Here is a 138,608-nt window from a genome sequence, read left to right as displayed (position 1 = left end):
TAACCTGGGCTGTAGTTTTCACATATATCTATATATATGCTGTATTGTCACCCTGGTTTGCAAGCCGCTTAAACACAAGGAAAGTGTGACCAGAGCCTTTGTCTCTCTTACAGCCCCAGCACTGCACCTTGCACAGAGGAGGACTCAGTTCCTGGAGCTGAGAAAGCCCACTTTGGAAGCCAAGGGCAGCATTCCATTATTGTCATTGAAATAAATGTAATGCAGAGATCTAAAAGAATTGCATATACCTACTCAAACACCTAATTTACTTCCCAGAGGGACTTAACAAGAGTAATAATCCCACTCCAGTCTTCTCATTCTCATAAATAGCTTTTACCCATAAATGGCATCCCCGGGGCTCTTCTGTTGTTGGCATTTTCTTGTAGTTAGTGCCTGTGAATGTGAGCAGGCACTTTGGGTTCCTACTCTATTATTCAGTGTCACTTTTCACTCAGTATACATACATGAATATATATATATACATATATATATATATACATATATATATACATATGTATATATATATATTCACAGCTTCTTTCAAAATCCTTTTCTTCCCCCACCCCCAACCATCCTTCCCTTCTTTCTCTGTGATCCCCATTGTCTTATTTTGTATGTAAATACAAGAGCTTTTCTACCACCTCCTTTCACACGCTAATCTTGGTTAGGAACTGTTCAGAACCCAGAGCTTAGAAGACCAGTACATTAAGGTGATCTTTTTTGATGAAATAGTTTAATAAATACCCCACAACTGCCTCCCTTTTTACACATCAGCACCCAGCTTTACATCTTTTCTTTGACATTCCGCATACATTTCAGACATTAGGTTTATTCAATCACAGCTTTAAATCTTACAGTTGTGTAAATAAATAAGAGAATTACTTAGCTTTCTGAGGCTTACTCTTCTTATTTCTTAAAACAAAAGAAGATGCTAATACTAACTTCATAGGCTGTGGTAAGCATTAAACATATGTTACAAAGTGCCTAGGTCAGAGCCTGACACAGAGTGGGCACTCAATGAATATTTTGCATGTTATAAGGGAGAAGGTTTCTGTTCCCAAATAGAAAAAAAAAAGAACTATAAAACCCTTAATTATTGTCTCTTATGAAATTGCTTTTTGAACCCAGGCAACTTGGAAGGGCAAAGTAAAAAAAAACTTTATAGGTTTCCAGAGGCCTCTGGTGGGAGGCAGCTGACAACTTGAAGTAGTCAGCCAGGCCCCCGTTGTTTCCCAGGCTTGAAAGAGACTGCTGCAGAGGGCTGGGATGTGCCAGTGTTTAAACCTCCAAGATCACATGTGCTTGGTTCCTGGAGAAGAGGTAGGGAAAAGTCTTTCTCTCTTTGCCAGTTTCCTTAGTGTAGGCCTTATGGGGTCTGTGCTGAATGCTTCTGTCCCACCCACCTTGCCCTCATGACTGTGCTCCCTCGCCATTTCGCCATGTACTTCGTCCTGCTCACAAGTACCTCTCCATCTGCTTTTTCCCATGGAGAGTGGCAGTGGGAGGAGAGTCTGGCCAGGCCAAGATACACCTCCTTGGACAATGATCCAGTGATGTGTAGATAACACTCAGCACCAGAGCATAGAGTTGGCACATAAGTTTTGTTAAATGAGTAAATGATGAAGGAACACGTTATGGTCCCCAGCTATCTACGGGTTCAGAAAGGAAGGCCCTCCACAGATGGCCAATGGCAGGAAGAAGGGCTGAGACTTAATCTCAGCCCAAGCACTTTGCTAAATGCTTTACATGTGTTATCTCTATCAATCTACACCACAATCCTGTGAGGTAGGTACTACGTTTATCATTTTAAAGAGAGGAAAGCTGGTTCAGAGAAGTTATGGAATATTCCCTTGGCCACACGGCTACTACACTGGGAAGCTGAGATTCTAAGGTAGCTACAACACAACATTCATTCATTCAGTCACCACATATGTATTGACCTCTTTGAGTGCCAGAAACAGATCTAGAGGCTGGGGAAGAGCAGTGGGCCCAACAGAGGCCTTGCGCTCATGCAGCCTACGTTAGAAAGCCCACTTCAGAGCCTTGGTTCTTATTTCCTTTTATGTCAGTCATGCCCTTTGAACTCACCAAAGGAAAGAAACCTACAGACTTGTGGAAGTGAGGAGAAATGGAATCCTAGGTGTGCACAAGGGCCTCACCTCATGTTTCCCTCAGGAGACATTCATTCAGAAGCCCCTTTTCCTGCCAGTTCGGAGACAGGCACTGTTGCAGCGTTTTTTGCTGCTCCTTTGTTCATACATCCAGCTCTGTTTTCTTCCTCAGCACCTCACTCCCACTCAGATCAAACTCCCTCCAATTAAGCCTTAATCTTTGCAATCCATTCTTTGGTAGTATTTGCCATTAAGGCTTTTCCAAGCTGAAGATCAATTTTCAAGTCAAATGACTCATGAAAGTAATTAAGCATAATTTCAGTGTTTTGAGGACATTCTTCAAGAATACATGCTAGCAAAAGACATTCAGGTTATCAGAAGATTCAGTGTACAGAATTAGTTGTGGCTTTAGCTAACCTGCAAATTGATTCCTAAAGTACTTTTGTTTGGTTATTTATTTTGTCATCATGTAAGTCCCTAACAAAGACCCTCTTGGCCAAGGATTTGAAGTTGCTTGATCAATATTATTCACCTTAATGTAAAAATGTATGAGGGTAAAAATTCCCAATTTCTGACATGTGTCTTCCTTTTCTAAGAACTCTGGAGCCTGAATGACTTGATGATGTTTTCTTTCATTTCTTTCGTAAATATTTATTACATGTTTACCATATGCCAGGTATCTGGCAAGTGCTGGGATACAAATACAAAAAAGGCAGATAGGCTCTCGCTCTCACAAAACTTCTCATGGCAGGTGTGTGTGCATGATGCAACAGCTGTATTAGCCAAGAGAGTTGGTCCTAAAGAATCCCTGGTGTAGGAGGCAAGGAGGAGACCTCAGGTGGAGAAAGAGAAAGGACAGCAGGTGCTCTCCTTGGCTTAGTGCACAAGGTCCTCCACACTCTGGAGTCAGCACAGTATGGCAGAGAGAAGCATGGGCTCTGGAGCCAGACTACCTGTGGTCTGAGTCCTGACTTTGCCACTTACTAGTTGTATGTCTAGGCTAGCTAGGGTAACTTTTTTTGGTCACTCTGTGCCCTCATCTGTAAAATGGGAATAATAATTCTCTCCCCAGGGGTGCCTGGCTGGCTCAGTCAGTAGAGCAAGTGACTCTTGATCTCAGGGTGGTGAGTTCAAGCCCCATGTTGGGCATAGAGCTACTTAAAAAATAATAATAATAAATTTTTAAAAATAAAAAAATATTCTCCCCAGGGCACCTGGGTGGTTTAGTCAGTTGAGTGTCTGACCCTTTCTTTTTTATATTTATTTACTTTGGAGAGAGAGAGAGAAAAAAAAGAGAGAGAAAGAGAGAGAGAGAGAGCAGGTGAAGGGTGGAGAGAGGGAGACACAGAATCCACAGCAGGCTCTAGGTTCCGAGCTGTCAGCACAGAGCCTGACGTGGGGCTCAAACTCATGGAGTGCAAGATCATGACCTGAGTCAAAGTCGGATGCTCAACCAACTGAGCCACCTAGGTGCACCTGAGTGCTTGACTCTTGATTTTGGCTGGGGTGTGATCTCACAGTTTTTGAGTTCAAGCCCCACATGGGGCTCTGTGCTGACAGTGTGGAGCCTGCTTGGGATTCTCTCTTTCTCCCTCTCTCTCAGCCCCTCCCCTGCTTGTATCTCTCTCTCAAAATAAATATATAAACATTTGGGGCCCCTGGGTGGTTCAGTCGGTTAAGCATCTGACTTCAGCTCAGGTCATGATCTCATGGTTCATGGGTTCGAGCCCCACATCAGACTCTGCACTGAACGGCTCAGAGCCTAGAGCCAGTTTTGGATTCTGTGTCTCCCTCTCTCTCTGCCTCCTCCCTGCTCATGCTCTCTCTCTCTCTCTCTCTCTCTCTCTCTCTCTCTCTCAAAATTAATAAAACATTTTAAAAAGATTTTAAAAATAAACATTAAAAAATTAAAAAAATACTTTCCCCATATGTGATTGTTATAAATATTAAATGGGATAATTTGTGTTAAGTATTTAAAATAGTGTCTTGAGGGGACTGGGTGCCTCAGTTGAGCATCCAACCCTTGATCTCAGCTCAGGTCTTGATCTCAGGGTCATGAGTTCAAGCCCCGCATTGGGTTCCACGCTGCATGTGAAGCCTACTTAAAAATATATATTTTCCCCTCTCCTGCCACTCCCACAAGGGCACTGTGGGTTTTGTTCACATTACACATCTTGATAAATCCCCCAAATTTATCTACATATGAGTAATTATTACTATTATTATTCATTAGTAATTTATTGAGCCTCTCCTGTGTGCTAGGTGTTGCTGCATGATTATTGAAGGCAGTGTGAGAAGCAAGGATAAGGATCAAACAGACCTGGTGGAACTGTGGGACCTTGGTCACATAGCTCAACCTCTTTGAGCCTCAGCTAAGCCACCTGTAAATGTGGAGATGATGGCATCTTCACAGAAGCTGTGGTGAGGATTGAATACATTCAATGCATAAAGTGCTTATCAAGGTGCCAGGCATTTGATAAGCCCTCAATAATGAGGAACTAGAGGAGGAGGCAGAGGGTAATCTTACCGGTGGCTGCCATTATTTAGTCAGAAAACTGAGGTTCAAGACCTTCAGTCCTTGTTTTCCTGTTCTGCTCTGTTCAGGGGCTCTTTCTCCCATGACGGTGTATTGTCCTCAACCCCACTTTCCTGTAATCCTGTTGACAGCTCTCTCTCCTTGAACAACCCTGCTGTTACATAGAAAGAACGGGATGGTAAGCCTCAGGACTGCCTGTTGAAACTTTGTCTTTCAAGTATCACACATACTTTGAGATACTTTTTTGATCCTTTTTCCTCCTAAGCAGATACAGTATCTACCTTGGGTAAACCCTTATATAGCTAGGTCTGTTGTGTCCCTTTACACATGCTACCCCAATACTGCAGTCATTTGGGGATTTGTCTTATCTATTCCCGTAGGTCACAAAATTTTTAAGATAAAAAGGCTGTTGTACTCAGAAGTGTTTTTATTTAATTCTAGTGGAATCCTTGGCTTTGCAGCAATTCTCTTAGAGCTTTCTACCTCCAGATTTTTGCCTCTTCACCTTCTTCTCAAAACAGATGTTCTATTTTACTGGGTAGGTCAGGAGAACGAGCCATCAGATATAAACACTCCAACCTGATTAATATTTTCCTATGCCTGATCTCCAAGGAAACAATGAACGACCTCTTGGGCAAAGTATATACCTTTACTTAAGCACATCCACCTGTCCTTATGCTCTTAGAGCTATTTTAGAGAGCTGCCCAGCATAGCCTAATAGCTAAGGGCGTATGTCCTGTTTAGCCCCTGCCAGGGTAAGAACGGGGATTCTAAGAGTTAGCACATGAAAAGTACTTACCAGGTAAAGCACTTAGCACATGGTACACACTCAGTAAATGTTAGCTATTATTATTAATGATCTTCTATCAGCTTCTATAACTTGCTTCTTTAATGACATCCTTTCATATCTTTCCTCAATCTTACTTTCAAATCTTCTCCAACCTAAAAAATATCCTTCTCAGCTCTGCATTCTCCTTAATTCATAATCTTCACAAACTTCTTTCCTTTAATTGTAAATCGAATTTCTGAAAATAACACTTCACATTTGCTGGCTCTATAATCTCACCTCCCATTCCCTTCGTGACCCCCTGCAGACAATCTAGATTCCAGACCCAACATTCCATTGGCTCTGCTCTGACAAAGATCACCAGTGACCTCTTTGGTGTTCATCCTATTTGATGTCTCTGAAATTTAACACATCCTTTGGGAAACAGTCTCACCTCCTCAGCTTCAAAAAATCTGCTCTTTCAGTTCCCCTACTTCTCTAACATCCCCTTTGCTCTCTCTCATTGGTTCCATTTCTTCTGCCCACTCTCTGAAAGTTAATTTTCCTCACCATTCTCTCCTTTACCTCATCCCTTCCCAGAGTGTCTATGAGCAAATCTGTATCTTCAGCTCTGACCTCTTGCCTCAACTTAAGACTCAAAGAGCCTATGCTTCCTAGACATCTCTGCCTAGACAAACTATACTCACATCCAAATCAAGCAGATGCCTTCCCTATCTCAGTTAACTGCCCAACTCTCCAACCAGTCACCCAAGTTGCATACCTCAAGGCCATCCTTGATTCATTACCCACACATCCAATCAGTTATCCAGACCAGATTCTACCTCTTTTATACATGAGCTAGCCTCTCCTCTCCACCCTCCCACCTCTCTGCAAGTCCAGACCCTCATCGTCTTTCCAACTTGGACTTATTGAAGACCTTCCCTATCAACTCTCCAATCTCTAGTTTCTTACTATAGATAATCCAGTCGGCATACAGTCTCCAAAGTGTGATCATTATAAAATACAGATCTGTTTTCTTCACTTTCTGAATATAACTCTGCAATATCTTCCTATTGCCTACAAATAAAGCCGATGGATAAAGTCCACATACAGTAAAATCTAACTGAATACTCTAAGATCTTGCTACTTTAGATTATTTCTTATTCTTGGACTTACCAAGACATTTATCTGTGCATTATTGTGTATAATTCACAGTCTAGCTCATGTATTTCTCCTTATAACATAATCAGTGGAATAGGCCAGTTGACCTAAGGTAGTTTCACCAAGCTATGATTCTGTGGTATTCCTCCCCTACGTAACCTATTCCAAAGTGCTGGCTATCCTGAGACCCAAGTGGAAACCTAGAAATCATCCTAGACTTCTCTTTTATAACCATGATCAACAGATGCTGAGAATATCATCTGCCCAGCCTCATAAATAATACATCATCATAATAATACCAAACACTTATATTTACAGTGTAACGGGCACTGTTCCAAACGAGATGGATGGATGGATAGATACATACATACATGGAAACATGGATACATTGATACATAGATGCATAGATACATAGAATATAACACATAACTAAAATAGAATAATAAAAAATATGTACTTCAAATGGTACTTACAACAGGTAACTTTGCAGTATGAAAGTGAGGATCTCTTTATTCATTCCACCTTCCACCCATTCAGCAAACATTTATTGAACACCTACTGTATGCAAGACATTAAATACTTCCAAAAATGTTTCTTCTCTCAAGAAAATAAAAATCTAGAAAATAGAAAGGACATTAAAGCTAACAAATACAATGAAGTGTGACATGTAGGATTGCACAGAGGTTAAAAGAACAAATTCAAGACCCAGACAGACTTTGTTCAAAGCCTAGTTTTGCCACGTGACTTTAGGAAATTTATTTAAACTATTTGTGCTGTATTCTTTTTCATAGTACCTATATCATATGATTGATGCCAAGACTTTAAGGTTTTTTTTTTTATGTTTATTTTTGACAGAGAGAGAGAGAGAGAGAGAGACAGACAGAGCATGAGCGGGGGAGGGGCAGAGAGAGAGGGAGACACAGAATCTGAAACAGGCTCCAGGCTCTGAGCTGTCAGCACAAAGCCCGACGCGGGGCTCGAACTCACAGACCACGAGATCATGACCTGAGCCGAAGTCGGACGCTCAACCGACTGAGCCACCCAGGCGCCCCAAGACTTTAAGTTTTAATGTAAATAAAGAACTCTGATCAGTGCCTCAAACATGGTAACACGAAGGGCAACTATAATGAATAGTAGCAGTTGTCATTGTCATGGGATTGACACATAAGGGTACATTGGCAACAGAAAGCTGGAAAAAGAGAGACTGATTTTTTATATTGGAGAAAAAGGAGTTCCGATAAGTCTTTAGAGAAAAACATAACTTCAGATAAGTTTTAGAAGGTGAGTAGGTAATCTCCAGGTAGACAAAAAAGGAAAATATAGATGGGCAAGGTTAAAATCAAGGGACAATGACTTCTAGAGCTGATACATCCAGCTGAAGATGTGGCATGTCAGAATGTCTTCAGCATTTTGCTTTGGATACCTATGGCTATGGGAGGTAGGAACATAACAAGGGTGGATAAGTGATGTTCTTATTATGACTATAGATCTTTAAAAGCTATCATTTGAAACCATGTTTATTACTAGACAGAGAATAATAATAACACCTTCTCCTGTTTGTGTAGCACCAATTCTGTACAATTTTAAGATAATATCTCAGTAATCTTCACAACCTTGGAGGTCTGTCCAATTATAATTATCACTGTTTTTCATATGGGAAAGCAGAAGTACAAGGAGAGGAAAGCAGAAATCAAGGGCTACTCAGAAAGTTATTGGTGCATTTCTAGATCCAATAATTTTTTGCTCACCAAAGTGTCCAAAATAACAAGATCATACTAATTTCACACACACACAACCATTTCTCTCCTTGTCATGGAAACGTAGAGCAAAGTGCTGTAGCTTGACAAGGCTAGGGTGGAGTTCAAAAACAATCAGAATTTGTGATGAGCCATGTAGAAGATGGTGGATGAACTGTGAGACAGGTTTGTGATGACAAGTAGGTTGTGCTGGAGATAAGTTGGGTTGATTGCCAGAAGGAAACTTTATTTATTTGTTTGTTTGTTTGTTTGTTTAGACTGGTATATATGTAACTTACATACAGTAAACTATATAAATCACACATGTACACATTGATTAATTCCTACAAATGAATATTATACTTGTTTGCTACAGAAGCCATAATAAAATACCACAGAACAGACTGGGTGGCTTAAGCAACAGAAATTTATTTTCTCACAGTTCTGGAGGCTGGAAGTACAACATCAAGGTGCTGGCAGGATAGCAGTCCTCTGAGGCCTCTCTCCTGGCCTTCAGATAGCCACTCTCAGTTCCTCTTGACATGGTCTTCACTTTGTGTGCTTATACCCCTGGTGTCTCCTTGCCTTCATGTAAGGTCATCCATCATATTGGATTAGAGCCCCTTCCTAATGGTCTCTTTTAACTTAATCAACTCTTTTAAGACTTTATCTACAAATACAGGATTGCATGCGTCAATTGTGTAGGAATTGACATCTTCATACATTAAACTTTCCCATCAATAAGCATAGGATTTCTTCTATTGATTTGAATTTTCTTCAGATTCTTTCAGTCATATTTTGTAATTTTTAGGGAACAGGTCCCGCACATCTTTTGTTAGATTTATTTCTAAACATTTGCTGTGAGCTCCTGAAAATCAGGAAGACCATGTGATATATCATATTCCAAGTATCTGGCATAATGCCTGGCATATAATAGGCACCAAGTAAATATTTGTTGAACAAAATGAATGACCAAATGAGTAAGTCACACATAAGTAATGATAATTTAAAATTTTTATGTTCTTGTTTGGTAGTGTTTTATATATTTATACACACACACACACACATATATAATTATACACACACACACATATATATATAATCTATTGTATATAGATTGTATAGTTTGTGTGTGTGTATATATATATATATATATATATATATATATATATTTGTTTTTCTATATTGATCTTCTATCCAGTGACCTTGTAAAATTAATTTATTATAATTTATTTGTAGATTCTTTTCATTTTTCACATGAGCAATCGTCATATATAATGATAATTTTACTTCTTGCTCTCCAAATTTTATAGCTTTTATTTTGTTTTCTTGTCTTATTATAATGGCTAATTCCAGTGCAATGCTGAATTGAAAAGTCACCACCTATTATTTGGTATTTGTTTTGGAAATACTAGCCAATGCAATTGAATAAGAAAATAAAAATAAGGCAAGAAGGAAACAAACTTATAATTATTCGTAATTGATGTAATTGTAAACCTTAAAAATACAAATACTCCACGCTCGGCATGAAGCCTGCTTGAGATTCTTTCTCTCTCTTCCTCTGCCCTTCTCCCCCACTGGTGTGCTCTCTCTCGCTCAGAATAAATAAATAAATTCATTAAAATTAAAATAAAAAAATACAAACAACTCAAAAATTATTTCAAGATCTAAAAGAATTCATTAACATGGTAATCACAAATTTAATATAAAAGTCAAGTCAATTACTTTACTTTCAAATAATGATTGTCTCTCAGAAAATAGAATGGAAAGAAATGTTTCATTCACAATCACTATGAAGAGGTGAAATTCCATGAATGAATGTGATAAGAAAGCATAGAAATTTAAAAGTCCTCTGATGTATATATAAAAAAATTAAATAAATGTAAAGACATCCTTAATTTGGATAGAGGATTCAATATTTAGAATGACATCAGTTATCTTTGAATCAATCAAAGATATGAACAAGGCTTTTCGATTTTTTATTAATTTTTTTAATGTTTATTTATTTTTGAGAGAGAGGGAGAGAGGGAGAGAGAGAGAGCACAAGTAAAGAGAGAGGGAGACACAGAATTTGAAGTGGGCTCCAGGCTCTGAGCTGTCAGCAGAGAGTCCGACATGGGGCTCGAACCCACAAACTATGAGATCATGATCTGAGTCGAAGTTGGATGTTTAACTGACTGAGCCACCCAGACGCCCCAGGATTTTTTTTAAACTTAAACTAAATGATACTAAAATACATATAAAAATACATGTAAGAAGTGTGCCTGGGTGGCTCAGTTGGTTGAGCATCTGACTTTGGCTTGGGTCATGGTCTTATGGTTCATGAATTTGAGCCCTACATTGTTAGGTTCACTGCTGTCAGCTTGGAGCCTGCTTGGGATCCTCTCCACCCCTCCTGCACATGCTCTCTCTCCCTCAGAAATAAACGTTAAAAAAATACACATCAGAAAAAATTCTAAAAGAGAAGTCTCATGAGGGAAATAATAGATAAAATATTTAAAACTGTTTCCCTGATCTTGGACTAGACAAACAGATCAATGAGACAAATGAGAAAATCCATAAATCATCCTCATTATCAGAATTTAATAAATGATAAAAGTTACACTTTAGTAAATTAGGCAATATGAACTGTTGAATAAACAATGTTGGTAAGACTGGCCAAATGCTTAAAGAACATAAAGCTGAATTCTCTTCTTTTCCTTCCATACTAAAATATGAAAACAACAACAACAACATAAAATATATAGAAGAAAACATAGGATAATATTAGTTCACAAATAATTTTCGCATGGGAAAGACCTTTCTGAGTATTTTCAAAGACATCAAGGGGCACCTGGGTGGCTGAGTTGGTTGGGTGTCTGACTTCAGCTCAGGTCATGATTTCACAGTTTGTGGGTTCAATCCCCACATCGGGCTCTGTACTGACAGCTCAGAGCCTGGAATCTGCTTCGATTCTGTGTCTCCCTCTCTCTCTGCCCCTCCCCTGCTCACACTCTCTCTCTCAAAAATAAAAAAATGTATTAAAAAAAAAGAAAGACATCAAGCTTACAGGAAAAGTTAATATCTGAAGTTATATCGTAATATTTTAAATTTGTATCAATTTTAAAACTCTATGCAGTACAAAAGGGCAAAAGGAAAGACAAAAGCTGATTAAAAAAAATATTTGCCATACATATGACAAACCATCTTTAATATAGAAAACATTCTCACAAGTAAGTAAACAAAAGATAAGTAACTCAATAGAAAAAAATTGGTATGGGGTTCATGGAAAAAATATTTTAGACAATTAATGTGAGAAGAGATACCCAACCATATTAATGTTTTAAAGTATACAAATTAAAACAAGAATAAACTGTCATATTTTCTGTACAATTAAAAAATTAAAAGATTAGGTAGGCTCAAGGCTGAAGGGAAATAGGTATTTCTATGTATTGTCAATTGTATAAGTTATTACAAACCTTTTATAGAGAATTTATAAATATCTTTCCAAGTTACTAATGAGCATATCCTTTGATGTCCATTTTGACATTTTTCCTTCTCATATACCTGCAAAAGTTCTCAGATATATGTACAGGAATTTTACAATTTTGTTGTAGTATTGCTTTTAATAGTATTATGGGCTGAACTGTCTCCCCCAAATTCATGTGTTGAAGCCCTGAACCCCAGAATGTGATTGTATTTGGAGATAGGATGTTTAAAGAAGTGGCTAAATTGAGATGAGGCAGTTAAAGTGGCCTTAATCCAATCTGACTGACGTGCCGATAAGAAGAGATTAGAACAGAGAGGAAAGAGCACATGAAGACCAAGGGAGAGAACAGCCACCCACAACCCAAGGAGAGCTGCCTTAGAAGAACATGACCCTGTGAACACTTGGTCTCGGGCTTCTGACCCCAGCACTGTGGGAGAATAAATTTCTGTTGTTAAAGCCACCCGGTCTGTGGTATTGTGTTATGGTGGCCCTAGCAAAACAAATACAAATAGTAAAAGTGAAATATTTTCAATGGCTATAAAAGGAAGAAAATGTTACCAGTGGTTTTCTCCAGAAAGTAGGATTACAAAGTAGTAAGGCTAGAAGGCAGGGAAATTTTGCTTGACCTTGTACGTTTCCATTCTGTTAATTTTTAAAATATCGAACCTGTACTATTATTGTAATAAAATAGCCAATTTTTAAAAGCCATGGAAAGTTTGTGTTAATTGTGTGTGTGCGTCAGTTTTTAAAGTCCCAGAAAATCGCCAAGAAATCTTTGAAAACATAAAAAGTTTCTCTCGTTTTACTTATTTTTGACTTACTATTTCTTCATGATCTAGCTTGAAAAATAAATGCAATTCACTTTGAATCTTGTCTGGTTCAATTGCAAGTAATTCAGCAGTATTGTTTTCTATTGTTTTTCTTTCATACATCTCTGGATTTATTTAATCTTCTTCCAAAACTTGAGAAATAGTAATTTTGGCACATAAGAATTGCATTGGGGTATTTAGAAAAATGCCTCAACTTAAAGTTGAGTTTTTTTTTTTTCAAGAGGACATCAACCAACCTACTGTAACATGAAACAGGTAATAACCATGAAGTTATAATAACCCTCTCTTTTAATTACAATCTAGGCAAGAAGGGTTAGGGATAAGTATATAGTAGACAGCACTATTATTGGGCAATATTCTACTTTAAACATAAGTCCATGCCTCTACTTCATATCCCCTTAGAAACATGATTCTCAGGTAACTTAAGGAAATACAAAAAATAGTATAGTCGCTAATTATTATTTGGCCTTCGTGTAACTTGAGGCTAACATTGTTTTTTCTTTATTTGGGGAGCATATTATTGAAGTCTAAGTAACTGTCTCACTCTGGTTAAAAACATGATAGGATGCATTAGTTAATAAACGGAGAATGTGAAGTTTAATTAACAAACCTGAAATTGTTCAGATGTTCTTTAAGCAGAGATAACAGAGTAGGAGTGGATGAAATGTACTAACTGAATGGCAGGAATGCCCCTGGGGCTTAACTCCTTAAGCCTTTTCACAATTGGCTTGCATAGGTAAACCGGCTTCAGGGATGTGGTAATCCAAATGAACAAGTGTTTTTCTTATGTGCCTCCTATGGGTCTGGAGCTTCTGTTAGGTCCTGTGGGGGCCGCAAAAGAAGTAGATGAAACGTGAAACAGCCAGGCGCTGTGGAGAACATTAGGGATCAGGTGCTAGCAGTAGCTTTGGCCTGCCGTGAGCACCAAGGAGGCCAGCCTTACTGCAGCACCTAGTCTCAGGAGTAGAAATCGCAAAGTAAATGGACAAGAGAGGAAACACTACATGACTGGTTTGAAATTTCAAAAACCACTATCTTGAAGGCTCATGTTTAGGAAACATTAGTTATTTATGTGTAACGTACTCATTCCTTTTGTTCAACAAATATTTACTTGGTGCCTATTATATGCCAGGCATTATGCCAGATACTTGGAAAATGATACATCACATGGGTTTCCAGATTTTCTGGAGCTCACAGATAAATGGCATTGACAGATAGTAAAGTAGTGACTAGGTTTTCCAAATTTTGAAAGATAGCTGGAGAAGTCCTATATTCATGTGCAAACAGGGACTTTTTAAATCCAGAGTGGGTTGTTGAGAAACTGAGCTTCTCTGTGTTTACAAAAATGTTTAGCCCAAGGTTAATAGAAAGGAGAAGAGAGTGAGAGCCATCTGGATTTGAGCCTCAATTCTGCACCTTCCTAGGTATGTGAATTTGATTAAAGTTTTAGAGTGTCTATGCTTGTTTCTTTATCTGAGGATAGCAAACTGAGGATCATAAAAGTGCCTAACTCACAGTCATTAAGAGGATTAAATTAGCTATAAAGGTGAAGTTTAAGCAGTATGTTATTTACAGTTGTGTATTTCAGACTTAAAGAAATATTATTGGCTTTCACATTCAAAAAGCAAACTGTAAAGTGAATTAATTACAATTAGGGTGCCTGGCTAGGTCAGTCAGTAGAGCATCTGACTCTTGATCTCAGGGTCGTGAGTTTGAGCCCCATGTTGGGTGTAGAGATCACTTAAATAAATAAAACTAAAAAAAAAAAATAAAGTAAAAGAGGGGCGCCTGGGCGACTCACTGAGTTAAGCATCCGACCCTTGATTTCAGCTCAGGTCATTATCTCACAGTTTGAGTTTGAGCCCGCATCAGACTCTGCACTGACAGTGCAGATTCTCTCACCGTCTCTCTCTCTGCCTCTCTTGCGCTTGCATGCTCTCTCTTTTACTGTCTCTCTCCCTCTCTCTCTCTCTCTCTCTCAAAATAACTAAACTTTAAAAAAAGAAAACAAAACACCAAGTTCTCCCTTTCTTTCTCTCTCTCTGTCTCAAAATAAATAAATATTAGTTTAAAAATGTTTAAAAGGGGCACCTGAGTGGCTCAGTTGGTTAAGCATCGGATTCTTAATTTTATCTCAGGTCATGATCTCAAGGTTAGTGAGATCCAGGCCTACGTCTGCAGTGACAGCCTAGGTTCTGCAGTGACAGCCAGGAGCTTGCTTGGTATTCTCTCTCTCCCTCTCTTTCTGCTGCTCCCCCATTGTGATCTCTCTCACTCTCTCTCTCAAAATAAATAAACATTAATAAAATGAATACATGTTTAGGCATCAGTAGAATCTAGATGTGGTCATTTAACCAGTTGCAATGCAATTTCATTCATCTACTCAAGAGGGAATACAGATACATTCTGTTTGGCATAACATGGGGAAAAGCTTCCAATAGTTAAGTTTCCAGGTATCACAAAGCCCAGAAAAAGACCAATATCAGGCCCTGTACTAAGTACATTACTGATCCACAATGTCTTAACTATGAATGTGAAATCCAAAAAGTTCTGAAAACCAAACTATCATGAGGTTATTTATAATATGTGTTTGTCCCACTTAATGTGAATATATTTATATGTTTTACTGAAGACAAGGCAGCATGTATAATAGATTTGAGTACTTTACAGAAATAATTCACTTGCTTCCTCCTAAAAAATATTACCCTAACTTCGGACTTAGCCATACGACTTGCTTTGGGAACATGACTGTAGGTGATGAGAGCAGGGGAGCAGGGCAAGGGCTCTAAGTCACTTGTGGGATTTGAGTTTGGCTTGTCCCTGTGTCCCTTGTTCCTATGATTTGACATGAGGAAGCCTGCCCCAGGAAATTGCTGATCCAAGAAGAGTGAGAAGAAAGAGTGAGAGTAGTGAGAGAATAGCCTCTCCAAACTGCAATCTGTTAAAGACACAGCCAATCCTGGCTGAGCCCAGATGACCGGCAGCCTGAAGCAGTCATCCCTTCTGACCCACAGATCTATAAGTAAGAAAAACATACAATTGCTTTTGTAAGCCTTTGAGTTTGGGAGTGTTTTGTTAATGTGGAAATATTGAGGCAATAGCTGACTGACACAATGTATTTGATTTTGGACTGCTATTCCAACCTCTGTTGGAGGTATTGCATAACATACAGTATATAAACTATATTTCCTTTTGTAAACATGCTCTCTAAATTTTGAAACACACTTGGCCTTAGGGTTTTGAATAAGAAACTGTAGTTTTGCATTTTATATAATCATTATAACATGCCAATGAGATATTCCCATTTTACAGATGAAGAAACGGAGTCTCAGATGGGTTATATTAACTTGTTAAAGGTTTTATCACTAACAATTGGCAGAGCCAAGATTTGATTCCAGGATTCTGACACAGATCTATATTCTTCAACATTAGGCTATTCTGCTTTACATAGGTGGTATTAGTATCCAGTAAAATATACAAAACACACACAAAAAATGATTTTTATTGCGGTTACCCCTGTTATTTTTCCTGCTAATAAATTTCTAATAACTTCTAGCCTCAATTCTTAGGGAAAAAGTCATAAACATTTTGCATTTGTTGAGACAGTCAATAGAGGCTTTTCCCTTAACAGGTTGAAACATAAGCATTGAAATATAAGTTTGAAATAATCATTTTAATGGTGGAAATTAATTAAATCCCTGAAAGCTATCATGTTTTAACTATTTCTTGTCTAATTTTGCTGTACTTAACTGCTGATATTCAGAGTTCACAATAAACCAGTCATCTCTATCATGAGGGCAAATTTTGATTTCAGTCTCATTGACTGATTTCATAAATTATACTGAAGAAGATTGCTGTGATATTTCCTTTTGGGGATTTTAATTAACCAGTAGAGTTCCTCTGACTGATGTTAGTCATTAGTCAATCTTTTTTAGAAATTATCTGGTTGTTAAATATCAAAAGTAACAAATTGCCTTAATGGTTATATCACTATCAGAAATATGAACCTTCCTTGTTTAAAGAAAATGTGCCTAAGTCCTTGCTTCATTTCCTGGTCAGAATCAGGTGCCCAATTCTTTAACTAAAAGTTCACAAAATGATGGGGTGCCTGGGTAGCTCAGTCGGTTGAATGTCTGTCTTGATTTCGTCTCAGGTCATGATCCCAGGGTCCTGGGATCAAGCCCCACGTCGAGCTCTGCACTGAGCATAGAGCCTGCTTGAGATCCTCTCTCTCTCCCTCCTTCCCTCTCTCTCTCTCTCTCTCTCTCTCTCCCTCTGCCCCTCCCCTGCTCTCTCTCTCTCTCTAAAATAAAAATAAAATAAAGTTCATAAAATGAGTATAACACAAAATTAAATCAAATTATGAATTTTAGCTTCCACTAGAGTTGATTCAGGCTCTTTCTAGGTCGAATAATTTGGCTCTTGTTACCTTCCTGAGACTTACTGCATAAGAGGAATATTCAATTTTGTGAAAGTAGGCTGACTTCAGAATTATGATATCTTGCCAACACAGATAGATTTCATCAAAAAATTCTAAGATTAATTGAATTGAACAGTAGAGGACAATGGCAAAATGAACAAATCCATTCTTACATTTCAGATTTCTTTGGAGTTTGGCAAAGCAGTGGGATCAACATTTTAGTACACATATTGGCATTGTAATGATAGAAGTGACTTTATAATATTTTATTTATTTTTCTAATTTAAAAATTCCAATTTTAGTAGTATACATTAGTCAAAAAAATGTTTGAAGTAAAAACAAAGCAATTGATCATCCACAATCTCACATCTAAAACATAACAAGTGAAGATTTCGGTGTATTGTAGAAAAGTATCAATAAGAGAATAACTCGTAATTTAAAATAAGCTTGACCTTGGGGTGCCAAGGTTGGGCATCCAATTCTTGATTTTGGCTTAGGCCATAACCTCATGGTTTGTGAGATCGAGCCCCAAGTTGGGCTCTCCACTGACAGTGAGGTGCCTGTTTGGGATTCTGTCTCTCCACTTTGCTGCCCCTCCCCCACGCATGCTTGCTCTCTCTCTCTCAAAATAAGTAAAAATAAACTTTAAAAATAGAATCAAATAAGCTTGACCTTTATTCTTCATTTATGTAAGCTATGCTTAGACTTGGAAGATTTAGTGACTTAAATAATTTATTGTTTGGATTTAGTCATTATAGAAATATGATGGAGTTCTCTGATCTTGTTTTCCCCATAATTTGGTTTCTACATGTCTATATATCTGGTTTCTATATGTATAAATGACAGAGAAGGAGTTTCTAAATTAACTGATTCCTCATGCTGTCTTTTCTTAGTGTCCTATGAATAGAGGATAAATTATTGGAGGCTAAGAAATGGGAAGAATTTCTAATGTTTGCTTGAAAAAGCTGGGAAATCTGGGGTGCTTGGGTGGCTCAGTTGGTTAAACATCTGACTTCAGTCTAGGTCATGACCTCACGGTTCATGGGTTCTAGTCCTATGTCAGGCTCTGGGCTGACAGCTTGGAGCCTGGAGCCTGCTTCGGATTCTGTGTCTCCCTTTCTATCTCTGCCCCTTCCCTGCTCATGCTCTGTGTGTCTCTCTCTCTCTCAAAAAGCTGAGAAATCTTAGTTTTATTAGTCACTGGCTTAAAATGTTTCAAAAACAACAATAACAATAACCCTAATAATGATTCACAAATCACTCTTTTCAAATACTTATCAATCAATATATACATATCTCTGTTTAGAGCTTTTCAAATTTAAACAGAAAATGTAGATTGAGGAATATCTCTGAGGGAATGAAAAGGATTAAATGTTTGTATTCTTTGGAAGACAAATATGTCCCCTGTGTCTGTAAGGAACAAGGGTTAGTACATTAATGACACCCACTGCTTTTGTTTGTTGGGTTTCTTTGCAGGGAGAGGAGCAGTGGAGGAGGGTGATTCATTTGTTTCTTTTATAAGCGACCCCAAACTATTAACAACAGAGCACCAAGACTCAAGGACAATTCTATGCAGTTTAGTTAACTTGTAAATGACATTTGTTTGGGGAGTTGAAAAACATATCTGCATTTGATTTAAAACTCTGTACCAAAATAAAATGAAGATGTTTTAAGTTTACTTAAACTACTCTCCTCCAGAATGAATTGGCTTTCAAACTGACGTTTGCTTTTTTTTTTTATAAAACATTTTTTTTTAACGTTTATTTATTTTTGAGACAGAGAGAGACAGAGCATGAACAGGGGAGGGTCAGAGAGAGGGAGACACAGAATCTGAAACAGGCCCCAGGCTCTGAGTTGTCAGCCCAGAGCCTGACGTGGGGCTTGAACTCACTGACTGCGAGATCATGACCTGAGTCAAAGTCGGCGCTTAACTGACTGAGCCACCCAGGCGCCCCTGACATTTGCTTTTTTAATACAAAACTCATTATTAGCACTGGTATAGGTGCTGATTAATCAGAAAAGAGGCCAGCCTTCAACCACCACCTTTAGGCTGAACTAATGGTACTTGCTGACTGTTAGTCCTATAGGCTTCCTCGATCTCATTTCTCTTTTTGTCCAGAAAATCTTCATAAAACTTCAGAACTAAAAGTAAAAATAATAGAAGTAGAAGTCATAATAAAAACAACAACAAAAAGGACTAGGCTCTCTGAGATCAGGAATAATATTATAGAATTATTGTCTATTCATTAAAAAGACTCCTATTATTAATGCTAAAAATACCCAGGGCAATTCAAGTCTATAATCTGACGCCTGCTAAGTCCCTAAAGAATTGAGAATGTTAGGTTTTGGTCTAATAATTTTTGTTGTTGTGTCGTCATTTCTCAAAATCTTTTTATAAATCACAATTATGTGTCTGTTGACACTAATGTCAATGGTATATGAGTTTGTTTACTCTTTTTGATACTAGGAATTACTTGAATCAAGAGAAAGGTAGTCTAGCCCATTGACAGCAGAGTCTTGAAGCTTCTTTTCCACAGAGGCTTATAAGGCAGTACTGTTCATACACAACATGTCACTAATTTTCTTAACCCTGTGAGATTGTCCCTAGTCACCATAAAGAAATTTAGGCTCATGGGGCACCTGGGTATCTCAGTTAGTTAAGTGTCCAACTTCCAGCTCAGGTTGTGATCTTGTGGTTTGTGGATTCAGGCCCTGCATCAGGGTCTGTGCTGATAGATCAGAGCCTGGAGCCTGCTTTGGATTCTGTGTCTCCCTCTCTCTCTGCTCCTTCCTCCCTCATGCTCTCTCTGTCTGTCTGTCTCTCTCTCTCCTAGAAATAAACATTAAAAAATTAAAAAAAAAAAGAAATTTAGGCTCAGAACTAAATGACTTGCTATAAAGCACACATATAGTAAATGGTGGTGCAAGACTGCCTGCCTTTCAGCACATGCTATCTCATAGAGAGACAGAGTGAACTGGGAATACAAAGAAACTCCTGGGGCTGTCACTTCTGAATCGTTAGAACATAACACAGAAAACTCATGCTTTTCCTGTCCCCACACTGCCACCTTAATATTTTCCACCCAGTAGACTTGACTGTGGAAGTCAGTCTTCTTGGGGGAAATAAAGTGGTGTCATTAGGAATATACCAGCTTGGGTAGGGAGAGCTAGGTTATGGAGGTGGAGGAAAGAATTGGTGCTAAGTAGCCAGTCCCGGTGTTGGCAAGATGACAAGTATAGATGTGCCCCACCTCATAGCCAGTGCTGAAACTTATTCTCTGCTGCCTGGCCTCAGGGACCCCCAAATTTTCCCAGCCAAAGAACCACCTCAATTTCAGTGACTGAGAATGGTTCTGCTGATCTACTTGCCATTCTGGTTTCCTGGTTCTACAAAAAAAAAAAAAAAAAAAAAAAATTGTTGGGAACACTCTCACTTTAGGAATAGACAAAAGAACCTTTGAAAATCTCTATAAGCAGAGCTGTACTGGTTGTTCACAGTGGTTACTCCTGGGAAGGGGAAGATTTTCACTTTTAACAACTTGTATAGTATTTAAATTTTTATGACAGCATATTAGTTTGCATTAAATAACACAACTAAATACTTTAAAATCTATGTAAGCTCTATCAACTGTGCAATGAAAAAAAATCAGTATTTTGTCTTTTGACATTTCTTACAAAAACTCTCATTGATGTCTATACTATTACTTTCCTCTTCACAACTTTATGTAAAAAAGCACTTTGAAAGACAGCACAAGATGATATTTCCAGTCTACCATTCAAAGTTGACTGATACTAATTTGTGTCCTGGCTCCCTCTATAATTTGCTATGTGACCTTAGGCAAATCACTCAACCGCTCTGGACCTTGGTTTCCTATGATACAACTTGACTAAAGAATGCTTATAGGTTCTCCCTTATAACTCATTGATAGATTAGGTGATTATTTCTATTATGTTGCATGGTTGCTAATAGTTCCTTGGTATCCACTCTCTTTGCTGTTTACTAGGACTCCCAGCTACAAAAGATATTCCTCAAACTTCCTTGTAGTCAATGCGATATGAACAGAAGTGATGTTTGCAGCCTCTGGGTTGTACCTTTAGAAGCAAAAAGCATGTCTTTCTGCTGAATCTTGCCCTCTTTCTCTTTGCTCAGATGCTGACTAAGGATATGTATTAGCAGTTCATCTTCAACCATGGGGAGAGAACAACACCGTCCTAAATGGCAGAGACAGAAGAAACTTCAGGCTTTAACATTAAGAAGCTACCTTTATTATCCCCTATTTAGTTAGGATGTTTTATGAGAGAGAAATACACTTCTTTTTTTTTTTTTAACTTATTTATTTTTTGAGAGAGAGACTGAGAGATAGAGAGAGAGAGAGGGAGAGGGAGAGGGAGAGAGAGAAGGAGAGATAAAATCCCAAGCAGGCTCCATGCCGTCAGTGCAGAGCCTGATGTGGGGCTTGAACTCATACTGTGAGATCATGACCTGAGCCAAGATCAAGAGTGGGACACTACCAACTGAGCCACCCAGGCACCCTGAGAAATACACTTCTACCTTGTCTAAATTACTTTTGGTAAATTGGGCATTTTGTTTTGGCAGTTAAAGTTGGAATTTGGAATTGCAAGGAAAAACCAGGTTTATTATACTCTACCCAACTATGTTTCAATTTGTCTTTCTTTAATCCCTTAGTTTAACCATGTCTACTCTTCTTAGCGGCACTGATTCTCTGTGGATTTATTTTTATTTTTTTCAAAGAGAGAGAGAGAGAGAGACAGAGTGTGAGTGGGGGAGGGGCAGAGAGAGAGGGAGACACAGAATCCAAAGCAGGCTCCAGGCTATGAGCTCTCAGCACAGAGCCTGACGGGAAGTTCAGACCCACGAATCATGAACCTAAGTTGGATGCTTAACCAACTGAGCCACCCGGGTGCCCCTTTCTCTCTGTGGATTTAAACAAACATGTGGTCCTATAGCAGGAAATCATAATCATAAACTCTAAGTATATCCTTGTTATGACAGATAGTCAGTTTTTTTTTTTTATTGTTGGCTGGTGGCCAGGTAAATATTTGTATATATGTTTTATCAGACACACAGGATAGACAGTAGAGTGAAGGACCTGTATCTTGTTCTTTTTATCCACTATAGCAGTCTACACAGAGCCTAGCATATTGTAAATGTTCAACAAATAAATGCATAGTTTTTTTTAAGTTTATTTATTTAGTTTTGAGAGAGAGAGAGAGAGAGAGAGAGAGAGAGAGAGAGAGAGACTGTCTGTGCACATGTGTGCAAGTAAGTGGGGGAGGCGCAGAGAGGGAGAGAGACAGAATCCCAAGAAGACTCTGCACCATCAGCACGGAACCCAATGTGGGATTCGAACTCATGAACCATGAGGTCATGACCTGAGTTGAAGTTGGATGCTTAACCCATTGAGCCCCCCAGGTGCCCCAATAAATGCATAGTTAATGCTCTGGTGAAAGAGAGAGGGTGCATCTAGTAAAGTTGGGTAAGAACCCTGACCTCTGGCTTTTATAGATCTTATGATTGAGGCTGATGCCACGTAGCTAGTCAATAGGGTGGTGGCTGCATCATTTAGTTCAGAGATGGGTATATGACAAGGCCAGGTCAATCAGAAGCAATTATTACAAGATTTTTGTTTAAAGTGTGGACTAAGAAAAACTTCCACTCTGTCGGGGTTATATCTTGGAGCTGCCAGGAAACAGTTTTCTCCCAGAAGTGGAGAGCCTTCGTGGGAACAGAGACCACCTCGTGGAACAGAGCTCACTCAGAGGCCAAATCAGGATAACATTGTCTCAGCGTCTGGATTCAGCCCTACCCATGAATTTTTCAATAAAATGAGCCAATACATTACTCTTTTTGTTTATTGCAGTTTCAGTTCATCCTGACTAATATATAACACGTAGGTTCTGGTACCAGATTGTTACTCTTGGGGAATCATTTCACCTTTCTGAATGTTGAGCATTGGATTTGATTTCTAAAGTGCTTTCGAGCTGTAATTTCCATGATTCTTTCTTTGTGTGTATATGATTCAGTTAGGGTAATGCTAGTTGCTTTAGCAGATAGATCCTAGCATCTCAGTAACATAATACAAAAGATGTTCATTTCTCACTCATAAAGTCCAAAAGAGGTATCTGACTGGCAAGTGTCTCTCCTCCAAGTAAAGATTTAGGGCTTCGTTAATCTTGTGGGTCTGCTATTTTGACCTGTGGGCTCCCAGCTCACCATGCTTCTTGTCACTAAGCCAGGGAAATAGAAAACAAAGATGGTATGTTATGGAGGGATGGAAGGTTATTGGACAGGTCTACAATTAGCACCTATCACTTTTGCTCACACTCTATTAGCTAACACAGGATCACATTTAATTACAAACAAGGCTGGAAAAGCTTCCAGGAAGGAGAAAAAATAGACTTGGTGTATAGCTACTCAGTCTCTGCCACAGTAAGCCCTTGACCCATGCTTGGTAGCTGGGTTCTGTATCTGTAATTCAAGCTGGTTAACTATATGTTATATCCCAGAAATTAGTCCTGTTGGTCCTGAAAGGGAATACAAAGAGAAATATAGCCATTAACAAGTTGAACAAACAAAAGTTTGTTAGTAGAAAATACTGAAAGGAGGTCTTTAGGTCTGATTGAACTTCTAGGCTTGGTTTCTATGAAGTGGTAAGAGGGATGGTTGGACTTTTAGGCTGTGTTTACATTTGAAGGGTGGGGGGGACAAAGACATAAAAACACCAATCATCCATTCATCCAACAAAGCTTTATCGCACATCACAACTCTGCTGGGAAGCAGCACATTTAAAGGTTATTGATAGTGTCGGTGGCATTAGATAGAGCACAGAAAGGCTGAACACTCAAGTGCAGCTCTCCTCCACAGTACCACCAGTGTTGCCTGCTAGTGGCTTCCTTGCTGGTTTCATGCCTCTCGCTCAGGCAGTAGGGAGTCTAGAGAAGTGACCTCCTGTCTCAAGACATGGTTTATAATTCCTTGAAATGACAAATTCATGCTCTCTTTCAGGGTGCCTCGGAGGCAGTGGGCTGCTTCAGGATGAAGATGAACATCTCTTTCCCAGCTATTGGCTGCCAGAAACTCACTGAAGTGGATGATGAACTCAAACTTCCTACCTTTTATGAGAAATGTATGCCCACAGAAGTTGCTGCTGATGCTCTGGGTGAAGAATGGAGGGTTATGTGGTCTGAGTCAGTGGTGGCAATGAAAAACAAGGCTTCTCCATGAAGCAGGGTGTCTTGACCCTTGGCTATGTCCACCTGCTGCTGACTTCTACAGAGCAAGGAGGACTGGAGAAAAAAATGTAAATCTGTTCAGGGTTGCATTGTGGATGCCCATCTCAATGTTCTCAACTTGGTCATTGTAAAAAAGGGGAGAAGGATATTCCTGGGTTCACTGATACTACTGTGTCTCGTCACCTGGGGCTCAAAAGAGCTAGCAGAATCTGCAAACTTTTCAATCTCTCTAAAGAAGATGATGTCCACCAGTATGTTGTGAGGAAGCTGCTACACAGAGAAGGTAAGAAACCTAGAACCAAAGTGCCCAAGATTCAGTCTTGTTACCCCATGTGTCCCCCAACACAGGTGTTGGCATATTGCTCTAAAGAAACAGTGTACTAGGAAGAATAAGGAAGATGTTGCAGAGTATACTAAATTTTTGGTCAAGAGAATGAAGGAGGCCAAACAAACCCACCAGGAACAGATTGCCAAGAGATGGAGGCCAAACAAACCCACCAGGAACAGATTGCCAAGAGATGGAGGCTGTCTTCTCTGAGATTTTCTACCTCTGAATCAAGTCAAAAATGAGATTTTCTGGGGCACCTCAGTGGCTAGGTTGGTCAAGCATCTGACTCTTGATTTCGGCTCAGGTCATGATCTCACAGTTCATGAGTTCAAGCCCCACATCAGGGTCTATGCTGACAGCACGGGATTCTTTCTCTCCCTGTCTCTCTTCCCCTCCCCTGCTTTTGCTCACATGCTCTCTCTCTCTCTCTCTCTCTCAAATAAATAAATAAATAAATAATAAAAAATGTTAAAAATGAGATTTTCTAAGAGTAACAAATAAGTTAGATATTAAAAAAGGACAAATTCATCTTATTTGATACCTTGCAACTTAATTAAGGAGTATTTTCCACTATGGTGAAACAAACCAGAACCCACATTTGAAAAAAAAATTCTCTACCCGATATGCAATATTTAAAAAGTCATATATAGAAATGCCTGACCTTCGGTTAAGCGTCCGACTTCGGCTCAGGTCACGATCTCGCGGTCCGCGGGTTCGAGCCCCGCGTCGGGCTCTGGGCTGATGGCTCAGAGCCTGGAGCCTGCTTCCGATTCTGTGTTTCCCTCTCTCTCTGCCCCTCCCCCGTTCATGCTGTCTCTCTCTCTCTGTCTGAAAAATAAATAAACGTTAAAAAAAAATTTAAAAAAAAAAAAAAAAAGAAAAAAAAAAAAAAAAGAAATGCCTGACCTTGACCACTCAGCCCCTCATTTCTCATTTCACTGTCTTTATCTTATGCATTACCATATTTATGCTTCCATTTGAGTCTCTGTGGCTTAAGGCTGCATTTGATTTTTTTCTTAGCTCCCTTTCCTGCATAATGTTTTTTTTTTTTTTTTTTCATACTTCTCTAGGCTATGTGATTCTGAGTTAACACCTTCCATATAACATTCCTCTCCAGACACAACCCAAACTCTCATCTTGGGAGGGCAGTTCCTGCTCAGACTGCCAATATCACTGGGGTAAGTTCCACACACATTCCACACCACTCTAACAGCTTTTATCACTTGTCCAGTATGATAGTATTTGTATTTTTGTCCGCCCATCACTCTTACTCTCCCTGCTTCTTCTGGTAACAGAATCCTACATAGGAATTACCAAATGATGCAATAAGCTTTATGGTCACAATGGACCAGAGTTTACAATCTATTTTTTAATGTCTGCCAGAGTCATGTGAAAAAAGATAAGAAAGGATCTTATTTATTTTCTGAATATCTCAACCAGTTGTATGCTTCCTTCATTTAAAAGAAAAGCATAAATGGAAATATATAACACACTGAGTTTTTCTCTTTTTTTGCTAGAGAAATATCTACAATGTTCTATGTGCATACTGTGACTTCAGGGCAAGTGATCCTCAAGTAGTTGGGTTTTTTTTGTTTTTTTTTTCCTACAAAAAAGTGTACATAGTTCACAACATTTTCTCTTTTTTTTTTTTTTAATTTTTTTTTTTTTTAACGTTTATTTTTGAGACAGAGAGAGACAGATCATGAACGGGGGAAGGGCAGAGAGAGAGGGAGACACAGAATCGGAAGCAGGCTCCAGGCTCTGAGTCATCAGCCCAGAGCCCGATGCGGGGCTCGAACTCACGGAACGTGAGATCGTGACCTGAGCTGAAGTCTGAGGCCCAACCGACTGAGCCACCCAGGCGCCCCTTCTCTCTTTTTTTTAAATGTTTATTTATTTTTGAGGGAGAGATAGAGCACAAGTGGGGGAGGGGCAGAGGGAGAGAGGGAGACAGAATTTGAAGCAGGCTCCAGGTTCTGAGTTGTCAGCACAGAGCCTGATGCGGGGCTCAAACTCATGAACCGTGAGATCATGACCTGAGCCCATCTATTGTCCTGGCATAATTTTAACAATGCCACTTTCAATCTCAGAAGAGTTCCAAAGTAGTTACTTCAACTAGATTAGATACAAAAGGGATCTTGTGAAAATAGAAGATAATTAGAGGTGCCTGGTGTCTCACTCGGTTAAGTGTCTAACTCTTGGTTTTGGCTCAGGTCATGATTTCCCAGTTTTGTGGGTTGGAGCCCCATGTCGGGCTCTGCAGTAATAGTGTGGAGCCTGCTTGGGATTTCCCTCTCACTCTCTCTCTCTGCCCCTCCCCGGCTTACTCTCCCGCCCCTCCCTCTCTCCCTCCACCTCAATTAAATAAATAAATAAATATTAAAAACTACAGGATAATTAAATGTTGAAATGGGGTGGGGATATCAGAAAAGGTTATGTAATTTTCTTTACTGGACACTCCTAAAATTAATAGTCAGCTGAAGGTTCTAAGAAAATTTGTCTATCCAGAGGGTGGACAATGAATTATGTTTCTGATGCTGTCAGAAACACATAAATTTCAATAGAGGTCCTGGGTAAACTGATAGTCATAGGGATATAAGTTCATGTTAAATAATTCCAGAAGTTCCTAATTTATGCTAGAATTATCTTAACATTTGGCCTAATATCTTCCTTAGTTATGTTCTTGATTTTTTTTACATTTATTTTCTCAAACCGCAGGTAGGTATCAGAATCTACCCAGTGTCTCTAAAAGTCTCTGAGTTGTTCTCACTTACCTGTCATATTTTCAGGACCCCCAGGAACAAGTCACAGAGGTTGTTCAGGCAAAACGATCCAGGAGTTAAAAACAACATGGAAGGCTTTCACCGCCCCTTGGCTTCTGATCCAACAGCTTTTCGCTAAAACTATCTTCACGGGTGTCAGAATAACACCTAGCTCATACATCCGACTTCTTGGTGCTTCATTTCATCCTATTGCTTAAATAGAAGCTCCTGCCTTCTTGGTTTTTGTGGTGCAGGCTGCTAACTGTTCCCCAGTATCCGGTCTCTCCCTTCCCCATGGTGATCGCGCCTTTCCCCTCTATTCCACACTTTGTTGCTGGTAATGTGGCTGCCAGCTAGAGATTAAGCACATTTGCTAGCCGCCCAGGCTTTAACTTTTTAATGTAAACAGAAGGTGTGTATATTATTTCCACATTGTTTGCTGAAAGGAAACTTCTTGCCCTGGACTTGTCCTCTTTTTCCTTCCTGAGAACTGTAAACAAGATGTGCCAGCCACCCAGCTTTGACCACGCAGATAATGACAGTGCTCTAGGGCTCTGCTACCCAAAGTATAGTCCTTGGACTAGCACCATCAGCATCACCTGGATCCTTTTTATTTCTTTATGATGATTTTTTAAGTTTTTTTTAAATTTTAGTAACCCCCCCAACGTGGGGTTCAAACTCATGATCCTGAGATCAAGAGTCACATGCTCTTCCAACTGAGCCAGCGGGTACCCCCCTTACCTGGATGCTTTTTAGAAATACAGAATCTTGGGCCCCATTCTAGGCCCACTGAATCTGCATTTAGCAAGATCCTCAGGTGATTTAAATGCACATTAACATTTGAAAAGTACTGCTCTAGTAGAGGATGATGAATCAACAGGATAGAAGGAAAGTAGGTCTCAATTATTTTGTTAGAGCACAGCTGTCTCCTCACCTGGTCTGCCTACCTGTAGACTATTATGAGAGAGCAGATAAAATTGTATCTTATTTAAGCCATTGAATTTGCGGGTCCCTTTTTGACCTCTACCCTAACTTATATGGTTATTATTCCTTGTAAGAGCAAACCTCCTTTTTAAGCCTGGGCTGAAGTCTTATGGAGAAAGAGATAAGAAAGGATATTTCTTGGGGCGCCCGGGGGCTCAGTTGGTTGAGCGTCTGGCTTCATTCAGCTCGGGTCATGATGTCACCCTCCGTGAGTTCATACCCCGCGTCGGGCTACGTGCTGACACCTCAGAGCCCAGAGCCTGCTTCAGATTCTGTGTCCCCCTCCCCTGCTCGCGCTGTCTCCCTCTCTCTCAAAAAAATGAATAAACGTTAAAAAAAAATTAAAAAGAAAAGAAAGGATATTTCTTTTCTGAATATCTGGAGTACTCACTCCACCCCTTAGGAGAGCACCTATATTTAACTCAATCTACGGTTGATTTATCTGGGACTGGGAGAGTGGGGAGTGCTCTTACCCCATCCTCCAGAGTATCACTCTGCACATTGCAATGATCATTTTTGGTCTCCTTGAGGATGCTGAGTTAAGAAGTTCAATATAAATATTAAATGAACTGAATACACAATGTCTCCGGAGATGGTTTCATTATTTTTTTTCCAGAAGACCCAAATTCTAACTAGCAGCATTAATCAAATAGACCACATTCATCTTAAAGTACATTAGGGCAAGCATGCTCTCATTTTAATATATAGACTCTCAGACACTATTTAATTTAACAACCACCATTTCTTCTTACTTCTTCCTTTCCATCTCTAGTTTGGTAAATGTGTTCTCTAGACTTGCAATTCTCCTGCTTTAATCCAACAAATATTTACTTAATGCCTCTGAAGTGCTAAGCATTATATTAAATGCTGGAAAAACAGTAGTGAATTAGATAAAACAGATCTGGTCATGTATAGCTTACAGTCTAATTGGGCAGAAGACCAATGAACAAGTAATTACACAGCTGAAGAATGTTAAGAAATGGAAAGTACTTAAAATACTTGCAATAATGTTCATTGACTGAATAAATGAAGAGATAAATTAACCATTAACACCTTCACTCCATGACTCCATGGAGATAAAGAGCACAGTTCCTTTATTTTTCCGTTTCTTGCCTCCCTCATTGCTTTGGGTTCATATTGGTCTTTGGGCCTGTGCAAGAGAAGTTGGATAATTAACCAGCTAAAAATAAGGGCTTACAGTTAATGGGCATGGAAAATGACTGGAAAGGAACTTGGCAAATGGAGATAGTTGATTGTGGCTTATTTTATTCTTTTCCTTGTCATTAAAATATTGATTGTACAATACATTAAAACTGGGAATAAAAAGGGCATGTTTGTGTGTGTGTTAATCTTCTTTATCATTTTATAAGGGAAGTGTGGTTGTATTTCCTGTGCAATACCAATATCTCATTGGGGGCTACTGAGACTGACTAATGTCATTTTCCTTCTTCTTTCCTTCCTTCTTGCCTAATGCAAGCAAGCCACTGTGATATCCGATTTCTAGTATTTGGTCTATAAAGGGCCCATCTTTTCATTTCTCTATTGCCAAACAAAGGAGTTTTACATGTTATCTCCACCTACCTAATATTCACATCTGGTAGTCTTCTCTGAGGGCATTAAGGTCTTTTGTACAACATCACTGATCTTCCTTGAAAATCCATGGATAATAGTGGGGTGCCTGGGTGGCTCAATCAGTTAAGCATTCAACTCTTGATTTTGGCTCAAGTGGTGGGGTCGAGCCCCACATCGGGCTCTGTGCTGATAGTGCAGAGCTTGCTTGGGATTCTCTCTCTCCCTCTCTCTTTGCCCCTCCCCTGTGTACTCTCTGTCTCTCAAAATAAAAATACAAACTTAAAAAAAAAAAAAGAAAACCCATGGATAGCAGATAGGACAGGTAGTGGAGTGGCAATTGACAAAATAAAGAGGAAATTGCTCAGGACATGAGATAAAAACTGAGACAAAACTGTCTCTATTGGATAGCCCCTTCTGAGGCTAGAGTTCTGCCCAGGGAAAACCACCCTGTTGATCAATTGCAGACTAGGGAACATCCCCCAAATTAGTGGCTTAAAATAACAATAACCATATTTTTGCTAATGACTCTCCAATTTGGGCAGGACTTGGTGGCAGCAGCTTTATCTCTGCTCCATATGGTTTTTGCTGGGATGGCTCACCTGGGCTGGATGATTTCAGCTAGCTTCACTCACATGTCTGAAGCTCCAGCTGGGGTGGCTGGAATGGCCAGGGATGGCCAGGCCGATTTCTTTCCATATGGCTTCTCTTTCTTGTAGGGTACATGGACTCCTTTACATGGTCTCAGGACTCCCAGAGAGTGAGAATACAAGCTTCAATGCTTCACAAAACTTGGTGCAGTGTTATTTCTGTTTCATTCTCTTGGTCAAAGCAAGTCACAAGGCCCTCCCAGATTTAAGAGAAAGGAAAACAGACTGCTTCTAGATGAGAGACCCAGCAGATGTGTGGGAATAGGAAGTGTTGTTGCTGGCCGTGTTTGCAGATAATCTACAACACAGTGTCACCCTCAGTACTGAAAACCCACTGAGCATCTACAACCATTGTGAAGATTACAGTGGAAAGGGGAGATCAATGCCACCAATGGTGTGGTGTGTAAGTAGAAACATGAAGTTACGCTACTCACCTTTAAGATTACGATTATGACTACAACAGCTAAAAGGTTTAAAATGTGTTAACCTTGAGGTGCCTCGGTGGCTAGGTAGGTTGAGCATCCGACTTCGGCTCAGGTTATGATCTCATGATTTATGAGTTCGCGCCCCATATCGGGCTCACTGTTCTCAGTGCAGAGCCTGCTTCTGATCCTGTGTCCCCCTCTCTCTCTGCCCCTCCCCCGCTCGTGCTCTTCCTCTCAAAAAAAAAAAAATTGTGTTAACCTTAACAAGTTAATATCACATGCGATACTCACATCAACCTGTGTGGCTGGTGTCATTTCTTAACTTACAAATGAAAAAACCGAGGCTTTTTTCTTTATCATAGCTTCTCATCTAACCTATATTTTCTTAGTACTTATGTGTATGAATATGTTTTGGTTCATTTTATGTATTCTTATAAGCTGTCCTAACCATGAGATGGATATATAAATAAATCAATAGTTTGGTACATAAATGTGTTACTATTTATCTATTTTAAATCAGGTTCAGGTTTAATGACTTGATGAATATTGCATACGTAATGCAAGACAGAACCTAACTCAGTATGTATCTGGACCCAAAGACCTAAAATAAGAAAATCCTAAGTGTATTCTCCATTTTAGATTTTCTTAAACTCCTGGGTTACACAAGGCTCACATGATTATTAAACACAGAGAATATGGAATATACTAAGTAATTTTATAAAGTAATATCTTCTTTCAACTTCAGTTTAATTGAATTATATTCAGTAGATATTTATTAAGTGATTGTGCAGGGATCTGTGTGCTTGGAGCACATCGGTGCACAAAACAGATATTTTTGCTCTTGAAGAACTGAGTTTCTAAAAATGGCATCTTGTAAATAGAAAAAAAAAATCATTTCGTTGTGTGAAAAAGGATTTGCAAATGCACTTGTGTAGGAGATTGAGTATGAGTTTACAATGATGATTTTATTGTATTATTTTTTTGTTAAAAAAATGATGTCAAAGGAAATTGAACTTTGCCCTGTGTTCCCAGGGATCAGTGTGAGCTTTACTCTTGGCAATAGTTCTCTCAGCCTTGAACTCCTCTGGACATTTGAGTCATAGCAATGATTTTTACGCATACTGACAATTCATAACCTAAAGATTTCTTCATGTCTCCTACCACCACTCTGTCCATTTTGGCAGAGCCTGAGAAGAGATTCCCAATGTTTCATGATAACCTTGCATTTTATTCTTATCCTCCAAAGTTGAATGCAGATATAGGCTGAAGTTCAATGAACATTCAGTTGAGGATATAGATCTGCCATTTAGGTGATGTCTTTTATCATCTCACCATCTTATTTATCACTTTTTTTGTCACTGTTTTGCACTTGATATAAAATTAGAAGGACAAATGCAATAAACTATGCATATAAGAGAATAAACAAAAATGGTCGTCATCCTGGCAAGAGACACCACCATTTGAGAGTTCAAGTCCTTGCTCATTGGGTGATGTGTAGAAGTCTAAAATTAGCTTAGAACTATCATTTTCGGAGTGTCAATGTGTAGTGTATCCAGTTTCATACATTGAAAAAAATACCAATTTGAAAATTTGAGGACCACCTTCATAAGAACTGCTCGTGATCCCAGAGTTCCTACAATTTGGCTAAGAAGGCCAGACAGATACTGTAAACTGAGAGGTAACAATGCAGGGCAGCATAGGACAAAAGCCAAATAAATGATATAAGGGCTAATGGATGGGGCAGGAAACAGGATATTTTGATGCAGATGTAGTACTAGGTGCTTGAAAACATTGTATCATCTAATCCTCCTTACAATGGTTTTACTGATTAGAGAAACACAAGAGACATTAGAAATGCTTATGGAGACATGATTAGAAAAAAATAAATCCAATCAATCTAACTTTAAAGCTGAAATTATTAACATTTGAATTGATCAACAATTCAAAATGCACTGAATTCCATTGAAATGAACATTTTCCAGGTCTAACTTTTTCATAAGGCTTTGAAGATACCATAAAGGAATGTACTTGGAATTAGAAACACCTGAGCTTAAACCCTGATTCTGCCATTTCCCAGCCCTTTGGGGAAGTAGGTTTTCATATCTTTAAATAGAAAGGATGATTGATACTCATCACATATAGAGCCTATGGGCTTAACGAGACACCTTGGTGAATGAGACATACAAAGTGCTTGGTAAAGAGAAGGTCCTGAGTAAATGAATACAAAGAGGAACCTGGCATGATTGTTATTCCCATTCCATCTGAGTCTGGAAACAATAGAAGAAAATGAATAGTTATCCCAGTCTGGTTCTTACATGTTCACAGGCTCAAGAAGGAGCTTGAAATAGTTTTCTAAATGAGGTTTGGGAATTCTTTGTGGATTTTAATTACCCATCCTATTGCTGGACCTCATTAGCGGACATAATTGAAAACTGACTCCGTGTAATAAGGACGACTGGAATCCCCAGCTCCAAGGCAGTTACTTTGGTGTTCCACATTCCCCATTCTCTCAGAACACACCCGCAGCCACCCCTCAAACACATCACCTTAGAAGTGGGGGAGAAAAAAACTGAAATTCTTCCAATGCTGTATTTCCTGTGATTTCAGCCCAGGTAGGAGCTTTTGTTTCATTTCATGTTTTTGTAACAGGTGGATAAACAGTGGAAATATAAAAGGCCTTGAGAAATTCTTGATATCGGCTTCCTTAGAACCTGTATTCTTAGCAGAGGACATTATTGCCAAGGAGGTAAAAATTGGTTCTTGGAGAATGAGACAACCAGATACTACAATGGTTTGTGTCCCTGCCCAGTACATAAATAGGTAAACAGTATATCTGTAGTATTAAAAGTTTCCAGGGGGGCACCTGGGTGACTCAGTCAGTTAAGCATCCGACTTCCACTTAGGTCATGATCTCACAGTTTGTGAGTTCAAGCCCCGCATCAGGCTCTGTGCTGACAGCTCAGAGCCTGGAGCCTGCTTCACATTCTGTGTCTTCCTCTCTCTCTGCCCCTCCCCCACTAGCGCTCAGTCTCTCAAAAATAAAACAAAAACATTAAAAAAACTTCTTAATTAAAAAAAAGTTTACAGGGAGGGGGAAATTAGGAAATAAAAAAAGTCTAAAAAGGGACATGATAATGAAAAAAACAAATGTTCAGAAACACTGCCTTTGAGAAAACATAAAAATTCTCTAGGCTCAGCTCTGATTCCAGGAAGAAGACAGGAGACAGGACTATGCTAGGTACTCTATTCAATGATGGCAATTTCCGTGGTTCCAGTTCATCATGATAGTAGTTAAAGAGGAGGGCTGTGGGATGCGTTGCTTGGTTTGAAGCCCTATTCAGTATATACAGCTGTGTGATCTTGAGCTAGCTAACTTTTCTGCACCTCATTTATTGGTTTCATTTGTAAAATGACTATTATAATACCTGACACTTAAGGTTGTTGTGAGGGATATAGGACCCAGGCTATATTTTAAAAAAGAGCCAGCAGATGAATGAATGAATGAATGAATGAATGAATGAATGAATGAATCAGCAGAAGCCACTTCTGCCTTTATGAAAGAATTCTGGTGCCCTTTAGTCCAGATTCTCTAGATGAACAAATCTAGGCAACATCCTCTTTGTTTAATTTTGAGAATTTTTTGAAAAATATAGAATATAGAAAAGAACAGACATAATATATATTTCCACAACATGAAAATATACGTTAGCATTTTGTCATATTTCCTTTTGTCTTTTTTATGCGTAAAAATTTTCAATTACATAAAGAATACATATATATATGTATATACATACACACACACACACACACACACACACACACACACACACATATACACACATGTTCCCTCTGGCCCTACCATTGTGAATCAAACCTTTAAAAAGTGCCTACTACCTGCCAGGTATAATTTCTTTACAGGTTTTCTTTCTAAACAGGTAGCCTGAGAGTCTATCTGGCCAAGCATGATCTTCTACCTAGATAGGTAAATATCTTCATTCAGGTTAAGACCCCAATGACATTTTCTTCATTAATTGAAACTGTTTCTTGTGTATCTACTGTGTGGGTGATGTTTTTGAACTGGGAGAACTGTAGCATCAGGCCCAGAAGTCAGCTTTTCAAAATGAAAATCCGGGTAGCCATAAGACAGGGACCACGGGAACAAGCGCAAACTGAAAAACATTATGCACCTAAGGCACTGTCTGATGGCTGTTATTGTTTAAACCCCTTCTTTTACATAGCAGAACGAGAAAGAGGCCAGAATGGGACCCTATACATCAGCTGGACTTCATACAGAGGACCCAGATATTGACCAATCAGAACGAGGCCCTTCCAACCAATCAAGACAAGGTTTTTTTTCTTTTTCTTTCCCTCATTGGCATATTGTGCGGGAATGGGAACCTAAGGGAAGTTTCTTTACATAGGTAGGACATCCCTGCTGTTCTAGGAGGCCAGCATAACTATTTTGTTATTGTTGTGTGTCCCTTCAGCTCAAGCTCTAACGCCAATAAAACCTTGCATGTGCCTTTGATTTTGGGGTCCAGCCTCATTTCTAACGTTGTTGTTGGTGACAGTTGGAGTGAGGGGGTAAAATCAAGTCTTCCAGTTTGAGGTGGCAGTCCAGATGTTTCTCACAAATGCTAATAAATAATCCACTTCCCATACTAATAACAAATCCAACGGTGGCATTTGCAGATGACTCAGACTTTGCCTTTACAGTGTAATCTCAGCAAAGGAAGATGTGAGCTGCTGGTTTAGGATCAGACCTGGGAACCACACTGGTTTGCACACTGGCCAGGAGACCTGGCAGTGGGGAATTCTGTGGTTAGCAATTGCCTGGGAGGCAAAGGAGTCAAAGTCGTGAGTCCTGAGTGAGGCAGCCCTTGGAAACGCTGGGTTTGCTTGGGTTCCTCAGGCACTAGGCTGTGACCCAAGGGACTGGAATCTTTTGTAAATAGCAGAGGGCCTGACTGCCCTGTCCTCAGGTGTGGTTATTTACTAATCCAAACGTGGAGCCAAGGAGACAATTTGTTTAGATAACAGAGGTTTGCAAGATAATGGCCACTGCCTGGAAAGGCGTGCTCTCTCCTGGGGGTAACTCTTAGATCTTGGAATTTGGCTAAAAGGAGGAAACAATATGTAGTGCTCTTGCAGAGGTCTGGAAAACAGAGCTGTGGAGTGCCCCACATGGTTTTAATTATGGCCTGAATGGTTTTTCTTTCTTTTTCTCTCTCTTTACTGTAAAAGCAAAAATAAATATTTTAAATGTTTTCGTATAATCCACTAAACTGTTAAGTATTGATATTAACAATACCACCTACCATGTATGAAGTGCTTCTCAAGGCCAGGCTCATGGTAAGGCTACTCTCACAATAGCACCGAGAATGAGAAGGAGGTATCTCCCTTCTACAAATGAAACCATTTCACTAATTTACAACATTTGGACTACGTTTTCTGAGGCTTTCCTGTGTGCTAGGTCCTGTGCCAGTGCCTCGGAGTCTACAATCTACCACAACTGACAAGGGGAAACGCTGTAACTCAAAGACATTTTTATTTTGCTTGCTGGAAATTGGTGGAGGAAAAGAGAGGAAAGAGCCAGTACATAGTACTGGCTTTTTAGCACATGTCAAAAGGCAGGGGAGGGGGGTGGGGGTGGGTGAAGGTCTCACTAAGTTTGTTTCTATTTCCAAATGAATTCCTGGGGTGGGGAGGGGTTGAGAAGGGGAATATATGAAGCTAAATGTATTTGTAGAACCTGCAGAGAAAAAACTCCCTGTTTAGAACTTCTTTCTTTTCCTGGGTAAGTTTCCTAGTGCTTGGTGCTAACTTCTCATAGAACAAGACCTGCAAAGCATTTACTCCTTTGTCTCCAACAGAGTGTAAACAAATTGTAGTCAGACTCTTATAGGTGGAGGATCTCTTATTTATCTTCCCCCTCCCCCACTGCCAGAACTTGGGGCATTTTAAAAAGCTCATTTAATTTGATGAATATGAACAGAAGAATGAATGCATGAGTGCATGGATTTCTCTTGTGCGATTCACCTGCACACATGAACATGGACTCACAGGTTCACGTAGAGGCCAAAATCACATACTTCATATATATTCCCAGAGAAACCACGTCACTGTTCTCATTACCATAGACCTCCCTTTGGTGGCGTAGCCGACTGGTATGGTGACCTCTTCCATCCCTCCTTTCTTCAGCCCCACTGTACCAGCTCAACCCATTCTACCACCCCCACCACCATTCCAGTCCCCTCTCTTGGCTGACCCAGGAGACACTAAGGTAACTGATAAGCTAATATAACAGTATGCCCAGAACAAGAGCTCGGCAGTTTCCAGAAGTCCTGACATTTTGACTGTTTATGGCCTTGGAAGGGATTTTGCCTATCATCCATTGCCTATTAAGAAAAACTCTTATTTGGGGAATTTTCACTTGGGTAGGAGAGAGGGTGGTTGGATCCAGATGTGAGGACAGCTGAGCTTCCTCACTGTTCAGGTGCATGCTCGGGAGGCGGGAGGGATCAGAGGAACTAACTTTACAGCATGTCTTTGATGTCCTAGACTTTCTGCTAGATGCCTAAATGGGATGGCTCTTCTAATCGCTGGGTTTTCCACGCAAGTGCTAGGATTCTTATTTTGCAAAGGAGAAAGCTGAGGCTGAGAATGAAAAGGGACTTGTCCAAGCTAATAGTTAAGAACTGACCACCTTAAGAACTACTCCAGGGGCGCCTGGGTGGCGCAGTCGGTTAAGCGTCCGACTTCAGCCAGGTCACGATCTCGCGGTCCATGAGTTCGAGCCCCGCGTCAGGCTCTGGGCTGATGGCTCGGAGCCTGGAGCCTGTTTCCGATTCTGTGTCTCCCTCTCTCTCTGCCCCTCCCCTGTTCATGCTCTGTCTCTCTCTGTCCCAAAAATAAATAAAAAAAAAAAAAAAAAAAAAAACGTTGAAAAAAAAAAAAGAACTACTCCAATTCATAATGCTAGGGCCCTTAGGTAAGTTTTCTTCCTACCTGATCTCTATTATATACACAAAATACTGTCTTGGTATTACTTGTCACCCAAAGATAGGCTAGATCTAGTTTTTGTCTTTATTTAAAATTTTTTTTTAAGTTTATTTATCTATCTATGTCTATATCTATATCTATATCTATATCTATATCTATATCTATATCTATATCTATATATCTATATCTATATCTATATCTATATCTATATCTATATCTATATCTATAGAGAGAGAAAGTGCAAGCAAGGGAGGGACAAAGAGAGAGGGAGAGAGAATCCCAAGCAGGCCCTGCACTGTCAGTGGAGAGCCCAGCCTGGGGCTTGAACTCAGGAATCTGATCATGACCTGAGCCAAAATCAAGAGCTGGGCACCTAAGTAACTGAGCCAGCTAGGTGCCCCTCCTAGTCTTTGCGCTTAAAATACATAGATTATAATATGAGGGGGTAATACAAGTGTATACATAATTATGGAAAATAAATGACTTTTAGGAAAGATAAATGGGCCCTTATGAGAATAGATAGGGGATAAGACAGTTCTATGACAATATCTGTTTAGATGTGGTTCTGATTTCTATTCACCAGTCATTAGAGTCATGTTTTCCACGGTGCCTGGCTGGCTCAGTCAGAAGAGCATGCAACTCCTGATCTCAGGGTCTTGAGTTTGAACCCCACGTGGCATGTAAAGATTACTTAAATACAACTTAAACAACAACAACAAAAAAGAGTCAAGCTTTCCTGGTTGCTCCCAAGGGTTAGGGGATTTATGACAACTGAGTCCTCTTGTGTTCTTTTGGGAGGCTCTGCTCTTAGTCACATAAGGGAGTTAAGGAAAAAGGCCTTCTCAAATGACTTCAGTTCAACATAATTTTTATGCCATAGTGAAGTCTTCTAGGCCCCTTCAACGTAAAGAAAGGCGATAATGTCTTAATACTTAATTTTACTTTATGAAAACTGTGCCAGGGACACACCTTACCTTAAATTAAGCAGGATGTTTTCACAGGGCACTTTTGGCTCCCTGGCATTTGGAGACCTGAAAAAGTTAACCACTAAGTTCATAGCTTCTTCTTCTCCTTCTGTTTATCATCTTCACCGTCATCATCTTGCTCACTCTTCTCTGAGCCTGAGGTCAGAAGAGAACTGAGTGTGAGAAACAGCATAAGGGCCAGCATTGGGTTTGCAGATGATTACTGGCACATTACTTGATTTTTACTTATTTTTTATTTAAAAAAATTTTTTTGAAGATTTTATTTTTTAAAGTAATCTCTACTCCCAACATGGGGCTCGAACTCATGACCCCAAGATCAGGAGTTGCATGCTCCACTGACTGAGACAGCCAGGTGCCCCTGTCTTCCAGAGATTCTGACCTAAATGTAACATCCCCAAACAGAGTGGCAGGACCATTTAAAATAAAATTCTGCAGCACCTGGGTGGCTCAGTTGGTTAAGCGACTGACTCTTGATCAGCTCGGGTCATGATCTCACTGTTGCATGATCGAGCCCTGTGTTGGGCTTTGCACTGAGTGTGGAGACTGCTTGGGATTCTCTCTCTCTGCCCCTTCCCTGCTCGTTCTCTGTCCTCTCTCTCTCTCTCAAAATAAATAAATAAACTTAAAAAAAGTTCTTAGAGGGATGTATCTAAGGTTTATAATCTAGATAGGTTTATAAAATAAATATAGGTGGTTGGATATAAGAATGAATGTCTGGGTTCTCATATCCAGGAGCCATGGTCCTGGCTTCCAAATCTCAGGCTCCAAAGTGGAATGATGAATTTTCTAAGAAGAAACACAGGTTTAGATTTAACTATTGGAAATGAGGGCAGAAATACATCAAAAGGGATCCCTGGAGTGAGAAGCATTAAAAATAAATTTTTTTCCGAAACTGTAAGAATCTTGGATTTTGACATGTTCTGCAACTGACACCCAATGAGCCCTTAGGGTAGGGAGATAGTACTTTTTCCCCTCAAATGTCCTAGACTAATTTGGGAAAAAGAAAAATGTTTAATTATTAAATTAACATTTTTTTATATTTAATAAACTCTAAAAGAATAATAACCATTATAATAAGTATGATCATTGATATTTTCATCATTTCTGAAGCCTTTTCATGGATATTTTATTTGAAAACAGTAACATCAGCTTAGTATATCATATCCACGGATGACTTCTAAATTGGCAAGTCTAGGGGTGCCTGGGTGGTTCAGCCGGTTAAGCATCTGACTTCAGCTCAGGTTCGTGGGTTTGAGCCCCGCATCAGGCTCTGTGCTGACAGGTTGGAGCATGGAGCCTGCTTTGGATTCTGCGTCTCCCTCTCTCTCTGCCCTGACCCCACTCACGCTCTGTCGCTCTCTCAAAAATAAATAAATGTTAAAAAAAAAATAAAAAAAAAAATAAAAAAAAAATTGGCAAGTCTAAAGAAATAGGCCAGTTTGGGATGAGCACTGGGTGTTGTATGGAAACCAATTTGACAATAAATTTCATATATTGAAAAAAAAAAAAAAAAAGAAATAGGCCAGTGCTTGAAAACAGGTTTTGCAAATTAATCTTTCTCCCCCAATGACAGTGTTTAAACATGGATTTGTAACACAAGCTCTTTCTTGTAATAGTGCAAAGTGAAGAAAGCAACAAAAATATTTTACAACAAAGTGAAAATTAAAAATGAAATAAAAATACACACTAGGACCACTGCTAGCCTCAAAGGAGCATTTGTGGAAATTTGAAGAAAGCCTGTTTCTTTAGGATGTACAGAGCAGGACCACAGAGCATACAGCTTGGCCAGGGAAGCACAGTTGGATTCCAGCCCCCCAAAAAACACCCTTTCCACTGGGTGCCCTTGGTTAAGGCACAACCTGCCCAACATGATGTGCCCACCCTTCAAAATAACATGAAAGTATACTGCCATTTGTGTACATACATACACACACACACACACACACACACACACACACTCTCACACGCACACACATATCCACACTTATACAGACTATCTCTGAAAAGATATGCAAAGAATTGGTAACATTGGGTGCCTCTGGGGAGGATAACTGGTGAGGAGGGTAGGAAGCAGACATGTTTCCTCAAATATCCTTTGGTGACTTCTGAACTGCATGATTATTGTATGTATGCATTACTTATTAAAAATATAAAAAATTTAAAGGAGTTTTTATTTTGAAGTAGGGGATAAAGCAAGTACACAAATGAATCTTGGAAACCATGGGACAGAGTAATGAGGCTGTGGCCATCAAGAGAAGAGTAAGCACTTCTATTTGGGAGGATCAAGAAAGGGGAGTGACATTGGTCATCTGTTTTGGGGCCTGGATAAGATTTCAGTTAACAGACAGGAGGGAAACTGAAGGAGGTATTTTAAGGGGAGAGAGAATGGTAAGGGTAAAAACCGAGGGAGCAAGGAGACTCATCCCCAGAACTCAGTAGGCCAGTTTGTAGTGTAGTGGGTCTGTGTAGGGAGGGGGGGTGGATAAAACTGGCAGGAGTCTGGAATCATATGTGGAAGACTTTGGTTTCTAGGCTGAGACATATAAAACTTGCATAATAAATGAATTAAAGATTTGTAGTTAGAGATGACATCAGATCTCTTCCTAACAGGTATATATATATATATAAATTTTTCTTGGAAAAGGGAATTTTTTTAAGTGTTTATTGATTAGCAAATGCTGGCAACATTGTATCAGTTATCTGAAGTTGTATTCTTTTTTTTAAATGTTTATTTTTGAGACAGAGAGAGAGAGAGAGAGAGAGCAAGCATGAACAGGGGAGGGACAGAGAGAGAGAGAGGGAGACACAGAATCCAAAGCAGGCTCCAGGCTCTGAGCTGTCAGCACAGAGCCTGACATGGGGCTTGAACCCAAGAGAAGTGAGATCATGACCTGAGCCAAAGTCGGACACTGAACTGACTGAGTCACCCAGGCGCCCCTGAGGTTGTATTCTTTAAAAAAACTTTTCCCCCAATTTTTCTACACTAAGTATTTACTAAAGTATTATTAAATTTTAAGTGTACTAGAACCTAAAAAAGTTTTAATCCCATCTATGCTAAGTAAGAAAACTGCAGTATAACAATAAATGAGATCAAGAAAGGGGAGGAAAAAAACCCACCCAATAATGACCCCAAAAAACCAAAATCAGAAAACATGACTTTCTAGATTACAGGTCAGGTTTTGAGTGAGTATGAGGCAAATAAAAATAGAATTCCAATTCTGAGATTATGACTTTCTGTATTGCAGGAGTGTCTCTCTCTTTTTAAACCTTTAAACATATTAATTTAAAATTTTGTGTGCATAAATGCTTTTTGTAGGTTAAGTCCAGAAAATGAACTGCAGATATCATATCCAAATTCTGGAGGAATGGAAAATGTATTTAAATTAAAATAAGAAGCTTAAATTGGATAGATGTGAATGAAATGCTTCATCGAAGGTATCCATAGAAACCACTTAAAATAAAGAGAAATGTTAATTCTCTTTGTAAATTGAGCTCCCAGAATCAAAATGAGAGTGAGACATTTAGTATAGGTATGAATACACTTTGGCCTTATCTACATGAAACACACTAATTGACAATTATATTTTTTGGCCATGGTCTCAACTGATAATGACAACTTATGGCTATAAAACTGATGGGATTCAGCTAGTAAAATAGCTAAGATACATTGGCCTAACTTGTTGATTTAGTCAGCCATGTGATCCGAGAACCATGGCTTTAAGTGTCCCAACCTTTCAGCAGTTTTTCAACAGACAAGAAATTAAACTTTACCACTTTATAGTGATTATATAAGCCATGTGGGGACACCATTAAAAGTAATTTGTAAAAGAACAAATTTTCCTATGCAAACTTCCCAAGCCAAGTCTCCTTTTTTCACATTCCCATTTTAGGTGTGTGTACTAGCAGACATGTTTGACATTGCTGCAGTCGCAATGTTTGGAATTCAAAATTATTTCCCTGTTATACACACACACACACACACGCATATATATACGTATATATGTATATATATACGTATATATATATATATACACACACACACACATATAACATTTTCTGGTTACTAGATTCTTAATCCCTTTTATTATTTTCTATTTATTTATCTATTCAATTTTAGAGAGATCGAGCGAATACAAGAGGGGACACGGACAAAGGGAGAGAGAAAGAGAATACTAAGCAGGCACCACACTCAGCGCAGAGCCTGACTTGGGACTTGATCCCATGACCCTGGTATCATGACCTGAGCCGAAATCAAGACTCGAACACTCAACTGACTGAGCCACTCAGGTGCCCTCTTCTTAATTTCTTAATTTTCCCTTGTCACAATCAGAAATGATGTCCCTGAGTTGATCATTTGAGAAGTGCTAACTGTTCATTATTACTAAATATAATAATTCATTATTGCTAACTGCATGGCTCTTTCTTATTCCTCCCCATTATGGGTAATTCTATAATGAACTACTTTTGACTTCACTCATTTCATATTCCAGCTGATGTACACTAGGCCTGCTGTTTTTAATGGCCTCAGACATTCCCAACCATTTTTGCTACAGGACATCTTTCTACTCTTAAGAATTACTGAGCTTCTAAAGAGCTTTTGTTTATGTGAATTCTATCTACCAGTGTTTACTGCATGAGAAGTTAAATTGGTACATTTAAAAATACTTGTCTTAAAATAACAATGACGCATTCATTATATGTTAACATAAATAACTTCATTTTTATGAAAAATGACTGTTTTCCCAAATAAATTCAGTGAGAAGAATGGCATTGTTTAGCATTCTGCAAATCTTTTTAATATTTGTGTCAATGGAAGACAGCTGGATTCTCATGTCTACTTCTGCATTCCATCTGTTGTAGTATCTCACTTCACGTAGCCTCTGGGAAACTTAGTGAAAAAGGCATGAATATCTTAGTATTATCATGAAAATAGTTTTGGGGCACCTGGGTGGATTAGTTGGTTAAGTGTCCAACTTCATGATCTCATGGTTCGTGAGTTCGAGCCCCATGTCAAACTCTGTGCTGACAGCCCGGAGCCTGCTTTGGGTTCTATGTCTCATTCTCTCTCTCTGTCCTTCCCCTGCTCGCACTCTGTCTCTCTCTCAAAAATAAATAATAAAAACACTAAAAACAAAGTTTGAAAATAGTTTTGACCTGAAAGGATGTTGGTTATCTCCGGGGACTTCGACCACACTTTGAAAACCTACTGGTGCATACCCTAGCAAATACACAAAATTCTTACATGGCAATGGGGTGATATACTTTGTAGTCCTCGAAGACACTTCCCAAAGAAAAGTCTTCATTTATTTTGCTGTTTAAAGAAATTGATAACAGTGATTGTTTATTGTCAAGATCTCTTTCTATTTTCCTTTCTCTGCAGGTCGGTGAGTACTCACTGAATGCTAGTGAATTAAGTTTCAAATTTAATAGGCATTAATCTTAACTTTTCTAATTAGAATTGAAGTGTTTCAGAGCTGGAAATACTCAGAGAGAAACACAGTATCTATCATCTGCTCACATACAGATGGGGACTTCTGGTTGTATGTAAAACAATTTTAGGTGAGATAACTTGAGGTAGTACCATAGCCAAGATGTTAAGTAACATTGAGTAAGGTAGTGAGAAAGGTGTGTCCAGTTGGAGTCTCTTCCCACCTGGTTACATTGAGGAGAAAGTCTCAGAGTGTATTTGTTAATATGTCTTCAATATACTTTAACTAACTTGCATATTTTCCAATTTAACATAAGGTTAGCCTAAGTCTTAGAGCTAGCCTACGGCTGGCAAGAGTGTCTAGCTAGAATTTAACGTTATTATTTTTAATCATCTCATTTTTATTATTACCATCTATTTAGAGCAAGTCATGTTGGTTTTTAAGTTTAACTTATTTAAAAATATTTAGTTTTTAAAAGTACATTGATTTAAGGAAGAATAGTTATTAAATAATAATATGAGTGGTATGAGTAATAAAGTGAATGACTGAGGTTTGGAAAAAAACTGATTTAATTCTATCTTCAATTTGCTGGTAGTGAAATCAAGGCATAGAGAAAATGGACTTGATGGAAGTGGCCACAGAGACGCTGGCCTCTTTACTGTCCGTCAAGAGCTCTTTCTACTACAGCCTAAGGAGTGCTAACGTCTAACATTTAACATTTCAGCATTAGGGCCTGCCCCAGAGGCCAGACAAATCCAGGTTAAAACCCCTGCACCATTCCAGGCTGGCAGTGTAATCTTGGACAGAAAGCTTAGCTTCTAACTCCTATGTTTCTTTACTTAGGAAGTCAACATAATTCCTATTTCACCTTAATACTTTGCCAATATTAAATGAGATAATATTTTCAATGATTTAAAATGGCTCCTGGCAACTTAGTCGACAAAGCTATTTTTATTAGCCGAAGTTACTTTCAGTGAACTGCAGAGCATTTGGAGCAAAAGAATCTTCTTAGCCAGGGCTTGGCTCCAGTGTGTGTGAACTGCATCTGCCACTTGGATCCTTAATTAATTAAAGACTGGAAATCATTGCATTTCTCCGGAGGAGATGAACACGTCAATGGTTACAGGGAATGAAAGGTAAAAAGGGTTAACTGGAAAACTTGTGCAACCAAGGGTTAAAATAGCCTTGAAGCAAAAGCAGAAGAGTTCTGGCCTCTGGCTTATGATGCAAAGCCAAGTGTGTTTGCCTTTGTGAGACCAGGAATGCTTCTGGTGAGCCTTGTTTGTTGTGGAAACTGACATGATCAAAGTGGAAAGAATTAAAACGATCCATCAGAATAATAGCCAAGGCTGTATATGGACTCCCCAGACAGAGACTTGAACCTGAAAGTTCCCACTGAGGACAGACAAGCCGGCTGACAGCAAGCAGCTGGAAAGGATGGGAAAGTGTCTCTCTAGGCAGACGTGTGCAGCTGGGCAATAAAAACCCTGCGTCTGAAACTAGATGAGAGTTCATTCAGATCTGGGGAGACGAAATGGTGAGATGGAGTGTGGACCTCGTGTTCTTTAGGAACCTTGGCAACACCTAGGCTGTGGTTTTCAGGTGTCAGCTTGTTGAGTGGAGTTACTAAGTGAAGCAGGCACTTTGTATTAAAGCATTTGGGTTAAGAAAACTGCTAATTGTGATGGAGATTCTGTGCCAATGGCACAGCTCTAAGTGTTGGAGGCATTATGTCATGCTTTTCCCCAGAGCAGTCTCCAAATGTTGAAAAATTCTCATTATGATTAAGTAGAATTAAGAGTCCCTAAGTGGCTGGCATGATTTTGTATTGTTTGCTCACTTAGTCCTTTATCCCAGGATGAGGATTAGTTAAACTCTTTGATATTCTATCAAGTATGAAATGACCTTGGAACCCCAACTGTTGCTAAGTTAGGATGCCTACTGGAGGCATCCAAGGAATTACAAGACAGAAGAGTGGGATAAGATCTTAAAGAAGCCCGGTGCTACTTACATATTTTAGAGGTGGGGAAACTGAGGCCTGGAGAGGAGAAACAACTTGCTCAATATTACACAGAGTCTTCTGCTTTTCAGGCCAAGGTTTGTCTGTTGCTATGTTAAGGAACCCCCAGAAAATGGACTATTGGCTTAGAATAACACCCACAAGAGGTAGTGTCACATTGTGGGCATATGTAACTTGAGATACTGAAAGGTTATCACGCTGTTTTTATTTTCAAAAATAATAATGATCTTGCTTTTTTCTGGGTTTTTCTTTGTATACATTGGTATAGCATTTTAATCTTTCTCCCTCCCAGGGCACATTTTACCAGGATTCTCCTGGACAGAGGCAGGTAGATGCAGAGTGAGGCTTTTACAAAGATCACTAACATGCCCAATACTGGGCCCAATGAGATAATTTAATAATCATAATACCTTACACTGAGCGCTTTACAAATCACTTTTTAATCTCTTCTTTCATTAATCCATACACAATCTTAAGAGGGAGGCAGAGCAGTTATTACCACCATCCATCTTATGGATGCACTAAGCAGGAGCCTGGGCGCTTCCCTGGGGTCATAGGCCCCAGAATAGGTGAACAGAGTCCAGCTGGGGGCTCCAGCCTCCCAGGACTGTCAGGTTGGGCACCTCTCCCAGTAAGCAGTGGCCTGGATGCCTGGATTCCCTAGGGTGCACGCTCTGAGCTCTTGACTTGATGGGAGTTTCAGGAAATTCTTTTTTGCAGAATTCACTTTTTTTTTTTTTTTTTCTTCCAGAGGGAGGGACTAGAAGTGAAGAGAGGTGCTCAGAAGGAGCTAGAGCAGGTTGGTGGTGGAAAGGGCGGGGGGGGGGGGGGGGGGGGGGGGTTGAGGGGGTGGGTGAGTGGAGAAGGCAGCCTGGAAGTCTTGGCATTTAAAAAAATAAGAACCGGGAAAAGGTTTGAGTCTGTAGACTTCAGATGTGAAATCCCAGGAAGAGGCTCCTCCTTGTCCTTTCTGTGGGCTCCCAGCATTTGCTAACTTGAGGAAAAGGTTTGATGTTTGCATTTCTTGTTATCTGCCCTCCTCCAGGAGGGTACCCGAGGAGTTAGGGTTCACAGACTTCTAGGCACTGGGCCCCATTCGGCAGGGAGGTGGGGGAGAGCCCACAGGCCTCCTGTGGAGCAGCCTGGGGATGGGAGGAGAAAGTCGGCCTGGAATCAAAGCAGTAAGAGAAACCCTGGGGGGGGGGGGGGGGGCGGGCGGGAGCGGCTATTGGGCTGCCTCTAAGCTCTCAGCCAAGGCTTTGCCCAAGCTAATTTCCTGCCAGGCCCTAACACAGGTACCACCCCTTTCCCACCCTTCTTCCAGATCCACTCCATCTCTAACATCGCTAAGGGAGGGAACCCAGAAAAAGAAAGCTGGGCCTTCTAGGTTTCTGTTTGCTTTGAAACCACTTATGGGACAAGAATTAGGGCCCACAAATGTGGCCCCTCAGGAATGGCCCCCACCCCCACCTCCCAACTCTAGTTGAGTTACCAAATGAGGCCAATTCATTCTCTGGAATGTTGCAGCCCAGGCAATGATGATTGATACTGACAGGGAAGCTTTCATGTAGCAATATCCCCGGCCACCGGCTGTGAGGCAAAGAGAAAGAACTCTCTGGAATTCACAACATTCCCCCTCCAATTAATCCCCAGCCACCCCGCTGTGTGTGAATGGGTTGTGCTGGGGATTCGTAGCTCTGATGCGGGGGATTTGCTGATTCCTTTGAGCCCCCTGAGGAGAGGTGATATGGAGAGCAAATAATCAGCATGCAGCACGGAGGCGAGGTAATGAATTGGCTCGGCTGGGCCTGGCTTCACTATTTGTACACTTTTAGGCACCTCGGAAACTGGGTTTGCAGACAAAAACCTGTGCTGAGGGGCCCTCAACCCCCGACCTTTTGTGGGCCGGGACCCCTGCGGACTCTCCTGCTAGTTTAAGATTGGAGCCCTGTCTCAGAAAGGAGGAGACAGAGGTAGAGTGCCCAGTGCCCGGATTCTGACTCTCCCCACCCCCACCCCACAGGCGCCGTCAGACACTCACCCCAGTCAGGACCAGCTTCGCTCTGTTTGCCTTCGACTGAGTTGCAGTTTTCAGTCTAAGTCCACTGCCTTTCAGAATGCGGTTTACTTTTCACTCAGGGCTCCAGGTGCATTTCTGCGAAGCCTTCGCCGCTGGCAAGATTAAGCTGTGGCTTTTTCGTGTTTGCAGAGCATTGTGACAGGCCCACGGTATTTTGTTTTGCTGGATGAGGGGTCTGTCTCGGTCTGCTTCGGTGCCTCCCATGGTACTCAAAAATAATAATAGTACCTGACTAAAATAGTAACTAACGTTTGTTGAGCACTTACTATGCAGGCACTAAGAGTTTACATGCATTATCACATTAAATCCTCACAGGGATCTCTGAAGTTCGTGCCATTCTCTGCTTTATTTTATAGAGAGGACAAAGAGGCTTAGAAATTCCTAACCAGCACGGGGTCACAGACTGGAAGTGGTAACTGGTAAGTAGGAGGAGTCAGATTCCCACAAGGGTCTGTCCCTCCGTACAACCTCCGGTTCCCTCCAACCCCTTGCTTCTGTTTAGGCTCTCTAGGCTCTCTGTTGCTTCTCGCCTGGAGAGCCTGCCACATTATCTTCCAGCTTCCAACCGGCAGAGCTTCAACCCCCCATCCACACTGCAGCCAGGAGGAGGGCTCTAGGAGAGACACCCCAATGGGTCACTCCCCTCTTAAACTCTTCAGAGTTTCCCCAAACCACCTAGAAGAAAGTTCAAATGCCTCAGCCTAGCACACAAGCCCCTTTATGATTGGGCACCTGGAAAGAATTAAATAAAGATTGAGGAGATAATCCTAATAACCCCTTGAAGGAGTCTGCTGGGTGGGGCTGTGAAGGGAATATGGGCCCCTTTTTCTGAGGCTCCAGAGTCTCCTTCTGGGCCTGGCTCCCCAGGGCAGTTTCCACTCTGACCCTGCCCTCATCTTGTCATTCTTGACAGTTGCTACTATTTACTTGCCTTCCTGTGTCCCTCCTCCTCCATTCAGGATCGAAGGTGTTGGATGCAGATTTTACTTTTGGTTCCATGATATCTGAAGAGAATTCACACTGAACACTTTTATTTTTAAGGATTTTTGTTGTCAGGAACCACAGGGCACTAGACAAAAACTATGACAGTGTCCCTAACTATTTGATGCTCATTGTCAACCACTCTGAGGTTTCATATTTTACGGGCCAAGAAATTGCATTTTTGTACACTGAATTTGGGTTTTCCTCGATTGACTGACAAATGAGCCGCTCAGGCTCTCCCACGGGTCCTGCCTGCCAGTCCCTGTGCGGTGTTAGCCACAGCATCTTTGTTTTCACAGCAGTGCTACTATAATTATTTAAGCATTTCATTATAAACTGTCCTTATTTTATACAAACACGTGTAAAACTGAAATAGTCAATAGTCTATCAACCGTACTTATTGAGATGCTGTTATAAGTGGCAGAATGTGGCAAACAGAACAGCTAAGATCCCTGCATTATGTAATTTACGTAAGGAGGGCTGAGAAAGATCATGTACAAATAAATAAATATGCAAGATCATGGTTAGCAGCATAAGGAAATAAAACAGGGTAATGTGATAGAGAAGTGGTGATGCTGCTTTAGATTAGTGACAGGACGGGCTTTCTTTTTTTTTTTTTTTAATGTTTATTTATTTATTGAGAGAGAGACAGAGAGAAGAGGGGCAGAGAGAGGGAGAGAGAATCCCAAGATCCCAAGCAGGCTCCACACTGTTAACCCAGAGCCTGACCATCAGTTGCAGAGCTTGACCTGGGGCTCAGTCCCACTAACCGTGAGATTGTGACCTCAGCCAAGAGTCAGATGCTCAACTGACTGAACCACCAAGGTGCCCCTAGAGGATGGGCTTTCAGAGCAGGTGATATGTGAATGGTAACCTGAATGGTAAGAAGGAACCATCCATGCAAATAATAGGAAGTAAGGCATTCCAGGCAAGTGCCAAGGACCCAAGATGGGAAGAAGCTTCTCTTTGAAGGCACAATAAAGAGGCTGGAAGCGATGGAGTATGTTGAATGAGCAGAAAGTGGGATGGGAGATTAGGCAGGAGATGTGAGCCAGCAGATCTTTAAGATCTTGTAGGCCAGTGGCTTTCAAACATATTTCCCAGAGAAAATACATTTGACATTGCATTCCACTACATACACACACACACACACACACACACACACACACACACACACACATCTGAAAGAGAAGTTTCATGAGATAATATTTATTCTTACTACATACAATAAACTCTGATATTTTCTATTTTATTTTATTTTAAAATGCTGATCCTTCCCCAGAACATTGGTTTCACACCTTACTAAATGGCTTGGTTTGGACTGCTCTGTTCTAGACCATAGCAAGGAGTTTGGATTTTATTCTTGGTATAATTGGAAACCTCTGGGAAGTTGTAAGCGGAGAGTAATATGGTCTGATTTATGTTTTTAGCTTTGCTGTCTAGAGAGCAAATTATGTGAAGGTGGGTGAGAACAACAGCACGGAGATGAGTTAGGAAGCTATTGCATTGCATCTAGTGGAGAAATAATGGTGGCTTAGACTAGAGTGGTGGCAGAGGAGACTGAGAGAAGTGGATGAATATTATAACATTTGGAGGTAAAGCCAACATTGGATGTGTGTGAAATGTGAAGAACAGAGAGGAGGCAAGGATAACTCCAAGAGCTGTTTGTTTTTAGCAATATGTGGTGTAGTCATTTCCTGAGATGAAAAATTGCAGAGTGATCAAATTTTGGGGAATGAGAACATTGCTTTGGATATTTCAAGTTTAGGATTCATACTATACATCTTATTGGAGATGTTAGGTAGGGATTTAGAAATACCAGTAAAGGTGCTTTGGTGAAATATCAGGGTTAGCAATGAAGCTCTAAGAGTCAAGGGCATATGGATATGATTTAAAGCCATAGGTCTACAGGAATTTATCTAGAGAGAATGTGTGGCTAGAAAGGAGCAGTAAATCATTAGATTTAGTAAATCTAAGTCATTAGATATACTGAAAGTCTCAGGTAGTCATCCATTGGACATAAGGAGGGCAACTGTTAAATTACAGAGGAAAAACCAAATCTAAGAATATATGTGAAATGTTAGCAGTATATCATCTAAAGTGTCCTTAGGAATTGTCTAATACATTTAATTTTCTGTGGATTGACCTCCTCTCACATTGTTTGAATGACTTCTTGTTGAACTTTTACTCATACAACTTTAGTGTCCTTTTCTAGAAGTTCTTTACAAAAGTGGAAGACTATCTGTATACAAGATCTTATTCTTTGTTTAAAACATTGCTCTTATTCTCTCACATCTATGTAGATATTCTAGCTGAAGAAGTTTATATTCTCATTCAACCTAACTTTCTTTCTGGGGCTGGAACACATCTATTTTCACCTTTCTTGCTAAGGAGACGCCATTCTTTGTCTACTATTTCCCATCTCTTTCTGTCACATAGGGTGTCAGGATGACTTAATTGTGTAAGCCATCCCAAGAAAAAAAAAGATTCTTCCCTCCTTTCCTTTCCTTTCCAGTCCTTTTCCTTCCTTTCCCTTCCTTTCCTTTCCTTTCCTTTCCTTTCCTTTCCTTTCCTTTCCTTCCCTTCCCTTCCCTTCCCTTCCCTTCCTTTCCTTTCTCCTCTCCCTTTCCTTCCTTTCCTTTATCCTCTCCCTTTCCTTCCTTCCTTCCTTCCTTCCTTCTTTCCTTCCTTCCTTCCTTCCTTCCTTCCTTCCTTCCTTCCTTCTTTCCCTCTTCTTTTTTTTTTCCTTTCTCTTTTTCTCAAGGGCAGTGGTTTTCAAGCTTCAAATGAAATCTTAAGTTAAAGCTCCAGAGAGAAAATGAGCAATGGAATAATGGTACCTTCTTCTTTCCTTTGTGGAGACCTTATCAGCAACTTTATGAAATCTAGGTTTCCTCAAATCATTACTGAAGTGGATTCATTTCCTCTTTGAGGAGTCTTCAGGTAAGAGGAATCTCTAATGTCTATGAGCCAGTTGTTTACCCAGAGAAGGTAAGTAAAGATGGTTTCCTGTGACAGCATCACTGATAGTATTTCACCCTCGAGGAATAGTGGAGAGCCAGAGAGCTTATACAGATTGCATCTTAAAAAGAGAATCATATTTTGTGAGTTGGTCAGAAAATACGGTATGCCCAATGATTTAAATAATTTAATACAAATACATCGGTGTGATTTCTTTTTTCCAAAAGGCAATACAGTATAGTTTAAATAATGCTCCCTCTGGAATCAGAAGCCTTGAGTTCATTCTCTGCTTTATCTCTTATCAGCTGTAAGCCTGGCATCAGAGCAAATAATGTAACGTCTCTGAGCTTCAGGTTCTTCGTCTATCGGTTGGGCAAAGAATCTTCCTCATTTGTTGCAAAGATTAACCAAGAAAAGAACACACAGAGCACCTAGTACCAGCAGTACTTGTCATACAGTAGGCTCTTAACATAAGACAAATAGTTATTATGATTATATTGTTGCATTGCCTACTTTGGTGACAAACATGAAGACCTGGATCAGATATGACCTCCAACCCTGTAAATGCTGATGAGACATCTGGCTGATATTGAGATGGAGCATGACATGTGTCTAAGGGCTAAGTGAAATGGATTTTGTAATATATGGTCATACCTTGGATGACTTCTCAGAAACTCAAGTCTGTTATATACCTAAGGAAATGAAAAAGCCAAAAACTTCTGGCACCTGGCCTAACGGCCTGGGTTCTTTTGAGTCAATATGGTTTGTCCTCTTTGTTCTTATTTAATAGGAGTTAGGTCCTGACCACAGCTCATTTCTACATGACTTCATCACTGGGATGCCTCCCTAAGTTTTCAGAATAGAAGACCACAGAGGATAAACATAACTAAGACATAATTTCTATGGAAATGGAGGCCTGCAAAATGAAAACTGAGATTCATTTATTCGTTCTTTCATTCACTCCATAAATATCTACTGAACTTTGTGTACTGAGGACACATATGTATAGAGACTGTATCGTGATAGTGACAAGACAAACAAAACCTTGCCCTCATGTGAGGTCAGGCAATAAATAAATACATAAACAAAAAAAGATAATTACAGGTTGTGGTAAGCGTGGTGGGGAAAGTAAGCATGGTGCTGTGACAGAGACTCTAATAGTTAGGAAGGGCTTCCCATAGGAGACGGGGTTCAAGATGAGACCAAAAAACCAGCCACATGAATAGTCAAAAGAGAAGCTCTCCGGACAGAGGCAGCACCAAGGGTGCTGAGGTGCGAAAGAACTGGAAAGTTTAAGAGCTTCTAGAAAGCCAGCATGACTGGAGTATAATGAAGGAAAGAAGGGGAAACTTGAAAATTTGCTGCATCTATGGGAAGTCACTGGGGGCTTTGAAATAAGGGGAGTGACATAAGCTGGTTTTTATTTTCAAAAAAATCAATGTAAAAAAGAGCTGATGGGAGAAGGCTAAGAGTTGGCACAGTAGGAGAGCTAGGAGGTGACATAGATGAAAATGGATAGTGGCTTAGGGCAGAGAGGACTAGAGAGTCTCAGGATATAGTTTGGAGACAGAGCAATAGCATTTGCTGATAGTGAGAGAAAGGAAAAAATCATAATTTCTGGCTTAACAACTGGTGGTCTGTCATTTTCAGAGAAAGGGAAGACTGTGATATGATCAGTTTAGGAGTTGAGTGAAGAGGGACTCATATGTTTTCATTTCAGAAACGTTTAGTTTGAGATGCTGGTGAAACCAGCAGGCAGATATGCCAGAAAGTCATTGGATGTGGAAGAAACTCTAGAGCTCAGATGAACTGCTAAGCTGGAGACAGAAGTTTAAGGATCTTTAGAAACTGTTTATATTTGAATCCAAGGGGATGGGTAAAACCATCTAGGGAGAGGAAGAATGAAAAAAGGGCCCAGAATCTGCCCCTGGGGACTCCAAAATTAAGATGATTATAGAGGAAAAGGAATTAGTAGTAGAAACTAAAAAGCCATGGCCTTGAGGTAGGAGGAAAATCTTAAGTGATGTCTCTAGGGGGAAAAAAATAAAAAAGCTTGGAGAGGTAAGTGTGGTAAGAGTGAAGAAGTGGTCAACTGTGTCAAAATCCATTTGTAAACCCAAACTTCTCTATATGACACTCAACAGCACCCACTGGGGCAAGGTTGATCCTGGCTAAATCTCCCAAAAGTATCAGAAGGGCAATTTATTTAACCTTTTTTTTGAAGTCAATATAAGAACTTTATTATTTTTTAATTTCAGCTTTATTGAGGTATAATTGAATTACTTAAACTTTCTGAGTGTTTCTTCATTTATAAAATAGGGGAAATACATGCATCTCATAGGCATTTGTAAATAGTGAATAAGATAATTTATATAAACTATTCATAGAACATTAGGTATACAGTGTTCAATAGATGGCAGTTGTCATTATTAAATAGCATTATGTGTAGAAACCAGAAGACCCACATTCTAGTGATTTTAACGTAGACTCTGCATTTAACAGTGGTTTTATTGGGCAATAGTAGTAATTTGAATTTCAGTTTCCTTACTAGTCAATTGGGGACAATAGTTCCTGTCCTGCCTTCTTTTCTTATAAGGCTGTCAGAAGGATTCAATGGTGTAGTGACTATGGGAGGGCTTTATAAGCCATCCAGTACTGAGGAGATATGAGGACTTTCTATTTGTTCAGTAGAATTTCTATTTGTCTAGCTTTCAAATCAGCCCACTGCCTACACTTTAGGAGTGCTGGGAATAGGTTTGAGGGAAGCAATAGACAAAAGTGGAAAATGACGTTTTTTAACTCGACCCAAACCTATCAGATTTAAGGTTCAGCTTGGCCACACTCTGTTTCCTTCATTTTCTTTTGAAGGGATCCACAAGAATCAAGATATTAATGCAAGTGCGGAGCCAGAATCTCTCTGATATTCCTTTGATGGAAGCAGAATGTTCCTACCTCAGGCCCTTTGTACTTGATGGTTTCCTCTGCCTGAAACATAATCACATATATCTATATTGGCTCATTCCTTATTCTTTCAGTTCTGCTCAAAATTCAGCTTATCTGAACCTTTTCCAGACCAGCTGCTTTAAATTAGCACACACACTCAGCCCCCCATCCCCCCACTTCATTTTCCTTCTGACATGGTCCACTCACTAGAATAGAAATTCCACAAGGAAAGAGATTTGTTGGTTCTTTGAGTCCTTTATTTCTAATATCTGGTGCTTATTAGGCACTGAAAAAAATGTTTGCTGAATGAATGAATAAATTAATCAGAACCTGATGACTCCATAAAGGAGCAAAGACATTAGGAGTTTAAAAAGACCTGGAGAGGGGCGCCTGGGTGGCTCAGTCGGTTGGGCGTCCGGCTTCGGCTCAGGTCATGATCTCGCGGTCCGTGAGTTCGAGCCCCGCGTCGGGCTCTGTGCTGACAGCTCAGAGCCTGGAGCCTGTTTCAGATTCTGTGTCTCCCTCTCTCTCTGACCCTCCCCCGTTCATGCTCTGTCTCTCTCTGTCTCAAAAATAAATAAACGTTAAAAAAAAAAAATAAAAAAAAAAAAAATAAAAAGACCTGGAGACAACCCTTAATTCTGTCATTCACCACAATGATAAACTGATCAGTGTCAGTTCCTTTGGTCTATTATGTGAGGATACCTGACTATATTCCTTAGAAAGCTGTGAGGATTAAAGGAGACATGGAATTTAACTGTAATCAGAGTAGAGAATTAACATTTATTGAGCATCCACTACAGGCTGGACCCTTTACATAAAACCATTCTCATAATACTATTGTAAGGCAAGTATCATTTTTTTCCCTATTTAACTGAGATCAGTCTGAAGCTCAGAGAGTTGTTACCCAAACAGTAAATGGTGGAGTTACTGTTTTCATCTAGCACCTTTCATACCCTTTTCACCATGGGCCACTTTTCACATGTCAGTTGTTATTTTCAGGAGCCAAATGTGGAAGCCAATGCTGCATATTGAGTTGTCATCAAATCTTGATAAAAGGACAGCAGTGTGAAAGAAGAGATTTTGGCAAGTGAAACTTGTCTCCTTGTTGTGGTTAAATCTTGCAAAGGAAACTGCAGCCAACTCTCCTGAAAGTGCTGTAGTCAATTTGTAGGGTCAATAACAGCTTCCTCAGTCTCTGCCTGACCAGGGGGCTTGACTTGTTTCAGAGCCTCTCTGGAGCGTTTGGTGGCTCATTTCACCTCTGCTCTTCAGCAAATGTGGGATCTACTGAAGAAAGGCTCTACACTCTGCAGACTCCCTTCATGTGCTACAAAATAGAGACAGAAGGGCCAGGTCAAAGCAAAATCCTGGCTTTCTTCTTTCGAAGCCTGTTCTGGCCCTTTCTTTAAAAAGATTTTTTTTATATATATTTATTTTTGAGAGGGAGAGATAGAGAGCGAGCAAGAGCGAGCATGCAAGCTGGAGAGGGGCAGAGAGACAAAGGGAGAGAGATATCCCAAGCAGGCTCTGCACTTTTAGCACAGAGCCTCAATGCCAGGCTTGAACTCAGAACTGTGAGACCATGATGCAAGCTGGAACCAAGAGTCAGACATTTAACTGACTGAGCCACCCAGGTGTGCCTGTTCTGGCCCTTTCTTTATTTAAAAACAGTTTTTAATGCTTATTTATTTTTGAGAGAGAGAGAGAGAGAGAGAGAGAGAGAGTGAGCACAAACAGGGGAGGGGCAGAGAGATAGAGAGAGAGGGAGACGTGGAATCTGAAGCAAGCTCCAGGCTCCCAGCTGTCAGCACAGAGCCTGATGCAGGACTCAAACTCATGAACCATAAGATCATGACCTGAGCCAAAGTCAGAGGCTTAACTGACTGAGCCACCCAGGAGCCCCTGTTCTGGCCCTTTCTAATGTATGTTGTAACTGCTGCCCAGGTCTCAGAGAATTTCATTTTTAGATTTTCTACGTCCCAAATATATTTTTAGTGAATGGTGTCTTCTGCCCTTCAGGGTTTCTGGGCCACTTGGGCCCAGGTGAGTCACCTGTCTCAAAAGAATGCTGCTGATTCTGACAGAAAGCTCCATGAATGTAGATTTCTGTCTCACTAGTCGTCTTCTTCTTCTTCTTCTTCTTCTTCTTCTTCTTCTTCTTCTTCTTCTTTTTTAAGTTTAGTTTACTTATTTTGAGAAAGATAGTGCACAGGAGAGGCAGAGAGAGAGAGACTCCCACACAGGCTCTGCTCTGTCAGCACAGAGCCCGACGCAGGGCTTGAACTCACAAACCTCAAGATGATGACCTGAGCCCAAATCAGGAGTGGGTCTCCTAACCAACTGAGCCACCCAAGTGCCCCTTATTTTTCTTTTGGTTGTACTGGTGGGGAAATGTGGTTTTTGAACACAATAAATTGCTTTAACAAGCCGGGTTTCCCATTTGTTTCTCAGTTTAGGTGAGGTGGCAAGTCTGGTTACATAAATAGGTTTCTTAGAACAGTAATTCTCACACTTTTCATGTTCCTGGTATTTTTAGTTGCAGGACTTAAAAGGATTAAAAGATTCATCCAACAGCAGTAAACAAGTTGGCAGTCATTATTGATCAGTCTGAACTACAGAGAGTAATATTGTCTTACATTTTAATTTTTTTTCAGTATTCCCTTGATCTTCCAGCATTGCTGTTGCTGTTTGCTAGAAAATTTGAATATCCTAACTACTCTTTTTTATATACACAGAGGACAATGTTCTCAAGTGTTCCAGCAAACACTTCTTTCTTTAGTACCTGCTTGAATCTGTGATACAAATCTTTCTGGTTCAGAGCAAGTTTTGCTCTGACTACATCATGTTACATAAGCCACTGAATGCAATGCTTAATCAGTGGGCTTGGCTAAACAGAATATCTTTAGTGATAGCCAAAGTGTATTGAGCATGTTGATAAAAAAAATTAGTCACACATACAGATTGTTGGATACATAGGTGTTCTGTGTCACACTATTGGTAAACTATTGATTTGGACAAATGCAGCCTAAGCTTCTGACTTTCTCTATTCTCTTTTATTTTCCTCTTTTACATATAACTGTATTTAACTTCTGCTTTTGCCAAGATAGTTGTGGGAGGTTTTTTTTTTTTTCTTCCCCAAATACCAGCCTTCTTTTTCTCTGAGTCAAATAAGGTCACAAAACAGAGTATCTTAACACAACTCTGGTCCTCAATAAAAGAATCCAGTTTGTAGAAATTACATTAGTGGGGAAAAAAATATGAGTTTGATATTCAGCCACTTGGTAATTGGGGGGTGTTGGTCTGCACTCCTATTCCTTCCTCTGTAAAATAGAGATAATAATACCTCCTACTTGTGAAAAGTGGATAATATATGGAGTATATGTGGCACAGTGCTTAGTCAGTATTCATTTCCTTTTCTTTATGACCTTCTCCTCTTCTGGGGACCTCTGTGTGTTTGCTGGTGCTGCCATTTGAAAAATTTGGGTGAGGTCTGAAGGATAGATGAGTTGGAATTGACAGACAATGAGTAAGCAAGAGTTGAGGCTGCCTCCCTGAAGTGGACAGATGCATATTAACATTATTCTTCATAGGATGTTTAAACATAGCCCCCTGTTTTCTTGCATCTGGTGTGTGTGTGTGTGTGTGTGTGTGTGTATGTATGTACTGTGTACACATACATACACACACACCCAGAAAATCTCAGTAATTCCATTCTCCCTTGGCTTGGGTTCTCCTAATCCTAGACAGCAGGGCTGAAGAAGGAGGAGAGCAAGATAGGGATATTGGGGGAAGAGCTGATGAAAAGGTGCATTATTAAGCTGGTTGTATGTGGTATCAAGTGTGTCTGTTACCTAATCTCATGGGACTTTCTGAGAGACCATAAAAACAATTGCTTCTTAAGTCAGTCCTTCCTGGGCAGAAAAGAGGGAGAATTTATCCATGTGCTTCCATTTCTTAGTGTTCCGAAGTTTGCTTTCTAGGACATTAATTCTTTTGCACTTCCAGGTTGTGCTTTGTGGTACCTAGCAGGTCCCACGTCATCTCATCCTTCAGCATCAACTGGAGTAGGAGGCAAGATGTGCATTGTGTGGGCATGTGTAAAATTCTGTTAGGTGGTGCCCACATTAGGTTTGTCAGAGTCCAACCAGAGTTTGTCAATATGTTAGCTATTGGTGCTGGAATAGTTTTGTAACTACAGAGGTCGAGAGAATCTGAAGCAACCATAAGTGGTATATGAAACAATCCACCCCCTTGCACTATTCACATCAACCCATGTGCTGTCATGATACCTGTCTACCACATACAGTGATCTCTTTCTTTTGTTTGGTGAGAACAGCATGCTGTCAGCTTCAATTGATTCCAAGAGTATAATAAATATCATCTCCCTTCTTCTCCATCTATTCTAGAATTCCATCACCTTCAGTTGCTTGCCTGCTGGAATGACATGGATTCTCATCCCTGAGGGTATGTATCCATAGTTGCCTTGCCTTTGTCAAGCTATGGTTGCTACAATTGATTATTTGCTCAGCATAAAACCACCAAGAGATCCCATACTGAATTCCTGGGTTCCTGACACATCATTTTTTTATCCCTATTACATAGAAGTAATTCTGGATTCCTTCTCATGATAATGAAGATCAGTTACCCTTGACAAGACAATAACTCCTTTCTTGCCTATTGTTTCCTGGTATAAGGAGCTCAAAGTGAACAGGTAGGTCACACCTTTAAGTTCAGCAGGAACCTTTCTGTGTCATGCAATAGAAACATTCTCCCATCCCACCCTACCCCATCTGGTCCCCAAGGTCTCTAACTTTGTAGAACCTATGATTGGAAAGTACAAATTCTATGAGTTTTAGAAATATGGTAAAAGAACCCATTTTATTTTCACCCTGTGCTTCTCATACCCATGTATTCATGCTACTTATAATTTTTTTAAACGTTTATTTATTTTTGAGACAGAGAGAGACAGAGCATGAACGGGGGAGGGTCAGAGAGAGGGAGACACAGAATCTGAAACAGGCTCCAGGCTCTGAGCTGTCAGCACAGAGCCCGACGCGGGGCTCGAACTCACGGACCACGAAATCATGACCTGAGCCGAAGTCGGCCGCTTAACCGACTGAACCACCCAGGTGCCCCAATATTCATGCTATTTAAAATAAAGCATCACTGTGTATATGCCATTAATCAGCACATACTCTCCATCCTAGAGGACAGCAACCAATCCTGACCTGGCAACCTTAGCTACATGGGGCTCTCCAGTGTTCTATCAGACAGCTTCTCCTGGTGAAGGTCTATGTAGTTAGATGAGTGATTCATGTAACTGCATCCACTGCAACACTTCTTTTGGCATAAATAGTGATCTTGCTCCAAAAAGTGGTGTATAGAACAAGATGCTAATAGAGCAGGTATCCTGTGAGCTGGTGGATGGTGATGCTGAGGGAAGTGCAAGGGAAGGCAAATTGACATCCTAACTAGATTTCTATTTCAGTGAGACAAAATCATTATCCTTTTCATGGTAGAGGCGGCCCATTGTATTTGTCTACTGCCAACCTTTAGGTTGCCTCAAGGGATGGTGCCATAATGTCCGCTCAGAGTTAGTCTCTTTTCCTGGGAAACTGGATATTCACCATGACAGCAGCTGTATCTGTCTCGATGAGAGGATGTCCATGCTGTTAGGACCATCTAGTGTCTTTAGTCCTACTGTGTGGCCATTCTGTTGATTGGCCCATTTCATGAGTTTTGAGATTGCTAAGGCATGGGGCAAATGATGATATCTATAGGAAGTCATCCTGTTCCCTTAATTGTTGAGAGCCTCCTCTGCAGTGAACACTCTCTAATGAGCATTGTGGTGAGACACAAAGGTCTGCATGCTTCATCCTCGCTTCTATTAATTCATTTGCATACATCTTCCCCAGAACTAGTTGTGCTAAATCTTCCAGTGTTGTTCGTTTGAGGCCCCTCGACAGCTAGCCAAGTCATGCAACCTCTTACCAGGAGTCTAAGTATCTCATGTTACATCTCCCTCCATTAGAATTCGGTGACCAAGTGTACTGCTAGCAGCTCTGCCCCCTGGGAGTATTTCTCTTCACTGTTGTCCTCTAGAAATACCTCTGAGTGGAACTGTAATGGTAGTTGGCCATTTTCAGTCAGCACCAGCATATTATACTAACCCATCTGTGAACTAAGCCCAGATTCTTTCCTCTTTGACAATTGGTTGTAGGGAATCCCACTATGAGCTATAGGTTTGAGTTTTAGGAGAGATAATTATACAATAAAGATAGGTGAGTGGGAGTCTGAGCCACTTGCAATTTACTTGCACCTTGTTGAATTAGTTGGGCCCAATCCCCAATGTACTGTTTCCATAGATTGTGTTGCACTTGCTTGAACTTACAACACAGTGGGTCAAACAATATCCAGCATATGATGGGAAGCTCTGGTCACATAGTCCTTGATATCAGTACTTAGTCCCTCTTAGGGTCTGGGTAGAATGTCGGGTGTTGATTTTCAAACAGATAGTTGTTCAGTGCTACAGATGACATGGCTTTACCCTCAAGTTCTAGGAGATTATGTTGCGACTCTCCTATTGGGACTTGCCTGATCCTCCACCCAGCATTCTCACCTGCCACTGCAACCTTCAGTTTATAGTCAGAGTGGGAGAGCAAGTGGGCCCAGAGTCTCAACTTCCTGCAAACTCCTCTCTTGCTTTGGGTCCTATATGAAGCCGGCAGCCATCTGAGTCATCTTATAAATGGCTCCCCATTTATATCATACATAAAAAATGTTCCCCATTATCTTATGTTTCTTCAGAACCTAAAGAGGCCAACTCAGTGTTTGAAGGCACAACTCTTTGTTTGTTTCTAATTTATTTTTATTTTATTTTATTTTTAATTTTTTAATGTTTATTTATTTTTGAGAGAGACACACACAGAGTGTGAGCAGGGAAGGGGCAGAGAGAGAGGGAGACATAGAATCCGAAGCAGGCTCCAGGCTCTGAGCTATCAGCACAGAGCCTGACGTGGGGCTCGAACCCACGAACCGTGAGATCATGACCTAAGCCAAAGTCGGACACTTAACCGACTGAGCCACCCAGACACCCCTGTAATGTTTTTTAAAAGATTTTTATTTTTAGGTAATCTCTACACCCAATGTGGGGCTCAAACTTACAACCCCGAGATCAAGAGTTGCATGCTCCACTAACTGAGCCAGCCAGGCTCCCTGGCGCAAGTCTTTCTTAATGGGAGGAGGTACAAGATGCAACAGCTTGTTTTTATCTTAGAGATGTGCTTTCCAAAAGAGTAGCTGCTAAACCCATGTGGCTTTTTAATTTAAATGAATTAAAATAAAAAATACGTAAAAATTCAGTGTTACAGTTTCATTAGCCACATTTCAAGTGCTCAATAGCTACATGTAGTTAGTGGCTATTCTACCAGACGGCAAAGATACAGAAACATCACTGTGTTGGCAGAAGTTCTACGGCACAGCACTGCCTTTGAGGCCATGTCTGTACATGGCAGGTTAAGATTTGAACACAGGCCTGATATGATGTTAAAGGCCCATGCTTTTAAGACTTCAGTAGGTTGCAGAGGGGCTGAGTCTAAGCAGATGCTTCCCTGCAACTGTGTTCAACGGCAACATGAGCTCTCCAATTAGATTTTTGGGCAACTGAGTTTTGGTTCATGCGAAAATTCTCTTTGCATTTCAACAAATGAAAAAGGCACTTTATGTAAAGGCCAGGTCTGTCTGCTGTGGCAGCTCCCCACTTCTAACCTCTATTTCTGGGCAATAGTCAACTCAGAAAGCAGTTTTCTTTTTAAAGGAAGTTTTCATAACAGCTCGGGAATATTAAGCCTTTCCAAAGAGAAGGGCTGACTAGAATTGTTGGCAGACAGCAGAATCTCTCTGAATGCCGCACTTCTGCATTTCCATCTGCACTCCATGAAAGGCAAGGATCATTGTCCCCACAGAATGCAGCTAAATGGCAGCTGGAGCATGAATGGACAGGAAAAACACTCTCCTCCCTCTAATAACACCACTTAGGGCAGACAGGCGAGGTTCTCTTCTGAATGTGCTAAAGAGATGCTGTTATGATAAGAGTAATTATTGTACATTAGTTAAAATCCCATTTAGGGAGCATTATATTGCTGCTATTTTAAAAGAGGTTTGCTAACCTTCCAAGTTGTAGGGAGAGATTAATTAGTGTCAATGGAAGGATCTCCAAGATAAAAACAAATTAAGCCTCCTCATCCAGCCTTGCCTGCATGTCCTTGAGTTGCTGCTTCCTTTGTGACAGAGATAGTATTTGGTCTGATCTATTCTGGTTGGAAAGAAAGGAAGGGGACGCACACTTGCTGAATGGAATCTGATGTGTCAGACACCATGATAGGTACTTTAAAAGAAGAAGGCACCTTTGAACTAGGCTTTCCCATTGTTCCCACCCAGCCCACTGGAGAACATTGCTAAACTGAGGCATTTGTACCCTACGTACTACTGTGTTTGCAGCATAAATGGAATCATCTATTTTGGATGGCCCCTCCCAAGCCATTCCAGATGATTTACTTCTGCTTCATTCCAATAGGCAAAAGAAAATAGGGATTAAAAAAACCACGTTAGTTATTTGTTTCTTTTAAGTGTTTCCATGAATACTGAAGACATTTCCTTTGTGATTGATGGCTCAGAGAATATTTTAAAAATATGGCAGGATCAATACCTACCTGAAATAAGTGTCATTAACTTTTATCCTTTGTTCAGTCTCACTGGCTATAATATCTCATCATCCTTCCCATCAAATATTTTGAACTTGTAACCCAGATTTGCTGAGACAGACCTCATTTCATGTACTGCAACTATTGCCAGGTAAGGCAAATTACTACATGTGTACTAACAAGGATTTTGATTTTTTTAAAGTTTATTTTGAGAGAGAGAGAGCGAGCATGTGAGTGGGGGAAGGGCAGAGAGAGAGGGAGAGAGAGAGAATCCCAAGCAGGCTTTGGGCTGTCAGCTCAGAGCCCAGTGCAGGGCTCAGTCTCATGAACCGTGAGATCATGACCTGAACCAAAATCAAGAGTTGGATGCTTTACCGACTGAGCCACCCAGGCACGACCATTTTGATTTTTTTAATTGTTTTGAGATTTATTATGTAAATAATCTCATGGCATGTGCCTAGTTTTAGTTTCAGAAAACTGATGCACCTATCACCCAATCTTGACCTTTCCATGTACTTCAGTTAGTTTTACTAACTGTGTAACTTTAGGCCAATTATGCAGCCTCTCTGAGACTCAGTATTTTGATTAAAAAAAAAAAAAGGATAATAAGAGTCACCTTGTGAGGGTTCCTCTGAGGAACAAATGAAATGATGTATAAAAGCATTTTTGACTTTCCTTTCAGATTAAGATTGGGATAACAGGGACCAGATTTACCCTCCTGGCCAAAACAAACCAAAACTGGCTAAAATATGCGACGCAATAGTTTTTAAGACACTGGACAACAGGCAACGAAAGGCAGTAATTCTTGAGATGGGAAACACATGAGGCAAGCCATGTAATTGTCCCATCTTCCTGCCTTTAAAGAGTTTCCAGGCAGTGGAGCAGGGAGGCAAAGTCAGTTTCAGAGAAAAGAATATTACCATGAATAATCAATGTCATTTCATTATGATAAAGGGGTCATTGCATCAGGAGTACATTATAATCTTAAACACATGTGCACCTAATGATAGAGCTTCAAAATACATGTGGCAAAAACTGATAGAAGTGCAAGGAGAAATAGATCAATCTACAGACAGCTTTCTTAAACAGCTTTCAGTCTTAACTGTGATGAAACATTCGTCAATAATGTGACAGATTAGAAAACTCAACATGTTTTGCAAGTTATGTCATAGAAAACAACAAACGCAAACACAAATGAAGAACAGCTCAGCCGCACTTAGGAGAGAGGAGGTTTGGAAAACGGAGCATTAGGAAGCTGTGGAAGGGCTGGATAGGGAGCAGCAGGTGAGGTGCTGAAAGTGCCCGTGGATGACTGGCAAACTAGGGCGACCATGTGTAAGGTGGCAGGATAAGGTGTTAGGGGTGTCACAGCAGAAGTCCTCATACTTACCATTTTGTGAGAATGCCTTCCTTCAGGGTTGAACCAGATGTTCACTAAAATGCAATTTCACTTGGATAAAAATCTAAAAGGATGATGTATTGGTCAGGGTAGGCTGTTGCCCAAAATTCAGTAGTTTAACACAATAGGTATTTTCTTTTCCCTTTCATGTGACCACCCAATAGCATTGTGCTCTACATAGTCATTTGGGAGCAAACTTCTTTTTGTCTTAGTTCTGTATTCCTTCACTACCTTCCAGATTCTGTCTATTTAGCTAGTGGTTGGGGAAGTGGTTGGGGAAGGAGGACCAGGAATACGTGAAGGAGGTTTTTATATTTCAGCCTGGAACTGGCTCATGCCACATAGGTTCACATCCCATTGGTGGACGTTCAGACACATGGCCTCAGCTAACTGCAGGATGTGGTCCAGCTCTGTGTCCAGAAGAAAAGCAGAACCCTGGCATTTGTAAACACCAGTAATCTCTGTATCAGATGTCCTGATCTCATCTATTTATTGATGCTCTGAGAACCGCATGACTTTGTTGGGCACAAATCCTAATTCCCAGTTTCTTTTATTTTTTTAAAGTTTGTTTATTTATTTATTTAGGGGGGGGTGAAGGGGGGCAGAGAGAGAGGAAGAGAGAATCCCAGGCAGGTTCTGTGCTGTTAACACAGAGCCTAACGCAGCGACTTTATCTCACAAACAGTGAGATCATGACCTGAGCCAAAATCAAGAGTCAGACACGAAACCAACTGAACTGTCCAGGCACCCCACTACCCCAGTTTATTTTCTAAGTGAATTCAGTGGTTTTTATTATAGTAAATACTCATGGAAAAAATTTGAACTGGAGTCAAGCATGAATATTTTCTAACATAACTGAATGAAAATAAACCATTATACAAAGATATAAAAAGGCTTAATACATCATCAAATTTCAGAATGATAGAGGAGAGCAAAAGAGTCTTAAAAACAATCCATTTCGGTCTCCTAATTTTGCAGTGACAAAGTAAATTGAGACCAATAGAGGCTAAATGATGTGTTAAAATCTATGTAGACAATTAGCAAGAGATCTGGGGTCAAAACCTAATTGGTGTGGCCTCATGCTTTAAACTACCAACAAGAATTTAACACATCAAGATAAAAAGTCTCTGTGTGATACTTTCATAAGACACAGAATAGTTAAACAGTTTTGAATTTAGTAAATCTTTTGATTACATGGTTGCATAAAGGAATCTTTTATTTTTGATAGGCATTTTGCTATTTCAATTGATGAGATGGTAAGGGTCTACCAGAGAAGTACCTGTTGCCCACAGACTGACAATGACTTGAATTGGTATAACACTCAGAGTGGGTTTTCTTTAGGCAATAGTTGACCAATTTTCTTGGTTTTCATAGTTATAAATTTAGATCAAGTCAGAAATCTCATAAGGTACAGCCCTGTGCTCTTCGGATAGTTGCATTTTTCAGTTCTACACATAGACTTGCTTTGCAGTAAATGTCCTTTTTTTTTTTGTTTATTTATTTATGTATGTATGTATGTATTTATTTATTTATTTTTTTGCGAGAGGGATAGAGAGTGAGCAGAAGAGGGGCAGAGAGAGAGGGAGACAGAGAGTACCAAGCAGGCTCCACACTGTCAGTACAGAGCCCAGTGCGGGGCTCAAACTCATGAACATGAGATCACGACCTGAGCCGAAACCAAGAGTCAGATGCTTAACCAACTGCAGCACCCAGGTGCCCCTCAACAAATGTTCTTTTTCTTAATCTGATCTAAATGCTGCCATTTCCCCCTTCTTCATCTTTTGTATACACTGCAATGCCTCACTTACTTGCATTTGTCACTAGGGATTCTGCATGAATGGATTTTCCAGACAAATTAAAGTTTACCCACATTTACCAGAACACAATAATTTTACAAGGAGATCTCTCTAGACTGTATCATGTACACATCTATCACCTTTAAAAAAGCCTTGATGTCTTCCCTTTAATGTAGAACTAAGAGCGGGGGTCTGAAGCCATACTGCTTAGGCTTAAGACCTGGTTCTGACTCTTACCAGCTGTGTGACCCCTAGCATGTTACTCAATTTCCCCATGTCTGAGTTCCTCATTTGTAAAATGAGAATAATATTAGGACATTCATCTTAAAGTGGTTGTGAAGATTAAGAGTTGATATATGTAAGACACTTAAACCAGTGTCTGCGATATAATCCGTACTAAGTAAATATTAGCTCAAAGCATCACAGCCTATACTGTGGAGGAGGGAGAGGGAGAGCAGAATTAATTACTGGAAAAGACAAATACATTTTCTAACTTATGACAAGTTATAGGAAGGCAAAGTACTAAGTGCCATTAGAGTGTTAACAGGGAAACCAGATTTAGCCTGGCATTGTATTATAGAATTCTTTACATTTTAGTTTTTCCTGCTGATGTGTGAATTTTTTGAAAGCGAGAAGCATGTCTTAATCTTCCTTATGTAACTGTCAGTAAGCACAGAATCTGGTGCATAGCAGGGGCTCGAGACTACTATGGAAAGAGAGATTAAAGGAAAGAAAGAAAGAAAAAAATCGTGATTCTACAGGTATCACGATGAGAATATAAAGATGTTGGAGGCAAGTATTCCACAGAGGGTAGACAATTATGCTCCCTGGTGACCCCCACCCACAGAGGGGCAGCACCTCCTGAGTGAGGGTCACCGTCCTGGTGATTCCAGGCATCTGCAGCTTAATGAGGATGTATCCATTTATGCATTAAGGCTTATTCACTTTATTCAAAGCAATCCCTCAGGTCTTCCCGGAGGACTGGTTTGCTTATTTTATACAGGATTCTTAGAATACTGCTGACATGTTTGATAATCAGGGAGCCTTGGTTGGGGGCGGTGCTTATCTTGGGGAAAGGCAGTAAGCTATGTTTGAAGGCAGGTTTTCCTCCTCTCTTGAGAATTGAACAGTTTGAAAATAGGCTGCTTTCAGTCTTGCCTGGAATCAAGGGTGAAGGAGAAATACAGGGATTCAGTATCAAAGGGGCCCTGCCATTCTCCTGGTCTGAAGGTGAATTGATGCCACAGATCACCTGCTACGAGTGAGCTATGGAGGATAAAAGGGAGGAGCAGGTGGCCAGGTGCCTTGCCCCAGGTCACACAGTGGCTGAGCCTGAAGACCTCAGACCTGTAGGCTCCCAGTCTACTCCCACAGGGTGCAGTCACCCTGCACCACAACAAATGGGATTTTGAACAAATGAAACAACTTTTTAAAATCTATAAATAAGGAGAGAGAAGGGAGAGACTGAATTGTTTGAACCTTCAGTTTTAAATTGTGTTAACCTAGATGGAAGCCTATTTCATTTTATTAAAAGATTTTATTTTTAAGAAGTCTCTACACCCAAGCTTGAGCTTACAACCCTGAGATCAAGAGTTGCATGCTCCGCTGACTGAGCCAGCCAGGTGCCCTAAAACCCAATTTCAAAAAAAAAAAAAAAGCAATTAAAATAGCGAATAATGACAATAATACCAACAAACCCTTATATGTTATTTATTATTTTCTGGGCATCATTCTGAGTTTTATATGTATAGCTCATCAAATTTCTGTAACGACCCCATGCATGACCTAGCTTCTATTATTATCCCTATTTTACAGATGAGAAAACTGAGGCATAAGAGGTTAAGCAGCTTGCCCCCGGTCATACATTTGGTAGGCTGAAGAACTAGTAAAGATTTAGTTAGAGGAAGCAGGGTCATTATTAAATGCCTACTATGTGTTAGGTGCTTCCCATCTTGGTCAGGGTGCACCTCTCTGTCCCTTTAAATTGGTCCCATTCTCACCCATGGTAGGGACAGATCTTTCAATGTTATTATACATCCAAGCTATGCTAAGGAGACAATCAGGATCAGCAAGAGTCTTGTTTCATTTCAGGAGCTCCACTCAGAAGGTGCCTGGAATATGGCTTGTCTCAGGCTCAGCCACGAGGGACAGACCCTGCCTGTGGCTGGGACCCAGGGCAGAGGCTAGAAAGGAAAAAGGAAGTAAAGAGGAAATAGAGATTGCAGATTCTTTGTGGACTGAAAGACAACCTGTTATGAACAGTAGCAAAAAATGTTTGCAACATCCTCTGAATTCCAAGTGTGTTTGTGATCCAGCTACAAGAAAACCAGGCTCTTTCTGGTAATGGTCGATATCTGCATTCCTTCCCAGATGCTGTATAGCATAAAGGTAAAACCTCATTTCGTCCAACTGTCAAAGTTGTCCTCTAAGCTAAATAGTTTATTCCCATTTAAAGAACTAAGCAGGCTGAGATCTAGATAGCTACCCAACATCAGACAGCTAGTATAAGGCCAAGCAGGCCTGAGACCCAGGTATGCAGTTTTAAAACTGATACACTTTCCTATAATCCAGATGCTGCTTAAATATCCAGCCCAGTCCATAAATGTTTCCCCTTTTCTCATAAGCTAGCTGAGTTAGGGTACTAGCTGTTTAAGTCTAAGTCCTGGGTCCCTCTTCTGCGCCCCCCCCGCCCCCCCCAGCCTCCGAACCCCAGCAGCTCAGGATCCTGATGCTGCCCAGAGCCAGTAAAATCAGGGCCAGGTTGGGAAGTCCGAGGAGAGTAAATGGGTTGTGCCAGGAGGTGTCAGTGGAGGAACACAGGGGTGTCAGTGGGCTCCCAGGGGCCCTTTCCATCACCTAGGTGCTCAGTAACAGACTATCGATAACATCTTAAAAGAGAGAGCATCTAACAGCCCACCGACCCAGATGGCCAGCACCAGGAGCATTAGCACATTTTGTTCTTCTAGGAAGAAAAGAACCGCAACTGTGTCCTTGAGTCTGTTAAACAATGTTAACTAGAGGGAGGGGTCAGGAGAGAGGTACGTGTGGTGGTTTATGGGCAGGAGATGAGAGAAACCACACGGCTCATTTGCCCGGCGCTAATGGATCTGAAGTGAGGAGCCCTGATGCCAAGGGGACTGCTGTCTTGAAATGAGAAGAACTGAGAACAAGGGAAGTCCATTAGTGTCATGTTTGTATTTCTCCTCCTCTGAAGCTGGATTCCAGGCACACGGGGAGAAAAGACCAACAATTTCCACCCTCAATAGTTTTGCCCATTAGTGTCAAATTATCCCAGGAGGGAGGAGGAAAAGAAAAAACTCCAGCCGTGTAAACAGAAAATTTGGAAGCTTACTAGGAGGCCTCTCTCAGGCCCAGGCCATAGTCTGATGTCTTGGGGAGATGACTCGTTGGTAATTGGGGCAGGGGCTTGTTCCTTCCACCCTCTCCACCTACAGATTCTCAGCAAGAGATCGCCTTAACCTATAACAGGGCGTGAATCGAGTTCCACTGCCTAAGTTAAGCCATCGTTAAATTTGCCAAAACAAAATGGTTTTGATCTATGGAAACCAAACATAAAGAAGTAAAATAGAAATATCTAATATTTATTAGCACTTACTTTGGGCTGGGTATTGTTTTAAGTGCTTTATAAATTCTAACCTGTTTAACTTTTATCGTAGTGCCAAGAGCTGGAAACTGTTCTTATCTTCATTTTTAGTCAAGAACACTGAGGCCCAGTAGTGTTTCATCATCTATTACCTCTTAACAAACTACTCCAACACTTATTGGCCTAGAACAACAATAATACTGTTACCTCTTGCTTCTTTAGGTCATGGATTTGGACAGGGCATAGCAGAGTCAGGCTCGTTATGGTGGGGATGACTTATTGTCTGGGTGCTGCTCAGGCATCTCTTTCTCTGCATGGTCTCTCTGCATGGCCAGCTTGAGTTTCCTCATAGCATGGTGGACTCAGGGTAGGTGGGCCTCTTGCATGGTGCCCCAGGACTCTGAGAACAAGGATTTCAGAGGCCTGAGCTGAAGCTGCAAGTCTTCTTATGATATAGCCTCAGAACCCCCAGAAGGTGACTTTACCACAGGCAAGTCTTTAAGACCAGCCAAGATTCAAGGAGAAAGGAATAGGAGGGACATCAAGGAATTTAGAATCATTTAAGATTTACCATAGGAAGTAATTAATCAAGTCATATAGACACTAAGTTGGAAGACAGCATTTTAATCCTGACACTTACCCACTACACCAAGTTTAGTAATCTGGAAATTGAATTTATATATCATTAAGACAAATCCAGTGGATGATGGATGTTCTGGCATTCATTTGTAATTTGTAATTCATTTGTAATTCAATTGTAATTCATTTGGAATACAGATTATATTTTCTTCTAAAGATGTGATGTTTCTTTCTCTCCCTCTTCCTTAGACCTTTGTTAAACACCAACTTTGTGCCAGGTGCTGTCCTAGGTGTTAGGTGTATAAAACAAACAAACTACTGTCCTTGCTTTTAAGACTCTTGTGGACTGACAAGGAGGGGACAAATATGTATTTAATCATTGTTCAATGGGATCAGCACTGCATGATAGGAACTAATGTGGAAACTGAAGGGGAGACATCTAATTCTCAAGTCTGGGAAGGCTTTCCAAAAGGAGATGAAGTTTTGTTATATCTTAGAGGATTAAGAGGAGATTTCCAGGTGTTATAAACTGAATGTTTGTGTCCTCCCCAAATCCACATGTTGAAGCCCTAACTCCCAATGTGGCTGTATTTGGAGGTAGGGCTTTTACCAAAATACTTGAGGTTAGATAACACCATCAAAGTGGAGTCCTGATCCAAAAGGATTAGTGTCCCTATGAGGAGAGACACCAGAGAGCTAACTCCCTTTTCTCCTGCCACCCCATGCACTAAGGAAAGACCATGTGAGGACATAAGGAGAAGGTGGCCTTCTGCAAGCCAGGAAGAGAGTCCTCACCAGAAACTGAATTGGCCAGAACCTTGATCTTGGGCTTCTAGAAACTGTGAGAAAATAAATTTGTGTTAAGTTACTCAGTCTGTGCAATTTTATTATGGCAGCCTGAGCTGATTAAGACACCAGCTAAAAAGGGAAGGAAGAGTATTCCAAGGAGAAGCCACAGTGTATTTAAGCGAAAGGAGACTTAAAAGAGCATGGCGTATTTAGAGAACCAGCAGTAGTTCATCAGGCCATCACAACACAAGGTGTTGTGGCCAACACAAGGTGTTGTGGAGAAGCAGTGGGAAATAGGCCAGAAAGATGCCCAAATCTGGGTGCTTGGACCTCCCTAAATTGCTGAATTAACCGGTCTTGGGGCTGCCTGACTTCTGGATTTCTCCTTATGTGAGATAAGCTTCCATATTCTTTGGACCATTGCAACGTAAGTTTTCTGTTCTTTGTATTCCAAGGCACTGAATCATTTAGGATGAATCTTGACTGCATGTTACAAAAATTCTAGAATAATCATGACTTAAACAATACAGAATTGTCATTCTCTCTTGACAAAAATGTACCGGTGTTGGCAGTCCAGGGTAGGCATACACAGTGGCAAAGGCCTGGCCTCCCTCTGTCATGTTGTTAGGCCATCCTCAGTGGATGACTTAGGGATCGTGTTGTAAGAACCAGCTATCGTGTCTATGTTCCAACCAGGAAGACAGAAGGACACTGATCACACGTGTTCCCCTTTTAGAGAAACCACATTCAACACTTCTACTTGCCTGCCACTGGTCAGAACTTAATCACACAGGAGCTCATATGTGGAAGCTGGAAAGTCTGTCTTCACTTTGGGAGGTTATGCCTCCAGATAAAATTTACAGGCTAACTAAAAAAAGAAGAGTAGATATACTGAGGAGCACTTACCGGAATTTGCCACAGAGAGACTTCCTCTAACTCATCTAGATGATGATGCAGTTGTATGAAGGGTGGTGAGGGGAAAGGGGAAATGAATTCTCAGAGGGGATTTTGTGTGTTACTGTTAGGGTAATTCTGGTGTAATAGAACTTTTGCCATGGTACCACTTTCCTGGAGTTTTATAGGATTTTCATACAGCTGTCTTTGTAGATAAGGAAGAGACATAAAATAGAATATTTTTTATCAGTGGGATATATGTTCTTGTTATTTATTAGTATTTCACAGTCTTTAGGGTGCTTCTGTATCATATAGCCCACTTGGACAGTAAAAATAAAAGCCATATTAAAGAGTCATTCTCATTTAAAGAGGAATTCTGGCTTTGACTATTGCAGCTACTGGAATCGAGACTGTAATACTCAGAAGACACCAAGTTCAGATATTTAGAATAGATGCTAGAGAGCTTCCAACTCAGGGCTGGAAGGACTGAATTTATATTGGAGCTTGAGAACCTATACACTGTACAAAAACAGTATGATAAGATAATTTATAAGTAATAAGAATGTGTACTTATCAATGAGGTTCTGTCACTTTCTATTCTCCTTTTCCTTGAGGAACTGATAAACGTCCTTAGATAGTATATTGCTCTTCTGGGGATGCCATAAATCAATACCATAAACTAGGTGGCTTAAGCAACAGAAATTTAGGGTAGAGGTCTGAAATCAAGGAGTTGGAAGGGTTAGTTCCTTCTGAAGGATTTAAGGGAGAATCGGTTCCAAGTCTCTCTAAATTCTGGTAGTTTGCGGGCCATCTTTGGCTGGTGGATGTCATTCCCTCTGTGTCTTCACATCATCTTCCTTCTATGTACGCCTGTCTCAGTGTCCAAATTTCCTCTTTTTATAAGACTGCCTGTTGTATTGGATTATATAAGCACACCCTAATGATCTTATGTTAACTTGAATACTTCTGTGAAGACCTTATTATTTTTTAAAGTTTCTTTTGAGAGAGAGAGAGAGAGAGAGAGAGAGAGAGAGAGAGAGAGCGCAAACAGGGGAGGAGCAAGAGAGAGGGAGAGAGAAAATCTCAAGTAGGCTTTGCACTGTCGGCACAGAGCCTGATGCAGGGCTTGAACTCACAAATCATGAGATCATGACCTGAACCGAAATCCAGAGTCAGACACTCAAGTGACTGAGCCACCTAGGCATCCCAGACCTTATTTTAAAATAAGGTCACATTCTGAGGTACTGAGGGACTGGGAGTTAGTACCAACATATCTTTTTGTGGGGAAGCACAATTCAATTCATAGCAGACAGGTATTGTTGAGGAGGTTAGGTTTGATTTTGATACAGTTTAGTTTTATCTTCTTCCAGCTTCCTCTGATTTTCCTCTGGTGTCCCACACTCTTTGTTCCCAAGTTACTCTGTGCATATTTGTTAGGGCACTTAGTAGGAATTACTTATGGTATTACTCAGGATTCCCATTGAGTATCAAATTTTATCATCGGTATTGCTGAGGAGACTGGAATCCCCCCAAACCTGCTGCAAAATGCTGGCTGCCTGCCTTTGTGCTGTGGGAATGGTTGCGGGGTGTTTCATCTGTGTTTCCCTCATTTCATCTCTATACTCTGGGTGCTGAGTTTATATATGGTACTTGCCTCCTCTGTTCTCTCCCATCCCCTCCCCCCCCCCCCCCATACATGTTAACTTTCTTTTTTTTCTCTATTTGCTGCAATGAAGGGAAACTTTAAGCAAGGAAAATTATTTTCTGACTGGAACCTAACCTCTTTTTCCCTAAGCCATGGCACCTTCTGTGGGACACCATTAAATATACCCTCAGAGTACTCAGGGGGCAGTTTCTATTTACTGCTTCTTTCTCAACACAGTGTACTCTGTGTTCCTGACTTATTTTGGAAATGTCAGTGATGTTTCCTGCCACATACAGTATCCCTTGGCCCATCTACAGCCCCTTAATCAGAAGAGTAGTGCTCCACTGTTCTTTGAGCAGGAGTGGCCATGGATTGAGCCAGTGTGGGCTTGTTTAGAGACAATCTTGTGTGGGGGCCTCTGTTTCATGGAGGCCATAATGATTTGCTAACTTACCCAGATTGGTTTGCTTCAGGATTCCATCTAGATTATACAGTGAGCACTAACCAGATAGGTGGAGAGAAACAGATGCAATGAGAAAGAATTTGAAAGAATTGTCTGGTTCTCAGAGGGGTCTTAAGTCCTGTCACCTTCTTGTTCCTCCTCCAGACAATATAAATCCTGAAAATAAATGTTCTCTCTTTTTTAAAGATGGCCCTTGCAACCAAAAACCTACCTATCTACTTTCCTTTTCCCCCTCCTCCCTTACTCCTTCCCTTCTGTCCTTCCTCCTTTCCTTCCTAACCTAATTCCTCTCAATAATCTCTTGAAGCCCAGAGACTTTGAGAGATTTGCCCAATGCTTCACGGCTATTAAATGGTAGAGCTGGGACTTAAACCTGATTTTTTGGTACCAAACGTCACACATAAAGTACTACATAAGTGTTACCGAAAATGTGCTTAGAAGCAAGGCACAGGGATGACATTATGTGCTAGAGGGCTACAGCGGTGCTGGACACGGCATAATAATAGCAGTTCCCCAGGGGTTTCCTTCCTTTTATCTCACTAATTTCATTGTATTTTCAAAGCAAATCTGGAGTAGAGGCATGGAGGGCAACTTTATCTTCAGTTTTAAATGCAGAAATTGACCTTCTAGAAGTTAATGTACTTGGTACTTGAGTAAGGCCATGGAATCGGGAAATAGTGTGGCAGAAATTAGCACTGTCCTTTTAATTTTTAAAAATTTTATTTATTTATTTATTTATTTATTTATTTATTTATTTATTTATTTTTGAGGAGGTTCCATGCCCTATATGGGGGCTTGAACTCACAACCCTGAGATTAAGAGTCACATCCTCTATTGACTGAGTCAGCCAGGCACCCTGGGACTGTCTTTTTAAATAAACAGCCCAGTGAGTGGCACATTCGATAAGTGTTTTTAAGAAAGAAGAACATAGGGGCACCTGGGTGGCTCAGTCGGTTAAGCATTTGTCTCTTGATCTTGGCTCACTGTTCGCCGGATCGAGCCCTGCATTGGGCCCTGCACTTACAGTGCGGAGCCTGCTTGGAATTCTCTCTCCCCCTCTCTACCCCTCCCCACTCACACACTCTCTTTCTTTCTCTCTCAAAATAAACATGAAAGAGAGAGAGAGAGAGAGAGAAAGAAAGAAAAGAAAGAAAGAACAAATGGACATAAGGCAAGGAAGGAAGGAAGAGAAGGGAGAGTCTCTTCATAACTTCAAGCTATGGTCAACATGCAATGAGCAGACCCAGCTCTTGTTATCATTCCTTCAACCTAGGCACCACCTAAGCCATGCTATCAGTCCCCAAGCTTATTTCTTGTAAGCCCTGTTGGGGACACCTAAGGCCTCAGTAATTCTGCACTCCGTGAGTCATCCTCTCCTCCATCTGTTTATGTAACAAGTCTAACCACAGCCATTGTTGCTGATTACATGCTGGAAATGACCTAACAATGTTGTATTTAATGATCTCCAATCATTTCCATCTGGTCCGTGGGTGGCTGCATAGTCATTATTCATCAATGAAACTTTGCAAACACAAACACATATGTATGTATATAATAAAACCTCGATAATTTGCACTAATTGGAGGGCAGGCCTATCTGAATTAACAAAAAGTAAGAAATGCTGTTTTATTACTTTCAAGCTCATGATGTAATTAACCACCTAATGAGAATGAGGCATGGTGGAAAGGGCACTGTAATGGGAGTTTTGTGAACTGGATGCTGTAAAGGAGAGAGATGAGATGAACAGAGCAGATACTTAGTCTGGATCACACAAATGCAACACGGGAGCATGGTGGCCACGTTTTACGGTCTGGCCCTTAGATCTGTAGGTTCAGAAACGTGAAATTGTTGGTATTGCTAGAAATGACCACTTAGAGAGTCTAGAAGACACATCCCACACAATAAGTAAATGAATCATGTTAAACAAAGTCATATATGACCTCAACATAAAACTTAATGCTAATTTGTTAGTTTTGTTTGAAAGCGATCTTTCAGTTGGACCAAATATGTATGCTGGCTGATTGGTACATTGTCTCTTCTGTGGGAAAGTCCTGACGATAATCCAATGCTGACTCATTAGGTTGCATTTTGTTGTAAGTAACAGGAACTGCATTTCAAAATGCGTGACATGAATGGTGGCACTGGTGGTGGGGGTTGATGGTTTCTATGTTTGGAAATCCAAAGCAGAATGTAATGGGGAGTTCTACTGACTTAGGTACTCAGCCATTTTATCAAGTTCTGGTTTTACTTGTTTGTTTGTTGTGTGTGTGTATATGTGTGCATGCTCGTGTGCCTTACCTCTGCCTCCTACAGTGTTGTATTCATTCTGAGGCTGATTTCCTCTTAGGGTAGCCAAATGAATGCATTGGTTTTACATCTGCATACCACATGGTCCTGAATAGAGTGGGTCTGAGGAGGGTAAGGGAGGAAGATAAGGGGAGAGGAGGGGAGAGGAAGCCAGAGGAGAGGAGAGAGAAGGGGAGGGGAGGGAAAGAGGGGAGAACTAGAGGTTGAGAAGGCAAGGATATTGTTCTAACATTTATTACTCTCAGGTGCTTAGAAAGCACAGAATCAGAAAAGAAAGCATTCCCTGGATGAATGTAACAACCAATATCATCCAGCTCATGGCATCACCTCTCTTGGACAAAATTGGAGGCAACATGGCCAGTTTATGTTCTTTTCTGGCCCTTTTTTTAGTTCCTCTGCAGATCCCCTTCCATTGTCATCTTTCTTTAGGAAGATTAAAATAAAATTCATTAGGCCACAGCTCTTTTCCCACCATCAATTGTATTCTGGTTATACCTTCCTGAGACTTCACCTCAATTATTTTACCTAGACTTTGAAAATATCCATGTTTATTAGGCTCTCAGGATGGTTGGCTTTTTCTAATTTTGTGTAGATTCCAACAGGGCCCTCTGTTAGAGAGGATACTAGTCAACAAGTTCGGGGTGGGGGGAGCATTAAGTTCATTTAGTAAGCTTTTCCTGTGTGGCAGCCACTGAAATAAATGTAAACTTCAAGCAACCTCCATATATTATCTCATGTAATCCACAGAAGGTATTAGTTCCATTTAGAAAGGCTAAGGATCTGACCCAGTAACCAACAGCTCTGAAGGATACAGCCGGTTCTTCCTCCATGTCCTCCAATTCTCTGAGAAGTAGAGGTTTTAGTTCTAGCTCTGCCATTATCATCTATGGTTGTGGCCTTGGTGTCTTCACCTATGAAATGGCAGGAGGGGACTACATAATCTTCAAGATGGTGTCTAATTGTAAGATGTGCTGCATTACATATGGAACTATGGTCTTACTTAGTCTGCTTTACCTAAATAGATAAACTCAAGAGTGGTTAGCAATGTGTAATGTGAAAATAAACACGGCAATGGGACTTGAAAACTCTTTATTCTTTTTTACTGGTTAGATATTGCCCTCAAAAAATCCTAAAAGGCCACATGATGAGCTCCAGCCCCACTGTGGTGGAATGTGGGTGCCAGAATCAGGTTGACTTCCCCTGGGGATAGGCAAGATCTTCTCCCATTAACAGTAGTGTCTTCTTGGGGTGCCTGTCTGGCTCAGTTGTTAGAGCATGCAACTCCTGCTCTGTGTTGTAAATTCAAGCCCCATGTTGGGTGTAGAGATTAGGTAAAGGTAAAAGCTTAAAAAAAATAGTGTCTTGTCTTTCTTTAATGCCTCTTAGGTCTTTCATGGATCAAGAAGGTCTCGATACCATCTGAGTAGTTCCTGAACTGAAGCACAGTTAATGAACTTTCATTATATACGTTTGTCTGAAAAACAAAACAAACCAAAGGGTGAATATTCTCAACAAGAAAGAAACTAAGCAAATTCACCTGGGTGTGGTTAGAGTTACACTTGTGTAGCAGTGGTTGTTACTCTGTTTCTTTTCCTAGTACCCTCTACTTTGATTGTCAGAGATTATGCACGTCAGTGGCTACTAAGCCTTGATCCCCACAGTGCAGTGTAAGCAGAAGATAGTTCTGATATATTCAGGGAAATTTTTAAAATGCTACTTGCATGTGTGAACCAATTGGTTTAATTAAGAAAATGGTGCTTGATTTGCCTTCTGTGATCAGTCTTCTTTGCTACAAAACTGTTCCAGTAATGAGCAGCACAACTTGGAGTCCATCCAGGGGTGTAATCTCAGGTCTGCCACTTACTGGTTGAGTGACCTTTCATCTCAGAGATTGCCATTGCTTGTTTTCTATCGTTGAGGTCTTTTTCATATCCTTAATTTCTTATCATGCTTATGCTTTGCTCCACCATTTTGAACATATGGAGTATATTTATAGAAGCTGTCTTAACCTCCTTGTTTATTATTTACATCATCTGTGGTATTTCTGTATCTGTTTTTATTGACTGATTTTTTTCCCCTCAGGTTTTGGGGCATATTTTCCTGCTTCTTTGAATGCATGTTAATTTTTTGTTGGGTGGAAGACATTGTGAATTGTATGTTGCTGGTTGCAGATTTGTTTTTCAATCCTTTAGATATTTTTTAGGCTTTTTTTTTCTTTTTCTTTTTTTTTTTTTTTTTTTGTGGGAATGCAAAATTCCAAGTTACTTGGAAACAAATTGATCCTTTTGATTTACTTTTAATTTTTCTTAGGCGGGTCCAGAACAGCCTTTAGTGTAGGGTTGATACAACCCTACTACTAAGGTGATATTTTTTTGAGGAGGCAAATACTAGGAGATCTTTTTACTCTGGCTGGAAGGAACATAAAATATTCCCAACCCTGGGTGAGCCTGGGAAGTGCTCCTCTTTGATCATTCTGTCTCTGGGTCAGCAGTTTCCTTACACACATGTGCTGATTAGTACTCAGCTAAAGATGCAAGGGGAATCCTCTGTATCTCTCTGGAGTTTCTTTCTGTGCAGCTCTCTCTTCTTCAGTTCCTTGCCTCAGAAACTTTAGCTGCTTTGGCCTCCAGGAACTCCATTCACGCTCTGTGTCCTCAAACCTCTTTCCTTTGGTATAGCCTGGAAATTCTGCAGACAGTAAGCAGGGGCATCCTTGGGCTTACCTCTTGATTTGCCTTCTCATTGGGGTCATTGTCCTGCTCTGCCAGTTACTGAATGTCTGAAAACCATTATTTCATGGATTGTGTTCAGTGTTTTAGTTGTTTAAGGTGGGAAGGTAAATCTCATCTCACCATGGCTGGAAGCAGAAGTCCACATTCTGCTTTATGAACCACAGCCCCACTACTCACCAACTGAGTGGGCCTAAGCAAGTTACTGAACCTCCCAATTCCTCAATTCCCTTAGATCTGAAGTGAAAATTCTGGTGATATCAGTATATAGTGTGCTTGTGAGAGTTAAGTAAACTAATTCATATGGTATTTTTAGTATATTGCTTGATGTATAACAATTATAGTTGATGCTTGAACAAAATGGGTTTGAACTGCGCAGGTCCACTTAAAAGTGGATTTCTTTTTAATAAATATACATATAGTACTATAAATGTATTTTCTCTTCCTTATAATTTTCCTAATGACATTTTTTTTTACTCTAGCTTACTTTACTGAAAAGGATACAGTATTAATATATGGAACATACAAAATATGTGTTAATTGACCATTAATGTTGTAGGTAAAGCTTCCAGTCAACGCTAGGCTATTACCAGTTAAGTTTTAGGGGAGTCAAAAGTTATATGTGGATTTCCAAACCCACAGAGGGTTGGCATCCCTAACTCCTACATTGTTTGAGGGTCAACTATCATCATAAAGTTCTAGCAATGATGATGATAATGATGCTCAGAAAACATCTGTTTAAGCTGGACTCAAAACCACACGTTTCCATATGCCACAAATTTCACGTGTATAAAATGACCACAATCTATTTTTATTGCCGAGTCCGATCTGGGTTTTATAAGGTTCTCCTCTCTGCTTTTTAGAGTACCGCTTGGCAAACCGTGTCTTGTGAACCAAATCTAGGCTTCTGCCTATTTTTGTAAATGAAGTTTCAGGGGAACACAGCTGCATCCATTTGTTTATATATTATCTGTGGCTGTTTTTGCACTACAATGCCAGCATTGAGTAGTCGTGACAGAGATCATGTGGCCCACAAAGCCTAGAAAGTTTGTTATCTGGCCCCTTACAGAAAAAGTTTGCCAACCCTTCTCTAGAGGTTGGGTCAGAAAAATCTGAAAGATGTTAGCAGATTCCTGCCTCTTTAAATGCATGTCTCTGGCTTGGAAGGCTGGGAGTGAAGAAAGAGGCTGCATATATCAGGTCATACAAGGGCCCTGTCTGGAAGAGGTGGGAGTTCCTAAACCAAGCCTTCTGTGGGCCTTAACTCATCTTGACCACCTGGCCCTTCTCCATGGCTTATCCCTACTTCTTGCTTCTTGCTGGCAATTCCCAAAGTGGTAGGAGAACTGAAATGTCACAGACAAAAAAAAAAAAAAAAGGTCACAATAAAATTTGAGAAATGATGTGGGCTTGCACCTTTTTTTTTTTCAACTTTTTTTTTTTTTTTTTTGGGACAGAGAGAGAGACAGAGCATGAACGGGGGAGGGGCAGAGAGAGAGGGAGACACAGAATTGGAAGCAGGCTCCAGGCTCCGAGCCATCAGCCCAGAGCCTGACGCGGGGCTCGAACTCATGGACCGCGAGATCGTGACCTGGCTGAAGTCGGACGCTTAACCGACTGCGCCACCCAGGCGCCCCATTGCACCTTTTATTTTGGTTCATTAAAACTATTTTTTATTTTATAAAAGAAAGGACATTTAATCCCTTATGGTAGTTCCCATGTGGAGTAAATTTGGCTTTATAAAAAACTCAGGAGAACGTTCTTATTTTTCTCTTTTCACTGCTGATTAGCTATCATTTGCCCATAGACAGATGTTTAGGACAACCTGCTCTATGTGTTCCTTTTAGCCCCTGGTCTGTCTCCCTCTGCAGTTCCTGACATATCAGTTCAGCATCTGGCTCTGTGTTTACTGCACTCCTTAGTTTTAGATCCTTCTATGACACTTCCTGTGCTCCTCTCTTCCATCAGTGATACTCGTTAGGCTGTGTCTCTTTTACTCACTTCTTCATGAAGAGTAACTTGATCACACGCATGCAGAACGGCTTCCTTCCAAATGCCTTACATATTTATTGAATTGATTTCATTTTAATTTTGGGCTGACTTTCCTTTGGAAAATGTCTCTCTTAAAAAAAATTATTTATTGTGAGAGAGAGTGAGCAGGGGAGGGGCAGAGAGAGAAGGAAGCAGAGACAGGGAGCCTGCTGCTCCACACTGTTGGCACAGAGCTCCATGTGGGGCTCGATCCCACAAACCATGAGATTATGATTGGAGCTAGAACCAATACTTGGACGCTTAACTGACTGAGCCACCCAGATGCCTCTGGAAACTTTCTCTTATTAAATGCTATCTTGTCAGGTAGCTGTGGTCTTTCTGATTTATTACACCTTCTCTTCTCCTGATTGAACTCAGGGACAAGAAGGCTTTTTTCAAACTGTCCCCAGACCCATCCCCATGGTAGAGGAAAATTGAAGGAAGGAGAACGAATGGCATCTCCTGGGAAATCCAGGGGCGTAGATGAAAGATGCCCACCCAATATGGGAAATTTCTTTGAGATCTCATGGTTTAACTTGAAAATTTATATGAATGTTATATTCTACTCCATAATATATCCATTTGTTTAGTAGAAAAATATTTTTTTTTAAGTTTCTTAACAACATGAAAGGATGCTCCATTTCACGAATCTTTAGGGAAATGCAAATCAGCACATTAGGTAAATGCAACAGCCATAATGAGATACCGCTACCCACCATTAGGGTGGCTATTATTAAAAAAAAAAAAAAAAAAAAGGAACGTAAAATTATGAAGCCACTGTGGAAAACAGTATGGCCATTCCTCAAAAAATTCAATGTAGAATTACCATATGACCTAACAATTCTGCTTCTGGGTATGTAACGAAAAGACTGAAAGCAGGGACTTGAACCAATATTTGCATACCAGTGTTCACCTTATTCGCAATAGCCAGAAAGTGGAAGTAATCCAAATATCTATTGATGAATAAATGGATAAACAAAATGTGATATATCTGTAGAATGGAACACTACTCAGACTTAAAAAAGAGGGATATTCTGATACATGCTACAACGTGGATGAACATTGACAGCATCATGCTAAGTGAAATAAGAAGTCAGCCAGACAAAAAAGGGACAAATATTGTATGATTCCACTTATATGAAGTGTCTAGCTAGAATAGTCAAATTCGTAGAGACAAAGCAGAATGGTAGTTTCTAGGGACAGGGTAAAGGGATCGTGGGGGTTGTAATTTAATGGGTACGGATTTTGAGTTTGGAATGATAAGAGGGGTCTAGAGATGGATGGTGGCATGGCAGGTGGTTGCACAACAGTGGGAATGTACATCATCCTATAGAACTGTATACTTAAAAATGGTTAAAATGGTTGATTTTATGTTACATGTATTTTACCACAATAAAAAAAAACAAGTGACAACAGTAATAATGGTTCATTTTAGAAAACTGAGAAATGACAGAGGGGTACACACTGGAAGTCAATACTAACTGTTTGATATATGTATTTTGATTTTATCCTTTCTATGCATGTGTATAAATTTTTAATGATTATGGAACCATGCTGTTTTGTATTTTTATAATCAGGGATGAGATCTAACATTATTGAGCCTCTATATGTGCCATTGTCCCGACTCTATTTGATTTCATTCTCAGAAAGCACTGTGAAATAAAAGGTTTTCTATCTCCATTTTGTAGATGAGGAAACTTAGAAGACTTTTTTGGGTTCATATAAATGACAAGAACAGGATTTGAAGCAAGTCTGTGTATTCATAAAGCCCATATTCTTTCTAGGATTCTGCACTGCCTGCAGCCCTGGGAGACAGAGCAAGTTCAGAAACCTGGTTTATGCTAGTTTTACAAAGGAGAAAACAGGATTGGAGAAATTAAAGTGAGTTGCCTACACATTTGGACATTATAAATCCAAATCTCACCTTTTCACAAGTATCTTATAAGGCATGCAAAGTGGTTTCTGAGGGACTCAGCGTCAAAGTCTTCAAAGGGTGCCCTAGTGTTGGCCTGGGTCACCTGTAGCTCTCTACAAGGGCATCTGTCATGTAGTAGATGGGCTGGAGAGATGTCACCTGACTCTTGGAGTCTTAGTTGCTCCTCTGGGCTTGAGACAAATCAGTGTCTTCTTTGCAGAAAGGTGCTAGAGACTTTGCTTTCCCATCTCCTTTTATAGCCTGATAAGACTCCATTTCAAAGTCTTGGCTACTGCCAGGCTGGAATATTCTGTTTGTTTTGGTCCCGAATTCTGAAGGCAAGTTCTTCCTGGAGATGGGGATAGAAATAGGGAGTGGCCAAGCAACCATGTGGCAATCCTGCCGGCTAGTGGCGACACAAAGTATGGGCCTAAACTAAGGACCCTGCAGCCTTGGGATGAACTACCAGGTTGACTCAGAGTCAGAGGACACAGGTTTTATCACCTTGATTTACACATGATGGGAGGGAAGGATGCCTAGAGAGAAGAAGTGAATTGTTCAAGGTATTGACGGAGTTGGGATTAGAATCTGGTCTCTCTTGGATCCCAGCTCATCTGAGACATTTATTAAGCATGTTCAGCAACAGTGACAAACAGGCTACCATGTGTAAGATTATTTCTATTTTCCACAACAATTCTCCAAAGAAGATATTTTTTATGTCTCTTTTATTGATGATAAGCATAGGCCAAAGAGATTACTTGTTCAAGGCTATTTGATAGCGAAATTAGGGTCCACCAAGAATGACTTGGAGGCTAAAGTATCAAGCCCTCACAATATATTATCAGGTGCCAATTATTTTACTCCCGGTCCCAGTTTCTTCCAAATTCTAGATAAGTAAGTGTTTTTTTTTTTTTTTTTTTTTTTTTTGATAAATACATACAGAAAAAAACAACTATTTCTTTTCCCTAACGAAAACCAGTGTAAGTTAAAAAAAAAAAGCCATCATGGAGAAAGTAGTACCGAGGATGGATCTTGAAGGACCGATAGGCTTTCGAAAGGCAAGTGATCTGATAATAAAAGACATCCAGGAAGAGTGAACCGCATGAAAGAAAAAGTATGAGAACAATTTGGGAAATAGCAGATAATCCATTTTGGGTAGAATTAAGGTATAGGCTGTAATTTGGGGAACCATGAGACATATGAGCTAGTTTGGGACCTGGGTGCAAAGGGCTTGGAAGAGGAATTTGTTTATTTTCTTTGAACAGTTGGAAGTGAAGGAAAGTTTTGATGGATAGGAGCATGGCATGTGTGAAGTTACACTTTAGGAAGATTTTTTTGGAGAGCTGTATATGGGACAGTTTATACAGTGGCACAACCCTAAAGGAGAAGCAATAGGAAAGGAGGTAATATGTTCTATCAAGAAGGGTGTTGATAGGTATCTGGGGAGAGAGAGGGCCAGGACGTGGCTATCCTGTTTGTTACAGAATAATAAAAATAGCAAAGGTTTTAAAAATATGCCTTACTGGAAGTATATATAAAATTGACCAAAATATCAACTGTCCATATAAAATTATCATTTTCAAAAATTTAGGTGTGGTGGGTGTGCTGATGGGGATTTGGGGGAAAGTTAGGGGCCCCCACCCCAAGCTACCCTTTAGCACTGCTTACTGACTGTAATTGATTACCTACAAGTGAGGTCAGTCTTTAACCACTTACCATCTTCTCTCTTTAGAAATGTGATCCAGTATAGTTTCTGGGATTTGGCCAACTCTGTTCCTTGAGGTTTGGGGTTAAAGGAGGGTGAAAAGAGATTCTGGAGTTTTCTAGAGACACCAATTTATGGTCAAAATATATTGACCATACAGGTCTTGGAAAGTATCTGAGGGTGACGTGGGGATCTATATACATAGAGTTCTATGTGCCAAAGCTGGGCACTTTGCAAAATCTCCTTCTTGTAATCTTCATAAAAGCCTTGCAGAGTATGTATTGTTATTCTCCTGTTTAAGGATGAGGAAACTAGTACTCCAAGAGGTGAGGTAATTGTTCTGATATCACAACTACATAGAAGAGCTGAGATTGATTTCGAGTCTGTGGAGCTCCACATCTTGTGTCCTTTCTACTTTGCTTGAGAGATGGGGCGCTAGGAAGTGGGGGAAAAAAAGGAGATGAAGATTAAATCCAAAGTTTTGAAATTGAATAAGGCTAAAAGAATAGGAATAAGGCAGAAGGATGGACAGGCTTGTTGAAGAAAAATTAAGTTTTGGATATATTGATCTCCTGCCTTGATGGGGTATCAAGCACATAGTTGTTAATATGAAAATGGGGTCTGGAAGGTATGGAGTGAAGGGTAGATTTGGGAGTTATCAAAGAAGACACTTAGGGGCAGGGCATAGAATAATGGTTCTCAATCCTTTCGGGGGTTAGGATTGGAAATAAATTCTGAACTCTTCTTAGTAGTTTTGTTTATTATAGTACTATTGGAGAAGAAATTCTGAAACTATTGAGGATGTACTATTGGATTCAACAATTGAATAAATATGATGTTGGAAATCAGGATTCTCTTTGTGGAAGAAGGGACATACAACTGTGGAATATAAAAAAGCAAGAAAAAACACTGTAGGCATGAGTTACTGGAAATTTCAGTGTGGACCCTTGAGTTCTTAAAAAAATGGATGTATGCATATCATTATATGTCCATGTATTTTAATATATTTATGTATATATGCATATTTGTATGCCTGTGTATGCATAGGTTTTTTGGCTCTGGTTGAAAAAGCCAGGACGTAAAGACCCTCTCTCCCCCAATGGTAGGAGTTAGCACACATATCACCCAAATCTTGATTTCTTTTTTTTTTTTTTTAATTTTTTTTTTTAACATTTATTTATTTTTGAGACAGAGACAGAGCATGAACGGGGGAGGGTCAGAGAGAGGGAGACACAGAATCTGAAACAGGCTCCAGGCTCTGAGCTGTCAGCACAGAGCCCGACGCGGGGCTCGAAGTCATGGACCGTGAGATCATGACCTGAGCCGAAGTCGGCCACTTAACGACTGAGCCACCCAGGCGCCCCCCAAATCTTGATTTCTAATACGATTCCCCACCAAAAGGAAGTAGGGCTCCTTAGAAAAATGGCTGATTGCAGAATTGGAGCAAGTTAGGATCAAGATGGTTCTGGAACATCTTATTATACCAGGTAGTAAGGAAATGCTACCAAAAAAAGAATCATAAGGACGCAGGAGCTAGCTTTGAAGGGCTCCTACTGGCCAAATCTGGGATAATTTAAACAATACAATAATTAAGTACAGTAATGAATTCTAAACTACTGAAAAGCATAGAAATTCATGAGTCCATACTGATGGCAGATAAATGGAGGAAAAAGAAGGATTCTTGCTTATAGTAGAATGCCAAGGACTGACTATTCTGTAGTGAAAAAATCATAAATTTTATAACCATCATAGTGAAGATTGAATGAGGCAAGCATCATCAACAGATGCTAAATTCAGAAGAAAATTTTGCTTAGCAGCAGGATATTTGTATGGATTTTTAGTGTCTTCTCGCATATTGCTTATTGTAAGGAGGAATTTAAATAGCACTAAGTACATAGCAGAGAAGTCAGATAACACCTTGACCAGATGATCAAAATTATTTCCAGTGAGGGACAGACGGAAGTGATTGGGCTCCAATTGTGATACCCTCAGAAGGACATAACATAGCCTATGCATGCTCTGGCTGAGAATGTATTTAATCACATGGACACATTAAACAATCATAAAATGAGAAAAAAAAAGGGAGATGGGACTATATTCTTCAGTAATGTTAAGTTCATGAAAAGCAAAGAATGTGGAACTATTCTAGACCAAGGGAGACTGAGGCAACATTACAACTAAAAACAGTACTTGACCCTAGACTGGGTCCTCTATTGGAGAAATGGCATAAAAGACATTAGTAGATTAATAATATTGGAATTTGGACAGTATAATTGATTGACAATATAATTGATTATTTGATAGGCTACCCCTATTCTTGGGAAATACACTTTGAATTATTTAGGGGTAAAGAGTCACGAACTGCAACCATATATAACGGTAAAATGTTAGCAATGGGCAGATCTCGATAATGAGTGCATGGGTATTCATTTGTACTATTTATTTTTGCAACTTAAAAAAAATTTTTTAAACATTTATTTATTTATTATTGAGAGATAGAGAGAGACAGAGCATGAGTAGGGGAGGGGCAGAGAGAGAGGGAGACACAGAATCTGAAGCAGGGTCCAGGCTCTGAGCTGTGAGCACAGAGCCCGACGTGGGGCTCAAACCCACAAACCGCGAGATTATGACCTGAGCTGAAGTCAGACGCTTAACCAACTGAGCCACCCAAGTGCCCCATTATTTTTTCAACTTTTTGGAGGCATGGAATTACTTCCAAATAAAAAGCTATTTAAATTAACATGTGAAGTGTTAAAAATGAACAGAAGAGGATGTAGAACAAGTGTTATCTAACAGGTAGAATAAATGGGTGAAAATTATTATGGCAGTTAGACAAATCCTTCTATACAAAATTGGCTTGATTTATTAAGTGGACAAATGTAAAACAAGCTTGTGGTATTGTGCAATAGTTGTTTAAAGACACAGCTTAACTGTCTTCTTGTTATAGTCTATCTGTTTCTAATGCCACAGTAAAAGTTATAAATATTTCAAAATGAATCAACTTGAAAACAATTCAAAAATTCTCATTCTTAAAAAAATAACTCTGTTTATTCAATCACAATATGGCATTTATTTGGCAAAGGAAATAACATTAATTCGGGGATAAATAACAAAACTGATTTCTTAACAAGTCTAATGCAATCTGTTTTCAACTAAGAAGTACCTAAGGGGGTGCCTAGGTGGCTCAGTCAGTTAAGCATCCAACTTTGACTCAGGTCATGATGTCACAGTTTGTGGGTTTGAGCCCCATGTCAGGCTCTGTGCTGACAACTCAGAGCCTGGAGCCTGCTTTGGATTCTCTGTCCCCCGCCCCTCTCTCTCTCTGCCCCTCCCCCACTTGTTCTCTCTCTCTCTCTCTCTCTCTCTCTCTGTCTCTCAAAAATAAACATTAAAAAAATACCTGAGAAACAACTAACTATCTTGTTAAACGGGAAGTGTAATTAATGTTTACTGTCAAAGGACATTCTCCAGCTGCTGTTTGCATGGCATTAAATCTTTGGTAAGGTATTTATTTTCCCTTTCAGTTGTGTATTGTTTATTTTGAGCATTGTTCATCATGTCAGACACCTTTTGTGTGCTTCTTGCTTGTCTCTGAGGCCTACGGCCACTTGTTCCAGACGTAGGCACTGAATACCTAGCTGTGCATGAACTGGGACCAATTCCACAGAATAATCTGACATCATTTTTCCTTTTTCTGTTTCTCACCTTCTGTTCTGTAGTCACTGGCATGAGACACTGAAAATATGCTCAGTGTCCACAAACATGCAACTCAGACATATGGAGTGAATTAGTGCCCACTGGGTGAAACTTTGACAATGGAAGATTGAACCAGTCTGGATAGTCAGTTCTATGAAGCAGCTTTTATATGGCTTTGTAGTGGAAGGTACCATAAGATCTAGGAATCAGTGTGTTCAAGAAGTGACCTGTGCAGTAATGTATCTTCTTGGATTTGTTCTTTTTCCCAGCCTTCTTCTCCTTTTCCCTCATTCTTGCTCCCTGGGAGTACATTCTATAATAAAGTAGTAGCGCATAAGCTTTGCCTCAGGCTCTGCTTTCTGGGGAATCCAGGCTAATACAATTATTAGTTGCTCAATGAATATTGAAAAGTATGGGAAAATCGAAAGTACTGTACTTGGTTTGTATTTTTATTTTGAGACTTAGCACCCTCTAGTGGAAACTATTTTTCATTTTCAGTCATTCCACGACAGCCCCCAAAAGGGTTTTTTTGTGTACCAGTTAGTTTTCCCAGATAGAAATAGGTTTGGCTGATACAACAGGAAATAAAGAAGCTGCACTCCCTCCTGCTTTTGTCCATTTTAGGTTATATTTCTATTGCTATCTGGAGGAATACTTAAAAAATTGAAAAAGTAAGACAGACTGACTGAACCCATATTGTGTAATGTGAATCAAACATAAATAGAAAGAAAATCAATTCTGATTATGCCACAGCAAGATACCTGATGGATCTTCCAGAGAATCTTTATTAAAAAATGGATTTTCTTGGTTGTATCTTATGTCGCTTTTGCCCCTTGCAGTCTGTGTTCCTGTATCAAGACAGTTGTCACTGAAAGCCCATAGTCTTGACCTCTGCCAAAGCTCAGAGCTGATTTTAACTACACCTTGTTTATCAGTGAGGTTTAGATTTTCTTAAATGTCCACCATATCCTGACTGTTATTAACCTCAGAAATCATATTTACCTATAAAAGATAGTTATCTTTTGGTTTCACTACTTATGTCCACTACCCTTTTTGTGGCAATAATGCCTGATTTTGTTTTGGGATATATAACCCTTCTCCATTTTTAGCCATGAACTTCTTTTTGAGGATGACTTAGCAGGATCCAATGAGCACATATTATCATCCTAGCAATAGTGATTGGTTCAGGGTTAGATCTCTGCCCAAATCAAGACCATAAAGGATAAAGAGACTTGATTTTGGAATTTTTTGTTTAACTTTTTGGAAAGAGAATTTCCTCTTGCACCGAATGAAGTCTTGTGATGATGTGCACCTGAAGCTGCCGGGACACGCCATGCAATGTTTGAAAATATAGCCAATCTAGAGGAAGTAGAATTGAGAGATGGATCCTGGTGATATCACTGTATTCTTAAATGAGGCCACTGGTAATGCTAGCCGTACTTATTAAATTATGTTTAATGTTTGTTTATTTTTGAGAGAGAGAGAGAGAGACAGAACGCAAGCAGGGTAGGGGCAAAGGGAGAGGGAGACACAGAATCTAAAACAGGCTCTAGGCTCTGAGCTGTCAGCATGGAGCCCAACGTGGGGCTTGAACTCATGAGCCATGAGATCATGACTTGGGCTGAAGTCAGATGCTTTATGGACTGAGCCACCCACGTGCCCCCTAGCCAGCCGTACTTATAAATTTTACAATTACATGAGTTACCACATTTTTTTCTTTCTTCAAGTGAGGTTGACTTTGGTTTTTTAGTCACTATCAACTAAAAGATTCCTAACTGGTAAACTGTTTAGTTCTGAACTCATAGCCTTGTCCTCCATCTTGGTTCTCTTTTGTTGTTTATTATTTTAGTGAATATCATTATCATTCCGTCTATCTGGGCCTCTAGCTAGGAACCTATGAGTCATCTTGACACCTCTCACTCTCTCTCTCTCTCTCTCTCTCTCTCTCCCCTTTTTTTTTTTTTTTTTTGGTTATTTATTTATTTTTGAGAAAGAGAGTATGTGAGCCAGCAGGGGAGGGCCAGAGAGAGAGAGGGAGAGAGAGAATCTTGAGCAGACTTCTTGCTGTCAGCACAGAACCTGAAGTGGGGCTCAATCCCATGAACTATGAGATCATAACCTGAGCTGAAATCAAGAGTTGGATGCTCGATGACTGAGCCACCCGGGTGCCCGGACACCCTTTTCTTTCTTAAGCCCCATATCTGGTCCACCAGTGAGTTTTGGATATTTTGCCAAGTAAATATTTCTTGAATCCATCTACTTCTCTTTGTCCAAGATAGTCTCATCTTTCACTTAAGCTCTAAAACAAAACAAAGCAAAACAAAATGAAACAAATAAACAAAATGTCCTAAGTGTCTCTGAGTATCCCTTCATGCATCCTCTAATCTGTTCTCCATTCTTTATCCAGAGAGATTTTTTTCAAAGTACAAATTTGATAATATCATCCTTCTTCTATCCCATTCTTCTGATTAAAACCCTACCGTTACTCTTAGGATAATGAAACTTATGTGAGAATGTCTGATTTTCAACTACCTTTCTAGTCTCATTTCATAACCCTACCTCAGTCACTCAGAGCCCCTGTACATGTAGATTCTTCTGCCTGGATTGTGTGCTTCCCTCCCCTTGTAAGATCTTAACTTTGAACTATTTCTTCAAATAAGCCTTCTCTGGCCCCTTAGATTAGGTTCAGTAATGCTATAATAGCCTCTCATATCTTGATTTGAGATCTATCCTGAATTAGGGATGATTTCTCTTTCTTGGCCACGTTTAAAATTTTTTAAAACAAGAATGAGATGCTAAGACAAAAACTGATAAAAAAAAATTACACATCCTTTTATCAACTACTAAAAGCAACATCCAAGCTATACTTAAATTATTACTTTCACTGCCATCTGGCAGAATGTGGTCTTGATACCAGAGAAGGTGTTCTTAGGACAGGTATGTGGTTGAATGGTGAGAGGAGGCAGTGAGTGGGAGGAAATGAATATATAAAAGGATTGATATAGAGTAGATGTACCAGGTTTCCTACTTCTTTCTTAAAACATGGTGAATGAAGAGGTTGCGAGTGGTCTTACTCCCCTAGTAAAATCTTTATAATTGGAGCAAAATCTTTATAATTTCACTCTAATGTCCAAGTTTGAAGCCCAATCCATCATCCCAGATTAGACATCATAGATCTTGTGGCAGCTAATGGTGTATGTTGCTCATATCTTTCTTGATGCGAGAATATGCTGCAAAGAGAATAGTTAGCTGACAGCCTCCAGATGCCGTACCTTTGGGATCCGTTGAGGTGTCTGTGTCAAGGAGCCTACATGCTCTTTGGGCTGCTCCAAGCCAACAACAACATGGCAGAAGTACTACAGCTGGGCCATTCCTACCCAACAGAGGGCTTCTCGAATGGGTAAACTTGGCTCTGGGGTGCCCCACTGGTCTGCTCAAGACTTTCTGAGATCTGTACTGTACTGAGATCTATAACTACCTACCCAATCCTCCTTCTTTCCTCTCCTTTTACAACTGTCAGGTGGCATCATGGTCGGAAAGCTTTTTCCATTTACTATTCCTTCCCCTTTATTCTTCATAGTTGTCCCCCCTCCCCCGCCCCCCAGTTAATTTTCTGTTTCCTGGAGGATCTGAACTGACACACACATTTGGTTGGGAGATAATAGTGGAAAAAAGAGGTGTGAAATATTATCCTCCTTCCTTTCATCATTTCTGGAAGAAGTAGTGTTGGGGGACAGATCCTTTCATGATCACCTAGATGTTGGTGTTGGCTAATGAACTGCACAGTCCTCAATTGGTTGTCGCCATTGATCAAGCTCATTCCAAATCTCCTGTTGAGGGAGAACTTTAGGTCTGTACAGGTCTGGATGGTGATAGACTTGTCTCTGAGCAGCTATCTAGGCATCTGCGGTTTCCATTAAGTAATTGGTGGCATCTTCCATTTGACAGCCGTCTTACCTACATCTCTGGTGAACATGATCCATTAGGTAAAAACCTTCCCTTCCTGTCCATATTTTGATATCCTTGTCTTCCTGTTCTTGAGGTCACTGGGGGTGGTTGTGATCCCATTGTTCACATCTCTCAGGAAACATGGTGTATATGTGGTGGGAAGAAGTTGGGGTCTGAGCCTTGCCCTCTTCTGCCTGACCTCGCCAGTACTCATCCCTTCCTCCTCATATTCCTTTACCCAAGTTCTGGTAGCAAGCCCTAAGGCTCAGCTGACAAGAAATTGGCAAGCAAGGTACAAGTCCCCACTTCTTGCAGCCCCACAATAATATAGCTGTCTGTCTCATGGAGCCCCCAAACAAGCAGTGAGGGAGTAAAGGTTCATGTAGCAAATTCTAACACCTAGGAACTTGGATCTGACTTCAGCTTATTTTATCTTTATCTCTTATCCCCTAGTAAGGAAGGCTACGAGAATTGGGAAAATGAACCATTCTAATTTCCTCAGACTTTTGTGGTCTCACACAATAAGTTCTTTACTGAGTTTAATATTGACATTTTTGAGTGGATATGAGGAAAGCCACGAAAATGAAGTAAAATCGATGTCTTAAGTGGCTGTCACATATATCTTGCAAATCAGTTATAGTGCCCACTTTATTGAGTTATGAGTACTAAATAAGATAATACACATACTATGTTTAGAATGGTGCCTGGACATTGTAAACAGTAAGTGATATCAACCATTATTTTGCATGATGAAAAATTTATCTGAAAATAAAAAACACTTTTACACTCTAAAAATTTTACAATTTTTTTTGTTTCTATTTCTTGAGTTTTCCAAAAAAAAGAAAATGAAAATTTGTAAGACACACCCATTTTGTTCCAAATGGAAAAAGAAAGTATTATGTTGTATTTATAATAACAAAATCATGAAATTCTGATTTACCGGGAAATCTTTGTTTGTTTGAAGCTAGAGGTGTGATAAAATGACATGAATAACCTTTTATAATAGCAGGGGCAGAATCCAAAGGAAAGGGCACTGTGGTAAGCCTCCTTCAACATCATCTGCTTTCTAATGCTGTGCTTCCTTTGGGATTTCTTCTCCGCCTGTACATCAAGGTATCTCTTACTCAGAAGTGAATGACTTTCACTGTGTGAAAATAACAAAGTTTTTGCCACATGTAGTGCCTTCTGAAAGAGTCATTTTCACTCCATCTGTTAAGATCTGTATCAGCATGTGTATGTTGTTTAGCAGACTATTGCCTTAACCACTCGGTCACTTTATCCTTTATGAGTATATGGTTTAAATTGGGCCACTGTGACTCACTGGGTTGTATTTCCCAGGCTTTTATATTATCACAATGCCCAAGTGCTAGAGCATGTTTTTCCTCAGTTATCATATTGGTGTGAGTTTAAAAATGAGTGACCATTAAAATATCATTTTAGTATAGTTTCATTTCTTGAATGCTGCCAGTATTTGTACTTCTAGATAAGGGGTTACCAATTGTAGCCCACCAGCTGTTTTTGTAAGTAAAATTTTATTGCAACATAGCCATGCTCATTTGCGTATGCATTGTCTGTGGCTGCTTTTGCATTACAGCGGTAGAGTTTAGTAGTTTCAATACAAATCATATGGCCTTCAAATTTAAAATACTTGCTATCTGGACCTGTACAGAAGAAGCTTGCCCCCTTCTGTTCTTCCATGTGATTATTTCTGCATAAGGATGTTTACAACTGGGACACAAAAGATGGGCTTCTCACACCTTCTCTTAGGGGCAGATCTTTGGCCATTTCTGACAAGGAGGAAGGGTGGATATAATTATTTTCTAGATTGTTTTAATTGAGCAGGGTTTATATGAGCAGGGAGAATGAGCAACAATCAATGCTGCTTCCAGAAAACCTATCATCCCCTGTGCCATGGTCCCATTATAAGTTTATCCTTAGGCATGTGGCTTTTAGGACCCAGCTCCCCACTTCTTTTGGGATTGTATTAATATGACACTATTGATTTCAGTGAGAAGGGAGAAGAGGATGGTCAGACTTTCCCTTTCATCTATCTTTCGCCTCAAGTTGGCAGACTTTCCTCTCCGCTTTGGAACTCAGCAATTACCCATGCTCTTTTAATATTAATAATCTGCATAGCAGGGGGCAGCTTTTGAAGTCACCTGAATTTTGCAGTTGATAGAGCTCATATTCCCTTCAGAGTTTTCTTACCAATTCATTGAGTAAGGCAGACTTTCTCACTATCTCCTTCAGTTGTCTTATCCTCTACTTCATAGTTTCCTTTGTCTTTCTGGGTAGTGATTTGTAAATTTTTGTTTTAATATCTATCTTCCAATTCACTAACTCTCTCCACTGCTGAGTCTAATCTGCTGCTTCTTGATTTTGATTTTTTTTTTCTGTTTCTAGAATTTGTATGTGGTTCTATTTTAAATCTTGCTGTCCAATTCTTATAGTCTCTTGTGCCTTTGCAGTATTTCAATGCTTGTTTTTGTTTTTTGAAACATATTAAACATACTCATTTAATATTTGGGGCCTGGTTATTCCAACACCTAGTCTTTATTGTCTTATTCTATGTATTCTACCTGCTAACTTTTATTCATCATGGTTTGTTTCCTTCTCAGTTCAACAATTCAAAAAATATGTTTTTTTTTTAATTAATGTTTACTTTTGAGAGAGAGAGAGAGAGAGAGAGAGAGAGAGAGAGACCGCGAGTGGGGAAGGGGCAGAGAGTGAGGTAGAGAATCTGAAGAAAGTTCTGTGCTGTCAGTGCAAAGCCTGATGTTGGGTTCAAACCCATGAACCGTGAGATCATAACCTGAGCCGAAGTGGGCGCTCAACCAACTGAGACACCCAGGTGCCTCTCAGTTCCATAATTTTTTATTGTGAACTTATGTATCTTAGAATTTTATCTCTGAGAATTTTCTTCGAGTCTGTGCCTAAAATTAATTTCTCTACAGTGGATTTAATTTTTCTGCCAGGTTTCTGGGAGCACTATTAACCAAGGGTCAATTTGCCTTTGGCTTAGGGTTTCAAATACATGCAGTGTAGATTTTCACCTTTAAACCATGAGAATGTACGTTTTATGAGGAATTCCCAGGGGAAGCATTACTTTTTCTTTTATTTTCATATTTTTCCTTTTCACACAAAGCTAAGGCTGAGAAAGGCAAGTATCACCAAGAGTCTCACTATAGGGAGAGAGAGACTCCCTATTTCTAGTTCACTCATTGAGGGTATTACCCTTTGGTGGTCCTGACTTTATGGAAGAGTCTTTGATTCAACCTCCCACTCTACTTAGGCCTCTGACTGTGTCTCCTGCTTGCAGAAACTCATTAAAATTCAGATTTTAGGCTGCCAGGAATCAGCAAGTACCCCAAGGAAAAGGTTGGCTCTTGCGTTAACTTAACTTTTTGTGCATTATTGGACTCCTTTGAGTAATTCTATTCCTTCCCGCCAGCTCTCTTATACATTAAAAAAATTTTTTTTTGCAATAAGAAAATTTTTTTTCCTTAGCATTTTCTGGTGCGTTTTATTACAAGCGGTCTCATTTAATGTTTATAAAGCCATGTTGCCAGAAATGCCCATTCATTTAGAAAGATCCTTTTTATCTTTTCTTGTATGCTTGTGTCTTGAACTCCCACATATCTTGCATTTTTCCTTTATTCCTCATGTTTCCCATTCTCATCTTCATTCAAATTCAAGTCCTCTATACATTTGGACTATTGCAAGGGCCTCCGATACAAACTCCTCCCCCCCACCCTGTCACCACCATCTCATTTTCCAGTTCACCTTGCTTGTGATAGCCAGCCATTTACTTAGATAAATGAAACTCAGAACAGTCAGCAACAGCATTTTGTATCAGCATCTTGGAAAAGAGCTCAGAAAAAAAATCATCAGCAATCCAAGGAAATGGTATATTGTTGGAGGAAACCTGTAAGTAAATAAACATATGTAACAATCAGATGAACAAAGCAGGTCCAAGAGGCTGTCTCTGGGATCAGAGAGAAAGGGAGAGCTCAAAGCTGACTGGATAGGGGAGTGGGATTCTGAATGGCTTTACAGAAAAGGTGGTCTCTCAGTCAAGTCTTGAAGTTGTTATTATCTAGGAGAAAAGAGGATAAGAGAAGGTATTCTGGAAGCAGAAACAATATGTTCACACACTACTCTTACGGTTTATTTGGAGACAGGAAAGTTGAATAAGATCTAGAACAGAGGATATCCCCATTGCAGAAGACGTAGTTGCGATTTAGATTTCTGCCCTGCAGAAACATGTAATAATAACAATCCCTCTCCAATTCTTTCCTGTATTTTATCATAGCTCACCAACCCAACAGGCTGGCAAAGAGGTAGTCTTATGTTCTAGACATTTGAAGTTACTTTATTTGTCACCTAATCCGTGCCATATCTGAGGTTTACATTTTCTCAACTTCATTTTTCCAAATGGGTTTGGAGTCTCTTCTTTAATGCTTTTATGTGCACATAGTGTGGAGGCAGTTATTTAGACCAGGCTTAGGAGTCAGATTGCCCACATTCAAGTCCTAGCTCACTACTGTGGCGGGCCATGGCCACAGTAATGGCAATGGCATGGCATGGAGGCTCACATGGGCACCTTGCCCAAGCAAGAACCAAAAAATGGAGATAATTAGATTAGATAACAGTGGCTTAACCAAAAATTATGAAGCTGGAGCCTTGACGCTAGGGTCTAAAGGTCCTTCCACCTTGAAAAGGATTAAAGGGCAAGTAAAGTATTGCAGATTCTTCCAACCTGGAGGATCTCCCAACTACATGAGTTGCTGAAATGATTTCACTTTAGGCTGGTTCCTTGAGAAAAAATGTTGTTGCTAGAGAGCTTTATCTCTTTTCATTTGTCTTTTATTTATTTTTTTAAAGTTTATTTACTTTGAGAGAGAGATCATGCATGAGCCGGGGAGGGGCAGAGAGAGAGGTAGAGAGAGAATCCCAAGCAGGCTCTGTGCTGTCAGCATGGAGCTGGATGGACATGGGGCTCAATCTCATGAACCGTGAGATCATGACCTGAGCCGAAATCAAGAGTCAGATGCCTAACTGACTGAGCTGCACAAGGATTCCCCCATCTTGCTTTTATGTGTGTTTTGGTTTTGTTTGTTTGTTTGTTTGTTTTCGCATGGCTTACTGGTTGAAGCAAGAGTAAAACAACAGGAAAGTTAACCTTAACTCACTCAGAGTTATCAGTTTTGCCAGTCTGAACTCAGACCAACCTCTGCATAGCTTAATCACTTACAAACTCTGATTTGCTCATATGTGAAATGGGACTGATTTGAGGATTAAATGAGATAATGGTGAGAAGAAAAGCTAATAAAACCAAGATAAAAGGGACCAGCCAGATGCCCAAGGCTGGATACTCCCCTTGCATACTTTTGGCTTCTGTAATCTTGTTTGCCTCCTGCCTCCACCAACTACCTGTGTAGCACCACTGATAAGGGCCCCCTCCCCTTTTTCTTTTGTCTCTCAACCCCCTACCATCCCAGCCATAAAAGGCCAATGCCAAGGTTCGGGGCTCAACCTTTGGAGGTGACTCTGCTGGGCCGGCACTTGTGCACAGTAAATAGTCTTTTCTGATTCCCCGAGTACGTGTGGCTTGTCTCTTCCTGGGCGCCGAGTACTTGCTGTAACAATGGTAGCAAAGTGTCTGGCTCACAGGAAGTAGGAGCAAAGGTTGGTATTATTACTAAGTCGCTGTCTCACATATTTACCCACTCTTTTGGTGCCACTGCTTTCTTATCCTGAATCAGATGGTGGTATCTATGCACTCTACCTCTTGGCTTTCATCCAAAACTTTTATAGAGTGAGTCAAATTCTGCCTTCACAGATGTTCTCTTTTCACGTTACCTTTAAATCATTTAGCTTGCCTACCCCATCTTAGCTTATGGCCCTCCATCTTGCCATCTTATTAAATCTAAAATCTTAGAGTCATATCGACTCCTTTCTTTTTCTGATATCCCAGGTCCAATCTGTTGTACTCCCTGTTACCCCTTGTCCAAGCTGCTATAATGTCTCTCCTGGCTTATTGCAGTAGCCTACTAATTGTTCTCCCTGTTTCTGTCCTTATCCCCATTTAACTTATACTCAGTGCAGCAACCAAAGTAATCTGATAAAATAAAAATTGGGCCAATCAGTTACTCCTTTCTTCAAACCCTCAAATGACTTTCCGTCTCAGAGTAAATGACAAAGTTATCTTAATATGAGCTAGGAGACCCTATGTAATTGAACTCCTATATCTATTATCTCATCATCTCCTACTCTCCTTCTTGCTCACCCGTATACACAATGACTTCCCCAAATTGGTATTTGTGCTATGGTATGAATTTCTGAGTTCCAATGCATGGCTTTACATTATGTATACACAAATATCTTTTGCTTAGATGTGGCTTTTTTTTGTAAAATTGTTATTATAGTTGTTGTTGTTTTAAGTAGGCCCCACACCCAATGTGGGGCTTGAATTCATGACCCTGAGATCAATAGTCATGTGCTCTACTGACTGAGCCAGCCAGGCACCCCTAGATGTGGCTTTTCCATAGCATCTCAAGCTCTGGTACTCTCACCCAGCTAGAGACCATTCCAAGTACGTGTTGTGTTTACATTTGATCAACACATCAGTTGTGTCCTTATTCATGTAAGTCATAATAAAAATGTTGAACGGATCAGACTGGAGAACAAAGACCTTTTGTTCATCACTAGAGGCTTTTAGATAACGCTACTAAGATGAGTCATCCAGTTGCAAATACATATATCTTTTCACTTTACATTTCTCAATCTTGTTCCTTAGCAAGATGAGGAAATGCAGAAAAGGTAAGTGAATTTCTCAAGGACACATAGCTTGTATGCAATAGATGTGGATCTAGACTGTTAGTCCAAGGTCTTTCCTAATATTGCATAATACTTCTAGCATTTTTGTATTTTTCACCACACCAAACACTATTTTGCAAATTTTCAATACACATATGTTTATTGTTGATTCATATGCCTTGCCCTTGCCTTCCTGTAAATTAAGTCCTTCATTTAGACCTATGGTTCTCCACTGGGGGCAGTTTTGCTTCCAGGAGACATCTGCCATTATCTGGAGACAATTTTTGACTGTCACAAATGGGAAATGCTACTGGAGTCTGCTGGTTAGAGGTCAGAGGTTCTGCTAAATATCCTATGATACACAGCACAGCATCCTACAATGAAGAATTATCTGGCCCAAAATGTGCTGAGATTGAGAAACCCTGATTTAGAACTTAGCTTATTGATTTATAAGCAGTTAAGAGAAGGTCTAAAAGTACACCAAAGCAAGCTGATTATTTTTTTCTCTCTGGTTTCCTTGTTAATGGACCCAGCTTTTAAATAAAACAAAAGAGCACTCGAGCTGAAAAAAACAGATACACAAATAAAACCTTGTAGCCCAGCTCCTTTTAGTACCTGAGGTCCTTGTACTTGTACTGAGAGGTGATAGCCAAGCAACAGCCACCCTCCTCAGCTGGGATAAAGAAAGTTGTACTCATTACATATTCATGTTTGCAGTGGCATTCTTCACTTAAGAGATTCAGGGCACATCATTAATTAAAGCAATGAATTCCCCAGAAACAACACTAATTAAATCTAAAAATCAAAACAGAATAAAAAGGCAGACCTCATTTTTCCATCCCATCTGAGCAACTGAGAAAAACCATCCAGCTTCAGTAAGCCTAGTGAGGGATGGTGGGATTTATCAAGAAGGCAGACCAGAGGGCTTCACTTACACTTTCTTTTCTCTCCTTTCTTGCTCCTGGTTCCAAAAATGAGCCATAGACAGAGCTGCCAAAAAGCAATAGCTGGTTGGTAGTGGCGGTACCAGCATTTACATGGTGTGGATTTTATCTTCCTTGAGGAAGCAGTGGGATTCTGTAGCAGCCGGAGGGTTAGGGTTTCAGGAGTCAGAGATCCACTGTTTTAACGAGGACAGCCTTGACCCTCTGCTTTTCTCTTCCGTATCTGATATTTGGACCGTCTCGTTTAACTCACACACATTTACTGATTACTTCCAGGTCTATATTTTTCATTCCAGGAACTGTGCTGAATGCTTTGTACGCCTTGTCTTTTTAAAATTCTTTAACAGCTCTATATACTCTTATTCACATTTTCTAGATTATGAAATTCAGGTTTGGAGAAGTAGTTTGCCCAAGAGCACATGTAAAAGCTGGGGCTCAAACCGGTCTTTTATCCCCACTTCATTCTCAACTCCATTGTCTGGTTCAGGTTCCCATTGTTTCTCATCTGGGCTCTTATCCCAGTCTGGACTCCCTGGTCTTGCTTCCTTCCATGCCGTCCTCCACTCTGCGACCAGAATAATCTTTCCAAAATGCAGATCTAATAACCCTAATGACCACAGTCCCCTATTAGTCTTACTAAATGATTTATGGTTCTCTGAATTCATCAGATTCTGTGTCTTCACACATGTTGTTTACCCAACTGACATTTAGTTTCCTTAAAAATCCAGCTAAAGGGTCTGCTATATTGAGTAGAAAGGTAGTCATACCTTTCTTAAAACAGAGACCATGTTACCTGCCTTATTAACATCTGTGAAAACAAAAAGAGAGGGGTGCTTGGGTGGCTCAGTTGGTTGAGCACCTGACTTCTGCTCAGGTCATGATCTGACGGTTTGTGAGTTTGAGACCCACATTGGGCTCACTGCTGTCAGTGCAGAACCTCTTCAGATTCTCTATCCCCCTCTCTCTCTGCCCCTCCCCCGCTTGTGCTCCCTCTCTCTCTCTCAAAAAATAAATAAAAAACACATTAAAAAATAAAAAATAAATAAAAATAAAACAAAAAGAGGAAAAAAAATAAACTTTCTGGGTAATCCTAACATGTTTGTGAAATAATTTCCCATCCACAATATTAGAATACTTTGTTTGGTTTTGTTGATTAGGTCATTTAAATGGATTGATTTCATCCAACCATCTTACTGTTGGATGATGATGAAGTTCACCACTCTTCTCTTTTCTTTGTCTCTAAAATGACAAAAATTTAATTTTTTAAGTGTTCTGAAGCCACCCCAAGCATATTTCATGGATCTTCTTTGCCCTGAAAATTAAATACGTGTTCAGAGTACACATGTTTGTGGGTGTTCCAGTTGGCGCTTCTTTCTGTCCACTGACACTTTGACTCATTTGGTCCAATCTTTCAGGAGATGCTGCATCCCGGGAAGTACAGTCCTTCAGAATCTGTTTCACGTGCTTCTCTTGAAGGGCATAAATGGGACTAGAGATTGTATCCAGTGGCAACTCATGAACATCCCTGGCTACCTCCGGTAGCACCCAGTAGCTTTTCCCTGTCTGTCATTCCATCCCTACCGTCTTTCTCAATCCCCTCCTACTCTTCCTCTCCATCCACCTGGTCTGTCACTTTGCAGTTCTCTCTGCTCTTACTCTAAATAACCACCCAGTCAGCTTTTGTATTTTTGACACCTCCCCCATTCCGGGGACTCCATTACATGAACTCTAAGTATTAGCCTGGCGATATGAGCACAGGGAGAGAGGGGACCAAGTGGACAGAACCAGGTCACTTATACGTTAATAGTTTAGTCCCACTGCAGTGACAATTTTTTGGTAGGATGGGGTCCCTACTTCCACTTGTAATTATGATTTTAGTGGTGTGAGGAACCTTAGGTCAGATAGTCTACCTTTCTCATTATGTAGGTGAGGAAACAATGGATGCCCAAATAGATATGACTTGCCCATGGTTACTCCACTTGTGAATGCCATAGTTAAGCCAGACCTTCTGACTCAGGGTCAGGGTATCATCTTAGTAATGCTTAGTAATGACCATATTCTAGAGTTATTCGGTGCTGTTTAAACTCTTCACTTATTGAAATAAGTCATACAGAAAAGGACAGATACCATATGTTTTCACTCTTATGTGGATCCTGAGAAACTTAACAGAAGACCGTGGGGGAGGGGAAGGAAAAAAAAAAAGTTAGAGAAGGAGAGAGCCAAACCATAAGAGACTCTTAAAAACTGAGAACAAACTGAGGGTTGATGGGGGGTGGGAGGGAGGGGAGGGTGGTTGATGGGCATTGAGGAGGGCACCTGTTGGGATGAGCACTGGGTGTTGTATAGAAACCAATTTGACAATAAATTTCATATTAAAAAAAATAAACTCTTCACTTAGTACTAAGCACAGTGCCTCTTGAAAGATATGTGTTCGGTGAATGTGGGAACAAACATAAAGAGATGCAATTTAACTATTACAATTAAAGTAGAGGATCCTTCTCCCAACCACACTATGACCGAAGAACCAGAGGGAGTAGCAAAGTAAATTTGGTCTGCCAGTCTGCTTATGCTGTTTTAGTTATGATATTTTGTTATAGATTACTTAGGGATCTAGTATTCTATTTTAATGATATCATGAACCTTTAAAATGAAGGCCAACACATCCCACCCCACCCCAAATGGCTTTTTGAATTTTTATTAGCTATGTTTTATAATAGTAATAAAAATACTAACAAGAATACTAATAGCTACCATTACTGATTGCATTCTATGTGCCAGCCCCCACTAAACACTTATATTCTTTCACTTAATTTAATGTTCAAATAACTCTGTGAGATACCAGTATATATATTATACATATACATATATATACACATTATGTATAATATATATATACACACAATATATATACGCATTATATATACATACATATATATACACTATATATTATATATATTATATGTATACTATATATAATATAATCTTATAGATTAAGAAATGGAGGTTCAGAGGAACAAGATAATTTATTGTCATTTGGCAAATAGTAGAGTCAAGGTGTAAACCCAAGCCATCTGGTATCCAAGAACCTATGCTTTTACTCACTGCCATATAAAGCAGAAGGTGAGAACTCCTACCTCATCCTGCATTGTCCTATATATAGCTCATTCTTTCCTTCAAGTAACTTTTATAACTATGCACTGGTACCAGTGATAAGAATACAAAGTTGAAAAAAACGCTTTTCTACCTTCAAGGAGACTATACTCTAGCAGGGAAAACAGACAAGCAAATTAACAATTGCAAATCCACAATTGTGCTGCAAGAAACCGTTTTCCTAGAGGTGTAAATGTGATACCTGGGGTGCCATCGGGGGCATCAAAACCAGCAAGAGTGGGGATGGTCAGGGAATGCTTGCAGGACCAGCAGGGTATTGAGCTGAAAGTTTAAGCAGGAACAGATGTCAGTTAGAGAAACAATATGTGTGAGGATGTGGAACATGATGAACTCAAGGAGTGGTGAGTAATTCTGGAGGGAGGGGACCATGTGGGGCTCGGCAGAGAGGTTATCTGCAGCCAGGTCTTACAGGGCGTTTGGACCATGTTGAGTGGTTTGGAATTGATCCTCAGTGCCATGAGAAGTCACCACTGAGTTTTTATCACTGAAATGATGTAGTCAGAGATGGTTTGGGGCATGTACTTGTATTGGATGGGGTGTGGAGGATAGAAAGGCAAGGTGGGGCATTGGATGGGAGCATGAGAGATTGTGGGCAGGGTGCTAGAGGGGAAGCTGCTGTATACAATCCAGGTACAAAGGGAGGAGACCAGACAGGCCCCTTGAAGGGAAAATTGGAAAGGAGGAAATGGGTTCCCAAGATTTACAGCAGATCTTCAGCTCCCTGGGGACTCAGTAGATGTCCCTTGTTTGCTCCCTTGACGTTTGACTCTACCCCTTGCTCAGGGAGAATTTGCTACATGTGCTGGCTGTTGGAAAAGAAGGAAAAGGTCAAATGTGAAATGAATCACAAAGAACTGTGATGAGGAAAGAGAATCAACCAAGGGACCTGAGGGAGGTCAAGAAGGAAGAGATGTTATACCTTAAGTCTTGTATCCCCTTTCCTCTGCCTTCTCTCTTAGTCTTTCTCTGCCTCTGCCTCTGTGACTTTAGCACACAGTGTCTTATGGTTAAGAATCCTAGGAGGGTGCAGAACTGAAACTACAGCACAGATTAACTCTAGAATATGGTCATTTCTAAACTTAGGGGCCTTTCCTAAAAGAACTGCTTCGTGGCTCAAACACACTGCGTTGGGGGAGGGCTGAATTCAGGGAACCTCAGTGTTTGCTTCTACAATATTCCTTGAAAAAACCTAAGAACTGCTTAAGAATAGTATCTATGTTTTTCCATTGATATGTTGCTATGAGTTTGAACCCAGGCCTGTAAAGTTGCTGGGATGCTAATGACCTTTTGTTTATAATAGATCTAAAAGAAGATTCTCAAATTATGCAATCCTCATTGCCAAAAAGCTTTTGGGTGGCCTTTTGAGCAAAATGAAGAAAAATAGCACATAAATTCACGTCCATTTTCCAATGTAAATGGCCATTTTATTAAAAAAGGAGTCTATAACAGGGCAATCATAATTTAAATTAATGAGTCCTCAAATAATACTTATTATTGCCAATTATTTTTCATATAATATAAAATCTCTGGGTTCATAAATAACATTCTTTCCCTATTCAGGAAAAGCCGTGCTCAGCAATGTGTTATTCATGACTTAATTATTCTATAGATGCTTCATTCATATGCATGCAGATATATCTGGCAGCATTGCATTTTAATGAAGATGCTGAAAGGCAGCAGGCTATAATTTTTAACAGAGAATTCTGTCAGGGTTGAACAATAGCAGCTCCTGGAGAGGACTAGGAAATAGCATAGCCCAGAAAGAAAATTAAAAACCTATTTAAATATTTTAATTATAATCTTCATTAGTGAAATTTTGAAATCCTTTTGCACATCCAGAGTGTCTGTGGTTTAGAAGCTGTTTTTGCTGGAGGAGAGTAATTTTGAGGAAGGGGAATATTTTCAAAGTCCCATGGGTTGAAGTACGACCCCTACTGAGGGAGCAGGGGAATAGGCCTCTGTTCCTGTGCCCTGCACTTCCTAGCCTGACTTCTTTTTATTGAAGTAGTGAGGTCAAAATGACCGATTAGGTCAACCTTGCAAGGTACAATGAGAGCAAGAAGAGAGGGAAGGCTCATTTCAGATTTTTTTTTTTTTGTATGTGTGTGCTGCATGCACACATATGAGGTGTAGGATTTTAGCACTGGCTGGACGCACCTCACATATCTATCCCGTGACACTCCAGAAAGCTCAGCTTGACTAGCAACAATAAAGAACTATTTTGACTGCAGAGATTGCCTCAATTCTGTTATGGGAGAAATTTCAGATAAATGACAGAATTGTCAAAAGCACATGAAATCACCTAAGTAAATTGTGAAACAGGTCATAATTATACTTTTTCGGTTATAGAAATCTGTCTCTACTATGCTTAGGTATTTGAGGACAACTGGGAATTTGCAAGTGCCCTGGCATTTTGGGTATTTAGGAAGGTGTGGCATTTTCTGGAGGGGATGTATAAGCAGTCCATGCACTACCTTGGGTTTCCTCCTACTTGGTTGAAACGGCTCTTGTTCTCTTCACCAGTGTTATTTGTGTCTTTAAACCCAATGCACACTTTACTGTGTTCCTCTAAGTCTGCCTCTCAGTAGAATTGAACACAGATGGCAACTTCCTGTCTTCAAATACACTTCCCTGGTGACTCCTGAGACGCCATACACGTGTGCTTTTCAGACTTCTTGTCTTTTCCTTCCTTGTTTAGTTTTTTTTAATGTTGACCTTCCTTTGATAAACAGAATTTTAATTTTTGTGTGTACTTGAATTTTCAATCTTTTCCTGTATTTTAAATCTTTGAGTAAGGAATTCCTTAACCCAGGTTCATGAAGTACTTCTAAAATTTGTTATAAACATGTAAGGGCTTCTATTTGCTGGTCATATTTTAAGTAGAGATCCGGTCTTTTTTTTTTTCCTGTGTGTCTGACCATTTGTCCTAGAATTACTCATTGAATAGACCTCCCCCTCCTTCATCAATGATCTGCGAAGTCAGCTCTGTCATATATCAAAATTTATACAATTTTATTCAAAATTTATAAAACTATAGATCTGTGTATTAGTTATGTAACAAATTACCACAAATGTTTTGGTGTAAAACAACACAATTTATTACCTCACAGTTCTATGGATCAGAAGTCCAGCTTAGCTGGGTTTTCCTAAATGTCGAAAGTGTTGTCTGGGCCAGGCCCTTATCTGAAGGTTCGGGAGAGTAATCTGCTTTCAAGCTTATTCAGATAGTTGGCAGAATTCAATTCTTTGAGGCTATAGCATTAATGTCCTCATTTCTTTGGCTATGAACCTGGTCCACTCTTAGCAACTCAAGGCCACCCATAGTCTTTGGCATGTGACCCTCCATGTTCAAAGCCAGCAGAGGCATGTCAATTTCTCATTATGTTTCTAATCTCTGAGTTCATTTTCTTCAGCCAGCCAGAGAAAATTCTCTGCTTTCAAAGGGCTCATTTGATTTGATTATATTTGTTCACATCATCTCCATCTTTCTATATAACATAACCATATATGAGGGATATTTCATCATATTTGACCTCATTCAAAGTGAAGGATATTACATAAGGGCGAGGATCATCGGGAGTCATTCTTGGAATTCTGCCTACCACAATCTATGAGCTTTCTAACCTGTACCATTGGTTTATCCTTGTGGCAATATCCACACTATCTAATCAAGTTCTATCAAGAATCCTTTTGGGGTGCCTGGACGGCTCAGTCAGTTAAGCTTCTGGCGTCGGCTCAGGTCATGACCTCATGGTTCGTGGGTTTGAGCCCCACCATTGGGCTCTGTGCTAACAGCTCAGAGCCTGGAGCCTGTTTCAGTTTCTGTGTCTCCCTCTCTCTCTCCCCTCCCCCACTCACACTTTGTCTCTCTCTCTCTCTCCCAAAAATAAATAAAACATTAAAAAAAATTAAAAAAAAGAATCCTTCTAGCATTTTAACTGGAATTGCATTGGATCTATATAGTTTTATCTTATTTATTTATTTATTTATTTATTTATTTATTTATTTAGTAGCCTTCACACCCAGCATGGAGCCCAATGCAGGGCTTGAACTCACGATCCTGAGAGCGACCTGAGCTGAGGTTGAGTTGAACACTTAACCGACAAAGCCAATAAGGCACCCCAGTTTTATCTTTTAGATATTGATTTTTAATTTAAAATATCATATGCCTCCTCATTCATAATTTTGTCCATAAACTTTGCGTATCTTTTCTTTGTTCACATGTCATAATGAAATGTTACAATGACCCCTGACCCAAAGCAAAATTTTTTACTTGAAGTGCGACTTCTAGAATGGTTGAGTGAGGAAGTCAATCATTTTCTTCTCCCCAAAAAGCAAATATAAAACCAGACAAAAGTCAAAAACAACCATTTTAGGATTTTGAAAATTGACCAAAGGCATCCATCTAGTTGAGAAGTATTTATTCAAGAAAAACCCCTAAACATCAGTAAGAATGGTGGGAGTCGTGGCATTTTATCCTGGGGCTTCTGCCATTCTACGCTCCAGCTCTGCTGTTCAGTGATTTTACTGGGGGCATGGCAAGCTGTGAGGACTGACAGCCTCTTCCTCAGAGGGGACTGGCTCGCTTTGGAGTGGAACACAGATACCCAAGGGTATTGTCATAAATGATAGGAAAATCCAGGAATAATAGCAAACAATTTAAGAAGGACAATATTGCAGCTAGCCTGAGATCACAATACTGCTTGGATAAGCAGTAGACTGACAGACCAGCCAGAAAATTCAAAGGGAAATCCAGAGATTGAGATAGTGATAGTGGGCCTTCAAAAGTGTTCACTTACCATGGTGATTTGGAAGAATGTATGCATGCTCCAGGATATACTCACACAGAGGAAAGATCAGATAGGGCCTTGGCTATCTACTTGCCTCTGATGAATGTGAAGCCTTGAGTATGTGAGAAGAATAAGCTAGAGCAGACCTGTAAACTGCCTGAACTTTGATTACACTCCTTAAATACACACAGCCCCATTGGCAAAGAGTGGAAGCCTTACAAGATGTTAATGCATAACCTCTAATCAATCACTGGCTGACCATTCAGCTGTGCTGACCCCTAGGGAGCCAGGCTTAAAAAATAAAACAAAAATACATTAAAAAAAAAAAAAAGAGCAAACATTGATTGCTGCACACTATTGGGAAGACAGACTCTACAGAGTTAATCCTGGCAAGTCATTAAACAAAAAAATCAGCAACAACAACTACCCCTGGAGGGCATAAGAATCCAGAATTGCTACCATATATTATGTAGAATTTCCAATTTAAAAAATTATATGCAAAAAAAGAGCAAAATCAACAAATATAAACCCAGGAAAGTGTGCCCATACACAGGAAGAAAAATGAATGGGTTCATGACATGCCACCCCAAAATATGCCAACTTGGCATTTTGATTATTTTGAATTAAAGGCACTTAAAAATAGCAGGTGCAAGAAAGGCAGTCTGATTACCCCTTTTCCTCCTGACAGCAGAAGTTGAAGGACCATGGGAGAACTGCCCTCCCTATGCCAGGAGGAAAGAAACATCCTTATCACCAGAAGTGGAAGTCAGGGTCACGAGAATTCTGTACAAGCCCACCTTGTTAAAATAACTCTTATCTTCTTTCAGTATCCTTATTTATTTTACTTTTCCACAATTGCCATTCTTGTTCAACCCAGTATATAAGTATTTAGGTTTTGCTACTTGTTTGGGTCTTCTTTTCCTTATGAAGGTGCCCATGTCATATAAACTAACATTAAATAAATTTGTATGTTTTTCTACTGTTAATTGGTCATATGTAAATTTAATTCTTAGGCAGGCCCACCCAGAAACCTTAAGAGGGTAGAGATAAAGCTTTTGCCTCCCCAACAGTTTCTGGCTGGGACATTGTTCACTACAGGGATCGCAGCTGACAGAGCCCGGGACATTGACAAAGTCTGCAGTAGGTAAAGAGTTCTTACATGTCAGTCTCCCAGATCTCCGCCTGTACGTTCCAGTTAGATGAGAGTGGGAAGAGTCTCCTCTTGTCCTTTTCTCTTTCCAAGTTCACACTGGCAGAGGAAAACATTTGTTTTCCTAGTTCTTGGGGTGTAGCAACTCCAGTACTTTCCAAATACTCTTGTTTTTGATTGATTTCCTTCCTCCCAGAGATGGTCATTGTTTTTCTTCGTTTCTGTCTTTTGTGTCACTTGTCATAAGGAGGAGAATTATAGGGTAAAATACAAACATAGGTCCAAGAAGCCTGTTGTTTGAGCTGGTCTCATAGACTGCTAAGTTTATAGTTCTCATCAAGTCAGTATCTGTTTGGACAAACTTTGCTGTGGGTCACAAACTAAAAACCCAACAACTGGCTGATCTTCTCCTTTCATCTTGTTTTATGTCCTGAGATCTTAGCTTGTGACTACTGAGAATATCCTCTTTGGTCTCTGCCAGTGTTGGGGGGGGCGGGTAGGGCACAGGTGGTGGGGTTTTTATCAGGTGGCCAGCCAACAGTCTGGAAACCTAAAACAAGAAGTGACAAGCAGCATTCTCTTTGTCTAACCATGCCAGTTCTCAGGGGAACTGGTCTTAATAAAAGGCCCAGTCACCTTAACCTTCATTGCCTTGTTAGTGTGAGGGAAGTCCCATGCAAGTATTGCCTATCCTGTGTCACAAATGAGTAGGTCTGGGACTGGGGCAATTTCATGTTCTTATGGGACATTGGAGACATGGTTTTCACAAACACTATTATCATTTGTGACAATGAAGATCTTTGCTGAAGATCTTTACTTACTTAGGGTCACTCTGGAAGTGAACTTTTTGGATCGTGGGGCTGCATCTTACATCCATGCTTGGAAAGTGACCTCTGGATCTTTCCATAAAAAGGCTTATTGGATTGAGTGACTACTGAAATAAATATAACCTTGAAGATCCTACTTGTCAATGGGCAGATAATGGATTGTTTGAATTGGAGAAACTTCTATATTTGAAAAAATTTTAGAGAGCTCTCATACTAAACAAATGTCTTATCAGTACTTCTGGGAAGATCAAATTAAAAAGAGGACGCAACTGGGGCACTTGCGTGGCTTAGTCCATTAAGTGTCCAACTTTGGCTCAGGTCATGATCTGGCGGTTCATGGGCTGGAACCATGCACTGACAGTTCAGAGCCTGCTTGGGATATTCTTTCCCTCCTCACCCCCTCTCTGCCTCCTCCCCGCTTGCACTTTCTCTCTCTTTCTCAAAATAATAAATAAATACACTTTAAAAAAATAGTGGACACAATGGCATGTAATGCCTAGCCTTATCAAGCTTAAAACAAAAATTTTAATCCATACCCACTTAAATCTTCCTTCTCCACCCACTTATACTCCCTGTACCCCCAACTTCTTGTCCCTGACCCTTCAGATGATCTACTGAATCTCTGAGTCCCTCCCTCAAACCCTTCTTCTTAAAATCTGACCTTATCTTCTTAGCAAATTCTGTTAACTCTCAAAACTCCTTCAACTTACCCTCAAAATCTCTTAAACATATATCTTGCCTTTCCCTGCAAGATATACAGAGAGCACTCTGGCCTGATCTCCAGGCCTGGAATATACAGGTTACTTATGTAAATGCTGACAGCCAGGAAATAAATTTGCCATAATTTACACCTCCTCCTACTACCCCCAGCTCAGTAAAACAAACTCAGTCAACTCTAGGGCTTTCTATGCAGTGCCCCACCCTGTGGGTGTATCCTGGACCCCTCCCACAGAGAATCCATGTACCTTGGACAGCAGGTCCAAAGAATTCCAAAGTATGCTATTTTGCCTCTAATTCCGGAAGATCCTACCGAACTTAAATTTTTAATTAAAATTTTTTTTAAAGTTTATTTATTTATTTTTAGAGACAGAGACAGCATGAATGGAGGAGTGGGGGAGAGAGAGAGAATTCCAAGCAGGCTCCTTGCTGCCAGTACAGAGCCCAATGCAGAACTTCAGCCCATGAACCACCAAGATCATGACCTGAGCCAAAATCAAGAATCAGATGCGTAACTGACTGAACCACTCAGGCACCTCTAATTTTTTTTTAGGTTTATTTATTTTGAGACCGAGAGAGAGGGAGAGAGCGCACACACTCGAGAGCAAGAGTGGGGGAGGGGCAGAGAAAGAGGGAGAGAGAGAGAATCTGAAGCAGGCTCTACACTGCCAGTACAGAGCCTGAAGTGGGGCTCAAACTCATGTACTTGTGAGATCATGACCTGAGCCAAAATCAAGAGTTAGACACTTAAACAACAGAGCCACACAGGTGCCCTGATCCTGCCACATTTAGAGATGAGTTAGAAAGATGTGTGGCCTTTCACACCTCCATTCACAGGGACCTTGACTGGCTATTCAGGGTTATTCTTCCAAGCCATGGTTATACGGTAGTTGTGAGATAGGCTAGATGGTCCCAGGAAGAAAATCACCCCCAACAGAGGAAACAGGTAGCCAGAACTTCTCCCAGACTCTCCTGCAAGTGACTCATCCAGGCCAATAGTCAGAGCTTGATAGTGGGGATAATAGAGGTCTTTTCCTCTAAGGTAGTCGGTTTTAAAGTTGAATGATGCACTCAAAAGGAAGGGGAACATCCTAAGACCTTTGTGGTACACTTTCTACAAACATTACATTAAACCCTGAAACACCAGAATATAGAAATCTTTGAATTTCTGCCTTAGTCTCTCTGATATAAAGAGACAAACCCAAAATAGTGTCACTGGCTGGGCAGGTATCAGTATTATTATTGATATAGCTACGTAAGTCTTTGAAAATGGCTTATAGGAAAATAAGACAAAAACATTAAAATCAACAGCTGTTGCTGTGCATATCGAGTCTTTACAAGAACAAAAATGATGACTCTAAGAGTAACTCAGAGTCCACTCATTTTTCTCATCAATCACAGGGCCTTCCCTATTTGCCTCCAGACTTCTGTAGATATTGTGAAAAACTAGGACCTCAGAAAAACAATTATCCTGAACTTAAGTAAAAGGAAGCTCAGACAATTTCCCTAAACACCAGCACCCTCAGAAGGTCCATTTTTCTCTGCCTGTAGGATGATACCCCACTAATTGATGAGATAAACTAATCCTCAGTCACACCTCAGAACCTACTATTAAATTTAAAATTGAGGATTGGAAGCTGTATATTGTTTTTAAAGTTTATTTATTTATTTTGACAGAAAGAGTACGTGCGAGAGCACTGGTACGGGCAGAGAGAGAGAGAGAGGGATAGAAAGAATCCCAAGCAGGCTCCTCACTGTCAGGTCACAGAGCCCAATGTGGGGCTTGATCCCACAAACCACGAGATCATGGCCTGAGCTGAGATCAAGAGTTGGATATTCAACCTACTGAGTCACTCAGGCACCCCTGGAAACTGTACTTCTTAAGTAACACTGGTGCGGTTCTCTCTACCACTCATTCAGGATTATCGCTGTCATCTCTGATTCTATTTAAGCTGCTGGAGTGTCTGGACAATGTATTCCATTACCCATATCTCAGGCCACCCCAATATCCTTAGTCCCTCTTAATACCCCTCATGCCTTTCTTATTTCTGAATCCTTACCAGTGATCTTTTAGTTAGGGATGTGGTGTGTAACTTAATGCCACCATACAATGCTGTAAGGAAGGCATTTTTATTTCCATGCCCTTGGACTAAACCTCAAGCTTGCTACTTTCCTTAATGAAAACCTGTCTCAAATTAAAATCCTCTGAAGAAGATGCTACCTTAAAATTTGCACCACTACTCTTTGGGCCTCACATGCAAATGAGACTGGATTGCACTGAGTGAGTGTAGATCCTGTGCAAGTTTCCTGGAAAAAGAACACATTTTTCCTATTAGTAGCCCAGTATACCCCTCAGGAGAGGCAGAATTAGGAATTGAACCTATAATAGACTTTTTTTTTTTTTATAGCAGGGTGTTCTTATCTTTACTTCCTCACCCTGTAACATCCTAATCTTGCCAAAAAAAAGGGGGGGGATTTTATTCAAATGGGAATGAAATCTGCCCATTTGTACAAGATCTAAGGGTATAAACTCCTTTGTAATTCCTCGCCACCCGTAGTTTCTAATCCAGCTACCATTCTTACCTTGATTCCTGCTGACGCAGCCTGGTTTACAGTAATTGATGTCTGCTGAGCCCTCTTTTCAATTCCATTGCATTCTGACTTGCAGTTTCTCTTTGCATTTATTTTTAGAGGGAGACAGTTGACATGGAGACTCACATCCCTGAGGGATATTTTGAGTCTCCCTCAATATTCTTCCAAGTCCTTAAAGCCAACTTAGATTCTGTAGCCTTTACCTGAGGCTCCACACTTGTTCAGTATGTTGATGACCTTTTACTCTGTAACTAAACTGCACACAGTGCTCTTATAGATTCTCTCATTCTCCTAAAGGCACTAAAAGCAGCCATAAAGCCTCCCAGAGTGTAAACTTCAATGGGTACAAACAACTGTGACCTACTTAGGACATGAGATATCTCAGGCACTCAAAAGCTAACTCCAAAATGCCTTGACTCAATTTTGTCCATTCCTCTCCCTAAAAAAATGCAACCACATATATTTCTAGGGGCAGCGGGCTATTGTCACCAATGGATTCTTAACTTTGTTGCTTTTGCTAAACTCCTGCATGCTCTCCCCACCATACCACCTCAAAGCCCATTTCCTGGGGCTCCCCCACTCCCTGCAGAGGCATTAATTTTCTTTGAAGCTCTGAAATGAACATTGTCACACCCCCAGATCTCAACTTACCTAATTTTGACAAACCTTTTCAGCTATATTGCCATGAAAATAATGGGATTGCTATAGAACCACCTTTTACCTTTCAGATATGTCCTAAAGCATATTTCTCATATCGGTTGGACCCTGTAGCAGCAGGCATGGTCCTGTACCTGTGTGTGGTATCTGTGGTAGCTGCGACAGCTGCCCTAATTGACGAGGCCAGTACTCTTACATTAGGCTCCCCTGTTCACTTCTATGCTCCCCATGCTGTGTCTGCTCTCTCACAAGTGCATAAGACACAGCATCTCTACATGGCCACAGACCACCTATGAACAAGCCCTACTAACAGTCTTTCCATCATCTTACATCATTGTAACACTTTAAATCTGACTATTCTATTGCTCCCTGATGATTCCATGTGACTGCCTTGTGACTATAGAATTGGTCCCAAAGCCACCAGAAAGCTTCTTAGATGCCCCTTTAGACAACCCAGACTTACTTCCATTTTGCGGTGACTCTTGTCAATGACATTTCTGGGGAAACATAATAACTGGTTATGCCTTAGGTTCCCCACATGAAACACAAGGCATACTCTTTGCCCACTGTAAAATCAGACTGAATTGCTAAACTTACAGATCTTACTAAAGCTTGCACACTGATGAAAGGAAAAACTACTATTTACATTGACTCCAGACATGCTTTTGGAGTCAGCCATGCTGTTGGCACAATGTAGAAACCTCACAGATTGTTAACCTCTGTTGGTAGTCCTATTGCCAATGGGCATATGATTGGTCCTACTATAGGCTATACACCTCCCTACTAAAAATGTTCATTGTCCACCTCATACTAAGGAGACCAATACTGTATCTCTAGGAAATAATACGGCTGACAAAGGTGCTAAACATACAGCCTGAAATAGACCCCCTATTTTATCACTACCCAATTTATAAACTTGCCTTGTCTTTGATTGATATTATTGATTATCAAATGTCCCCAAGTCTGACAAAGACAGTGAATACAAAAGCGTGCCCAGTAATTAACCAGATTATACACTGCGCTAAGCGAACTTCTGTGGTCCTTTTTCTTTTGACCTTTCGGCTTGCACTTATCTCCCATCAATGGGGACATATGTGCAGATGGGGGATAGTAATGGAATTAAAAGATAATTGGTTCTGTTCTGGCATCCACACAATTTCTGACCAAATTATTTCCCAGTGTACTGCTTGTAAATGTCACCAAAGTTTTAGAAGAAACCAACTTGCTTTAGGAAGTCTTCCAAGGCCCACATTGCCCCTTGCAGTACTCCAAATGGATTTTACAGATTTGCCTCCAGCTTTAGGCCATTCCCATTGAATGGTACTTGTCTATGTGTTTAGTGGATGGACTGAATGCTATTGAACTAGATGTGCTGATGCCACAACAATAGTAAAGAAATTAATAACTTAGATTTTTCCTTGTTTTGGCATTATTTTATGGATTGAATCAGATCAAAGAACTCATTTGACAGCAGAAATAAGTTGCTGCTTGCAAAACCTCTGAGGTACTCATTTCATACCTCAATCATAGGACAACTGGAACATAAAACTCAAGACATAAAAAGGATTTTAGGAAAAGTCTGTCAAGAAAATGGACTTAAATATTATCTCTTACCCTTATAAAAATCTAGAATACTCCAAATAGGGGACATGGTTTATCCCCTTTTGAAAAGTAAAGTTCGGTTGCCCTATGCCTACTGGCATCTCTAAACCTTCCATTCCCAGACTGAGTGAACATTATGGGGACTTTAGTGAGCAATGTGAGATTATGATTAGCTATATACAAGAATTAGTTAGGATACTTGGAACAGATCATCAATAGGTAAAAAAAAAAAAAAAAAAAAAAAAAAAAAAAAAGTCACAACCTCCAAACATCCCTTACCATCCATTTCCACCGGGAAGGTGGATAGAGCAAGGTTTTTAGAAGATAGTACACACTGTCATCTCACTGAGAATGACCTTATCAAGTACAGTAACCATTTACACTGCCATCAAAACAAAAGAAAAATCCTCCTGAATTCCTATAAGCTATGCCAAACTAAACCCAGATCAGCACTCCCAAGACAACTGGAAGACCATTCCTACAGGTAACCTTACAGTAAGGATTTCTAGGATCAATTCCCAAGCCCAAGAAGCATATGATATCATGAAGTAAACAGCTTTCCCCAAGAACATGGATTAGAAACTATACTTTCATCTATTTTCTCTTTCTACTAAGTCTCCTAGTCTACAAAAACAAAAAATAAAACAAAGTAAAACAACACTGTTACTTTAAGTGAAGCCTCCTCTTTCTTTGACCATTTACTTAAAGGCTTACTAAAGATTGCTTATCTCAGTCTTATTCTCCCTCTGTTCCTCCACTATGGCCTTTTTCTCAAATTGTGTCTTGCTCTTATTAACCCTCACTGTGTTTTTCAACAGGTCAAGCATAGACCTGACATTCCCTTACTCTGGTTTTCCAAACACTGGCCACATTAACTAACTAGTCTGGCTATTGGTCATGTCAACCTCTAGATCATGCAAAAGAACCTGAACTGATTTTTGTTCCTGCCCATATGAACTACCTCTGAAAAATGGATATATGACAGGGTATGGTATCCATATCCACGAAAACAATATTACTTTGTTTCCCCTTCTGCTAATCGGACATGAGAAAACATTTAAAGATTCTCAAGGACTGTTCTTTGCTCAGGTAAAGTCATTAGAAGGGAATTTTTCCCTCTGTGTTGAAAACAGGAATGGTGCTAGATCCTTCCTAGGTGACATACCAAGGCAATATTACAGTAAAACTCTGGTTTGGCTCCCTAGGTGATGTCTTCAAGCCTCACAAAGGTCATAGATGGCCCTGGCACTGACTCTTACAGTACAAACACGTGTCAAATCACTAGATGTTACAGCTAGCTCACAGGCCACCCTTATGCGGTCTGGGGTGGCTTAGTTGCTCCCCTAATTATGCTCCCCAACACCCAAGATTACATATGGCTAGACCAGAATTATGGACTAGGTGACAGTATTTTAGCCAGGTAACAAAACCAAGTCTCATAACTGCCAAACCTGAACTATAAGTCTTCTATATCAGATACTTCACAATCTATTCTGTTCCTATGGATGGATATAAATGCATGGGAAATGGGAGGTATCAGATGACAGATGACAGATGACAAAACACACCAAACACCAACTTGATGCATCAAAAATTTCATTCCGATCCTATTTGATGAGGTATATGAAGGATTCAAAAATGGGCAGGACAATATGGACTTGGATACCTGATGCCTTCTGTCACCAGGTGCTCTACTTCAAATGTAAGCCAAATCGCAAACTTGGGCACCTTTGTTTATAAAGTACTGCCGCATAGACATACTAAGTGTACTAGGCACAATGTCCTAGAAGACCCACAATTCTAAATTCTTTTCAGCATCGAGACCCCTTTTCCCAGGCTTTGGTAGTGCTGAGCTGGAAAAGGCAGTTTGTAATCTTTCCATAATAATAGAAACGGAGTTCAAACTTCAGTGTGCAAACATTGGAAGCACTTCAAATGGAAGTTAATAGTCTAGCCTCTGTTTCATTCCACAAATGTGCCCTGGACACACTGATGGCCCAGTTAGGAGGAGCTCATGCAATTACTGGTGGGGAATGCTGTTCCTGTGTAAATCACATGGGAAAATAGTGTCTAATCTGCACCTTTATTTTTTTTTTATTTTTTTTATTTTATTTTATTTTATTTTTTTTTATTTTTTAATATATGAAATTTACTGTCAAATTGGTTTCCATACAACACCCAGTGCTCATCCCAAAAAGTGCCCTCCTCAATACCCATCACCCACCCTGCCCTCCCTCCCATCCTGCCCTCCCTCCCACCCCCCATCAACCCTCAGTTTGTTCTCAGTTTTTAACAGTCTCTAATGCTTTGGCTCTCTCCCACTCTAACCTCTTTTTTTTTTTTTTTTTCCTTCCCCTCCCCCATGGGTTTCTGTTATGTTTCTCAGGATCCACATAAGAGTGAAACCATATGGTATCTGTCTTTCTCTGTATGGCTTATTTCACTTAGCATCACACTCTCCAGTTCCATCCATGTTGCTACAAAAGGCCATATTTCATTTTTTCTCATTGCCACGTAGTATTCCATTGTGTATATAAACCACAATTTCTTTATCCATTCATCAGTTGATGGACATTTAGGCTCTTTCCATAATTTGGCTATTGTTGAGAGTGCCGCTATAAACATTGGGGTACAGGTGCCCCTATGCATCAGTACTCCTGTATCCCTTGGATAAATTCCTAGCAGTGCTATTGCTGGGTCATAGGGTAGGTCTATTTTTAATTTTCTGAGGAACCTCCACACTGCTTTCCAGAGCGGCTGCACCAATTTGCATTCCCACCAACAGTGCAAGAGGGTTCCTGTTTCTCCACATCCTCTCCAGCATCTATAGTCTCCTGATTTCTTCATTTTGGCCACTCTGACTGGCGTGAGGTGGTATCTGAGTGTGGTTTTGATTTGTATTTCCCTGATAAGGAGCGACGTTGAACATCTTTTCATGTGCCTGTTGGCCATCCGGATGTCTTCTTTAGAGAAGTGTCTATTCATGTTTTCTGCCCATTTCTTCACTGGGTTATTTGTTTTTCGGGTGTGGAGTTTGATGAGCTCTTTATAGATTTTGGATACTAGCCCTTTGTCCGATGTGTCATTTGCAAATATCTTTTCCCATTCCGTTGCTTGCCTTTTAGTTTTGTTGGTTGTTTCCTTTGCTGTGCAGAAGCTTTTTATCTTCATAAGGTCCCAGTAATTCACTTTTGCTTTTAATTCCCTTGCCTTTGGGGATGTGCCGAGTAAGAGATTGCTACGGCTGAGGTCAGAGAGGTCTTTTCCTGCTTTCTCCTCTAAGGTTTTGATGGTTTCCTGTCTCACATTCAGGTCCTTTATCCATTTTGAGTTTATTTTTGTGAATGGTGTGAGAAAGTGGTCTAGTTTCAACCTTCTGCATGTTGCTGTCCAGTTCTCCCAGCACCATTTGTTAAAGAGACTGTCTTTTTTCCATTGGATGTTCTTTCCTGCTTTGTCAAAGATTAGTTGGCCATACGTTTGTGGGTCTAGTTCTGGGGTTTCTATTCTATTCCATTGGTCTATGTGTCTGTTTTTATGCCAATACCATGCTGTCTTGATGATGACAGCTTTGTAGTAGAGGCTACAGTCTGGGATTGTGATGCCTCCTGCTTTGGTCTTCTTCTTCAAAATTACTTTGGCTATTCGGGGCCTTTTGTGGTTCCATATGAATTTTAGGATTGCTTGTTCTAGTTTCGAGAAGAATGCTGGTGCAATTTTGATTGGGATTGCATTGAATGTGTAGATAGCTTTGGGTAGTATTGACATTTTGACAATATTTATTCTTCCAATCCATGAGCAGGGAATGTCTTTCCATCTCTTTATATCTTCTTCAATTACCTACATAAGCTTTCTATAGTTTTCAGCATACAGATCTTTTACATCTTTGGTTAGATTTATTCCTAGGTATTTTATGCTTCTTGGTGCAATTGTGAATGGGATCAGTTTCTTCATTTGTCTTTCTGTTGCTTCATTGTTAGTGTATAAGAATGCAACTGATTTCTGCACATTGATTTTGTATCCTGCAACTTTGCTGAATTCATGTATCAGTTCTAGCAGACTTTTGGTGGAGTCTATCGGATTTTCCATGTATAATATCATGTCATCTGCAAAAAGCGAAAGCTTGACTTCATCTTTGCCAATTTTGATGCCTTTGATTTCCTTTTGTTGTCTGATTGCTGATGCTAGAACTTCCAGCACTATATTAAACAGCAGCGGTGACAGTGGGCATCCCTGTCGTGTTCCTGATCTCAGGGAAAAAGCTCTCAGTTTTTCCCCGTTGAGGATGATGTTAGCTGTGGGCTTTTCATAAATGGCCTTTATGATCTTTAAGTATGTTCCTTCTATCCCGACTTTCTCAAGGGTTTTTATTAAGAAAGGGTGCTGGATTTTGTCAAAGGCCTTTTCTGCATCGATTGACAGGATCATATGGGTCTTCTCTTTTTTTTTGTTAATGTGATGTATCACGTTGATCGATTTGCGAATGTTGAACCAGCCCTGCATCCCAGGAATGAATCCCACTTGATCATGGTGAATAATTCTTTTTATATGCTGTTGAATTCGATTTGCTAGTATCTTATTAAGAATTTTTGCATCCATATTCATCAGGGATATTGGCCTGTAGTTCTCTTTTTTTACTGGGTCTCTGTCTGGTTTAGGAATCAAAGTAATACTGGCTTCATAGAATGAGTCTGGAAGTTTTCCTTCCCTTTCTATTTCTTGGAATAGCTTGAGAAGGATAGGTATTATCTCTGCTTTAAATGTCTGGTAGAACTCCCCTGGGAAGCCATCTGGTCCTGGACTCTTATTTGTTGGGAGATTTTTGATAACCGATTCAATTTCTTCGCTGGTTATGGGTCTGTTCAAGCTTTCTATTTCCTCCTGATTGAGTTTTGGAAGAGTGTGGGTGTTTAGGAATTTGTCCATTTCTTCCAGGTTGTCCAATTTGCTGGCATATAATTTTTCATAGTATTCCCTGATAATTGTTTGTATCTCTGAGGGATTGGTTGTAATAATTCCATTTTCATTCATGATTTTACCTATTTGGGTCATCTCCCTTTTCTTTTTGAGAAGCCTGGCTAGAGGTTTGTCAATTTTGTTTATTTTTTCAAAAAACCAACTCTTGGTTTCGTTGATCTGCTCTACAGTTTTTTTAGATTCTATATTGTTTATTTCTGCTCTGATCTTTATTATTTCTCTTCTTCTGCTGGGTTTAGGCTGCCTTTGCTGTTCTGCTTCTATTTCCTTTAGGTGTGCTGTTAGATTTTGTATTTGGGATTTTTCTTGTTTCTTGAGATAGGCCTGGATTGCAATGTATTTTCCTCTCAGGACTGCCTTCGCTGCGTCCCAAAGCGTTTGGATTGTTGTATTTTCATTTTCGTTTGTTTCCATATATTTTTTAATTTCTTCTCTAATTGCCTGGTTGACCCACTCATTCGTTAGTAGGGTGTTCTTTAACCTCCATGCTTTTGGAGGTTTTCCAGACTTTTTCCTGTGGTTGATTTCAAGCTTCATAGCATTGTGGTCTGAAAGTATGCATGGTATAATTTCAATTCTTGTAAACTTATGAAGGGCTGTTTTGTGACCCAGTATATGATCTATCTTGGAGAATGTTCCATGTGCACTCGAGAAGAAAGTATATTCTGTTGCTTTGGGATGCAGAGTTCTAAATATATCTGTCAAGTCCATCTGATCCAATGTATCATTCAGGGCCCTTGTTTCTTTATTGACTGTGTGTCTAGATGATCTATCCATTTCTGTAAGTGGGGTGTTAAAGTCCCCTGCAATGACCACATTCTTATCAATAAGGTTGCTTATGTTTATGAGTAATTGTTTTATATATCTGGGGGCTCGGGTATTTGGCGCATAGACATTTATAATAGTTAGCTCTTCCTGGTGGATAGACCCTGTGATTATTATATAATGCCCTTCTTCATCTCTTGTTACAGCCTTTAATTTAAAGTCTAGTTTGTCTGATATAAGTATGGCTACTCCAGCTTTCTTTTGGCTTCCAGGAGCATGATAAATAGTTCTCCATCCCCTCACTCTCAATCTAAAGGTGTCCTCACATCTAAAATGAGTCTCTTGTAGACAGCAAATAGATGGGTCTTGTTTTTTTATCCATTCTGATACCCTATGTCTTTTAGTTGGCGCATTTAATCCATTTACATTCAGTGTTATTATAGAAAGATATGGGTTTAGAGTCATTGTGATGTCTGTATGTTTTATGCTTGTAGTGATGTCTCTGGTACTTTGTCTCACAGGATCCCCCTTAGGGTCTCTTGTAGGGCTGGTTTCGTGGTGACAAATTCCTTCAGTTTTTGTTTGTTTGGGAAGACCTTTATCTCTCCTTCTATTCTAAATGACAGACTTGCTGGATAAAGGATTCTCGGCTGCATATTTTTTCTGTTTAGCACACTGTAGATATCGTGCCAAGCCTTTCTGGCCTGCCAAGTTTCAAAGGAGAGATCAGTCACGAGTCTTATAGGTCTCCCTTTATATGTGAGGGCACGTTTATCCCTTGCTGCTTTCAGAATTTTCTCTTTATCCTTGTATTTTGCCAGTTTCACTATGATATGTCGTGCAGAAGATCGATTCAAGTTACGTCTGAAGGGAGTTCTCTGTGCCTCTTGGATTTCAATGCCTTTTTCCTTCCCCAGTTCAGGGAAGTTCTCAGCTATAATTTGTTCAAGTACCCCTTCAGCACCCTTCCCTCTCTCTTCCTCCTCTGGGATACCAATTATGCGTATATTATTTTTTTTTAGTGTATCACTTAGTTCTCTAATTTTCCCCTCATACTCCTGGATTTTTTTATCTCTCTTTCTTTCAGCTTCCTCTTTCTCCATAACTTTATCTTCTAGTTCACCTATTCTCTCCTCTGCCTCTTCAAGCCGAGCCATCGTGGATTCCATTTTGTTTTGCAATTCGTTTAAAGCGTTTTTCAACTCCTCGTGACTGTTCCTTAGTCCCTCGATCTTTGTGGCAAGAGATTCTCTGCTGTCCTGTATACTGTTTTCAAGCCCAGCGATTAATTTTATGACTATTATTCTAAATTCACTTTCTGTTATATTATTTAAATCCTTTTTGATCAGTTCATTAGCTGTTGTTATTTCCTGGAGATTCTTCTGAGGGGAATTCTTCCGTTTGGTCATTTTGGAGAGTCCCTGGCGTGGTGAGGACCTGCAGTGCACTTCCCCTGTGCTGTGGTGTATAACTGGAGTTAGTGGGCGGGGCCGCAGTCCGACCCGATGTCTGCCCCCAGCCCACTGCTGGGGCCACAGTCAGACTGGTGTGTGCCTTCTCTTCCCCTCTCCTAGGGGCGGGATTCACTGTGGGGTGGCGTGTCCCATCTGGGCTACTTGCACACTGCCAGGCTTGTGTTGCTGGGGATCTGGCGTATTAGCTGGGGTGGGTAGGCAAGGTGCACGGGGGCTGGAGGGGCAGGCTTAGCTCGCTTCTCCTTAGGTGATCCACTTCAGGAGGAGCCCTGTGGCAGCGGGAGGGAGTCAGATCCGCTGCCGGAGGTTTGGCTCCGCAGAAGCACAGAGTTGGGTGTTTGCGCGGAGCGAGCAAGTTCTCTGGCAGGAACTGGTTCCCTTTGGGATTTTGGCTGGGGGATGGGCGGGGGAGATGGCGCTGGCGCCTTTGTTCCCCGCCAAGCTGAGCTCTGTCGTCCGGGGGCTCAGCAGCTCTCCCTCCCTTTGTCCTCCAGCCTTCCCGCTTTCAGAGCAGAGCTGTTAACTTATGACCTCCCAGACGCTAAGTCGCGCTTGCCTGTCGGAACACAGTCCGTCCGGCCCCTCCGCTTTTGCCAGCCAGACTCGGGGGCTCTGCTTGGCCGGCGAGCCGCCCCTCCGCCCCGGCTCCCTCCCGCCAGTCCGTGGAGCGCGCACCGCCTCGCCGCCCTTCCTACCCTCTTCCGTGGGCCTCTCGTCTGCGCTTGACTCCGGAGACTCCCTTCTGCTAATCCTCTGGCGGTTTTCTGGGTTCTTTAGGCAGGTGTAGGTGGAATCTAAGTGATCGGCAGGACGCGCTGTGAGCCCCGCGTCCTCCTACGCCGCCATCTTCCGGCACTCTCCTAATCTGCACCTTTAAAGGACAAGATAAACACTCTCCATCAGATGTATGAGGCTCAACTATTTTTTTTTTTTTAATTGGATTGGACTATTCCCAAGGATGGGAGACTGGTTTAATGGAATATGGAGAAATGTGCTTAGATTTTTTTCTTTTCTGCTTATTCATTCTTGTTCCAATCTATGTTCTACTCTTCCTTTAAAGATTCCTTGCCAGTCAGTTACTAACCATTTCTTCTCTGCACAGTCAACAGCTCAGCTTTTAATATGTGAAACTTTGGGGAATTTCTCAGATGGGGGAAATAAAGGGTTCAGGACATGCCACCCCAAAAGAAGTTGTCTTGGCATATTGATTATTTTTGAGTTAAAGGAACTTAAAAAATAGTGAGTGTAAGAAGGGAACTCTGTTTTTCCTTTTTCCTTCTGGAAGCAGAAAGTAGAGCTGCCTTCCCTATATCAGGAGGAAAGAAACATCCTTGTCACCAGAAATGGGAGTCAAGACCAGGAGAATCCTCTACAAAGCAACCTTGTTAAAATAACTCTCAATATTCCTTTGTTCTCGTCATTTATTTTAATTGCTTTTCCACAATTGCCACCCTTCATTCAATGCAGTCAGTATATAAGCATTTAGGTTTTATCACTGCTTTGGGTTTTTATTTCACTATGTAGTCTCCCGTGTCATGTAAAACTAATATTAAATAAATTTGTATTTCTCTTGTTAATGTGTGTTATATCAATTTAATTCTCAGGCCCAACTGGAGACTCTAAGAGAGTAGAGGTAAAATTTTTTGTTTCTCCTACAAAAGCAATCAATAGAAACTTTCTCTGAGGGGGCCATATATTGAACTTAGCAGAGGAAGACTTCAAAGCAATTATTATGAGCATGTTTAAAGGAACCAGTACCTTAAAAAATAAAGAGAAATATAATAGTGATTAGTCAAATAGAGGATATCAATAAAGAAATACACATTATTTAAACAATCAAACAAATTCTGGAATTGAAAAGTACAATAATTGAAAATTTCACTAAAGGGGCTCAATAACAAATTTCAGCTGGCAGAATAAAATGAATCAGTGAAAGTGAAGATACATCAAGAATTATGAGAAATTACAGAAAGAAAAATGAACAGAGTCTCAGAGACCTGAGGAGTACCAACAAGTGATCCAACATAAGTGTTTCAGAAGTAGAGGAGAGAAAGAGGAAGAAAAATATTTAAGAAATAATGCCAGAAAATAACTAATATATATATATATATATATATATATATATATATATATATATAGTAAAAGACATCTGTATTACTCCGCTCAAGCTGCTGTAATAAAATACCCTTTACCGAACAGCTTAAACAACAGATACTTATTTCTCACAGTTTTGGAGAATAAGTCCAAGATCAAGGTACTTGCAGATTGAGTTCCTGATGAGAACCTTCTTCCTGGCTTACAGATGGCTGCTTGTCCTCACATGGCAGAGAGAAAGCATTCTGGTCTCTTTTCCTCTTCTTATAAGGGTATGAATCCCAATATGGAGGCCCTTCCTCATGACCTCATTTAAACCTAATTATCTTACAAAGGCCCCACCTCTAAATACCATCATAGTGAGGATTAGAGCTTCAACATATGAACATTAGGGGGACACAAACATTTAGTTCATAACAGCATCCTACAAATGAATTTAAGTGGTGCACTAGAAAATATTAAATACAATAAAAGCAATAAAAGCAGAACAGAAATACAAAAAATGCATGATATAAATCCGAATAAAATTTCAACAAATATGTTGAAAGTAAAAGCATTTGACAAACATATATTGGAAACTGACAATACCTGTTTGTTGCTGGTAAGGATGCGATAGGAACTCTCATTTATTGCTGGTGGGTACATAGAAATGGACTCATTGGAAGACAGTTTGGCAGTTTCTTATAAAGCTAAACATAATCTTATGAGCCAGCAATGTGCTCCTAGATATTTATCCAACTGATCTGAAGCCTTATGTCACAAAAAACCTGCACATGAATGTTTATAGTAGCTGTATTTACAATGGCCAAAAGCTGAAAACAACCAAAATGTCCTTTAATAGGTGAATAGGTAAACTGTGGAGTGAAATGTTATTCAGTGATAAAAAGACATGAAGCCATAAAAAGGCATGATAAATTTTAAATGCATATACTAAGCAAAATAAACCATTTTTAAAAGGCTGCATACTCTATGATTCTAATATATGACAATCTGGAAAAGAGAAAACTAGAGACAGTAAAAAAGATCAGAGTTGACAGGAGATGGGAGTGCAGGGGAAGTCCCAGTAGATGAAGTACAGGGAATTTTTTAGGGTGTTGAAAGAATTTTGTGTGGTAATATAATTGTGGATATAGGACACTATGCATTTGTCAAAACTTTAGAGCCAAGAGAGTGAACTTCAATTATACAACTATTAAAAAATCATTTAGGAGGTAGAGGAATCCCAAGATTGAATCCAGTATGTGACAACACTGTCTCTCTTGTATGTCTTAAAAATGTGTAAACAACCTCACTGAAGGGGGTTGGGTAAGAGGTGCTGACCTAAGTATGACCTAAGTACCTGGCCAGGATGCCTCAGATATGTTAAAGTCATCAAAAACAAAGAAAGTCTGAGAAACTCTCATGTCAAGGGGAGAATGAGTAGACATGATAAACAAATGTAATGTGGCCTCCTGGATGGGATCCTGAATCAGAAGAGGACAAAGAAAAACTGAGGAAATCTGATTAAAGAATGGACTTTAATTAATAATAGTGTATCAGTATTAGTTTATTAATTTTAATAAATGTACCATACCAATGTAAGATGTTAATAATAGGGGAAAATTAATGTGAGTTGTGTGGAAACTCTGTATTTTACAATTTTTGTAAATTTTCTGTAAATCTAGAACTTTAAAAAATATAATATTTAAAAAATGTATATATATATGTATATATGACATATATATATGTATATATGACAAATGTATATATATGTATATACATATGTATATATGTAATGTATATATATATATGTGTATATATATATATCTGTGTACCTGTGTGTGTATGTATCATGAAAGCAGTAACCATAAAAATGTTATAGTGGCATGGGATACCCGGGTGGCTCAGTTGGTTAAGCATATGACTCTTTATTTTAACACAAGTCCTGATCTCGCAGTTCGTGAGTTCAAGACCCGCGTTGGGCTCTGCACAGACATTGTGGACCCTGCTTGGGATTCTCTCTCCCTATCTCTCTGCTCCTCCTCTGCTCTCTCTCTCTCTCTCTCTCAAAATAAATAAATTTAAAAAAATTTAAAAAAATAAAATACATATATTTTTTAAAAGTTATAGTGGCTCTAATAATGTCAAGTAAAATAGAATTTAAGGCAAAAATATAATAGATAAAATGTGATATGTCCATAATGCCCATATAATGAAATATTATTCAGCAATAAAACGGTATGAACTATTGATACCCACTACAACATGGATGAACCTCAAAAACATTATGCTGATTGGAAAAAGCCAGATGCAAAAGATCTATTGTTATAGATTCCATTTATACCAAATGTCCAGAAAAGGCAAACCTATAGAGACAGCAAGTAGATTAGTGGTTGCCTCAAGCTGGAAGTGGAAAAGTGGTTTGGCTGCAAATAGGCATGAGGGATCTTTTTGGGGTGATGGAAATGTTCTAAAATGGGATTGTGGCGATGACTCTAAATTTAATTTTACTGAAGATCATCGAACGGTATGTTTAATCTGAGGCAAATTTTAGTGGGGGGCAGTGAAACTTCTGATGTGTAAATTATATGTCAATAAAGCTGTTTAAAACATAAAAAAATTATATTTAGATAAGTTAATGATTAACAAGCAGATTAATATCAATATTGGCCATTTCTATGGCCTATAATAATGCACATGATAGCCCTGGCACAGAAGCAGGCCAAGGAGTCAGTTTAATCATAGGTCATGCTGCATTATGCTTAGGCAAGGTGCTGGCTTTGTTTAGTTTTGCCTTTAAAATGTTGTAATGAAATTTTGCCCTACTTTCCAAGAACTTAAATTACATTTCTTCGTCCTTTTTTCTTCGTAGTTGGAGAATTTGTGGCACATTGACTGAACAAAACACAGTCTTGTTCTTATGACTCCTTGCCGGTGTGATGTGGAATTACACTCTCCTGAGGACATGGTCAGCACTTAAAGGCCCTTCCTTCTCAATGTCCAGAGAAAGCTGTTTCCAAGCTCTTCCTCACCAGCCATGGTGGCCTCCTGGTCTTTGCTGGGAATCTGGGAGGCAGACACAATAGCTAGACAACCTCAAGGCTGGCTAGAATTCTGTTCCTTCTGGCTTACCAAAGGGCAAACCCAGTCAGTAGGTCCTTCCCAGTGTTGGATGGTCACTTTCAACCAGCCCACAGATACACTGTGGAAGCAAACCTCAAGAGCAGCAAAGCCTGTACAAAGAGGTAATTCATACACAAGGGTAGTTCTGTGGTAGTTGGTAGACCCCCAGTGGGACATGTAAGTTCATAACCAGCCTGAATTGAGTTATGAGAAAGTTAAAATCATCACCATCATCATTAGTGATACAAAGATGGTAGGAAAGAAGAGAGCTGTTCTGAGTTATTCTTGTTTCCCAGCATTTTGTGAGGTGTCCTTTCTCTAGTCCTTTGTATATACTTCTCTCTTCTGTCATGTCTCTCTTCCACGTAGGAAAATCTTTTAACACTGTCAAGATTCAACTCAAATGTTCTTTCTTCCAAGAAGCTTTCCTTGACTCCCTTCACTTTAGTGAAGGAGGTACACTCTCCTTTGTATGCCTTGGGGCTTGGTGCCTGTCCTGGTTTGTGTCTTCCTCTATTATACTCTATTATACTCTAATTGATACTCTATTATATCATGTACCTTCCTGTTCTCAGCCTTAGATGAAGAGTATCTTGAGGAGCTCAGTTGAACTGTTGATTCATCTCTACATCCCAGTACATAGTACAGTGACCGGCATGGAGAAGGAGAAGTGGCTCATAATAAATATTCCATTAATGAGCAAGGAATGAGTAAAAGAAGAATGAAGAGAGACCAGCCTCCAGAGGAAACTTTGAAGTTTCCTCTCACCCTATTCCTGTATCCCCCAGTTGGCCTGGGTTGCCACACCCTTTGTGGGATCTGTGCTATTTCTAGCCCATTTTTCAAAAACATTTTTATTATAGGTTGAAACATGCAACTTTGAAAATTGTCTTTCAAGTTCATGGCCTTCAACCCTAGAATTAGGTTGCAAATATGTGTCTTTGGTTGCTAGTAATGAAAAAAAGATTGAATGGGGAGAACTTTCCATGGGAAGGACATATAATAATGTTACAAAGAGCAGTCTTTATAACATTTCAAGGGAATATCATATTTTTTTCCAAATGCTTTACAAGCATGTTGGGGAAAAGGATGACCTTAGGCCTCACCAATTCTTTCTCTATGGTTCTACGTATTGACTTGCAAAGAGGCCACACTGCATTGCTCTTCGCCAAGATAAGCACTTAGAAATGCATTTGTTCATGTCCTGCCTCCCATATTTGTGAACCAAACTCATTTCATACTTCCTTCTTATCTCTGAGCAAAGAATTTACTGAGATAAACAGAAACATAGCATGTCCCAAAACCTCCCACAATGCACCTCTTTCACAAACTTGATCTCACTTTCTCCTAACATACAAACTTCTTCTAGAAATATACTTGTTCCACTGTTAGTGTTCCCTGGAAAGCAGTCCTACCTCAAATTCAACACACACCCAGATATTTTTGGAAAATTTTTGTTGTCTTGTACCTGATTAGGTTTGGTAGTATTGAAGGGTGTTAAAATTTAGCCTCCCTTAGTGCATCAATTCAGGGTAAATCCACATTTCGTGCTCTCACATAAAAACTTAATGCAGTGTAGACCCTTGTGTGTATAACTGTTTCTTCCATGACCTTGAAGGTAGAGAGTGGGTCTAGTTCCCTTCCTGATACCCACGGCCTAATTCTGAGCCTGACATCAAAAAGGTACTTGATAAAATGTGACTTTTAACTTTGAGCCCTTAGAAGCACATGACTGTGTTTAGCACCTGAGGGGCCAGTGTTAGCAGAAGGATGAAAAATTGGGGATGTTTGGGCAGCATTTGAGAATTAATGGTGGCCAGGAAGATCTCTTAAATGAGGAAAGGCAAGGCAGCTAGTGGAAGACAGTTAAATGGGGCAGAGGAACTTGAAAAGGGGAATAGACAAAGAACCACTGTCAGGCTGGGCTCTTCCTCCTTACCTGTCCTCAGCTCCAGGACCCACTGAACTTCTTTGGGTTTTTCTTTGTAGTCCCACCTGCTCCAATTCTGGCCAGGAGAGTTGCAGTGCAGGATGACTAATTGTAAGCAGGTGGAGAACAGTAACTGAATGTAAAGTTTAGGAATTTATTTAGTCAAGAATTTTGAAGTTATGTTAAAATGTCAGGCTGCACTATAATATTTCACTGCTCAAGGAGTAGACCTTCTAAACGACTAATCATCTTTCCCCTGTAAAATGTAGTATGCTCCAGTGGAAACAGCCCATGAACAACAGCCTGGTGTTCCATTTCTCCAAGGTCTGCCAGAATTGCTGCTGGGTTGATTTGGAGGATTGGCTGGTTTGGGCTAAGGTTAAGCCAAGAAGATTTTTTTCAAAGTGGCATTTGGGGGTAACTACGGTATGTTCCCAAACAACAGATGATGAAGACAAAGAGATGTGATCGTAAAGGTATGTGACCTCAAAGGTATCTAACTTTGGTCTTTTGCCAGATTCTTATTTGTCAAAATATCCCAGAGAATGTCAACCAAAGGTCATGTTGGAAGAAAAATTACAATTTGCCAAATTTGTTTTTAACTTCAGTTTTTTAAGAAGTAGGAAATAAACAGTGGTTAGACTGAAGGTGTCTTTTTGTTTAATTGTGAAGACACTTTTAGAATATCTTAAATGCCTTCCAAAATTTGGTAGTTAATATTTAAAGTATAAATATTTAAGCAAAATAAGAAGCTTGCCTATTGGGCAAAATGAGAAATTTTGAACTCTTCATTTGAGTTCAGAGTGTACCATCTGTAACTCTGTACCCGAGTTCTTGGCATGTAGTGGGAGTTCATAAACATTTGGCGAGTGAGTGGGGAAGCTAAAAACCAACTGCATTATGCAATCCTGCTCTGCTATTTCAGTTGGAAGCAGATAGTTGGTTATACCTAATGGAGCCTTAGCATTGTGATTCTTTTGCTATAAAAGTAGATAGAGTGAGAAGACAGGCACAACTTTAAACTACCTATTCTCAACAGCAAGAAGACTATTTTATTAGAAATGCGTGTGCGTACTTGTGTTTGTAGGAAAAGCTTACAATGCAACACAACCAGCTTTCTGAAAATTGGCCATGCAGTCTTTGTAATCAGTACTTCATGCGCTTGTCGTCATTACAAATGGGTGAGCAGATAACTCCAAGATTCTATAAGGCCACAGTGATTTAATTAAACTAATGGTGGTATCATTTTGCATTTTTCTTGATTGCAAAGTCATATATTTTTTAATTGTACAAAATAAAAAAGCAGAAAGAAATGAAAACTCAGAGTCACTACTATTGATACGTTTTTAGAGTATTTTTAGTGCAAAGATATGTAATAGGCAGAATTCCAAGATGGGGTTATTCTTGTGATTACGTGATGTTACCTGGAAAAAGGAATTTTACAGAGGTAGTTAAGTTACTAATCAGTTGACCTTAAAATAAGGACATTATTCAGGTGTGGGCCTAACCTAATGATAGGAATCCTTTAAAAGCAAAGTTTTCTTACCCTAGTTGAAGAAGTAAAAGTCAGAGATTCAAAACATGAGAGGAATTCAACATTCCAGCCAACATTGCTGGCTTGAAGATGGAGAGATCCACAAGTTGAAGAATTTGAGTGATGGGGCGCCTGGGTGACTCAGTCAGTTTAGCATCCAACTCTTGATTTCAGCTCAGGTCATGATCTCACGGTTCCTGAGATTGAGCCCCCACATTGGGCTCTGCACTGACAACTCGGAACCTACTTGAGATTTTCTTCTTCCCTCTCTCTGCCCCCACTTGCATGCACATGCTCTCCCTCTCTCTCTCTCAAAATAAATAATTTTTTTTTAAAAAAAGAATGTCAGTGATATGTAGGAGTTGGAAGTGACTCCTAGCCAACAGCCAGAAAGTGAATGGAGACCTCAGTCTTACAGCCAGAAAGAACTGGATTCTTCTAACAACGTGAATGAACTTGAAAACAAATTCTCATACAGAGCCTCCAGCTTAGCCAACATCTTGATTTCAGTATTTGAGATCCTAAGCAGAGGACGTAGCTAAAGCACAGGTCATAGCTAAGACAGACCTAACCCAGACTACAGACCCACAGAAACTGTGTGATGGTAAGGGTGGGTTCTTTACAGCTGCTAAGTGTGTGGTAATTATGTCACAATAAAAGAGTAATATAGATTTTCCAGTACCTGAAAGTGAGGTCTGCCCCACAATAATAAATATCTGAAGTCTGGAAGTGGCTTTGGAATCAGGCAATAGCTGGAGGCTGGAAGAATTTTGAGGTTTATGATAGGAGAGACCTAAAATTGCCTTGAATGGACTGTTAGCAGAAACATGGACACTGAAGATGCAGCTGATGAAAGTTCATAAGGAATTGAGCATTATAGTGAAAACTTAAATTGTTTTGGAGAAATAAATCACCATGAACAGACTGTTATTAGGAACTTGGGCTTTGAGAACACTGCTGGTGAGGACTCAGAAGGAAGTGCAAAGCATGTTATTGGAACTGGAGGAAGGAGGAAAATCCTTATGTGGTGGCAGAAAGCTTAGAAAAAATTGTAGCCTCTGGTTATGTCAAAAGCAGAATTTTGTGACAACTTGGATATAATAGCTAAGGAAATTTCCAAGCAAAGGGTTGAAGGAGCTTCTTTGTTTCTTCTTGCTGCTTATACTAAAATCTAAGAAAAAAGAAGTGATTTAATTTTTGTTAAGTTTTTATTTTAATTCTAGTAAGCTCACATATGTGTTATATTAGTTTCAGGTGTACAGTATAGTGATTCAACAGTTCCATACATCACACTTTGCTCATCACAACAGGTGCACTCCTTAATTGAAAAAAGAAATATTTTGAAGGGAAAAAAAAAATCCTGGTAAACATAAAAGTCTGGATAATTGTGAAAAGTTTCAACCATTCCAGATGGTAAAAGATTCTGAATGTCAGAAGTGGCTTCTGAAAACATGGTATAGAGGGTTGTGTGATTATTCATCTTTTTGTCAAAACAACAGAAAGGCCAATAGGTCAAAGTATTCAGTCATGCATAAGACTCTTCTAGGAGATTAAGGGTGTGATACAGGGCTCCCATCAATCAAACCAGAGGGTGTCTGGGAAACCTAGGGGTATTTTCCCTCAGCCATCTGAGCAGAAACCAGAGATGGAGAAGAGATACCTCAAAAAGATTTGTGGGTGTTGCTTTTGTTTAATGGCATGAAACTGTGAAATTCATGCAAGGATAAATAATATAATGGGTTGAATAATTCCTCCCTAAAATCATGTTTACCTAAAACCTGTGAATGTGACCTTATTTGGAAATATAATCAAGCTAAGATGAGGTCACGATTAGCATAGACCCTAATCTAATGACTAGTGTCCTCATAAGAAGAAAAGTTGGACAGTATTCTAAGTATTCTGGCAGCATTCTAAGTTAGTCCTTGATCTCTGCCCTCTGGTGTTACTTTCTGATTTTATTACATAGGAATAGGGATTTTACAGATGAAATTAAGGTTACTAATCAGTTGACCTTAAGAGAGTGAGGGTATCAAGGTATGCCTGTCCTAATCACATAAACCTTTTAAAATGAAAGTTTTTCTCTGAGTGGTCGGAGAAGCAGAAGTCAGAGATTCAAAGCATGAGAAGAATTCAACTTACCATTGGTGGCTTGAAGACAGAGGGAGCTGCATGTTGAGGATTGTGAGAAACCTCTGGAGTTGACAGTGACCCCTGGCCAACAGCCCCCAATAAGAAGATGGAGACCTTAGTGCTACAACCACAAGAACTAGATTCTGCCAACAACCTGAATGGGCTAGGAAACAGATTCTTCCCTAGAACCTCCTCATGAGAAGACAGTTCAGCTAACATCTTGATTTCATACAATCTCTGAGAACCTCAACAGTGGGCCACCTAAAGTGTATTGGACACCTGACCCCTGGAAATTGTGAGATATAAATTTGTGTTGTTTACAGTATGTTTGTGGTAATTTGTTACACACCAGCAGAAAAATAATGTGAGCGTATGTGTGTATAATTAAACACACACATACACTGTTAAGCAAAAGATATCACATTTTTAGTAAACCATATAAAATCAGCCTAGCTGGAGGTTTATAAGACAATCTCCTAGGTCACTGATTAAGTGAATTTTCATAGGTCACATACGATTCTAAAAATTTTTTAAAAGCCCATAATAAAGAGGGGTAACTCTAGTTTTAAGCTCCTTAATGCTTTATCCCTCTGGGAAATTCTGTGAGGAGTATATATATCTGGAGAGTATGTATTCTCAGAGAGTTGAGATCTCAGACCAAATCACTTCTGCAAATGATCACTGGGGACCTTATATGCACTACTAGACATTGGATTAACACTGAGGATTGAATAAGAAATATTTCTGGCTCTTCAGGGACTTTATGTTGCATGAGGGAAATAAGGAAATATATAATGGTAATATGATGTATTAACTATTATGATTGGGTAATACAGGAATGCATATGAGGATTACTTAATCCCAACCTGAGAGTGAGGTGGTGATAGGAAATTCTGCAGATCTGAGGAGCAAGGAAGTAACAACTAAATTGGGATATAGTGTTTATGCATATACAGGTAGGCAGATATGAGTGTGGTGTGTGTGTGTGTGTGTGTGTGTGTGTGTGTGTGTTTGAGCACAGGAAATACATATAAAATATACTTGAAGGATGAGAGCAATTGATAGACCTACAAGTATTTCAGTGTATCTGGAGCTAGAATGCAAGGGGCAAGTGGCTAGAGAGAGATGAAGAGGTAAATACTGACCGCTTACAAAGGGTCTTGTATACTAATGTGAACTTTATCTTGAAAATGGTGGGAAAAATCATTTAAAGTATTAAGCATAGGATGTTACCAGGTTTTCCCTTTATTTTTAAAAAAATTTTTTTTTTTTTTAAATTTTTTTTTAACATTTATTTATTTTTGAGACAGAGAGAGACAGAGCATGAACGGGGGAGGGTCAGAGAGAGAGGGGGACACAGAATCTGAAACAGGCTCCAGGCTCTGAGCCATCAGCACAGAGCCCGACGCGGGGCTGGAACTCACGGACCATGAGATCATGACCTGAGCCGAAGTCGGACGCTCAACCGACTGAGCCACCCAGGCGCCCCCAAAAAATTTTTTTTTTGAAACGTTTATTTATTTTTGAGACAGAGAGAGAGCATGAACAGGGGAGGGGCAGAGAGAGAGGGAGACACAGAATCTGAAACAGGCTCCAGGCTCTGAGCTGTCAGCACAGAGCCCGACGTGGGGCTTGAACTCACGACCGTGAGATCATGACCTGAGCCGAAGTCGGACGCCCAACCGACCAAGCCACCCAGGCGCCCCAGGTTTTCCCTTTAGTAAAAACTGTTTGCGGTATAGAGATGAATTACAGGGAGCAGACCAAATTGCAGGGCGATCAGACCAGACTCTTCCAGACTAAATGTATCTGAACTGAGTGATGGTGGTAATGAAAAGGAGTGCATAGCCTTGAGAGATAATAGAGACTAAATGATCAGCATGTGTTTGCTTGGAACTGGGCTATGAAGAAGGGGAAGAAGAAAGGTTCATGTGCAGGTTTTGGACTTTTGAGGTTAGGTGACTGGCTGCACCAGTCAACAAGTTGGAGCAGTATTGAGGAGGAGATGAGCTCAGTTTTGGACGTGCTGAGTTTGAAGAGTATGTGAGATAGCCAAAGGGAAATGTCAAGTAGGAACTTGCTTGTATTGTTCTACAGGACACAGGAGACAAATCTCAGCTGGATAGAGGTTTGGACAGGTGGGTGCAATGAAATTACCATTGGGGAAGGGAGTTGAAATTGTTGGCAAGAGAATGGCTGAAGTGATAAGAAGCTATACTATTTATCTGTAAAACCAGGATAATAATTTATCTGTAGTAATACATTAGGAGACAGTCAGGCTGGAGGCTTGGCAAACTCTGACACATAAACATATAGATGTTATCAGAGCAAAGGATACATGCTAAGGATACATGAAAGGATTTTCAGGTATCTCACCCAAGATCTGTGAGGTGAGTGTAGCTTCTCAGGTTTCCTTAGCTCTTCACAGAACAACTGCCTACGTTGATGGTGGTCATGTTTCACTTCACCAGGATGAGGTCCTACCAGGTTGCAGGAAGCCCTGCATAGAGGCTTACCAAGTCTCTTATATTCTGAAATATGTCACACCCAGACTTCAGTATAATTACTTTATAAGGCTGAGGAAACCTCGTTTTACAAACCTGTATCTAGTCGGATAGGTTCCAGGTACAGTTCCTCACTAAGCCACCAGTGCCATCTTGCCACGTTGTCCTAGATTTTAGAATGATGGCTAGGCATCTAGTGTGTGCAGTTGCACTGTAATATAATGAGCAGTGTCTACATATTCAGTTCAAGAACTTGAATGAATGGGCTTAGCATGGAGGGCTTGACTGAGGCCCTCAACATCTAGTTCACAGAGTAGCCCTGAGAATTAAATGATGGGAAGGCAAGGAGATGCTTAGGACTCAAAAAAGTCACTACTCTTGTAAATTGCTCTTACTTACTTATTGCTATTACTACTGCTGTGGCAACTATTATTGGAAAGGAAGTGATGACAAGAGGGGCTGACATTGGGAGACAGAGGAGGGTGTGTGGAAGTCATGACGAGTTTGAATAATAGAATGGTAGTATCTGAATGAGAGAGGCAGAAGGTTGCAGTGAGTGGAGTGTTTGAATTCAAGCTTTATGAGAGGGAAGGGTTCCAAGTAATGGTAAGACTATAGCAATCTCCGGTGGACGTGGGAGTATGAGATATGAGAGGTGGGAGAGGGACATGTGAGATGAAGGTTATTAGCACTAAGAAGGTCAAAGAAACCAGGGGCTGGGGAGTCCAGTAGGTCATCCATGGGATTGTGGAGCTCTCCCGGGATGACAGTGTGACTTGTATTAGAGGAGATAAGTGTAAGTGCTAACATCTTTGATATAAGAAGGAAACACCTGAGCTATGTTGGTAGGCTCCCCATGCCTGACAGTGTCTCTGGATCATGTGGTTTTAGCAGCTATTATGCACACTACTTATATCCTTGGCAGAGTTCTCGCTATCCTCTAACTTCAGGACGTGACTCAATTGGGCTGATTTCCAGAGAGCTGCTGCGATAGTGCAGGGCCTGAGCTGGCTGGCTGGAACACATCCGATGTGCTGCACCCGTTCTTCCAGTCCCCGTCAAACTGCCCTGCTTCCAGGAAGAAAGACCCCTTAGAGCTACTTGCCTGAACATCACGAGATCTGTTCTCATTCTAATTTAGAATGCAGGGGCTTGTGTGATGACTCATACATTTGAAAAGCCCAAATTAAGTAGTGGTGATCTCAACCATGATTCACTGA

At 40.2% G+C, this 138,608-nt stretch overlaps 1 long non-coding RNA gene and 1 pseudogene across 3 annotated transcripts; both read left to right on the top strand.

The window, feature by feature from the left end:
* The first annotated feature begins 23,758 nt into the window (after positions 1-23,758).
* Positions 23,759-25,016, top strand: LOC132673225 (small ribosomal subunit protein eS6-like; annotated as a pseudogene).
* Positions 25,017-33,522: 8,506 nt separating this feature from the next.
* Positions 33,523-132,445, top strand: LOC132672329 (uncharacterized). 3 transcript variants are annotated; one of them, XR_013557556.2, is made up of 8 exons: positions 33,523-33,613; positions 35,243-35,348; positions 48,875-48,937; positions 52,433-52,490; positions 59,813-59,870; positions 60,009-60,117; positions 84,129-84,225; positions 129,040-132,445. It is a non-coding gene; the product is annotated as an uncharacterized LOC132672329 (long non-coding RNA). The 3 variants fall into 3 exon arrangements; XR_013557555.2 differs by lacking the exon at positions 52,433-52,490 and having other exon boundaries at positions 33,528-33,613; positions 35,240-35,348; XR_013557557.2 differs by lacking the exons at positions 33,523-33,613; positions 35,243-35,348 and adding an exon at positions 48,105-48,223.
* Positions 132,446-138,608: the final 6,163 nt, after the last annotated feature.

This window comes from Panthera onca, chromosome C1 (genome assembly GCF_046562875.1).
Source record: "Panthera onca isolate mPanOnc1 chromosome C1, mPanOnc1 haplotype 2, whole genome shotgun sequence".
Lineage (NCBI taxonomy): Eukaryota > Metazoa > Chordata > Mammalia > Carnivora > Felidae > Panthera > Panthera onca.
This window is presented reverse-complemented; position numbering and strand designations above follow the sequence as displayed.